Here is a 144,179-nt window from a genome sequence, read left to right on the forward strand (position 1 = left end):
AATTAACCACTTTTCCTAAGTTTTGACTTAGGAAATATTTACAAATAGGCTAATAATCTAATTAAGACACTTCTAGGTGGAGTTTCCAGAAATGATTCTGGGTTATGTAGAACTCCTGTGTTTTAGCATCTCCATAAAGTTTTCAGACTAGAAAACCATCAAAACTACAAAAAATAACAACAATCACCCATGAACAAGATTCTAGAGATTGAGGAGGCATGCTTAGGGGTAAAATCAATGCCATAGCTGGAACATGGTCTCGAAAGACCGAACCACCTTTATCCACCAACTAAATTAGAAGTCAATACAAGGAAAAGAGATTCACTTCCCTCAAGCTTTCTCAATAGCTACCAATTGTTAAATAATAGTGATTGTTATCCCAGTAAGCCTCAATTTAGAGGTTATTTTTGACACAAGGGCTTATAGCTCAATATCAAGAGTAGAGTCCCTTTAAAATATAGGAAGTTTCCGCACTAGACAAGCTACCATGGGAGTGTGGAGATCACCCTTCTAGGTAGTTATTTAGTGAGTGCAAGCACCAGTGTTCCCATCCTAGGAGCACACCTAATGGTTCATCAACTTCACAAGTACCTTAGTTTCTCTACCTATTGGCTAGTAGGTTCATCAATCTACAAATTTCTCAGTGGGTTCTTCAAATCTTGGGAAAGCCACTCACAGTGGTTTCCATCATCCTCAAGGCAAGCCATTTCTCTGTAATTATTTTTACCTCAACTCTCAAGACACACATAATGGTTTCATCATCTACGCTGCTACAAAGCGAACTCTCTCTATTAGAAATAATTTTTCTTCTAGTCTAAGAAGAACATAATGTAAAAATCCCTTGTAGATTCAAACTGCTTATGTAATATGCTAAAACAAAAGACTTCAATCTACTCTACTCATCAACATAAGTAATTAATCGATTGAGAAATCACCAAGCATACAAGAGAAATAATTAAATCAACACATTACACAATGATTTCCACAGGAAAGCCACAACTAAAAACCCCTACTATTTGTATATTGTATTAGTCAGAAAATATGAGAAGATTACAATGATTTTTTCAAGCCCCAACAATCTTTGCATTATCTCTATCTGTCTCACTGCTTCCTAGACAAGCCTTGGCCAACACTTAAAAAATTTTCTTCTTGCCCAAGTCCCTATTTCCTTGGGAATTAGCCCCTATTAATTAGGGAAATTCCTCAATTGGAATTGTGCAATCCTCATAGCCCTTCCTTTGACTGCATGCACCACTTGTACAATTTGGATGACTATGAAACTGATAGTACATTGACGTTGAACTCCAGTCTCAACTGGGTAACTCTTATATCTAACATGCACAAGTTATTTATGAGTGAATCATTAGTTAACTAGTTGAACACATGAAGCAACACCCTACTCTTTGACCTCCTACTAGTTCCTCGATTAGTTGGAACTAGTTTAACTAACTTTAACACAGTTAAACTAAATTAATTAATTACAACTCAAAATAAACTCAACCATGGCTCTGATAAAGTAGCAAACACTCTACATTACTCAAGTTAGACCCTCAACTCGAATTAACTGAGCCAACTATGTTGAATTAATTGAGCCAACTATGTCGAATTAACTGAGCCAACTTAGTTGACTGATACAAGTTGTCTTGTGATGTGGAATTATAATTTTATTCCTAATTTAATTCAATGGAAAATTAAATCAAGATTTTTCTTGTTGCATTTTCAACACTCCCTCTTAAAAAGAAAGGGATTATCAGATACCCCAATCCTGCCTCTATGGAATTCGATTTTTCCTCTTGATGGTGCCTTAGTCAAGATATATGCATTTTGTTCCTCTGTAGGAATGTACTCCATCAACATCATTCTCCTCTGCACACAATCTCATAGATGGTGATATCGGATGTCGATATGCTTATACTGAACATGAAAAATTGGATTCTCAGAGAGTTTGATACAACTATGATTGTCATAGTAAATAACTATAGGATCCATCTGCTAACCAAATAACCCAATAATGATCCTCCTCATCTAGATAGCCTCACAAGTTGCTTGAGTAGCAACCATGCACTTTGCTTCTACTGAACTAAGTATAACTGATCTCTGTAACACCCTCCTCCCACATCTACCCAAGTAACTAGCCAACCAGGGTAAACATGTGACGAGAGGCTACTATGATTGGATTCAACCTCCCATGTGACCTTAAGGAAGTGGAATAAATGGGAAACACAACATACAAACCTTCCACATCACCTACAAGACTCTTAAGAACCATTCCAACCACTCAGATAGCTAGCCCCTTGGTCCCACTGAAATTTTGACCACTTCACCTATGGATGATCTCATGTTATAGGCCTTCCAGTGTTGAGGAGGCTCTGGACACTATAATGACAGGGCATGCCAGTGTCCAAGAACTATTTTTCTCAGTGTTGTGCCAACATCCCTAGAATTTGAGCCACTTTTTCAGGCCCATAGCCTAGGTCACTACCCATAATTGAATGGAACCTTCAGAATAGTAAGATAACATGGAAACAATGATGCAAAAGTAAATACTTGAACAAATCCTTAATAAGACCCCTACTAGCCATGACAGGCATTTTGTCATACATATCACAAAAATGTAATCTACAGTTGTAAAAACTAGATTTAATCATAGGGATCTCATACTTATCTGAGAATCACTAAGAACCATTATTCCCTCATATCATTTGTTGTATTATCATCTATTTGGTCATAAATACATTGTCCATTCATTTACAAGTAAAAACATGATGAAAGCCATACATAGCCACTGTCATAAAACACATACATAACCAACATAATAGCAATAGAATTACCAATGAAATCACAACCATGTGATCCACATATAAACCCGCATAATACTCATAGAAATACAAGGAGAAATAACCTCATATTGATGATGCAAAATCAAAACTCGGGATGGGACTACTGCATTCTACTTGACATAGAATGGTTGAGCCAAATCTCTCTTCAGCCATTCACCCCCATGACATATTCCAAGCATGAATGTGGGACTCAAACCAAAAGAACCAACCAGGGCATCCAGAGGCTAAACCACCTCACCGTCATCAATAGAAACTAGGCTTTACTGTAATCCATCACAGATCACTAGGCCAACACAATAAGCATGTAATAACATGCTTTATCATGATCTCCACCAGATCACTAGGCCAAAGAAGCATGGATGCCACTAGATTTCTCCACCTACACTGTGAGGAATTTTCTTGTCTCCTAGTATCTCAGGCTTTACTGCAATCCACAGTCTGATCCAAGGATCACTTGGCCCTAAACCGAGACACCATCCTCTAGGCTTTACCGTATATCCTTCCATTCACCGACAAGGAATCCTAGGCCTAATCAAGGGCAACCACCTCTGGGATTTACTGTATGTCGCACCATTCATTGGCAAGGATTCCTAGGCCCATCGAGGCAACACAATCCTGTATTTATCGCAACCCACATTTTGGCTCAAGGGTCACTAGGCCAGTGGCTTTACTATGATCCACACTCTAGTTTATGGACCACCAGGCCATGTTCTATATCATTCGGAAATCCACCTCACTCATCTTCAAATCCATCCGGAAATCTAGCTCAACCAAAACATGAGAACCCCATCACACCATGGCTATCCAGAAATGGAAAGGCTAGGCTGAAAACATTGTCACACTTGGCAAAACCCATGCCATAAAAACAAAATAACCACATGAAATACCATGCATGCCAAATCTAGCAAGGAAAATACACATGCAAATCGATACCTGCAAAGAATTTTGTTGTAGTTTCTTGATCCTGCTCTTCCTTGCGTGATCTCTGCTTCCTCTTGCCTTCTTTTCCTTTTTTGATCCAATGCCAAAGTGCTCCAACAAAACTCTAAGTTTCCAAGAGTGAGTGAGAGAGAGAATAATGGGAGAGCTCCAAAACTGAACTGACAAAATGTTACAAACTGATCCTCAGAAGCATTTTGATCAATTAGTCCTCTATTTTCATAATTTTCCATTATTTTCCTTCAATTTACTCCTCACATGCAACATGTGACATTTCACCTTCCTTTTATCCTAATTTCCAGTATTTTCATTAAAAAATGTGCCAAAAACTCCATTTTGCCTTCCAAAGCCTTAACCATTGCCTTTGCCAATTTCCTTAGCCATAATAAACCAAATGAACACCCACTAGGATGTTTTTCCCAACATTAAGCTTGGAATAAGTGTCCCATCAACCGTGGTTATTATTTTTCCTTTGTTAACTTTTATTACATGGAATTTTCACCATGGCTGTTACAGAACCCTCCCCCTGTCACTAACTCAATAGAAAAGTCTACTTCCCTGTGAGGTGGAAACTTTGAAATCTCTTAGGGAAATACATCCTGAAACTATTGTAGAACTAGGTACCTTCCCACAACATCTTCATCCTCAACTTCCTTAACTTTGTCGCTATAAATATGCACTGCAAATAAGAAACATCCTTTTCTACTGCTACGCTTTTCCTCCATAGTTGTTGCCATCCTAACTGATGTGGCTTTCTTCTTTCCCTACAAGACTCTTGGTTCCCCATTGTCATCAACACACTCAATTTCTTTGTCATAACAATCTACCTTGGTTCTATGAAGGTACAACCAATCCATGCCCAACAAAATATTGTATGATCCCAACGGTAATACATTCAATTGTGTTGCAGTAGGAATACCATTTAAATCAAATGCACAAGCTCTTACCCAATGTTGAACTCGATTATGTGTACCTGTATCCAACTACACTAACCAAGATTCTGCATGCAATTCCTTGCTCAAACCAAACTTATCCACCAAGTCAGGACTAACATAACTATAATTAGATCTAGGGTCAATCAAAATGGAAATAACTTGATCACAGATCTTATCGTCCATCTCAATGATAGATCCCTGATGGTCTGCCTATTTGTTATCCAATGCTGCATAAATACGAGGAACGCTCCGATCAACATCCCCAATAGTTTGTGCTTCCTGCACACTATATATCTAAGGCCTACCACCCTGATTTTGTAGACAATCTCTCTTAAGAGGCTCCTTATCGTATGTCCAACACTCCAACTAACCAGTACCCTCACCTCTATGTTGTTGTTGTGACCCATGTCCCTGTTTAGTTGCATTGAAACTCTTTTGTGGTGCCACATTTTCTTTCTCTTCTCCATTCTAAGCCCTTGATCTCTTAGGATTCCATTTAACTTTACCTTTATCCTTATCCTTCCCTTTCCATCCTTGCTGAGATTCATTCTTATGCTTTAACTGTTCATAGAAACACTTCAATTTCCCAATAACTTCCGATCATCATACTCAATCCAATTTCTAAATGCTAATGGAAATCCACTGACAAATCATTGAAATTTATCCTTCTCATCTTTAAGATATGGTACACACCTCAATAGATCCAGGAACTTAGTTTTGTACTCTGCATTTGTCATTGATCCCATATTTAGCTCATAGAATTCTTTGGCCTTACTGTGATAGTACCTTTTTGAAACGTACTTCTTCCTGAAAATCCTCTTGAATTCCAACTCAAGTCCTCTATCCTAATGTCTCTGACCCACTTCACATCTTCCCACCTAATGTCCACTTTACCTTTCAAACTGAAGATATCAATCCTAGCCTTCATGTTTTCTATGTACTCATGCAACTCAAAGAACTTGTTCATCCCAAATATCCAAGATTCTGCTTCTTCTGGTTTCTTCAAGTCTCCATCAATAGGAGGTGGTTTTGAATTCTTAAACTCATCTAGAAAGTATCCCCTATCAGTCCTTCTAGAAGGATGATAACTATGGTGATCATGATTCCTGTCAGAACCAAAACTAGAATAGTACATGTATCCATCACCTCTCCTATCCAGAGTATCCAACAACCTATCATACCTAATAGTGTCATCTCTTTCTGAAATTTGACCACCATGAGACCTCCTTCCAAATTCCCCATTAGTTTTGTCCTCCTGTCCATGGCTGATCCAAAGTGGCCCTTATCACTGCAATTCTGACAAACTCTGAAGAAGGATAACATTAACATTTTCTTGTTTCTCCTGTGCCTGTATGATCCTGTCATTGTCTGCCTTACAACTCCTTATTTCCTCCTTCAAGCTTCTCAATGTTCCTGCCAAATCAGAAGATTTCAGAACACCACACTTCTCATCTGATTCATAGGGAGAGTCTTTATAGTCTACCATCTTTCTAGTCATTTGATCTTTCTCCTACAAGGCATACTATGTCAGCTAAACCAAATCACGATAAACCAACGTACCTTAGCATAATTCAGGGAGGATATCTCATCTGCAAGATCATCAAATTAGCGTGTTGCATGTATAAACATAATCATAACAACATATAGACATATAATACATATGTATGTAACCATGTAACCATCAGTCTAGCTAGATTCTAGACATCAATGCATGACCATATCAACTATACATACCATGACCTCATGCATGACAACAATAACCATACCGATGTACACTGACAATACGCAATCATAAACAACATGTAACCAATCATACACTCATGATGACATAACAAAAGCATCCTCTTCCACATGGCGACATCATCACAACCATGACTGACACCATGCATATGAAACAAGCACATAGACCACAAGGATGATTAACATACATGCAAACAACATGAATGCATGACCAACACACCACTCATCCAATGTGAGGAGTGAAATATGCTCTGATACCACTCTAGAATACCATCCTCCCACATCTACCCAAGTAATCGGCTAACTGGGGTAAACATGTGACAAGAGGCTAGTATGATTGGATTCAACCTCCCATGTGACCTTAAGGAAGTGGAATCAATGGAAACACAACATACAAACCTTCCACATCAGCTACAAGACTCGTAGGAACCATTCCAACCACTCAGATAACTAGCCCCTAGGCCCCATTGGAATTTTGACCACTTGACCTCTGGATGCTCTCATACTATAGGCCAGCCAATGTTGAGAAGGCTCTAGAAGCTCTCATGACAAAGCATGCCAATGTCTAGAGACTATTTTTCTCAGTGTTGTGCTAGCGTCCCCGGGATTAGAGCCAAAATTTTTAGGCCCAGAGCCTAGGTCACTTCCTAGAATTGAATGACACCTTTAGAACAATAAGATAACAGGGAAACAATGATGCAAAATTAATTACTTGAACAAGCCCTTAACCATACCCCTACTAGCAATGACAGACATTTCATCATACATATCACAAATATGTAATCTACATGTGTAAAAAATAAATTTAAGCATAGGGATCTCATGCTTATCTGAGAATCACTAAGAATCATTGTTCCCTCATAACATTTGTTGCATTATCATCTATTAGGTCATAGATACATTTTCCATTCATTTACAAGTAAAAACATGATGAAACCCATACATAACCCTTGTCATAAAACACATACATAACCAACATAATAGAAACATAAATACCAATGAAATCACAACCATGTGATCCAAATATAAACCCGTATAATACTCATAGAAATACAAGGAGAAATAACCTCATATTGATGATGGAAAATCCAAACCTAGGATGGGACTACCACGTTCCACTCGACCATAGAATGGCTGAGCCAAATCTCTCTTCAGCCATTCACTCCCATGCCATATTCCAAGCATGAATGTTGGATTCAAACCAAAAGAGCCAACCAAGGCATGTTGAGGTTAAACCACCTCATCCTCATCAATAGAAACCAAGCTTTACCATAATCCATCTTGGATCACTAGGCCAACACAATAAACTTGTAATAAGAATCCTTACCATGATCTCCACTAGATCACTAGGCCAAACAATCATGGATGCCACTGGATTTATCCACCTACACCGTGAGGAATTTTCTTGTCTCCTACTCTCTCAAGCTTTACCACAATCCACAGTTTGATCCATGGGTCACTAGGCCCTAAAACGAGACACCACCCTGTAGGCTTTAGCGTATATCCTTCCATTCACCAGAAAGGATTCCTAGGCCTAATTAAGGGAAACCACCTCTAGGCTTTAGAGTATATCCCACCATTCACTGGCAAGGATTCCTAGGCCCACCGAGGCAACACAATCCTGGATTTACCACAACTCACAATCTGGCTCAAGGGTCACTAGGACAATGGCTTTATTGTGATCCACAGTTTGGTTAAGGGACCACTAAGCCATGTGCTCTATCATTCGAAGATCCACATCACTCAACTTCGAATCCATTCGACAATCCAAATCAACCAAAACATGATAACCCCATCATACCATGGCTATTCGAAAATGGCAGGGCTAGGCTGAAAACACTACCACACCTGGAAAAACCCATGCCATAACATCAAAAGAACCACATGGAATAACATGCATGCCAAATATAGTAAGTAAAATACACATGAAAATCGATACCTGCAAATAATACTGATGTAGTTGCTTAATCTCTCTCTTCCTTGGTTGATCTCTGCTTCTTCTTGCCTTCTTTTCCATTTTTTATCCAATGCCAATGTGCTCCAAGAAAACTCTAAGTGTCCAAGAGTGAGATAGAGAGAAAAAATAATGAGAGAGCTCCAAAATTGAATTGAAAAAAGGTTACAAACTGATCCTTAGAAGCATTTTTATCAATTAGGCCTCTATTTTATTCATTTTCCATTATTTTCCTTCAATTTCCTCCTCACATGCATCCTGTGACCTTTCACCTTCCCTTTTGTCTAATTTCCATTATTTTCATAAATAAATGTGCCAAAAATGCCATTTTTCCTTCCAAAGCCTTAGCCATTTCCTTTGCCAATTTCCTTAGCCATAATAAACCAAATCAACACCCACTAGGATGTTTTAGCCAACATTCAACTTGGAATAAGTGTCCCATCAACTGTGGTTAATATTTTTCCTTTATTAACTTTTATTGCATGGAATTTTCACTAGGGCTGTTACAATCTCTGCTTCCTACTGTACCAAGAAACTATTGCTGACCCAATATTGAAGATTCCCCCTGATGTTCTCTTCATGTATGATGCACTCACTGCACAATCTACATCTATGAAGCCTTGAAGCTTCACTCCCTCTATTCGTTTGTACCAAAGAACAAACTAATTGGTGCCTCTAAGGTATCACAACACATGTTTAGTTGTCTTCCAAAAGATTTTGGTTGGCTAAATCATTGCTTGAATAATTTAGTTGACTACAAAACACATGCCCAGTCATGTTTTCACCAAGTACATAAGTGAACCCACAAGCTACATATAAATAATAGCCTCCACTACTTCACTTGAAGTAACATCTTCCTTCCTCCAATTCCCTGCTAGAGGAGTCTCCATGGGTTTTTCTTCTCTCCATGTGGAACTTCTTGAGTATCTTGTTGGCATACTTTCCCTGAAATACAAATAGTTCCCCATCTCCTTGCCATACTTCCATACCAAGGAAATAATGCGTGAGCCCTAAGTCCTTCATCTTGAATTCTCTTGCAAGATCCTCTTTGCAAGATTTGACCATCTTTCCATCACCTGTTAGAGTTAAATCATCGACATATAATACTATAATCAATAATTTACCTTCAACCACAATATGGTAAAGGTTTTCATCTGCTTCGATTTTGGTGAATCCCAACCTGGCGAAATAACTGTTGATCTTGGTGTACCAAGAATGGGGTGTTTGTTTCAATCCATATAATGCTCACTTGAGTCTACACACATGTGACTCTTTGATGAAGGTATCAAATCCTTTTGATTTCTCATGTACACCTCTTCCTCAATCACTGCATTGAGGAAGGCTATCTTCACATCCATCTAATGTATCTTCCAACTCGTCTACACCAAAAGTGATAGAATAGATCTGATTGAATAGTACCTTTCTACTGGAACATAGGTCTCCTCATAATCAATTCCCTACACCTGAGAAAATGCCTTGGCCACAAATTTGGCCTTGTGTTTCTCGACACTCCCATCTACTACTTGCTTCGCCTTGTAGATCCACCTAGAACCTACCACTGACTTGTTCTCTGGCCTTGGGACAACTTCCCAAGAACTGTTCCTAATAATGGAATTATACTCCTCTACCATGGCATCAACCCATACTGATTGTTGCAATGCTTCCTCGAATGAGGATGGATCAGTCTCTACACTCTCACTCATCAGAGCCATATAGCCATTGTACTGATCTGGTGACCTCCTCTTCCTGTGTTGTGATGTGGGTTCTCCCACATTCTCTCTAGCATCAAGCATCAATCTGTCAGCTTCTCTGGTGTGCTTCTTTCCATATTTGGATGTCTTTGCATGAGTGGGTTCTTCCACTCTCTGATCCTATGCATGTGTATGATCCACATCATCCTAAGGTTATTCCTTTGGAGCTAAAATCTCCTCATCTACATGTAACTAAAATTCCCTCTCAAGGGAACATCTCATTTCCTTCTCTTCATCGAACTTCACATCTCTACAAACAATTGTCATCCTGTTAGATGGAAGGTACACCTGATAGTTGTGAGGTGTATCAATGTACCCCACAAATATTCCCAACGGGAAAGGAAAACTTTAGGGGCTAGTATTCGCAAGTGGGCTAATTTTTTATTCTTTTCCCAAAAAACGATTTGCCAATTTTCAATTTTTTCTAAAAATGATTCACCCATATTTTATAGTACAAAATTATTTTATCTCAAAAACCATCAAAATTTTATATAGACTAATATAAAATCATTAGAGATCTAAATATTTTTACAAAAATATTACCAAACATTTTATAATTTTCATATTATGGACTAGGAATATTCGCCAAGGTTTCTAAACTTTAATATAAAAGTAAATCCTTAAAATTTTCCCTGCAACTGAGTTGTTGGCTCTAGATTTTTCCTTGCATCCTTCGTAATATGACAATAAACTGATGAACCAAAGATACTGAAGTGTGACACATCTGGTTTCTTACCTGAAAAAGCCTCTTCTAGTGTACTTATCCTGAGAATCCGATGAGGACTCCTGTTCTGCACAATACTATTGTGTTGCATGCTTCAACCCACAAGCGCAATGGTAGGCCCTGATCATGTAACGTCACTTTTGCATCTCCCACAATAATTTTGTTCTTCCTTTCAACAACCCCATTCTGCTATGGGTTATGGGGTACTATTAAGTCTCGTTGAATTCATTTTGATGCATAAAAGTTCTTGAACTCATTCGACACATATTCTTCACCGTTATTGATCCTAAGATCCTTCTCTTTCCTGCTAATGTCTTTCTCAAAAAGTGATTTAAATTCAAAAAACTTAGAGAATGTCTGATCTTTCTTCTGCATGAAGAAAATCCAACACTTACATGAGAAATAATCTAAAAATATCACATAATACCTGTACTTGGTCGTGGAGGCTGTCAAGAATTGTCCAAACACATCTGAGTGAACTCTTTCAAGGATCACTTGTGCTCGACTATCCTTATCATGAAAGGTGTATTTGGTGTAATTCCATAATGCACACCCTTTGCATGTATCTCGTTGCTCTAGTGCACCCTTGGGAAGTCTTGTCGAAATCTGTTACATGATCTTCAAGGCTCCATGGTGCAAATGGCCCAATCTTCTATGCCATACTTCACCGATGTCTCGACTCTGCATCTTCTCTACTTTTATGCTCAATTATGCACAATCTTCTACATATAATTTGTAGAGGTTCTTCACCCAAATCCTGATATGCTTCACTTATCCTATGGCTATGTGAAAAAGGAAATCCTTTCCTTTGCTAAATATCACATTGTAGCAATGGTCCTCTAACATAGAAATTGAAACTCAATTCTTTTTCAGACTCGGAACATACATGACATCTTTTAATGTGAGAGGAGAACCAAAATCCCTCCAAAAGGTAACAGTGCTGATGCCGATTATGTTATACCTTCCATCATCTCCCATTTTGATGTGCAACTAGAGGTCCTTCTCCTCCAAGTCACTAAAAAATTCTTTGTTTCCCGTCATATGGAATGAGGCTCCACTATCTAGATACCACACACTACCCATCAACGATGTCACCATGCATGAAATGAGGGTGAAATCCAACTCAAATTGTGAATCTAGAGCTTCACCTGTCACTCCTCTTGAGGGATTCTTGTCAGCCTTCTTGTGCGAACACTTCATGGCATAGTGTACCATCTCATGACAGTGAAAACATTTAAAGTTTGAAAAATCCTTCTTCTTGCTACTTTGACTGGAATCCCATTTGGATTGGGATTTCTTCCCTTTCCCTTTATTTTCCTTTCCATCCAAGGAACAATTCACCTCATCGTCATGCTTGGATGAAGTTCCATCTCTGGTGATGCACCTTATCTCTTCTTGCACCAAGTTAGACCACAAACACTCCCACTTTGGTAGATGCTCTGTCCCATTACCGAATCCTGGTAGTTGTGCCAACTCTTAGGGAGGACTAGAAGTGTTAGGCTGACCAGATCATCTTCGGAAACTATAATACCAACGCTCCAAATCTCATCCCGACATTGGGTGAACCTGCTCAAGTACTGTGGTATTGTGTTGCCCTTCTCCATGTTGATATTCCAAATCTTGTCCTTCAGTGCCAGCTTCTTGTGGTCACTATTGTTTTGAAACAAGTCAATCAAGGCTTGCCACATTACATATGGTGTATCCTTCTCATGAAGGTTTGATACAATATGATATCGAACTCATTCTAGTATGATCATCCTCGCCTTTGCAACACATTTCTTCCACTTTTCCAGATCTTAAGCATTTGTTGTTGGAGGCTTATGAATATTATTGTCTATGAATTCCTTTAGCTTGTTGTTTTCCAACACTACCTCCATCCTGTCCTTCCAAGCAATATAATTTTAGCTACCCTCAAGGGCATATTCGAGTCTCAATCCATAGAATGACATCCTGCTGGCTTTGAAGAATGATCCTCTAAATTCGATTTCACCTGCAAAGAAAAACTCGTATTCTTCTCTTCTAGTGAGATTTATGCTCTGATGCCATGTAGAATTTCCTTGTAGATTCAAACTGCTTATATAATATGCTAAAACAAAATACTTGAATCTACTCTACTCATCAATGGAAATAATTAATTGATGAAGAAATCATAAGACATACAAAATAAAGAATTCAATCAACACATTGCACAATTATTTACTCGGGAAAGCCAAAGCTAAAAACCCCTGCTATCTATATATTGCATTAGTAAGAAAATATGAGAATATCACAATGATTTGCTCAAGCCTTAGCAACCTCTGAACTATCTCTATCTGTCTCACTACTTCCTAGACAAGCCTTGGCAAATACTTAACCAATTTTCTACTTTCCCAAGTCCCTATTTCCTTGTGTTGTTTCCTTGGGAATTAGCCCCTATTAATTAGGGAAGTTCCTCAATTGGAATTGTGAATTCCTCATAGGCCTTCCTCTGGTTGCATGCACCACCTGTATAATTTGGATAATTATACAACTGATAGTACACTACCCTTGAACTCTAATTTCAGCTGGGTAACTCTCATATATGACATGCATGAGTTATTTACGAGTGAATCATCAGTTAACTAGTTGAACACATGAAGAAACACCCCACTCTTTGACCTCCTATTAGCTCCTCCATCAGTTGAACCAGTTTAATTGACTTTAACTCAGTTAAATTGAATTAATTAATTACAACTCAAGATAAACTCGACGAGGGCTCCTATAAAGTATGAGACACCTTACATGACTCGAGTTAGACCCTCAACTCGAATTAACTGAGATGAATAAGTCAAATTAACTTAGTTAACTCGTACACGTTGTCTTTTCATGTGGAATTACAATTTTATTCCTAATTTAATTCAAGGGAAAATTAAATCAGGATTTTTCTTGTTGCATTTTCAACACATAACCCCTTCATTCCCACCATCGATCTTTTAACTAATTATCTTCTAGTCCCTTCCAATTTTGATGCTCGCCCTTTTTTGGGTGCGTAGAGATGCTTGCCTCTTCCATTACGCAGATAGGCCATTATTTTCTCATTAATTCCTCCAATTAAATGCTATAGATGCCATTTCCGGTTGTGTGGGTGCACCCTCTTTGTCACCCCTGTCATTTTTCTATTGCAACCATACTTCCATTTAATTTTGATTCTCTCTTGCATGTTTTTCAAGAGAGTTAATATGGTTCCCAACCATTTTTTTCAGTTGAATTTATTGTGAAACCAAATACTTAAAGCACATAATCTAACATTAATACCAACCAAGTCTTCTCAAGAAAATCTCCTTCCCCAAACTATGGAATATGTGTCCTGATGGGATTAAAATCGCACTAAGGTGATAACTCACTTCATATACCAAACACCAACCAATGCCCGTGGTTTATGCCCACAACTTCTATCGGAAGCGTTCTCCTTTGATGGGTTTCACAAAGAACCCAGTCAATCAACAACCAGTGGAATAGAATGAAACTCGACCAACAAGCGCTGGCCCCACATCCTATGCATACGAACGGACCTCAAATAAGAATTAATTCCATTCCATAAACTATCAAGTCCGCTCAAACTATTAAACCATGCACACTTCTCTGCAAGATCACTGTTTGATTGATCCCGTGATGAACGACCAAGATCGTCGGATCTCAAATAGATTTAACCCCGCTGTATAAAACCCCATCGAGTCCGAAATATGAATTAACCTTCGCACATGTTTGCACTCGATATCCATCCGATCTCGGATTCAACGGATGATCCAATCACCTTCAGACTTCAACTCAATTAAAATATGGCTCATAACCTCCCCGTTTTCTAGAAACTGCTTACAGCTTTTGAGGCCACTCGATAATCCGCGTACCACCATTGAATACCGCCTTCTCTACTTAATGCCTTCGCATCTATGCCATGCGATGACTGTTGATCTATTTCCGATCCGACGGTTGATGCTAAATCGCATGATCGCTATCGCTATGTCTCCTCGGTTGGTTCTAATAACACAGCTCTCCTTCAATGTGATATCACTTGTTCTATTCTCCGCAATTTGAATCTAGTCTGTTGATCGTCCAGATCCAACGGCTCTTACTCCTTCTGCCTACACCATAGATTGCCAATGCTAACCATCGATCTATGAGATTTGATGGCTCCAGTGCATACTCCGATCAATTCCTCTTTAACTTAGTTTCATTCGCATTTGATGGATTCTGTGTTAAACTGCCTTCCTCTGCCATACTCTATTACAACATCCATATAACAATTATTCATTTAGTCAATGGATCACCATTGATCCTACAGTGATCGATGGTCGATCAACATGCCTATAGATGGAATTTTAGTCATCTACGCATATACATATAACAGAACTTGAAAATGGCACAATACACTAGTCCTATGCCTCTAAATTACCCACTCTCATCCCTGTTATTAAAAGAATATCAAAAATAAAGTGGAGTTCTGTTTCAGATCTTGATGGCCTGATTTACATTCATTTCTCCTCTCTCTGCTCACTCACTTTCTCTCCCCAATCCTTCCTCTATGGCCTGATTCTTCTAATTAGTGGCCATCATTCCTAATCTGCCTGTAGGCTTACAATTCCCTCATGAATCCTCTCGAATCCTCTCTCTCTACCCTTTTATAAAAGAAAGGAAATACAATATATCTAAGCTAACCATCTCCTCCACAATTGAAGGGATATATTATACATTTATAAATTAAATCCTATCCTAATCTGAACAAACTAAACTACTTGGCTTGATCTCCATGCAGGGAGGATCACTTGCCACTTACTCTCTCTTTTCCTTAGTATTTGGCAACAATATAACTACTTACATACTTTGCAATTTATATAAATTAAGTAACCATTTCTTCTTCCAAACTCTCATTAGCCAAAACATGTGACCAGACCATCACATTGCTGGCTAGGCCTAGATGCTCCTACATCAGACTCCCAAGGTTAAAAATAATCATGATCTCCTGATCATGTGCTTTTGATCTGTGTCCTCCTGGATCCCATACTTTGTTCAGTAGTCTGTCCTTGGTTACTGCTGTTGTTGGTTGTCCTTAAAGTTTCCATACTTTATGCTGCATTGCCCCATTAGCTATGCTCTCACTGTCTGTTGCTGTCTTTTTCCTATATCTTACTTCTTTTTGCTCAACATCACAATTTATGCCAGGCTTCCACACCTTAATTTGCAATTTACCATTACCTTCACCTGTACCATTCTTTCCAGCCAATCTTCCTTTCTCCTTTTGTCCTCTATTTATTTTATTGGAATGTTGTTGTATGAGTCTCCACAACTCATCAATTTCTTTGTCCACTTCGCTTCTCAGATGATGAATACTATTCTTCTACAACTAGATGTGTTCTTGCATAAGAACATCATAATCCATATGCCAATATTTTCCCATATACATTTCTAAAACATACAAATTCCTTCTCCATTGATCCCCTGCAATAATTCCAGTTCCTTCTTCTGGTTTCTCATTCATGGCTTCATCACTTCTTACTTCAATTTCCAGTATACCTGCAATTCCACAAATTTCTTGAAAACTAAGAATTCTTTCTACTTTCTTAGGTACTTGGAATACCTCTCCTTCTAGTAACTTAATTTTTTCACCCTTAATGATTATGGAATCATATTTGTCTGCTTTTGAAATATCATCTTTAGCCTCTTCTTCATCAATAACTCCCTGTTGCATAATAGTATTCTTGTTACTATCATCCCTTGAACTCATCTCCAATTCATCAATTCCATACTGTAATTTCAACATCATTCCATCTTTCTGAGACATTCTAATCTCATCCTTCCTTACCTCGATCTGACCTTCAGAATCAACTCCTTGTTTCAAATTGACTTCACATTGCCTTGTTTCTGCATATAAATCTTCACTAGAATCAATCAATTCATTAAACACAAATGTTTTACCCTATTTCCTCATTATGCCAACATTTCTGACAACTTCTTTTCCATAGTTATCCATGACAACTTCTTCATTCTCATTCAGTTCTGGTTGTATAGTCTGATCACTTATTCTTTGGTTTTCTTGCCTCTTCTCCAAAAGACTTGACTCATGCCACAAATTCGACATCTCATTGGGAATTTCTATGAAGAGCTCTGCACGATCTTTACTAACTTCATTGTCTGCAACATCTGTCTTTAGTCCTTCTCTACTCTGGATTTCTTCAAGGTCAATAATCTTCAATGACCATTTAACATCTACCAAGTCTTCTATATCAACCTTCAGTAGCTATTCTCCTTTGGCTTCAGTCCTCAATAATTGTCCAATATCTGCATAATTTACTACAGCCATGTTTAACAACTTCTCTTTCCCCCGCATCATAAGATTATGTGAATTTCCTTCTTCTAACTTCTGAAAAATCATATCTTTGCTTTTCTTTTCCCCTATGACAACATTAAGCGGTTCCCCTTCTTCAGTGTATTCTACATTTACACACAAAATATTAGTTTCAAAACTATGAGACACCAAGGTCTCCTCAAATAATTTCATCATCAATTCTTCCAGTTGACTCCCACTTGCTGAATACACCATAAGATTCTCCATTTGGTTTGTATTATCTTCATCAGTTTTCCTGAGAAAACTCTTTGCTCCATATTCATATGAATTGATCTCTTCCTTTCCAAACACTTCTTTGATCTCAATAATTCCTTTGCCATCCTCCTTTCGATTTATCCTTTGGATGTCATCTGACTGGACATCTTCCTTCACTTGGCTGTAACTTTTCTCCTTATTATTCATATGATTGTGGGTAGTCATCTTTTCACCTGTTGATATGATAGTTTCCAATAATTGCTTTTTTTTTTCCCTAAGCTTACATGACCTGTAAACACACAACAATCATCAGTTTTAAGAATAGAAAACCTTTCATCCTCTTTTGGTGCTTCAAGCACCAATCTTCCATCATAGATCTTCTGGATTTCAGTAGATGCTTGTTGTAACTCCATTTCTTTGAGTCTCTCCTTCTCTAACAAATCAATATGAACTTGTTCAAGTTCCCTGAACTCATTTATCAGCTTGCCACTCCACCTATGTTGCAATAGCTTCCACTTGACTCGTTTCTTTGTTCTCCATCTGTATTTTCAGTCTTCACTTGTCTTTCTGTTATGAAATTAGCTCACAAAAAGATATAAAAGATAGATGAACGCCTTAGAAATAAGCCTCTTCGAGGGGGGCAACCTCCTTTACATTACACAAATGAATAATTCTTGGATGATACAAATGACAAGACCTCCTTTCTATATATAGGAGTCTAAGGGGTCATAATATAATCAGAGTCGACATAACAATAATAATGTAAGGGCACAATAATAACAATAGTGGGTTTCTATGGGGCACAATAATAACAATATGGGGACTACATGGGCACAAAAATATAATAAGGGGGTTGTACTAATAACAATAAGGGGTTACACTAGTAGTATAGGGACCTAACATGCCCCTCTCCTTCAAAAAGTGTTGTCCTCAACACTTGAGCAGTTCTTGATGCTTTTGCATAAAATTCTTGTCCTCCCATGTGGAATCTTCAGCGGGTAAGTTCTTCCACTTGATGAGATACTCTGAAATTGATCGATTTCGTAGCTGTCGGGTTCTTGTTTCTATGACTTCTCTAGGCTCCAATATGATTTTTCCTTTCTCGTCAAGTTCTGGAAATATTGTTTGAACTGGGATCTTCTGCAACTTTTGAATGAGTGGCCACACTTCTTCATCCTTCTTCCATTCACCCCTTGCTTCGTTTATCCAATCTGGTTGGAGAATAGAAATAACAAATAATGCTTCCACATCCTCATCCTTTCTTGAGAGTGTATCTGCAATAACATTTTTCTTCCCTTTTTTGTAGATGATTTCAAAGACATAACCCAACATATTTGTGACCCATTTTTTCTATTCTTCTAAAGATAATCTTTGTTCTAAAACGTATTTAAGACTATCATGATCCATTTTTACCTTGAAGTGTTTTCCCACTAGATAAGGTCGCAATTTCTTAAGTGCATGTAGTATTGTCAACATTTCCTTCTCATAAATATCTTGCTTGAGATGTAGCCATAAAAATACCCAATCACCTACATCAAACTTCTTTCACCGTGATGTTGATCTGCCTATTGTTTTATTCGATTCTGCACCAAAGTGGTGTTATCCTTTAAAAGTTGGAGAACTTATTATTGATGCTCGATGTGATCTTTCACTGCTTGAACATTTTTCTTCTTGATATGTCCTATCTTGAGAGTTTGAGTAGTGGTAATTTCTTCCAATGCTTTACAAGATATGGTCAGATTCATTTCTGGATGCTAGATGTGATCTTTCACTTCTTGAACATTTTTATTCTTGATATGTCCTTCTATATTGATAGTTTGAGGAGTGGTAATTCTGGCCAATGCATTACAAGATATGGTTGGTTTTATTTCTTCTTTCTCGATGTGATCTTTCACTTTGTGAACCTTTTTCTTCTCGATATATCCTTCTATCTTGAGAGTTTGAGGAGTGGTAATTATTTCCAATGCTTTACAAGATATGGTCGGATTCATTTCTTCTTTCTCTGGGATTGGTTCCTGGTGTATATCCTCTTCTTTTGATGTTTCTTGATCCTTTTCTTCCTCCTCTCCATAATCTATGTAAAATAATTTCTTCTTAGCACACTTATGACCTTTAGTGCATTTGCTATCACAATTGTACCAAAGCCCTTTTTCTCTTTTTTCTTCCAATTGTTGTGGTGTAAACCTTGTAGGTTGTGGATGGTTAGGAGAAAAAACACTTCCATAATTATAGTCATGAGTGGTGGGATTCCTTTTTTCCATAATTTCACTTTCAATTTTTCTTGCCCACCTGAATGCCTTCTCTAATGAATCAGGTTCCCAAAGACAAACCTCATGTTGAATGTGATCCTTTAAAGTACCTTTAAAGACATCAATCCTTTGCTTCTCTGGAATATCATTTATCCTTATATTCAATTTTTGAAAGTCCTCAATGTGCTCTGCCATTAAACACTTTTGTTTGAGATTTATCAATTGGCTAAAGAAGGTGTTTCTCTTTGTATCCTCATAATGTGCTATCATTTCCTTCGTGAAAATTGACCATGTGACAAGTGGTTTATGAGAAAAAATCTCTTTATACCATAAAAATTGATTCGGTTCTAAATAATTAGATGCAATACATACCTTTTGTAACAATGGTACACCATGTAGATCAAAATATTTCTCCATCTATAGTATCCAATTTACCATATTCATGCCATCAAACTTCCTCATCTCACTTTTTCTTGATTTTAGGAGCTCGATCTTGAAACGACTGTAACTCTATACTTTCAGATCTTTAAGTTTTGAAATTTTGGTCTGTAATAGCCCTCTGTGTCCTCTTTCTAACCCCGCAAGTCTGATCAATATTGGATTCTCTAAGGAAGAGTTATGCCAAACCTCCCACGGTGACTTGCTTATAGACTTGTTCAGTAGAGGGAACTTGTACGACGTCTCACGGGTCACTATTTCGACCTTAGGTTCTGAAAAGGGTATCACAAAAACTAAAATTCGTCCTCTTTCTGTAACTTCTTACGAAAATTCAATTTGATGCTCAGAGAGAAAGTTATTGCGATTTTCCCAATTTGGCCTGTTTGGAATGTAATTCAGGGGTCTGCAAAAACCATAAATTCCTCATATTATATCTCCGACAATATAGTGCGAGAGGATCTGAAATTTAGAGCTGCAGTTCAAACCGACCTCTTCTCAAATGGGTTTTTTTTTAGCTTCTGAAACTTCGTAGCGAAAGAGTTATAGCGAAAATTCCATGATGACCTGTTTGGAGCAGCGAAACCCTAGAATCCAAAGCTCTGATACCAAATGTTATGAAACTAGCTCACAAAAAGATATAAAATATAGATGAATGACTTAGAAATAAGCCTCTTCGAGGGGGAAACCTCCTTTACATTACACAAATGAACAATTCTTGGATGATACAAATGACAAGACCTCCTTTCTATATATAGGAGTTTAAGGGGTCATAATATAATCAGAGCCGACATAACAATAATAATGTAAGGGCACAATAATAACAATAGTGGGTTTCTATGGGGCACAATAATAAAAATATGGGGACTAAATGGCCACAACATTATAATATGGGGGTTGTACTAATAAAAATAAGGGGTTACACTAGTAGTATAGGGAGCTAAAACTGTCCATCATACTCTGCATATCCTGTAAACATACACAAACTATGAGAATTAAAATCACAAGGCTTCATTGCCTCATCTGCTTCCCTTGTCAACATATCTTCTAATTGTTCTGAACTATTCCAATAGTTCATGAGATCTTTAGATGACCTCTCATTATCCTCTTCACCTAGAATTTCTCCCTGTTCTGGTCTACAAATGGAAACTTCCATTTCTGCTTCTACTTCTCTGAGGTTTTCCATCAACCACTTTACCTGTCTTTATTGCAGCCTTCTCTGCAACTTAGGCCACTTCATTGGCTTCCTCTTCAAGACCCAACCTAGTCTTTGGTTCTCCTCTAACAACATTACTAACACATCGAGTTCTTCTCTTATCTCAGCTATTTCCTTGTCAATCTCTGCTTGACTCATCTGTTTCCTACGGATTGTTGAGCACCCTTCTTCTTCATCTTGTAGCCTTCTTCTAAACCTTCCATATGACTTTCCATAGCCATCTTCTCTTATGTGTGAGTTCCTACACTTGCAACCAATCAACTTCATTCTAAGTTGATCTTCTAACCAAGCTTCTCCTCTGCCTGGTCTCCAAGTCCTCTTTCCTTAGAACTTGCACTGAGCAATCTTTCTCTCTCTCTGGTTGCTACACTCACTACTCTTAGGGACTCCTCTGTCCCTGTCTATTCCACCTCAGGTGGAATGAGGCTCTACTACAATCTCTAAGAACTTCTCAAAGTTCTTCCTATAGTCTTACTGCTATAGCCCTGTGCCAAACGTTATCATTCATTCAACTGTTGTTGTTGTCATATCTATGTAATCATAACTTCGTAAGAAAGACAACCTTGCTCTGATACCAAATGATGGGGATTAAAATCAAACTCAGGTGATAACCCACTTCATATACCAAACACCAACCAATACCCTTGGTTTATGCCCACAACTTCTATTAGAAGCGTTCTCATTTGACGGGTTTCACAAAGAACTCGGCCAATCAACAACCAACGGAATAGAATGAAACTTGACCAACAAGCGTTGACCCCACATCCTACGCATACGAATGAACCTCAAATAAGAATTAATTCCATTCCATAAACTATTGGGTCCACTCAAACTGTTAAACCATGCGCACTTCTCCGCGCGATCACTGTTTGATTGATCCCGTGATTAACGACCAAGATCGCTGGATCTCAAATAGATTTAACCCTACTGTATAAAACCCCATCGAGTCTGAAATCCGAATTAACCTTCACGCATGTTCAGACTTCAACTCAATTAAAATATGGCTCATAACCTCATCGTGTCCATTTTCTGGAAACCACTTACGGATTTTGAGGCCACTCGATAATCCGCTTACCACCATTGAATACTACCTTCGCGTCTATGCCATGTGATGACCATCGATCTGTTTCCAATCCGACAGTTGACGCTAAATCACGTGATCGTTATCGCTATGTTTCCTCGACCGGTTTCAATAACACAACTCTCCTCCGATGCGATATCACTTGGTCTATTGTTCGCGATTTGAATTTGGTTCGTTGATCGTCTAGATCCAACAGCTCTTAATCCTTGCGCCTACGCCACAGATCGCCAATGCTAACTATCGATCTATGAGATCTGACGGCTCCTGTGCATACTCCGATCAATTCCTCTTTAACTTAGTTTCATTCGCATTTGATGGATTCTGTGTTAAACCGCCTTCCTCTGCCATACTCTGTTACGACATCCATATAACAATTATTCATTTAGTCAATGGATCGCCATCGATCCTACAGTGATCGATGGTCGATCAACATGCCTACAGATGGAATTTTGGTCATCTACGCATATACATATAACAAAACTCAAAAATGGCACACTAAATAATTCCACTACCTCTAAATTACCCACTCTCGTTCCTGTTATTAAAAGAATATCAAAAATAAAAGAGTTCTGTTTCGGACCTTGATGACCTGATTTACATTCATTTCTCCTCTCGCTCTGCTCACTCACTTTCTCTCCCCAACCCTTCCTCTATGGCATGATTCTTCTAATTAGTGGCTATCATTCCTAATGTACCCGTAGGCTTACAATCCCCTCATGAATCCTCTCGAATCATCTCTCGCTGCCCTTTCAGAAAAGAAAGGAAATACAATATATCTAAGCTAACCATATCCTCCACAATTGAAGGGATAGACTATACATTTAGAAATCAAATCCTATCCTAATCTGAACAAACTAAACTACTTGTCTTGATCTCCATGCAGGGAGGATCACTTGCCATTTATTCTCTCTTTTCCTTAGTATTTGGCAATAATATAACTACTTACATACTTTGCAATTCATAGAAATTAAGTGACCAATTCTTCTTCCAAACTCTTGTTAGCCACAACATGTGACCACACCATCACATTGCTGGCTAGGCCTAGATGCTCTTGCATCATGTCCAAATTTCTCAGTCATTTTAGTCTTGACAAAATTAGAGATAACATTTAAAATAAGAGGGAATTAACCAGGGTTTTCACAAACAAAGATAATATCAAAGAGCATATCGATAGAGGATGTTGCAACAAATAACAATAGAACAACAAGAAGATACGAAAGAACAAATTGAATGACAAAGAGAACATCAAAGAGAATATCTCATAAACTTGTGTGAGATCTGAAAGAACTTTAGTTTGTTCTCCTAGATTCATATGGTTATCAAATGAAAATTTGTGATAAGTACCTTCTCTTTTACATCTCATGCAGATTGGACTTGTATTTGGGTTTAATCTATGAATTCCAACATGGCATACATAACACATTTGAACTTGAACTAATCGATCACTGCTATCAAAAAGATTTCAATGCGCAATATTCATATTAGCAAAAATTCCAGGTTGAGCTTGGGCATATATATTGGTTAAAAACCTTTTTTTCGTAGGAATTTCTTCTACGTCTTTTAAACACCTTTTTTTGTGAGATGTTCTTTTGCATTTTCTTGCATTCTTTTATCTTAGCACTCTTTAGTTATCACTTGTTGCATCATCCTCTGTCGATATGATATTTGATATTCTCTATGAAATCAATATAACGTGACACTACAAATGACAATGAAAAAACAAGAAGAGGTGAAAGAATAGATTGAATGATAAAGAGGACATCAAAGAGAATATCAAATAGCATATCGACAAAGCATGACACATAAAATGGAAACTGAATAACAACAAAAAGAAATGAAAGAATAGATTGAACGACAATGAGCTCATCAAAGAGAATATCAAAGAGCATATTGATAGAGTACGACACAACATATAACAATAGAACAATAACAATAAGAGATGAAAGAACAGGTTGAATGAAAAAGAGCACATCAAGGAGGAAATCAAAAAGTATATCGACAAAGAAAAGCACAACAAAAGACAACATAACAAAAACAATAAGATATTAAAGAACAAATTGAATAACAAGAACATATGCAAAAAAAATTGAATGAAAAAGAGCATATCATAGAGAATATCAAAGATCATATCGATAGAGGATACAAGTGATAACTAAAGAGTGTCAAGGTAAAAGAATGAAAAATAATGCAAAAGAAAATTCCATAAAGAAAGGTGTTTAAAAGATGTAGAATAAAATCCTATGAGAAAAAGGTGTTTAACAAATATATGTGCCCGATTTTAGCTTGAAATTCTCGTTGATATGAATATTGCACATTGAAAATTTTGCAATAGGATTGATCAATTCAAGTTCAAATGTGTTGTGTGCCAAAAGTTATATATTGGAATTCATATATTATGTAGAAACATGGTGTAAAATTACAACTGCTCAAGAAATTTTAATCTAAATCAAGAGAGAAAATTCTACTCTACTTCTCTATGGAGTTCAATTCATAATTTAGAACAACAATCTCAGACATGAAATAAGAAATCACATACATGCACAATATTTTTATATGGGAAAGAAATTGCTAAAAACTCCTTAAGAATGCTTGCATTAATCAAATGAATAAAGAATGTATTACAATTACTAGCTCACTCTAAGCTCAACTTGCAAGTGAATAACCTATCTCTTTGCTTAATGAGAAGCTTTGACCAAGACTTAGTCAATATATTCCTCTACTTGAGCCCCTATTTCCTTGTGAAATTATTGAGGAATTAGGCCCTATGCTATAGGATTTTCCTCCAATTGATTGTGAAATTCCCAAGGTTGGATCATTGATTTCATGCAACACCTGTACACAAACTAGTTTACAACTACTTGTTACATTGCCTTGGAATCTCCACAACAACTAAGGAACTAAAATTCCTTCCATACACTAGATATTTTAGGCTGATTGATCAGTTAACTGGATGATCACTGAGTTAGACTGTTGCCCAACTACACAACTGACCTTCCACTGGTTTCATTAACTGTTAGAACTAGTTTAACTGAATACAACTGGAAATAACTGACCTTGATTGCTACAAGTTAGCAATCACACATGTTTAACTGAAATCCAAGCTCTCTACTTAAATTTACTAAGCTAACTGGGTGACATGAGCCATGTCACACAGTTAAATACCTCCAAGTTGTCTGTTAATGTGGAAATTCATTTTTTTCTCAATTTGACCAATTCTAAGTCAAATTGAGACTTTCTTGCTACACTTCTCAACACTCCCTCTTAGCAAGAAAGGGATTTTGAACCACCCCTATCCAAATCCTTTGGAATGTACTGTAGCACTGCCTCTCACTGTTGTTGTTGCTACTGCAACAACTGTAACTGAGAAGCATCCAAAATACAGAATCAGTTGTGTCTCTACAACTGTCTACTGGGAAAAATAACTGCACTATTGTTGATTTTTCACTGTGCCTCCTACACTGTTATCAACACTCCTTTTTATCCTCAACATTCGACTGCACAAACTGACATTGATCCTTCTGCTACTGAACATTATGGGCCCCTGCAGCAAGTTAATGATCCATGAGCAAAGTATACTGCAACTGTTCTCTTATGGATCTTGCCCAATTTTTTGCAACTCTGGGGTTAAGGCTCAACATCGCCCCACCTCACTCCTGGAGGTATAGATACATGCATGGAAAAATATTATCTACTCACACTACTACTGTTATTGCTAAGTTGATATTTTCGCATTGCTACTGTAACTACCACATTAATGAGTCTAATCTCCTAAGATCCTGAAGTACAATCTTCCATAGGGTTTCTCCCTCTTAAGATATAATTCCCTCTAAGTCTCAATCTCCCCATGGGAAATCTCTCTACTCCTCAAGCTTCCAATGTCAATGATCACAACTCCTTTTTGTGTCAGTAAACATTGGCTCACCGTTCTGTCTACTAGCAAGCCTCTAGCTCCATTAAGAAATTTGCACATAGGGTCTTTTGGATCTCCCATGTACTAGGGCTCCATAACTCTGCCTCTCAAAAACTCATTAGTTCTTCAATGATCATTGTACATGAGGAATTGAAGGATTTGTTCTAATATGAATCATGCTTTGATACCATGTAGAAATATGGTGTATAATTGCAATTGCTCAAGAAATTTTAATATAAATTAAGAGATACAATTATACTCTACTGCTCTACAAAATTCAATTCAAAATTTAGAACAACAATCTCAGACATGCAATGAGAAATCACACACATGCACAATATTTTTATAGGGGAAAGAAACTCCTAAAATCCCCTTAATCCTGCTTGCATTAATCAGATGAATAGAGAATGTATTACAATTTCTAGATCGCTTTGAGCTCAACCTACAAGTGAATAACCTATCTCTGTTCCTAATGAGAAGCTCTGACCCACACTTAGTCAAATTTTTCTTCTTCTTGAGCCCCTATTTATTTGTGTAATTCCTAAGGAATTAGGCCCTATTCTATACAAATTTTCTTCGAATTGATTTTGATATTCCCAAGGTTGGATCATTGATTTCATGTGACACCTATACACTCAAACTAGTTTACAACTACTTGTTACGCTGCCTTGGAATATCCACCATAACTAAGGAACTTGAATTCCTTGCAAGTGTTAGATATTTTATGCTGATTGATCAGTGAACTAGATGATCAATGATTTAGATTGTTGTCCAACTGCACAACTAACCTTCCACTAGTTCCATTAACTGTTATAACTAGTTTAAATGAATACCATTGGAAATAAATGACCTTGATTTCTACAAATTAGCAATAACACATGCTTTACAAAACTCCAAGCCCTCTAACTTGAATTTTTTGATCTAATTGAGTGACAAGAGCCATGTCACGCAGTTATATGCTAATGTGGAAATTCAAAATTTCTCAATTTGACCAAGGCTAAGTTAAATTGAGACTTTATTGCTACACTTCTCAACATATTAAACACTTCCAATATAAACGAGATGTAAAATAGAAGGAACTCATCACAAATTTTCATCTGATAACCATATGAATCTAAGAGAACAACCTGAAGTTTTTCAAGATCTTACACAAGTTGAGAAGATGTTGATAGCACATTCAAGTCCAATTTTGGAAGTTATGTATTCAATAGATGGACAACACAAATATAGAGGACATACCATTAGTTTTCCACAATAGGTTAGCAATCTTGCCATGAGGTTACCTCGACATATTAAAGACTTGGGTTTGATGATTTTTGTGTTCAAAAAAGGTGGAAAAGGACCAAGTTATGGTTTTGCTGTTAGAAAAGATAGTGTATTACATGCATTGAATTATAAGATTAAGAATGTTCGTATTATCATGGAGTTCAAGTTGATGATAATACACTTAAAGGATTAACTGAAATTTCTACAAATGTATCACATTTGATTAGATTTGTTACGATACCAGAGATAGACAATGATATTGAATTTGAAATGTCATAAGGGATTATGGGGATTGATCATGCATTGGATGGCTTACAAACAACTTGTTTTGTAGCAAAGACTAAAAAATATTACATGGATAAATATGCCAAAGAAATTTCCTATGGTCGTCCATGAATGAAACCAACCTAGATGGATCTTAATTATAGAAGGATATCAAACACCAAGAGGGATCAATTCTTTCAGGGCACAAACTTTTCCTCGTGTTTTGCACTTAAAAAATAGGTTTTCACCTTGAAAGATTTGATCCCTCTCGATGCTTAATAGATTTAGAGTCGAGATGAATCTACACTGGTTAATAATGAACTTAAGTATAATGTCATTTTTTGAATGTGAAATATTAGAAAGAATTATTTGGTATATTTTCAATAAAATATTTTAAATAAGGTTAAATAGTTATTTTTACCTTTTGAAAAATTAGTTTATAATGATACCTTTCCCAAATGTGTGGGAAAATATTAAAATATTAATTTGTTGTACTTAATATCTCCTCTCAAATCACTTCCTGTTCCAATATGTCATTCCCCTTCCTCATTTCACAAATTAAACTATGGTGGTGCCTTACCCAAAATTTATAGTTTACCCAATAGAAAACATAACACCTTGCTACAATTAGCTCAAATTTACCTATCAATTTACTTATCGACGAATGAAAAATAAGTATTTTTTTTTTCTTCTTCTAATCATAAATAAATTATCTGAATTCTACCTCATAATTTTTTTTCTCGGAAATCCAATCAAATCAAATTGGCATAATAGTTGGATACTTGTGAGACAAGGTAGAGATGAGATATGTGAAGGTGTTATATAGATGATCAAGACACAAAACAAGTTGCAAAGGAAAGTTATTTGACCACTTTTTGTATAATTAAGGGAAAAATCAATCTCAAAACAAAAAATATTAACAAAATCAAGTTTAAAATAACCAATAAGATTTAACATGATGATTTCATCCCAAGGTAAATACTTTTTGATATAAAAAAACATTGTTTTTTTTTCAATTGTGTTTTCACCATATCTCTATAATTTTAACCGAATTCAAGAGTAAGCACTAGTAAGATACATAATTAAATTCTATATACAACGAGTACCTACTCTACATAATTTTGAATATAGCCATAAATAAAATTGAAAATACATGACAAAACATGTTTATTGAAATAAACATGTATTTTCCATATTGAAGGTTTTAGCCTTGTACAAAAATTACCTGCAAATAAATTCTTAAAAAAAATAGAAACTATACAATTACGAGAACAAAAAATATACATAGTGATTTTTCTTCTGGAACCCAAAATCGGAAAAACCAGATTGATTTTTCATTATATTCCTTTCAATGTTACAATACATTATATACATGTCGAAGCCTTCTTAAACCCCCAATCCATTAACCTTGGATTAAAACATAACAGTAGTTCCCTTGAATGGATCTAAAAATACCATGGGCAGAACCATTATGCCCAATCTATCCACAAAACCATGGGTGAGTCTGCCCAACATCCTTGGGTCTACCTAACCATCCTTGGGTCTACACGAAAAAAAGTTAAAAAATCGGGGTGCTACCCCAAAGCCCATGCAGGGGGCTACTACCTCCTGCAACCCCCCCGCTCTCCCCCATCCCACTGTGCCTGACACAACATAACAACCCCTGGAGCTAGTCGTTCAAAGAATATAATGCATACACATATATTATTAATTTTTTGGTGTAAGTCTACTAAAATATACGTAGAGTGGGTATTGTTAGATGCAAAATTTAGTTCTGAGTAACTATTATTGATATTTTAGTAAACCTATAAAGAAATAAGTCCAAAATACAATTAAAAAACAAGTTTTTTTTGTTTGTTTGTAAGTTTGGAGGGACTACATCTCTATCATCTCCAATATATCACCTCAATTGGGGTGGGAAATCAAACTGATGACTTTACATCAAGGAGTGCCTTAACAAAGCACACAATCACCATCTATCCAAAACCCCGTAAACTTCTTTTAAAAATTTATAATTTATATTTCATTATGTTAATTATTAATTTTTAAAATGTTAATTATTTTAATTATTATATTTTCATAATTTAAGCTAATAGATTAAGAGTAAACCATTAAAGTGAGAAAATAATATTAAAATCAATATGGTAATTATATTTTTCAAATATAAATATTTTTTAACAATTTATATAAAATTATTAAAAATATAATTATATATTTAAATAAAAAATATTTCTAAATACATTCTTGAACTTTTTGTTTTAAATTTAAATAGAAATTTTGGTATTAAATATTGCACATCTTAGAAATCAAAATATTTATGAGAATAAAATGAAAAAGATATTGCCAAAAAGTTTTAATTTTTTAAAATGAAAACTATGAAACACTATAATAAAAGGTAATGAGAACGTAAGATAGGTTAAAGGGATGAAGGGAGAATAAAAAAATAATTTCGTGAAACAACTGTAAAGCTGATTATTTAATGACTCTATATTCAACCAACTCATTCAACCAACATTCTAACATATTTTGGTTGAATGAGTTGGTTGAATATACACCAACTCATTCAACCAAAATATGTTAGAATGTTGGTTGAATCATTTCATCAATACACCTTTTGCTTTGTTGACTCTTTGCTGGGTCAATTGCTAGAACTTACTCGGACTGCATTCAGACCAAAGTCAAAATTTCCCATTTTTCCCATTTATACCAAAAGTCAAAATTTTCGATTAAATGTTGTGTTTATTGTATTCAAAGGAAGAGATGACATTAAAACTAACATGGGATATGGAGAATGCTAAAATTTCATATGTATAATGCATAATATGTTTGAAAAAATAAAAGATGCATTGTTATAAATATATAATTTTATTAATTGCCCAAGATATATTTTATGTTTTATTTAGTTTAATTTGTTTTTAAGTGATTTTTACATGTTATTAAAATGTTGATTTTTAATTTATAAATATATTAATATAAATATTTATAGTTTTAGATCTTGAAAATTATTGGGAAATACGTTATAGTAGAGCATTAGATTTTGTATATTTTGAGAATGTGCACGCTAAGCTTACATCTAGGGACCTTTGGGGTCTTGTCATGTCTAATAAAAAATAACATATAATTATTAATAAAAAATAGTATATACTTATTAATAAAAAATAGTATATAATTATTAGAGAATGAAATACTATAATATGAGATTACAATCAATATCATATTATTTTTATTTAAGGATTAGAAAAACTTATACGCTATAGAGCATGGTGTAAATGTAATTTCTATTTTTTGAGTTCCAACTTACTACTCAACCAATTATAAAGTTTGTAACATTGGAGTCTTAAATCTAATATCAGTATGTGATAAGCAACCAATTATAAAGTTTGTAACATTATAGTCTTAAATCTAATATCAGTATGTGATAAGCAACCAATTATAAAGTTTGTAACAATATAGTCTTAAATTTAATATCAATATGTGATAAATACTTAGCTCTTAGTTATAGATTTCCACAATAAGATGGACATATATGTTAAAGAATGGTTTTCAAATCATAGAATCTATTTCCTCATTGTTCATTCATGATGGAAGCCCACCAAATGATAGTATCATTAGAATGACTTTGATCTACTAGGTTCGCTTCAAGCTTAGTTTGCCTCCTTTCTTTCTCATGTTTTTTGAGCTTCTCTAGTGATAAAAAACTTTAGGTATTCATAACTATGGGCACTAAAAAGGAGGAACACAGATAAGAATATATACAACAAAATTATTGGAGCTTAAGTTAGCCTATCCATTAGATATCTAGAATTATTGAGTATGAGAAGGCAATTATGTCTTAAGTTCCTCTTTTTTGCTAGATCATGGTGTATGACAAACTTTTAAATAGCTAAAAATTCTTTGTAAGTGGGATGTTATTAGCCGCTCCATGTGCTTAATTTATTGTTCTTCAAAGAAGACATCATAAATTATTTTCCTTGAATGAAACTTCACACATCAAGCATGGTCATTAGCCCTTAGAGATATGTGTTATAATATTCCATTACCACAATATTGGTGGCATATGCTATTATTATGGTTGATTTCATCTTTTGATAGCCTAAAAATATAAAGCTAGTTAAGTGTGTTTGCTTAGGCTAATCAAAATTCTTCTTTTCAAAGCTCCACTTGGTAAGATATCTTCTCATATTCTAAGAAGAAATTGTCATGCTATTGTAGTGACAAGTCAAGTTATGGGTCTTCTACTTGATACAGTCTTGGTCAATGAAATAGGAATAGCTAAAATAGATTATTTTAGGGCATACAAAAATTCTCATGATTAAACCCACTATTTTATCCGCTAGTCCATTGACCTACAAGCCTTCTCAAGCCTCTCATTGTCAACTAAGGTTCAGGGAAAGGGAAATATAGTAATGGAAGTTAGTAAAAAGGAAACACATTTTAATTTTAGATGGGGAATTTAAACGAAACCTAAGGTTGACATGTGTAGGGATGTAGGATTGTATTTGGTCTTGAGGACAAATTACAAACAAACTTTGCTTTGGGTTTAGGTATTTCCTCCAATAATGAAGTTGATGCATTGATAACATTTTAAGTGTTGCATTCACTTAAAAATTAAGGTTTGCTTCATGCAACTATATATTTAGTATCTCCTCAATCATTTTAAGGTCCTTTTAAAATGCTATATTTCTAAATATCCTTACCTACCATGTCTAATCCAAGGAATGATAGACTAATTCCATCACTTTGAAGAAATTTATTTCTTAAGCGTTGTGAGTACATAATAATGAGGTAAATCAACTTGCAAATATAGAAACATCTATGAATGAAGTTTTATTAACAAAAAAGGAATGGGGTGTTGTTCGTTATAATTTTTCTTCGATGATATTAATCAACAGTAAACCCATGTTGAGCATTGTGCAAAAGTCTCAACTTTGATAAGCTTGAAAGGAATGCATTATGACCATTGATATGTTGCATTCCTTGATTCTATGAGTTTCCCACACTTTCCCTTTACATGTGCTTTTATTTTGGATTGAAGGGTATGCTAAGAAAGCAATTTCTTCCTTCCCTTCCACTCTGATATTTATGGTTTTGCCTTGGGAGCTTATATTAGTCATCTCAATCTAAGGAATTTCATTATGAACTCTCTCAAATCTGCAATGGATGAATTCTTTGAAATCTTCATGTGGGTCTTAGCATTTTGGGACATTTACAAGAAACATAGCTTAATGTAGAAAATATCAATATCTAATATGTGAGTTGATGTAAGTTAGCATAAGTGTAAAATGGTGTAAGTGGAATTAGTAGAAGAAGCCTAATAGTTTATGACATCTTATAGGGTATAGATTTGGCAGACACTCTTATCCGTCAAAGTGAATTTTAATGGCGTATTTCCTCTTAGAATTTCCCTTTTCTATGAAATTTGGTATTTATTTTTACCCATCATTAAAATATCATGTATTAAATGCGTTTTTGTTGTGAATATAAAAGCAATTTTTTGTTACTATAATTTTTTTGTTTTATTTTATTAGGAAATTTTATAGATCTAAATTGACCATCAAATATGGTTCAACCTATTAATATCATAAATGGGTATGCTTTATATTCTCATGATAGCTAAAACATCATTCCTACTGTCAAACTAGTCAATGATTATTCCTATTGTCAAACTAGCTAATGATTTGGTGCAATTATGTATAATAATTGTTTATATAATTTCAAAGATTTTACAAATCATGTTGAACCATTGTCTAAAACTTCTCAAGTTAGTCAAACCCATTAACTATAATGTGATTTGAAGAGGAAAAATAGATCTCAACTTTCAACATGATGAATTGGATTGAGGGAGGACCTGATAAATGATGAAAAAAAATGTGTAACCCCTTTTAAATAGGAATTTGGGAGGTTTTTAATATTCCAAGCAATTATAACATAGGAGGCACGGATTTTGAAGAAATTCATGAAGAAGGACCTTATAAAAAATATAAAAAACCCCACTTTTAAATAGGAATTTGGGAAGTTTTTGACATTCCAAGCAATAAAAATATACAAGGCATGCATTTTGAATAAATTCATAATGATCCAAAATTAAGAAAGATTAATATCTGTGGCTCACACCCCAACATGTCAAAAGAGCAAACCTAGTTGTGTCATATTCAAATATGAATGTATTCAACATATCCAAGTCATGGTAACCATACATTTGAGATTTTCATATCCAATCACTATATATATATATATATATATATATATTTTCTAATCAAATTAATAAATAGACTTATTTTATTAAAAAATGAGATTTATCATTAGCATACCAAAACTAATGAAATTACATAAAAACTCTTAAAATTAAAGTTGTTCTCTTACTTCTATTACTCAACTAAAATACCCTTAAATTTGATTACTTTATTTGCATACGTAGCAATGGTCCATGGGCGTGGTTATGCCATGTAAGTCTAAACTTTTTAAGCATTAGAATTTAATGTCCAATATTTAGGCTTAAGTGTGCATAGTAAAGGATTGCAGGATGTGACAAAGACAAGCTTTTTCTAAGATGTCTAAAGACCCATTGTGGGGGGAATCTGTACTTGTCTCAGAGTCTTAGCACTATGTGGTCTAGTCTATGTTTATCCTATGGGGTCATTCTATGTTTATTTAGAGTTTCAGCCAACAAAACAATATCATTAACCTCTTTTATTTCTTCTAATCGTGTGTATATATCTATATCTATATGTGTGTGTGTGTGCCCTAGAACCACTTTTGATTGGATAGGAGCTTGTATTCCTTAGACATAAGAAAAAATGTTAACTACCCAAGGCTTTGGGATATCTGGTATGATTGAAAGCCTACTCCTTTAAGGACCCCCTGCTCGTAATTCTAGGTGGATTGGTTTTCATTGAATAACAATGATGAGTCAACATTCGTTAATAGTAGCTAGTGATGGTTGTACCCATTGCTGATTTTCCAACTAAGTTATGATACGTTTTCCCACTATCTATATATAATAGTAATATTTTAACTCATTCATGATGGCATTAAAATTAAATTAATATTAATATTGATGTACATTTTAAAATGGAATAAGGAAAATATTCATAAAATTTAACCCTCGGTATCTACAATGGAAATATGACCAAGAAGCATGTGTGGAAAATTTGGTATAATGACAATTGAGGAATGAGACGAGCATGTTGTTCAAACTATTTAATAATTAAAGAAAATGCACCATGAATTCAGGGAATTCCAGTCTAATTGGGTCAAAGAAAAATGTATTTATATGGACATTTTGAATGGTGTTATTTATTTACTCCCTCATATTAACAATTTCCTTAAACTCCCTCTTGATTCTCTAATCCTCTCTTTAAATTCTCAATTCCCCTAATCCTTCTAGATTGACTCATTTATTCTTTTCACTAGAAGAAATTGTGCCTGGAGCAGTTCTTAGGCATACATAGTCCTGCCAGGGATTGGAACACGAGACATGTGGGGAACAAACCTCTCCACATAACCATTGGACCACATCCTCTAGACTTTGGCTCATCTATTTCAAAGGGAGAAAGTTCCAAGTCCCACTGCAATCCCAATTTGAAAGTGGAAGCCAACAAATTAGCCTTCTTTATAGAGCGCAATTTTTGGTCTCGGAAAAATAGTTGCAATGAACTTAAGAGTTTTTTTTTAACCTGAAAAGTTATTACATTAGACATATTATACAATTATCAATTTTAAGGTTACTTGAATTGAGACATAATTGTTGCTACGTTCGCTAGATGTTAAACTAATGGCTTGATGCACAATGTTAGAAATTCCATATCTCACAATTTTAATGATGGGTTTAGCCTACTTTCTAGCACCCCATCTCCTCACCTTCCCATAATTCTAAGCCTAATTGAATCATCCAGGCCAGATGGACAACACCAACAAATAGTCAACGCTTCCCACCACGTAAATTCCTTTTGTTATGGACAACATGTGGTATGTTTCCTTTTTTGCCCTTTTGTATTTTTTCAACCAGACACATCAATATTGACATGAAATTAATTTTTAAAATGATAAAATTGATGGGTAGGTTGAAAAATTACCCATACACATATATTTTATGATATGGACTTTTCCCATTATGTAAATTAGAAATTGTGTCTCCCTACCAGCACAATGAGTATTTGAAGAAGAGCGTAGTTTAAGGATGTGACATTTAACAATGGAAATTTTGGCATGATTTTGATAAAAGTGATGAGCCCCAGTATTGCAACAAGAAAGCTACAACTCCCAAGGATACCAACTTAAATTATCAACCTGGGGTTCATACAAAATTAGAGGTGACAATTCTATATGCACAGTAGGTAAAACTCTACTCATGTCACCTTCAGTTATTGGATTAGATAAAGGTATGCAGGGACCACTCTTTCAACTAGCTTACAAAGAGAATTTCTATGAAAAGACAAGAGTCTACTCGAATTGTAGAAAGGTGAACATTACCCTAATTGCATAAATGAAAGTTCCATTCATTAAGTGTAAAGAATAACTATAGTTTTAGGAATGAAATGAATGTAATAATTGCATAAATGAATCATGATACTCTACTTGCAAACCATTAAATCAATATTCTACTTGCATAATGTAAATCATTACTCTATTTGCAAATTTCTTTGGAAAAGGAAATTTGATCTACCACGCATGACTAGAAAATATAAGAACATAACTTCAAAGACTATCCCTAATCTACTTGCATTGAAGAGTTTTCCTTCCTATCACTGAGTTCAAGATAATTTAGCTTCAGTAACATAGCCTTTACACATTGCATAAAATAACAATTTTTGTGATTCCAATGTGAAAGGTTATCTACTAACTCCAATTGTTGTTATGTACTTGTAGTGAAGGAAGGATTGATCTAGAGTGGTCCTTGGGTCTCCCCAATCATGGATTCAAAGCCTAGAGGTCATTATTCAATCCCAAAATGAAAATCTCAAGACCTTAGGGAAAATCTGGCCAAGTTTAGGTAGTGTTATAGAACTGCTACAGGATGCTACAAGATACCCCGTTTTGCTACATGATTGGGTCTGAGAGCATCTTGAAGATAAGAAAGGTGTTTAGAAGGTGGAGGAAGGTGGATGAGGGTGTATGAAGGATATGTGAGGCATTTTTACAAGATTATCACCCCTCATAGGCCCATCTTGCACAAAATTACATGCTCACAATGTCCTTCAATGACCCTAGAAAGATGATCTCGGTGGAAACATTTGAGAGTAGTATGAGGTGTCTAGGAGGAGGATGTAATGAAAAATTGGATATAGGATGAGTGTGCCAATCCCTACAAGTAACTAGTAGCACCTGCAAACTAACAATCAACCTATTTATACTCTTAAGAAACACATGCATCTAGTGATCAAGTTGCAGTAAAACAAGTCAAGATGCAAAGGATGAGGTTAATTTTATTTCATCAAGATATAATAGCCCTGGTCAAATTCCATGTAAATAAAGTTAATAAACGCATAATAATAACCAAGGTCATGGGACACATATTCCAAGTTGAGTGTTGGGTAAAATATCCTAGTGTGGGTGTTCATTTGGTTTATTATGGCTAAAGGAAATTGACAAAGGCAATGGCAAAGGCTTTGGAAAAGCAAATGGCATTAATTGGTATCTTATTTATGAAAATATTGAAAATTAGAAGAAAAGGAAGGTGAAAGGTCACAGGTTGCATGTGAGGAGAAAAATGGAGGAAAACAATGGAAAATTGAAGAAAATAGAGGCCTCATTAATAAAAAAACTTATGAGGATCAATTGGTACCTTTTGTTAGTTCAGTTTTGGAGCTCTCTCTCTATTCTCTCTCTCTCTCTCACACTCTTGGACACTTAGAGTTTTCTTAGATCACTCTGACATTAGATCAAGGAAAGCAAAGGCAGGACCAAGATGATAAATATCAAGCAAGAAAGAGAAGAATCAATTAGCTACTACGGGATTATTTGTAGGTATCAAATTGCATGTGTGATTTCCTTGCTAGATTTTGCATTCATGGTACATGCATGAGTGTATTTGATTCTCTTGCTTTCATTGGCATGGGTTTTGCTAGGTGTGTTGGCTTAGTGGGTCCTGACCCAGGTTTAGAGTTAAGTTTTCCAAACAAATCCCTACACTATTGGCCCTTTCGGCATCAATCCGCGGAGCGCGAACTAAAGTCTCACCCGAAGCAGTATGGGGGGATGTTGGAACCAAGTTTCCGCACCCAGAGATTAGTATAATTTCGTTTTATGCCCTAAATTTTCCTTCGCGCAGATTGATAAGCATTTTAGGGCTTATCGATATACTTCCCTTAATCACCCTTAGACCTTCGCGAAGGTCTACAACTGTCTTTCGCAGACCTTAAATAGGTGAATCAACTACTTACACGCTTTTGTAATCACTCCGAAGTTTGTTATTACCCAGATAGGATTAAGTGTCTGATATCTTTAGCATGCATTAAGATATTATTCACATAAACAGATATTATTACTCGCATTCATATAACAATGTAAACCATGCAGAATCGCGCATCAATACAGTATTAAATCATAAACCCAATTTTCATCATAACATAAATGCATTCATTCATAACAGAAGTAAATGGATAAAAACAAATATTTCCAGAATAGTCTCTTTATTGATACTTTAAATTTTCTTACAGACTCAAAACTACCTTGCGCACACAGCTGGAGGGGTCTGCGCACTTAACTGCAGACTCTACTCTAGGTCTCTGTGCACACAGCTTTAGAGCCTCTCTTATACTATAAGAATCTTTGCTCGTCACTTCTACTAACCCATTACATCAACTATGAACTTCACTTAACTTTATTATACTCTAAGACTCTCCTCTTTATAGAATCCCATGGTCTGTGGACCATGGGTAGGTCTATACAAGCCGACACAACTTACATCAAAGAAGGGGAAATACCTTTATGACAATTTACATCTACGTGCTCTGCAACCACAACTTGTGAAGACTTTACACTTTACATACAAAAACTTGGGCTTTCAGCCCCAAAACTTGGGCTTTCAGCCCCAAAACTTGGGCTTTTGCCCCAAAATTGACCTTAGGGGACCCTATCCCAATAGGCCCCCAACACAAATATGGTGACTCACCCCCGAGTCACTCTGTTGGTAGGAAGATGTTACTTCGAAGACCTCCCAACTCCACTTGCGCTACTGTAACTTCAGCTGTGCACTGCGTAGCTGCCTACTTGACCTGCTCCACCAGCTGGTCGGTTGTTGGTCCTGCGCTATCTTCTTAGATCTTTTGCTATGTTTTTTGTAGGCTGGCCAAATTCTTCCCAATGGTGGCAGAGATCACATAGTCCTCATCTAGCCAAGGCCCCAATCTGGCCTTGAGGACTCCCTCTTTCTACTGCACTGCTTCCACATGTTCTTGCAGTTTCTTTGCCTCCTGCAGCTTTGCCAATCTCTGCGTGATAGCAACAGTCCGCGTTGTCACCTTTGCTTCGTCATACCGCTACCACAATTCTCGGGCCTCTGTGTTCAACCTATTTAGGTTAGGATCTTCCTGCAGACTCATGATTAGCTCCATTGACTACTCAAAGAGCGTAGTGGATTCTGCCACTGCGACATCTACTGCAGCGACTCCATCCCTCACAATAGCTTCACGTTGTTCTTTGACCTCTGGTGGAGTTGAAGGATGTGTCTTCAACTCAAGCTCTGTAATTTTTAGGTTTAACTCAAACTGAACCATGGTCATCTCTGTCCGTGCATCGCGCACACCTACAACCAAATTCTGAATCTTGGCTTCCATCGACACTTCTTCTGGGATATGTAGTTCTGGAACGGTTCTGCATGCTTCAGCTATTACTACTACATTGTGCTCATTCTTCTCCTAAACCTTCTTCTAGGCTTCTAGCGCGACTGTCTTCTCAACAAATATCTATTCGTTGTTGATTTTTTGCTCACTGGTCATGCGCAGCACACGCTACTCTCAGGATTTAAGCTCTTTAATCGCACCTGCTTGTAGGGTGTGAAGGAATTCACTAGGGAGTGCGGCCAAGTTGAGGTCAACATTCCTCAACACACTGACAGTAGCCTTGTTGTTATAGACAATTTTGTGCCTTGCAGCATCAGGCATGAATTGTCAATAATCCAAGGGATCCAAAGTCCCTAAACATGATGTTCCTGCCCCTAGAGGAACAAGGTCAGCAAACCAACAGCTCTCAGATCAGTTCTCCACCTGAAAACACTCAAAAACAAGCAATCCTGAAATCAAAGCAGGTGCTCCACTAGGCTTCTGCGCTGAAACTCAACTCCTCCATGGTGTACCTGCGTTGCAAAGCAGGTAGAACAAAGGCCACCTGCGCTGAGCGAGATGGGACAAGTGGCACACTGAGTCATTGCTCTGGAATCTTCCAAAAATGACACTTGGATCAGGGATTTCGCCTTGTGATGAGTCAGAGGCCCTGTTTCTCCAAGTGGAAGCAAGGTTCTCCAAGTGGACTCAAGAACTGAAGATCAACTGAAGAGAGAGAGGACACAAGGCAGCTACACATCAGTTGCAAGCTGACTCATCCTTTCTCAATTCATCTATATATTGAGCTCTCTCCTATGAGCTCAGGAGGCTGGAATTTTGTGCAAAGTAATGATATGCTGTTGGTTTCACTATAGAACTATTGGGTGATTGCTTGAAGGAGGTGAAGAGGAGAAATTCTTTCTGCTGGGAGGTGTTGCTGGATTGGAGCCTTCAATGGTTGTAACCTTCTCAGAACTTTACTTCTTCCATTAATAAAAGCTATTGAGGTTCTTCTATATGCATTTGTTTCAATGATGTATTGTGATGATTGTATATTTGATTTATGCTAATCCTTGAATCAGTTATGAATGCATGCTTCTTGTAGTTTCCTTCTTTGTTATTTTGCAGGATCTCATTGTAGCTGGGCCAGCAAAAGAGCAAAGAGCTAGGAGCAAGCAGCAAAGAGAAGAGATTGGAGCAAATATTAAGCGCAAGGCAACGGTTAGTGCATTTCTTCATTCTCTCTTGCTTTCATAAAGAAGTAAACCTTAAGTAGTTTTGTTTACAGTTGTTGCTGAGGTACTATCACCCTTAGAGTGGGATAGGGTCATCCGAATCGGATACTTTTCCCTACAACAAACTGGCGACTCCACTGGGGATCGTATCTGTTTGATTGTTTGTAGTATTTTGCTATTCATTTCCTGAACAAAAGAGTACCAAATCGAAAAGCTTTTGACTATATCAAAAGCGAAGTAGAAGGCAGCTACTCTAGCTCATTTCTGAGCATGTTCATGATTTGAAGAGCTGATCTACAAGGATCCTTGTAAGCTCTTAGTGATAGCTTTTCATCTTCCTTGTCATCCCTTAGTGTGTGCTTGACTGATAACTTCTTATTTGAGCAAAAACTGTGAATTTTTGAGGAAATTGTGACCCGGAAACTGTGAAAACGCAACTTTCATTTTCCAAAGCAGGTAGTACACAGGCTACCTGCTTTGCAACGCAGGTCCCAAAGGGGCTACCTGCGCTGAGAGCCAGACTGGCTGTGCAGCACCTGCGTTGGCCCAATTTTGCCTTGTGCATTTGGGGTTTCCTCCCTTTTTCTTGCCTGTTTTCACTATAGATTTTGCAGCCAGTTACCAGTCTTGTACCTATTCTGAAACCAACCTTACTTGCCATCATTCCGCCTCTGTTATATAATGAAATTGTACTTGTTCTTTTGTATTTCTTACATCATTTACAATTTCCCATAACGAAAGTGAACTAGTCTTGCTTTGGCCTCTTAGATCTGAACCTGTGTTAGGCATTTTGCTGGTCTAAAGAGTTAGCCTGTTTGCTGTCCATAGCTGATTAGTCTTTTTACTTTCGTCATTATGGTTTGATTTCATGTATTTCCAGTGATTAAACAAGTAAATCTTAAGGTGTCTTTTGATTTTGGACAAGCTTGTTTGTTTTCGCTTTAAATCGAAATCAAAGTTATATAACAACTTTCTTTTTGTAATACATCAACATTAAGAAAGGGAAAAGAAAATACATGCATTGTGCATTTTGCATTTGACTGTTTGCATGCTGATTTAGGAAATTTTGCATTAGTGTGTGCTCTATGATCTGTGTGAAAAGATTTGCCTTTATTCTCCTCAGTAGTTAAGATTTTCAAAGTTGAAAGATTGAAAAGTTTGCTTCTCATCTTAGACTGCATTCAGGAATTTGTTACATACATCTCGTGGTGATCCTTAAAGGCAAACTGCTAAGCAAGATCAACATTAAAATAAATTCAATTTACATAACAACTCTTTGTAACATAACGCAAACACATAGAGGTCTAGGTAGAGACGTGTTCCGGCGTCGTTAAACGTAGTGACTATCGATCTCTACGAAGGTGGGTGATTCCTCCTGAGAGTCGGTGGCACTAATACGGACTTGTGCTCCCACGTACCGTCGCGTATATATTGGGAGACCCCTATAGGAACAAAGCCTTTATCCATAGGAAGCCATGTCGGCCGCCCTACTGATCGCGATGCAGTGAACACAGCATTCACGAAGATCGACCACCCGTACCGTAAAACGTATTCTGTGGTTTCGCGAAAAGTTTGGCACACCCTCTGCCTAGAACTCCAGAGCAGTTTCTTTTGGCCTTTTTCAAACTCTATAACTGAAAAAGTCCATCCGAGCATTTGTCACTTCGGGCTCGTTAAAACATCGAAGGGGACTAGAGTCATCTTTAGCTTTTTCTCGACTCTTAAAACATGAAAAAGCAAAGTTGTGTCTAAAGCGTCGTTAATAAAATTTATTTTAAACGGAACATAATCACCTCTTATTCCCGCGTTGATCTTTCAGTTGAAAAGTATGGAGCCCACCAACCAAGGAAGTCACCTTGGTGGAAGTCCCAGTCCCTTCTCCTCTTGGGGAGATGTTGGTGCGCCCCATATGGCCACATTGTCACTTCCAGGATTGACAATTGGTCTACCTGTATGGCTCTTTTCAACTAATGTAGTTCAGACCACAACAAATCCTGAGCAGTCGAATCAACAGTCAGACCAGTCTAGAGCTGCCCACCAGCCTTCCACTTCTTACAATTCTTCCTCTGATCCTTCATCTTCACAAGGTAGAGCCGGCAAAAGTCAGCCTCCCATGGAGAAGAAGGAAAAGAAGAAGAGAGAAAAGAAGCAGAAGGGGCCTATGGCGAAGGCGACTGGGGGCAAGCAAAAGACATCTGACAAAAATCCACACACTGCACCGACCGGGCCTAAATCACCATGTGTCATTTGCAAAGGGACCCACTTCCACCGTGATTGTCCTTGTATTCCCCGGATACTAAGGGACTGGTCCCCCAGGTTGCACAATCCGGTAGCATCAACCTCTGGTAGTCATGTTGATTGCAGTCCGTCAACTAGCGAGAGTGAAGGACGAAAAGGGAGACCAAGATCACCCTGCATGCTGTGTGAAGGCGATCACGCCATCCACCGTTGTCCATTCTTAGATGAGGCAAAGAGAGTTTTGGAAGATCGTCCGGTTTCACCGTTACGACTTCCTCCTGGATACCAAAAACTCACGCCAAGTCCCTCGATAGTTGAAAATCCAGCTGGCCCGCTCAAGTGGTCAGCTGAAGTGTCGGTCATTGAGAATGAACCTGCTGAATCCAGACCAGACGAAAGTCTAAAGGTCGAAACGGCAGTTGACCCGGTTCTTCCTTCAGAGGTTTCATCCTCAAATGACTCCGTCATTGAAGACTCATCTTCAAATGACACCCTCACTGAAGAGAATAAGGATGACACCGTCCAGATTCTTTTCATCAACACAGACTCTGATGAGCATCAGGGCAATGCGCCCATTCCTTTATCGCAGGAAGGAACATCGTCAGGGTCGTATCCGGCCGTGTATTCGGTCCCACCACCAAGCAACCTGGTTGTGTCCTTTGATTGGAACCAACTAGGCAGACCCCGGTTACCATCCAATATACCATTCAGAATCATTGTCCAAATCTATAGAATGGTAATGGCTGGAACTATCATTGATGAAGGGGCATCTGTGAGTATCCTTTCCTCTGTTGCTTGGAAAGCACTGGGTTCCCCGGCGCTTTTACCTGAGATGAGAAATCTATCAGGTTTTGATAAAGGAACCAGTCGCCCTTTAGGGATCCTCCCCAATGTTCCGATTACATTGAGGAAGAAGACAGTTCATATGAACGTCATGGTCGTCCAAGGACCCTTGGATTATAACCTACTCCTTGGATGGGACTATATATATTGCATGGGAGCTATAGTCTCCTCACTCTTTAGAGTAATGTGTTTTCCACACGAAGGAAAGATGGTCAAGCTCGTAGACCAACTTTCATTTCCGGGATCTCGCATCGCAAATAGTCAAATACCAACCCTAAATGGCTTATTCACTCAAGAAATGCCTCCACCCCCGGTTCTACTTCCCGATGAATGCGAGTGATTCGGAAAGATATAACTGGGACCCAGGGGGCATGCACCCTGGCCTGCCTTGGGCAGAGGAAACCTTGGGTATAAAGTTAATTTCCGCAGAAGAATGGGACTAGTCCGTACCCCGTCCTAAAGAAGGAAGAGAGGGTTGTTCTAGGATAAAGTTCTTTTGTCAAAGTTATGTGAGTGAGATAATCAGCTTCTCGCTCCCCTTGTCTAGGTAAGTAGGATACCGAGGAAGGGGACCATTTGCGGCAGCAAGTAGCCACCATCTTTGAAGACAAGCCTCACCCATTAAAACATATGTTTTGAAGGATAAGTAGGGGCAGCCTCCAAAGAAAGAGATGAAATTGCTGCAACAAGTGGTCACCGTCTTTAGTAACCTAGTGATAGACATCGCGGAAAAAGGGGTTTAGTTTGCGGCAGCGAACAGAACTATTTTTCGGATAATAAGTAAGAGGCAGGCCTCCCTCCGTAACACCAATGTTTTATCTGTTGCGATCTTGCAAAAACCTAAAAGTGAACTGATGGGAAGACAAGTACCGTCGGCACCGAAAAATAACGAGAAGACAAGTATCGTTAAAAATATAGCAAGACGACAAGTAGAAAAACGGAGGTGGGACAGAGGAGGGGTAGCCTTGAAATTATATTTTATACCTGGGGGCATGCAAACCTTTTGGAGTGCAAGAAAAGAGCGGTTATTTATCTGTTTTTTGGATTAGTCATTTCCGAACTTGCATGAAGAAAGGATGTGGGGTAAAGGTCAAAATTTGCCAAATTAGGAGCATAGCTTCGTGAGATAAAGCTCCATAAAAAATAGCTATCTCATAGGAGACATTTCTTATCTTATGACTGGTATATTCGAGCAGTTTTAGCACACAGTTCATGCTCGTTAAAAAATAAACGCAAGATCCGAGCAGTTTTAGCACATAGTTCATGCTCGTTAAAAAATAAACATAAGTTGTGAGCAATCTTCCCCTAGAGTTCAAGCTCACCCAGAAAAAATGAACCGGTAAATAACCTTGGTAAATGTAACCTTTGACAGCCATATTAAAGCCCTTGGTCGTGTTCTTGCAGTCTCACCTCCATCCATTCATTTGGCCAATCATTCATCTCCATATGTTTGTTTACCCATTTTGAGGAACAGCTGCGAAGAGTGATTTCACTAAGCCATCCTTGTGACACTGCCGTGATTGGAATATTCCAACCTGTACCTGGAATCTGCTGCTGCCCTGTTCATCACTCGTTCCTCGAAAGACGAGTCGTCTTTAAGCTCTTTTCACTGACTCGTAAAATATGAAAAGATTGCCGAGTTTTGGCCTTCCAGCTCGTTAAAGCGACCGGAAAGCTATCCCTCCTCTAGATTTTAATCTTTTTGGACCTGAGGGATTATTACACAAAAAGATCGAGCGCTTGTTTTGTTCGGCTCGTTAAAGCAATCGAAAATTCATCCCTTCTGTATTGTTTTATACTTTTTCGGACTTAAGGGATTAGATGACGAAAAAGGAATTCTGGAGTTGACTTTACGTACCTTTTCAGACTCTCTAAAAATGAAAAGGACCGAGTTATCCTTGTCGTTAGACTCGTTAAATTCATTAAATAGCGACAAACTTGTCTTTAGACGAGAACGAGTTTCCCTATCGCTAGGCTCGTTAAAACATAGCGATGGGCTTGCCCGAAGGGCAGGTTATAGAACAAGCATATGTTATCCTCCTCAAGCTTGACAAAAATAAAGAGGTACTGGTCAGCAATGACTGGGGAAAAATTGGGAGAACCTCACAGCTTTAATGGTAGCAAGTCGCTCTTGAACATGACACTTTGTCCTCCGTATCACATCGGGTTGGGTTGTTTCATTCACCGGTCTCATCACCATGGTCCTCGCCACACCATCCACATTTGGGGTAATGCTACCGATCCATCACATCAGTGTCGTTATATGTTCAAGAGATGTTGTTCTGCAAAGAGTCAACCGTGTCCCATCCACTGCCATACATTGTCCTTCATCCATTTCATGACCGCCACCCTGAATCATACATCACAGTTTGTTTTCACCTCATCACAATCACTAGCTCCGTTCCGTGTCAATGATGTGGGATTCATTAAGGCCCTCCTTTGACGGATCGCTCCTTGTCGACATCAGCTCATTATCCAAGGAGTTGATCTAGGAACAACCCCTTCAGTACTTTGAAGCTTGCATGCCTTAATGGCAAGTTTCTCACTTCCGGCGCAGGTATACATCAATGACCTTCGACCAGAAGATTTTGCATGGTGGTCGACGCCTCCTTTATTCCCACCATGTGAATTGTACTACTGTACCTTGAGGGTCATCATCCTTATCGGTGATTCCTCTCGCGTTTGTTAACGGTTTACATCATTGACCGGTAATCAAGTGATGTCTTTCCATGTTCGACTTCAAGAAATTCTCACATGGATCGACTTGTACATCGAGTGAAGATCGGAAGAGATTGAAGACCCCGGATCTAGTTTCATCCATCCGGGCTGCGATATATATTCAGGATATAAAGACATTTGATATGTACATCATTGCAACAGATGATCATCCTTCTCAAAGGATGATAATTTCAGCAGAGAATTATCAGTCTACCGTCAGACGATCGTCTGTTCTATGTACCAAAATGAATTTATAAAGCTGAGCATGGGAATTCCCGCCTCAGCTAGATCATGAAAAAGTATGAAAAATAATGTATTGTATTGTATCTTATTACAGGACACTTCTCAGCAGATTGAATGAACTTCGGATCCTCCTAATAAAGCATTTCACCCGATAAATGACCTCATACTTTAGGGGGCATCTGTTATACCTTGCAGCATCAGGCATGAATTGTCAATAATCCAAGGGATCCAAAGTCCCTAAACATGATGTTCCTGCCCCTAGAGGAACAAGGTCAGCAAACCAACAGCTCTCAGATCAGTTCTCCACCTGAAAACACTAAAAAACAAGCAATCCTGAAATCAAAGCAGGTGCTCCACTAGGCTTCTGCGCTGAAACTCAACTCCTCCATGGTGTACCTGTGTTGCAAAGCAGGTAGAACAAAGGCCACCTGCGCTGAGCGAGATGGGACAAGTGGCACACTGAGTCATTGCTCTGGAATCTTCCAAAAATGACACTTGGATCAGGGATTTCGCCTTGTGATGAGTCAGAGGCTCTGTTTCTCCAAGTGGAAGCAAGGTTCTCCAAGTGGACTCAAGAACTGAAGATCAACTGAAGAGAGAGAGGACACAAGGCAGCTACACATCAGTTGCAAGCTGACTCATCCTTTCTCAATTCATCTATATATTGAGCTCTCTCCTATGAGCTCAGGAGGCTGGAATTTTGTGCAAAGTAATGATATGCTGTTGGTTTCACTATAGAACTATTGGGTGATTGCTTGAAGGAGGTGAAGAGGAGAAATTCTTTCTGCTGGGAGGTGTTGCTGGATTGGAGCCTTCAATGGTTGTAACCTTCTCAGAACTTTACTTCTTCCATTAATAAAAGCTATTGAGGTTCTTCTATATGCATTTGTTTCAATGATGTATTGTGATGATTGTATATTTGATTTATGCTAATCCTTGAATCAGTTATGAATGCATGCTTCTTGTAGTTTCCTTCTTTGTTATTTTGCAGGATCTCATTGTAGCTGGGCCAGCAAAAGAGCAAAGAGCTAGGAGCAAGCAGCAAAGAGAAGAGATTGGAGCAAATATTAAGCGCAAGGCAACGGTTAGTGCATTTCTTCATTCTCTCTTGCTTTCATAAAGAAGTAAACCTTAAGTAGTTTTGTTTACAGTTGTTGCTGAGGTACTATCACCCTTAGAGTGGGATAGGGTCATCCGAATTGGATACTTTTCCCTACAACACTTGTCAGCTTCTACCTCTGTGCTCAGAGCTCCATCCGGTAGCGCGACTACCCAAAGATCTAAGGATGAAACCAACTTGGCCATTGTCGTTGTCCTCGATGCTAAACTAGTTGAGGTTGTGCTACTCTGCCCTGCTCCTTCCTGTAGTCTGGTTGTTTGGATTTATAACTCACGTAGACCCGTCTGTATGTTACTGAGTGCCTACTTCTGCTGCTTCTCAAACTGCTGCAGTAGTTCTATGGTCGTATCCCTTACCTTTTCCCCAATGTCATCCAAGTCACCCTCTGTCAAGGTGATCAGGTCTGGTGATGACTTAGTGGCATGGATCATTTTTAGTGACCCTTCCTTCTTTTGCTCCCTATTCTGATTTACCCGGAAGGGAATGCTTTCCAGATCTTCACCACCCTATTTTGATTGTTTCTCTTCCTCTATCTGTGGCAAAGGATATTTCTAACTTCTGTTAGAGTTGTGCTCTTCTTCCTGTTCCTTCGCGGAGTGCTCCGCTTCTACTCATGCCTTGTCCTCATTCTCCTTCTTCCACTTTTTAGCCAACTGTTGAACCTTCAACCAAGCCACTTCCTTTTACTTCTTTTCCATGGACTTACTAGACTCGATGGACAAATCGTATGCTGGCCATATTAATGCTCATCTCCATCAATACCTAGAACACCTTGCTCTCTCGGACCCGCTCAGCGTCCTTTGTGGCCCATAGCGAAGCAAACTTCACTGCTTCTGGAAAATCTGGCACGATCAGAGGAAATTGGTTGTCCTCTAGCAACTCCCACGTGACCAACACAATTAAAAGTAAGAGCCATGAGTAGTGAAGTATCTTGTTGTGGTCCTATGCTTCTCTGCAATTCGCGAGGAACTCGCTACACAAGTAGCGCGCCCAGTTGAACCGTACACCCACCATGCACTAGGCCACTAATGAAACCACTAGTGCTGACACCTTGTCTACGAGACACTTCCTTATCACCTTGTTAGCCAAGATCTGGGTGACCACCTTCACCACGGGGTCTGTAATGCTTGAAATTGAATACCGCGCGGCTTCTTGACAAGCTTAAACTTGTCCTTCATCCTTTCGGCAAGGTCATGCTCGCCCGTCTTTCCACCAAATGCCTTGGCCGGATTTAGCCCTAAATGTGGTAGTAAGGTGATCATGTGGATCAACATGTCGGTTATAGGGATCAAATCTCCCAACCACAGGCACCTGTCATGCACCAGGCACAACAACTGTTTGATAACAATCAAATTTATGGGAGCATGGTGGTAATGCAACACCCATAACATATTCAACAATCCTGCCTTTTCCACCCCATGAATCCACTTCACTGGCTCCAGCATGGTTACACCAAACTCCTTGTAGAATACTCACTTCATGAAGGTATCGGTAGCCAGGTGGGGGAACCGCTCAGTGTCCCCCAAGTCCTAATCTTCAAGCTTCAGATGTGGGATGCACGCCAAGTGCGAATCTTCAAACGTGATATTTTCTGGCAGCAGGGGTGTATGAAGGAGAAACTTTCCCTCATATAGGTCCTTTGGGACCTTGACCTTGCCCTAGCGTGGAGGGGTGTATTTTGGTAGCTTCAAAATAGGTTCTATCCCCTTAATATCAATGTCCTTTTTGCCCTTGTCACCCTCCAGGTCCACCACTTTGCCATTTTCCTGCGCAGTTGGCTTTTCTTTTCTCTGATGTTTCCTTGGTGACTCGCGCATCGACAACATCTTCTTCTGTTTATCCTTCTTCGACTTAGGGACCTCTCTTGCCGGCATAGGCTTCAACCTAGGCAACCTCGATGACTTCGACACTACTATGGGAACCTCCATATTGACAACCTTAGGGGCAGCTCCCTTAGAGGCAATGGACCCTCCAGCACTTGTAGTTCCTATGGGTGTAGACATGAAGTTGTTAATGAGCTGCCGGGTTTCCTAAGGTAACCTGTCAAATAAAAAACTAGCGACCAAGTCCTCAAAGAATGCGTGGTTCATGCACACCAAAGAACATGACACATAAACTCTCAGAATGTAAAGTGTCTCTCACTGGGTGGCCATCTATAATTTATAGGCAATTTCGAATTAAAATTCGATTGTTCCCCCAAAAATCTGCTCATAAATTCTAGATTGGCGGTAGATTTTCGAATATCTCGCTCTTAAATTCAACCTCAAATGCCGACCCCCACTCCTCTTAGTCATTTTCTCACTATCAAATCATGAAAAATGACAATAACATTCACTTTCTGGCTACGCTGCGTGGTCTCTCGTTCTATAACGCAACTCCCTTCGCACATCTACTGACGCTGTGACACCCGTCTATTCCGCGCAGGCCCCTCATCACACAACTCTACAACCCGGGCAGTGTAGTTTATAGTCTCATGCCTCCTTGCAGCTTCCTGGAGCGTTAAAATTGTACTACCATCATATAGTCATCTGGCCAGATCCCCAGTGTATGGCTTCAATCGACTGCCATTTACCTTCCCAAGAAATGGATCTCCATTCAATTTCACAAGCTGAACTGCTCCACCATTGGTAATATCCTTGATCACATATGGCCCCAACCAATGCATATGAAATTTTCTTGGAAATTTATCAAACTTCCTGTCATATAATAAAACTAAATCGTTTACCTTGAAGGTGCGCAGTTTGATGTGTTAATCGTGCCATGCCTTTTCACGCTCCTTCTGAACTTGTTGATGGAATCCAACCAAGAATCTATCTTCCTCCAGCTCTTTCAGCTACGCGAGCCTCTCTTCTAAGGCTCCGCGATCCTCCATACTTGTGAATGCCAATATGAGTAGACTAGGCACAATGTATTCCACCGACATCACATCTTCTACGCCATAGACCAGTCGAAAATGTGTTTGTCCAGTCAACTTCTTACAAGTAGTTCTATAAGCCCATAATATTGCTAGTATGCACACATCCAAATAATTCCTCTGCGCATTGCAAACCTTTGTTAGTGCATTCTCCAATATACGATGTACTCTTATGATGATAAACTTGGAATTCCTCAGTCATCACACTTATCGTTTCATTAAGGAAATGCATACCGCAATCACTCATTAACACCTTCTGGCAACCGAACCTAGTCAGCACATATTCGAACAAGAACTTCACTACTGCTTCCCCTATACAATCCTTTACAAGCTGTGCCTCCACCCATATGATCAAATACTCAGTCACGGTGATGATATATCGCGCACCCGTCTTCTTTCCTAGAGGCTGAATCGGTCCTACAAAATCAATTGCCCACTTTTCAAATGGTTGCAATGATACTTTTGGATTTAGAGGCAGCTCATCCCTCCTTGATGGCCTACCCATCCTCTGACATGCATCACATGCCCTACAATAAGATTTAGAATCCTTATGCAGTGTCGGCCACCACAACCCAGCGCGTAAAATATTTTGCACTGTTTCTTTTCTTGCATAATGTCCTCCCATAGCCCCTCCATGAGCTTCAGCTAGGATGATGCTTTGTTCAAACTCAAGTGCATAACATCGCAATATCTCATCTTCTCCCATCTTATAGAAGTGACCTGCAATAAGAGAAAAATATGTCACATGCACCACCAACTCCTTTTGTTCGTTGTTGTACCCTTTTGGAGCCGTTCCTATAGTTAGAAAGTATATGATCTCTACAAAATGATTGTCTGCTACGTGAACCACAAAGTTTTTCACCTCATGTAGCCCCTCCTCTAAATTGGTAGGCTCCTCCCTTGTTTCAATGCACGATAGACGATCCGGTCCTGCATTCAATCGCACTAGCTTCACAATAACTTCAAAATCATATTCTTGAAACAACAACAACCATTTGAATATCCCCCCCCAACAGAGGCTTGTTGACCATGTACTTTAATGCAGAATCATCTGTATACATCTTAAAGTGTCGACCTAACAAGTAGTGTCTGAACTTCTAGAGCACATACACCATAGCCAAACCTTCGCATTTTGTCATTGAATAATTCTTCTTAGCCTTAGATAAATTCCTACTTGCAAACATGATAAGGTGATCCAAATTTCCCTGACCGGCCTGTGGCAGTACAACTCCTAGCGCAATACATGATGCATCCACATGCACATGAAATTCCTTCTTCCAATCTGGGAAGACTAGGATCGGCACAGTGACCATCTTCTCCTTTAGCACATCCAGGCTCCGCTCACATTCTTCATTCCAACAGAATGTAGCATCATTTTTCAACAGTTTCTCCATCGACATGGTAATCTGGGCATAACTCTTGATGAACTTCCGGTAATAACCAGTATGACCCAGTGTTGCGTGCAGTTGTTTGACACTTCTTGGCACCTCCATATTTATTATAACCATGATCTTAGCAGGGTCTACCATTAATCCTTTTCTGCATACCACATGACCCAGCAAGATTCTGAAGGGAAAACATAACAAACATTTCTTCCAATTTAGCATGACTTGATACCTCCGGCATGTATCCAACATCAAGCGTAGACTAGCTACATGGTGCTTCACCAGCCCAAACACTGTCCAATCGTCAAATTATACCTCCAAAAACTTGTGAATGAATTCCTTGAACGCCACGATGACTATGCATGAAAAGATTTCTGGCACATTCTTCAATCCAAAAGGCATTACAGTATACTGAAAGCATCCTCACTCAGTTGCAAAGGTAGTCTTACTCCTATCTTTTGACACGATCTTGATCTGATGGTACCCCGAGAACCCATCAGTAAATGAATATGCTTCCTATCCTCCTACATTATCCAGCACTTCATCAGTAAACGAAGTTGGAAGAGGGTCATGCACGCAAGCATCGTTCAACTTCCTGAGATCTACGCATATCCTTATTTCATCCTTCTGCTTCTTTTCCTGAACTACCGTAGGATTGACCCAATCGAACTCCTCCACTGGTTCAATGATTCTTGCTACCAACATTTTATCTAATTCTAAGCGAAGACTTTCTTTGTACTTAGGATTGAGGCGATATGGCCTCTATTTCACAGGCTTCACGTATGGTTTCAACATTATCCTCATCACACCTAAATCGCATACTATCCCTTTCAGGTTTGAAAATTTTGTAGGGAACAAATCCTGGTACTCGCGGAGCAACTCAGCGACCTTATACACCATAGCATCATCCTAGTAGTCCCCTATCTTCACAAACTTTAGCTCCGCCTCTATCCCAATGTTCACTTGTCGAGTTTTTAGCAGTGCGGGGATATCTGGATTCTCTATCTGCGGCCCCTCAACTTCACAGTGACCTTCTGTCTCTGAGATATTAATGTTGCTCAGATCCCACTCTTCTTCTTTAGGATTCACATTGTAGCACTCCAGCGCATAGCGTAGCTGGGTGGTCCAATCTGGTTGAATCAAATCTAAGGGATGTTGCGGGATTCTGAATATCGCTGGTTTGACCTCCTACAACACTTCGTTGATGCACTCGAATCCATCCTCAAAGCTTAATTTCATCAGGAATCTCTGCCTCAAAATATCCCATTCATTTGTGCCGTGGTGGAGCTCTGTCTCCAAGTACCAATTCATTGGTATTACATCCAAGGTGTGATAAAAAAAATGCACCCACTCTGGTTGCGGTTCTGCTCCATAAGCATCCATCCTTTTTTCCAAGTGGTCACATGGATCAATCCTTCCATCGTATTTCTCTATCAATCGTACCTTTGGGCGACCAAACTGCACCCTCATCATTCTTCTATATTCATGCCATCCATCGAAATTGTCTTTATTCATACCCCACCATATTACAAGTGCAGCACGTAGCGCCAAGTCCAAGGCTTGGAAGTGATGCTTCTTTGGCACTTCCCTTTCAAACGCATCCAAAAACTTAACATTAGTTAAACCATCATAATAAGGCATATTTCTTACCTTTGACGATACACAACACAACGATTTGGTCATCATGTTACAACGTAGTGTAGACACTTCATGCAATCAATTCTGCTAATGTTCCAATTCTTCATATGAATTTGATGTGCAGGAGCCCCCGCGATCCCATGCAATATGTCCATCAGTTGTTAGATTCACCCAATCTTGATCTCGCGCCATTATCTTATAAATCTAGTCCAAATCATCATCACTTTCGTAATCATGGACTGGTTCAATATATCGCAGTCCTTCAGCAGGGTCCAAAGGTACTACTACGTGGAGCGATTTTCTTTAAAATGACATCGTCTACCTCTTCAAGTTGATCACCCCATTCATGTCAATAGCCCAATCGATCCCAAGGAGCACGGGGTAGGGATCGCTATCTTTAAAAATCTCTATTACTTCGAAATCTGCCAATGCGCTCGTGCCTTCAATATCAACTGTCACTCCTTGCAATCTTCCCATGGGGATAATATTTTGCTGATTCGCCATCCTCAATTGAATAGGAGACCACTGCAGCGTAGGTATCCCCATTCTCTCCCATGTCTATTTTGGAAAAACATTCGCATCTGACCCAAGATCTAGAATAACTTGGTCCATTTCATACTCTCCTATTTGCGTAGTGAGCCTCATCTCACGCCCTGTTCTTTCCTTATGCTTACCAATTTTCCTGACCACCTGCGGCCCTGCAGGAGCATTACTAGCACATTTATTTATCAACTCCTATAATCCCTTTACGGCCTTGCTATTGCATAGCAGCTTCATATAGGTCTCCATAAAGGTAGTAAGCATGGATGGGTCCATTTCTTCAGACTTCTTATCTTGACTTCCTGAGGTAGAAGATTTGGCGAAGCTTTTCTTTGCTTCCATGAAGGTTTTCTTCATGCACTCCAAATCAAATCCGACCTCCTTTTCTGATGCTTTGTGGACCCATTCACCTTCTTCAGGCCGCTTTCCCTTATCTTCACTAGTCGTCGTTCCACTTTGCAGCACAATATTCACATTGGGATCCTCTTCGCGGGGTTCAACCCTCATCATTTGTATGTTTTGTGTAGGCTACTGAGGCTGTGTCCCCTTTTCACGCATCTTAGCTATTAATACAGGGCAATCTTCTATTGCGTGGTCAAACAGAGTGCATTATCAACACGATAGGCACATCGGGTTCGTACATTCTCCCGCGTAGTGTCTTGGGCCTCCACAATTATAGCAAATAACTTTCCCCCGACCTCTCGCAGGTCCTCCTCCACCTCCGCATCATCTGCACCCCTGATATCCTCCTCGCACTCCCCCAGCGCCTTGATCCGAAGGCCGAGTTTCTTTTTGCATTCAATACATGGTCGTTCTTTCCATCATTAACTTATAACTATGGAAATTGCACTCTTCTTGGCCTACTGATTTGCAGAAGTTGCAGAAGAGTTGTTGAGGTGTCTGTACAAATTTCTGCAACAAGTGGAAATTATCTGTCATATGTTTTCTAGCTACCTAACAGATAGCACGCCAAAGTGTGGGCCCTATACTTGGCCCTGCTTGAGCTTCTGGCCTTAGAGGCATCGATCCTCCTCCTGCAACATAATTCACGAAGACAGGGCAATGGTTTTTTTCTTGCCCTTGACTCTTACATTTCAAACACGAAAATTCTTCGCACACCTCTGGTCGAACCACTCTATCCTTCTTCAGATTTTGGAACTCTAGGAAAAGGTTTTGAAACTCTGCATGAATCTGCTGAACTCCTAAAGCAGCATCTTGAATTGGTGTCTTGTGCAATCTCATCACAATTTCCAGGGTCTTTGCCTGGGTCCCAATCTTTTGCTATGTCAAAGCAACCCTTAGATGAGGCAAGAGCAAAGCCACAAACAATTTGTGGTGCTTACCATCCGTCCGATTCATGTTAGCTTCGTGGATCTTGCACTTCAATCTCTCATCCATCTCCCAGGGTGTCTCGCGAGGCCTCATCATGATCTCCTTGAATCCAATGATCGATTGTGCTTCAAACTCGGGCCTACTGAATTCCTTTTTCAATGCAGTCTAAATGTCTGCCAACACAACCGTTAGGTTATCAGTGTAGTACTTAATGTACCACATTAACACGCATTCCTGTAAAGCAGTAACCAATGTTTCTTTCTTCATATGATCATTTGTAATACCCTGGGCTTCCCATACAACCTTTGCAACAAACCAAAACTGGTTCGGGTCCTCATTGCCCAAGCCCTTGAAAATGAGAAATTTTACTGAATTCACGATAGTTAACAGTGGTGGAGGTGAAGATGGAGGTGGTGTGGGTGGATGGGGCATTCGCAGGAACCCTCACCTTATTAACTAGACATCGCTTTGCACAGAAGCCTGTGCTGCTTCTTCGTCATCACTTAGAGGAGGCTCAATCAAAATGCAATATTTAGGTCATGTTCCCTTTCTATCCCTGAATAATGTTCCACTTCGAGTAGCTCCAAACATCAAGGTAGTTGCATAACCTGATTTTCACACAAGAGCATTTTAATCCAAGTATTCAAAGACCTTAAATACTTACCTCATGGTCCTTTGAAGAAGCGTCACTCTACTTCGTTGTAGCTAACCGAGGTATCGACTATGAACTCTGTCACAAACCCTCTGAGGATATGATCAAGCCAGTGATCAATGGTAGGAACGATCTTATCTTCAGAAGCTTCCCATCTTCGCACTAACTCCGGGGTCCAAACTATGGGACCGTCAAGCCTCCACCTTCCTTGGTCATCTCCCAATTTAGCGATCCACTCATATAATTCGACCGAGAAGGAACATAAGAAGATTTCGTGTATCTTTATGTACAGATACCTGTCCAACCATTGTTCTTTCTTCAATCGCAGGTTCATGTTCTCTTGTGTCGTGAATTCGTGGATCTTTATATCCAACTAGTCTTCAATTTCCTTCTTAGTTTGATTCCAGTGATGCAACATCACACATATCTTTATGCAGATCCCAGTCCTAGAAATAGAACCATTTTTTGGCTTAGTGGGTCCTAACCCAGATTGAGAGTTAAGTTTTCCAAAAAAATCCCTACACTACTAGCCCTTTTGGCATCAATCTGCAGAGCGTGGACTGAAGTCTCACATGAAGCAGTATGGGGAGATGCTGGAACCAAGTTTCCACACCCAGAGATTAGTGTAATGTTGTTTTATGCCCTAACTATACCTTTGCGTAGATCGATAAATCTTTTAGGGCTTATCGATATACTTCCCTTAATCACCTTTAGACCTTTGCGAAGGTCTACAACTGTCTTTCGTAGACCTTAAACAGGTGAATCAACTACTTACATGCTTCTGTAATCACTCCTAAGTCTGTTATTACCTAGATTGGCTTAAGTGTCTGATATCTATAACATGCAGTAATATATTCTTCGCGTAAATGAATATTATTAATTGTGTTCATATAAAAATGTAAACCATGTAGAATCGCACATCAATATAGTATTAAATCATAAGCCCAATATTCATCATAACATAAACACATTCATTCATAACAGAAGCAAATGGATAAAACACAAATATTTCCATAATAGTCTCTTTATTGATACTTTAAATTTGCTTACAAACTCAAAACTACCATGCGCACTCAGCTGTAGGGGCCCACGCACTCAGCTATGGACTTTACTCTAAGCCTCTGCACACATAGCTACAAAGCCTCTCTTCTACTCTAAGACTCTTCGCTCGTCACTTCTACTGACCCATTACATCAACTATGAACTTCACTTAACTTTCTTAGACTCTCTAAGACTCTCCTTTTTATACAATCCCATGGTCTGCGGACCATGGGTATGTTTATACAAGCCAGAACAACTTACATCAAAGAAGGGAAAATCCCTATATGACACTTTACATCTACGTGCTCCGCGACCACAACTTGCAGAGACTTTACACTTTACATACAAAAACTTGGGCTTTCAGCCCCAAAACTTGGGCTTTTGCCCCAAAATTTACCTTAGGGGACCCTATCCCAACAAGGTGTGACCGTGTCTTTTAGCCTTGCCTTACCATTTTCAGATAACCATTGTGTGATGGGTTCTCTTATAATTGGTTGAAATGGATTGCTGGATGGTTTCAAAATTGAGTGAGGTGGTCTCTGAAAGAAAGAACACATTGCCTAGGAATCCCTGAATCAGAATGGGATTGCGGTAAAGATGGATTTGGTGTTCCTTGGCGGGCCTAGGAATCCTAGACTGGTGAATGAAGGGATATACAGTAAATACTAGAGGCGTGTGCCCTTGATTAAGCGTAGGAATCCTTGATCGGTGAATGGCGGGATATATGGTAAAGCTTGAAGGGTGGAGTCTTGATTAGGAATTAGGGGAATTTTGAGGTATAAAATGAGCCTCCTAAGGAAATTATAAAATAATAGTGGAAATAATAAAATAAGATTAGATTACATCATCGAATTTTAGAGGGAAAAAAGAAAAAACTATTTTTTCAACTCATATTTTCAACTTATCTCTCTATGGGTTTACTCAAATTTTGACTGTAAACACTCGTTGGATGCAAAATTTGATTCCTCATCCAAGAAGTACCAACTTTGCATACTTTCGAAGGAACCTACTACACAAAAATGAGAAATACATGGAAAACATGATTGCTATCACATTTTTCATGTATTTCTCATTTTTCATGTAGTAGGGTCCATCAAAAGTATGCAACATGGGTAATCCTTGGATGAGGAATTAAATTTTGCATCCAATGAGTACTCCCGCTCGAAATTTGAGTAAAATCTTAGGGGGATATATTAAAAATATGAGTTGAAAAAAGTAGTTTTATTATTTTATTATTTTTTACTATTTTTACTTTTTTACTCCAAAAATGGTGAATCATCCCCCATGGTTGACATCATCATCTTGAATCCTATTGGTTCTTATAAAGTTTATTTTGGTTGTACTATTTTCTTAGGAGGGCCATTTTAGACCTCAAATGTCCCCTAATGCCTAGGAATCCTCAACCGTTGTATGGTGGGATATACGATGAAGCTTAGAGACTAGGAGACAGACAAGTGCCTCACATTGTAGCTGGAGGAATCTAATGGAGACCATGATATTTTAGTGCTTAGTGATCTGATGGGGATTGCGGTAACTGAGGAAACCTCATTTGGTTTGGTTTTGAGTCGCGCATTCATGCTTGGAATATGGAACGGGGGTGATTGGATGAAAGAAAGGTTTGGTTCATCCAATCTATGGTTGGGAGGTTTGTGGAAGTCCCAAACCTTGTTGGCTTTTGCATTCATTAATACTAGAGCTCTTTGTCCTTGGTATTTCATGTGTAAATGTATTGGTTTATATGTGATTCCTATGGATGATATATGCTTGTTATTTATGTTGGTTATACGATGGTTGAGTATGTTTTATGACAAACTTGATGTATGGTTCTTATCATGTTTTGATTAGAAAATTACTATACAATGTATATATGTCCCAATTGATGATAATGAAGCTATTGTGACAAGGAAACAATGCTTCTTTATGAATCTCAGATAAGTACGAAACCCTATACTCACATATGTTGTTATGACATGTAGAATGCATATTTGTGACATGTTTGACAAAATTATTGTCATGGCTAATAGGGGTCAATTCAAGTCATTAATAAAGTGCTTTCATTTGTACCTTTGTTTCATTCTGAATGTTTCATGAAGTTATGGGAAGTGGTCTGAGCCCTGGCCCTAGAAATCTGGCATAGAATCTAGGGTCGCTGGCTCAGAACTTTTTGGAAAATTCCAAATTCGTTGGCATTCCCTGGCTGTGGGAGAAATTGGAAGGCCTTGTTCACATGCATGCCTTTTCATGGGAGTGACTGAGGCTCTAGGAAAATGAAAAGTTAAGTTGTCTCAGGGGTTAAGTACTTGGAAGGGTTGGTTACATCTTGAAGGGTTTGTAGTTCCTAAGAAATGTCAGTTTGGTTTTGTTTGTCAGTTCACTTCCTTAGCTATACTTGGGGAGTTGAATCACTTCATAGCATCCTCCCATCACATGCTTACCCCAGTGGACCGGTTAGCTTAGGTAAATGTGGGAGGAGTTTGTTATAGAGTGTTATCAGAGAATGGTTCACCCCTTGGACTAGATGGGAAGTGTGTTGGTAACACATTCATGTCAGTTGCACATATGTGTTCTTTATGCTTGTGGTCTATGTACTTTTTGTGTATGCATTGTGGTGGCCATCGTTGTAGTGATATCGCCATGTGAAAGTGGATTTTGTGTTTTTGGATGTGGTTTTCATGAGTGTATGTTGGTTATTCATTGGTTATGCATGTCAGTGCTTATATATTGTTATGCATACATGGATATGGTTGTAGTTGTCATGCATGAGCCTATTATTGATTTGGGGTAGCATAATATGTTCTCCAGGCCTCAAATTTTACAGGGAGGCTTAGGAACATGTATTCCAAAGAACCCCAAAAGAGTTTTGGAAAATTCCACCCAGAGGCAATTTTATTAAAATAATTAATATTTTTTAATGGGACCCTAAGTCTAAACTTAGGAAATTAAAAATATTAATGGGTATTAATCTGATTGTGGGTGTAACTTCTAGAAGAAGATGAGGATCAAGCTAAAATTATATTAGCCATTGATTAGCTTTTAATCTGGGTCGTTGAATCTCAATGAGAAGATTATTTAAGGGAACTTGAGGGTCATTTGGAAAACACGTTGAGAGATCAAGAGATTGAATTTTTAAAGTGAGAACTTCTCAGGAGGAAGTTCTCATTGAGGAGATATCTTGCAGTTGAGGGGCAGGGATAACATCTGGAGGGAGAGATGTTTTCTTAGCCTAAGAATCATCAACAGAGAGAGGCAAAGAGTGATCCAACAGCTCTCATGCAGAGGCTAATGCAGGGCCACGAACAGCCACGCAGAGGTAGCACAGAGGGTGAGAGAGAGTCTGAGATTTTGCTGGGTAGAGTCAGTTTTAGAAGTTGGGAACTAGGGTGTGAGACCAGGGGGCTAAGAGAAATGACTCCGGGTATAAACTCAATCAATTGGCTGGGTGACGTAGTGTCTAGAGGGGTCGACACAGGGACTATGTGAGGACTACGTAGAGGCAGCGTAGACCTGTCAGAGGCACCTCATCTAATGTCTGGATCAACCAAGATTTTTCTTAGTGATTATGTGAGGTAATCTCAAAAATATTTCTACCAGTATTTCTCTCTCTATAACTGAATAACCCTTGAGGTATTCAGAGATGTATTTAGAATTTGACTACTACTTTACAATAGTAAACCCTTAGAACTATTGCACTAGTTTTCCTGCATTGGGTTTTTCCGGGGAAATTCCTCCAAAAATAATGGTGTCAGTTGTGTTGTATTTTATTTCTTACTCAGTCTCTTGTTTCTGCATATAATTTAGTTAAGTGAAGGCTGTAGTGTATTTATTACGATATTTGTCATAGGAAACTGCAAGTAATTTGTTTAAAGGAATTTAACAAATAGGAGTAATATCATCAGTTGCTGCAGTAGGGATTCAAGTTAAGGAATTTTCACATGGTATCAGAGCTTCAGGTGAAGCAAGAAGAGCAGAGTCGGAAGATCCAACATTGAGTAGAAGAGGGAGATCAAAAAGCTACAGGAGGCAGCAGTTCGAAAACCCAGAGGGTTTGCGCAGTTCTTAGCTGGAGGGCTAAAATTTTGAGGTAGTCTCTCTTCAAGTGAGTGAATAGAGAGAAGGAATCCCGTTTCGAATTTTTGTCGGGGAAGAAGGAGAAGCATTGAAGCCTCAGCATGAGGAGAGCTGGTGGGATGTAATTTTTTTTTTTTTATTTATTTATTTTTTCTGCAAGAAGTTTTCTGGGTAGAAAATTGTTAGAAGAAAGAGGAGAAGCACGGCAAAGGGAATTTAATTCTCAGAGAATTCCTAGCCAAGGAATTCAAATTCTCTAGAGCTGAGCAACAACAAGGGGCAACAATTTTACTAGCTCCAGCAAGGAGTGTGTAGGCTAGCCCAGCTGCAACACAGAGGAGAGAGGATATTTTCAACATTTTTGGTAGAAATGGAAACCATTGGCTTGAGGGATCAGGATAGGCTAGACAAAGCATCCAACTGCATCATTTTCAAAACTAAAATTCCATTCCTTCTAGATGAGCATGACCTCAAGACATATGTCGATAACGTGGTGGCTGTACTAATAGATCCAGATATGTTGAAGAAGTACAAATCAGAAATGGTGAAAGCCAAGAGGATTATCCTTGACGGAGTAAATGATCACGTAGTGTGTCATTTCACTAGAAGAGGGACTGCTAAGGATATGTGGGATGCCTTGGCAATGCTATATCAAGGTTCTTCTAAGTAGTGGAAGATGTACTTGGAGTATAAGTTGAGATTTGGTCAGATGCAGAAGGGAGACCGTGTGGATCCATTCCTCATGAAGCTTAAGGAGACCCATGATGAATTGTCTGCTGCGGGGCATACATCTCAGGATTTAGAGTTGGTTAGACTAGCTCTCAATTCTGTCTTAGACGAGTGGAAATTCTTTGTCAAGAGTATCCTGGGCAGAGCAACATTGCTGAATTAGGATGATATGTTTCAAGGTCAAACTTGACGGAAGTAGTAGCAGTGGGTTGAAGCCCAATGAGGAAGGAGGATAATGCAGCCCTTGCATCAAAGGGACAATAGGAGCAACAAAGACATAAGAAGGACGTCTCGAAGATCGAGTGTTATAGGTGTGGTGAGATGGGTCACTATGCTACTTAGTGTCCTCTCAAGAAGAAGGACAAAGATGAAAAACACAATCTGAAGGTTGCGCCAATGAATATCATGGCAGAGGAGTTTGCCATGACAGCCGATATAGCTCCAGGAGGGAAGTGGGATGATTTGGAGCTATAGTTCAAAAGAGCTACAGATGGGAAGGATCCTTGAGGAGTCTACCTCTTGTATAAATACCTTGCTACGAGAGCCCAGATGAGGAGTAGCAGGATGGATTAGTGTCGGTTGGTGTCGAGGGGTGTCGGGGAGACAATTGCAGTGGCTAGGAGTGCCATAGAATAAAAAATGTAGAGAAGATTTGGTAGTAGTGTAGATGGCACAGAGCAGAGGTCAGCAACAACGCAACATATTCAGAGGGTCAGTGCAAAGACTAGTAGCAATCAGGCTTCAACATTCATATGCAATCATACTAGACACAGTTAGTTTAGTAATTTTGGATGTTTTTCTGTTGCTGATGGAGTAGCAACAATAGTTTGTAGTGCAATAGCATTTGATAGTGGTAGTGCTAGTAGCAACATAGATGCTAAACTTGAGAGGTAGTTGTAGTATGAATGCAATGTTGATAGTGGCAGTGTCAGCAGCAGTGCAGTAGTTGGTGGACAGCATGTCAGACATTAGCAATACAAATGATGATGCTTCAGAGTCAGGGAAGTATGCAACAACATATTGCTAGAGCACATTCCTTGCTAAGAGGGACTTGTGATTTGGGTTAGCAGCAGATGTGCTCTAGGCCTCAAATTTTGTAGGAAGGCTTGGGCACTTGTATTCCAAAGAACCTAGAAAGTGTTTTGGAAATTCCACCGAGAGACAATTTTATTAAAATAATTAATATTTTTTAATGGGACCCTAAGTCTAAACATAGGAAATTAAAAATATTACTGGGTATTAATCTAATTTTGGGTGTAACTTCTAGAAGAAGACAAGGATCAAGCTAAAATGATCTTAGCCATTGATTAGATTTTAATCTGGGTCGTTGAATGTCAATGAGAAGATTATTTAAGGGAGCTTGAGGGTCATTTGGAAAACACACTGAGAGAACAAGAGATTGAATTTCTGAAGTGAGAAGTTCTCAGGAGGAGGTTTTGATCGAGGATATTTCTTGTAGTTGAGGGGAAGGGATAGCATCCGGAGAGAGAGAGAGATTTTCTTAGCCGGGGAATCATCAACAGAGAGAGGCAGAGAGTGATCCAACAACTCTCACATAGAGGCTAATGGATGGCCATGAAGGGCCACATAGAGGCTAATGCATGTCTATGAAGGGCCACGCAGAGGCAGTGCAAAAGGTGAGAGAGAGTTCAATATTTTGGTGGGCAAAGTCAGTTTCAGAAGTTGGGAGCTAGGGCGTGAGACTTGGAGGCTGAAAGCAGTGACTCTAGGTAGAAAATCGATCAGCTGGCTGGGTGACACAATTTCTAGAGGGGTTGATGTAGGGACTACGTGAGGACTACACAGAGGTGGCATAGGGTCTGCCAAAAGCACCTCATCCAGTGTCCATATCAGCCAGGATTTTTCTTAGTGATTGTGTGAGGTAATCTCACAAATCTTTCTGCCAATATTTCTCTCTCTGTAATTGAATAACCCTTGAGGTATTTAGAGATGTATTCATAATTTTCTATTGCTTAATAATAATAAACCCTCAAAGTGGCTGCACTGATTTTTCTGCATTGGGTATTTCCCAAGGACATTTGTCCAAAAATAACGGTGTCACTTGTGCTGTATTTTCTTTCTTGCTCAGTCTCTTGTTTCCGCAAATAATTTAATTAAGTGAAGGTTGCAGTGTATGTATTACGATATTTTCTGTAGGAAACTGCAAGTAATTTTTTTAAATGAATTTAACAAATAGGAGTAATATCACCAGTTGTTTCGGTAGGGATTCTAGTTGAGGAATTTTCATAGTTATGGTATGTGGTTGGTATGTTCATACATTGATAACTAGATAGTGGTTAGACTGATGTTATAGACTGATATGATTATGATTATACATGTATCGTGCTAAACTGGTTGATCTTGTAGATGAGATATCCTCCCCTAAACTATACTGAGGTGTGTTGATTATGTTATGTTTTGGTTTTAGATGAGATGGTGTACTTACAGGAAAGAGATCAAAGATGACTACCAAGATGGTAGAATATAGTTCACGAGATTCTCCCTATGGGTTAGATGAGCAGCGTGGTGTTGGGAATTCTTCTAACTTAGTAGACACATTGAGAATTTTGAAGGTAGAAATAAGGATTTGCAAGGCAAATAATGATAGGATCATTCAGGCACAAGAGAAAGAAGCAGAAGTCAATAAAGTAATCCTTCAAAGTTTGTCATAATTTCATAGGTAGGGACCACTTTGGATCAACCATGGGTAGGAGGATAAGACAAATGGGGCATATGGCAGTATATCTCATGGTGGGGATAGGTTAGATAGATATGACAAGATTAGAGATGGAAGGGTCTTGGATACTCTTTATAGGAGAGGTCATTGACACAGGTTCTATTCTAGTTATGGTTTTGATCGGCATTATGAGTGTCATCATTATCATACTTACAGGAGGAGTGAAAGGGGGTATTTTCGAAATGAGTTCAAGAAAGTGTAGCCACTTACCTTTGATGGAGATTTAAAGAAGATGGAGGATGCATAAGCATGGATATTTGGGATGAATAAATTCTTTGAGTTGCATGATTACACAAATAATATGAAGGCCATAATAGCTATCTTCAACCTCAAAGGGAAAGAAAACATCTGGTGGGAAGATGTGAAGCGGGTTAGAGACATCAGGACAAAGGAGTTGAGTTGACACAAATTTAAAAGACATTTCAGGAAGAAGTACCTGTCAGATAGGTACTACGAGAGCAAAGCCAATGAATTCTATGAGCTAAAGATGGGATCTATGAAAAATGAGGAGTACATGACTAAGTTCCTAGAGTTATTGGGGTATATACAATATCTTAAGGATGATAAGGCCAAATTTCAAAGATTTTTTAGTGGATTTCCATTAGCATTTAGAAATTGGATTGAGTAGTATGAGCCTTGGTCGCTTGATGAAGTTATTAGGAAATTGAAGCATTGTTATGAGTAGTCAAAGTGCAAGACAAAATATTAGCAAGGTTGGAAAGGGAAATACAAAGCTAAAGGTAAATAGAAGCTGAAAGAACAAGGCCTCAGGGTGCAGGTGAGAAAGGAAATGTTGCACCTTACAATAATTTTGATAGGTCACAACATTGAGGGTAACAGAATAAAGGTGATGGTACATGAAGGTTACAGTGGTGGACATGTGGTAAGGAGCATATTAAGAGGGATTGTCTAAAGAATCAAGGAGGTAGGTCTCATATTTGTAGTGCACAGGAAGAAAAAACATTTGGGGATTTTGGGTAGAGCATTCCATGGATTTATGCAATGCCAGATAACAAGCAGGTAGATTACCAAGCAATTGTTATCCAGATGGACAATAAGCTTTTTGATCAAGTTGTTTCCATTTTGATTGACCCTGGATCTAGTTATAGTTATGTTAGTCCCAACCTGGTGGACACGTGTGGTTTGAATAAAGAAGTGCATGCAGAATACTAGGTAGTGCAGTTGGCTACAAGTACAAAGAAGAGAGTGTATCACTGTGTAAGATCTTGTGCACTCAAGTTGAATGGTATGCCTACCTCAGCACATTTGAATGTATTACCATTGGGATCATATAAAGTATGCTCTTGGGTATGGACTGGTTGTATCTTGATAGGACTAAGGTGGATTTTTATGATAAGGCCATTGAGTGCTTAGATGACAATTGAGAAAAAAGAGTCTTGCAAGGTAAGAGGAAGCAAACATCAGTTAGAATGGTGACAACTATGTAGCCAAAGACCAATCACAAAAAAGGGTGTGTGTTATTTGCAGTGCATATTTCTAATGATAGAGGTAAGGATGTTGAGGATGTGGAGGTATTGAGAATGTACTCGATCTTGCAACAATTCCAAGATATGATTCCAACAAAGATTTCAGATTTTCCGCCTCATGGAGAAGTGGACTTTTCCATTGAATTGGTTCCAGGGGAAGCACCAGCATTAAAGGCATCGTACATGATGAACACTCCAGAGTTAGTAAAGCTGAAGTTGTAGTTGAAGGAAATGCTTGACAGGGGATACATTAGGCCATGTGTATCACCTTGGGGTGCACCGATGTTGTTTGTGAAGAAGAAGGATGGTAATCTCATGCTATGCCTTGATTTCAGGTAGTTGAACAAGGTGACCATGAAGAATAGGTATCTGTTGCCAAGAATTGATGATGTGTTTGATCTGTTGAAGGGAGAAATAATGTTCTCAAAGATCAATATGAGTTTGGGATATCATCAGGTACACATCAAGGAAGAGGACATATACAAGACTACTTTCAGAACCAGGTATGGACATTATGAGTTTTTTGTAGTTCCATTCGGTTTGACTAATGCTCCAAATACATTTATGTGCTTGATGAATATTGTATTGCATCCCTATCTAGATTAGTGTGTTATTGTATTCATTGATGATATCTTGATATATTCTAAAAATGAGAAAGGTCATGTCGAGTACTTGGAGCCTAAGACAACTTAAGTTGTATTCCAAGCTTAGCAAATGAAGTTTCTTTCAGGCATAGGTACATTACTTGGGACATGTTGTTTCCAAGGAAGGCATATCAGTGGATCCAGAGATGATAAGATCTACCATGGAGTGGGCAGATCCTAGAAATGTGGATGAGGTAAAATCATTCATTTGGTTAGCAGGTTATTATAGGAGGTTCATCAGGAGCTTCTCTCGCATTGCATATCTGATTACATAATTGTAGAGGAAAGGTAAGAAATTTTAAAAGATAGAGGAATTTGTAGCAAGTTTTGAACAATTGAAGCAGTTGTTGCTGAATGCTCCGGTTTTAAAGATTGAAGATTTAGTCAAAGAGTTTGTGGTGTGTACAGATGCCTGAAAGAGAGGACTTGGTGTAGTCCTTATGAAGGAAGGACATGTAGTATGCTATGAGTCATAAAAATTGAATGATCATGAGCAAAATTATCCAGCACATGATCTTGATTTGAAAGTGATCATCTGTGCATTGAAGATGTGGAGCCATTATCTTCTTGGTAGGAGGTTTGTATTGATGAGTGATCACAATGGATTGAGATATCTATTTGACCAACCAAATTTGAATGTTAGGTAAGCTAGATGGTTGGCCACGATTAGTGAGTTTGACTTTGAGATTAGGTACATTAAAGGTAAAGAGAACATGGTTGCAGATTCTCTTAGGAGGCAGATATAAGCGAATCACATAGCAGTTATGAGCTCTTATGGGACAAACTTATAGGATCAAATCTTACAGGAAGGACAATAGGATGGCAGGTATATGGAGCTTATGCATGGATTACAACAGAGTCAGGTGGTCAAGATGTGGACTATCATCTTACAGCATATGGTTTGGTTAGATTTAGGGAAAATATATATTCACCAAACAACAATGAGCTCAAGAAGACTATCTTGTGACAGTTTCATGCAAAATTGTATTCAGGTCACCCAGGATACTAGAAGACATTGACAAGAGTGAAGAAGTTTTATCATTGGTCAAATATCAAGAAGGATGTAATAGAGTTTGTGGCTAGATGTTTGGATTTTCACCAGGCGAAAGCAGAATGTAAGCATCCAGGTGGACTACTACAACCGATTTAGATTCTAGAGTGGAAGTGGGAGGTCATTTCCAGGGATTTCATAACAGGTTTACCAAGGACATTTAGACAACATGATTCCATCATGGTTGTGGTGGATAGGTTGACAAAGATAGTGTACTTCATTCCAGTGAAGTCTACGTATTCAAATCATAATGTGGCATAGGTATTTGGTGGGCTCCAGTATTACAGCAATAATGTTGCAACTCCTAGGACTCCCTTCTTTACTTTTATCAACCCGGTAGTTCGTAACAAACTTGAAAGCGACGGTGCTGTATGCACAAGTACATCTCTTGCCGCAACTGTCACTTGGTCAGCTGGCACAAGTCCGCTAGGAGCTTAAGCCAACTTTTATGAGCTCTAAGAAGAATCTTTTTAACTAATGGATGAAAGCTAACTCAAAGAAGGTTGATCTACTTGTAGAAAGAAACTAGAAAGCTAAAAGGAAACGTAAACCCTAGCAAACCCTAATTTTACCAGCTAGCCCTATTGATGCAATAAAGAGGATGCAAGCTACTGAAAGAGATGCCATTGACTTCTAGGAAGGTAAAATATATGTGTCTAAGCTAATTCTACAGTAATCTGAAAAAAAACATCTTTTTGTATTTTTGAATAGGTTGCCAGAATTATCACGCATGCGATTTAACTGTTTTTGACTATGCAGAGGTGGATTGGAGAGAGGAAATGCTTGGAGAAGGTTGGGAAGGTTCAGAGAGGGCCTAAGGGGTCCATAACACCCTTCCAAAGAGTTTCACAGAGTTTGGCTATCAAGAAACCTCATTCGTGAGCTTCTACAGGATGTCTGCAAGGGTTCTACAGGATGTTCTGGAATTTCTACAGGATGTCTGTAATTTTCTACAAGATGCTTAGAAATGGGATTTTGGAGGATGGATGGAGAGAGAAAGATGAAGGAGTGAGTATGGAGGTAGGAAACAGGTGTGAGGAGGTCCAGGACTTGGTGGATGGAGATGAGGAGAGATGAATATGGCTGGATTTGTTCAAAGAGGAGTGAAGCAATGTTGCACAAAAATTAGGGTTATGTGAGCAAATGTGGAAAACGTGAGGCAAGAATCCGAGTTAGGGGATGGAGCAGATGGGATTGATGGAGTATGGGCAGATAGAGAAGTGGTACGAGTGCTCTGCAAGTTGTTTCTCCAACTGAACCAACGAAGACTTGTAAAATTAGAGACCTAGTTACTTTGACCTAATCTGATCTAGCTAACAGTAAAGAGAATGAACAGAAGTTTATTTGCACTGAAACCATGTATACTAACTATGCAACAAAGCAATCAAGAATCTGAACATGTAACCAAATTCTGCAAATAAAAATCGAACACTAATGGTTGCATGGCAAAGCAAAGATAGTGTTTTTGGTGGTAGCAAGGTCACCTTGATCCCAGCTCCTGATCCCACTAAGGGAGAGGTGAAATCAGAGGTGCTTGATGGCCTTTTTCTGAAGCTTGTCCCTGTTAATAACCTATCAACTCAATCTGAACATCAAAAATCTTTCTAATCCTCAACAGTGACCTAGATAAACAGCAAGATTTTAATCTACTTAATAGAAATTATTTTGCAAAGACATAAGAAGCAAATAACAACACATAAGGAAGCCTTGGCACTTGGGTTGGGCCCAACCCCAAGAGCTACAGGCTCCTATAAAGAACTCAAAGCTGATTCCAAATAGAGCTACCTTTCATTACCCAAAAATAATCATATCACAAGAAAGTTATACAACGGTAGCTACAAAAACGAGGTGAGATAATGATAGCACTATAGTGCAAAACCCAATAGTTCCAAAAGTAAACTACAAAGGTTGAGGCCTTCCTATTTATACACTACGAGGGGCCTAGCTTCCCTCCTTAATTCAAGGGACTCGACTGTTCAAACTGCTAGTAAACAGTCACTCTTCCCAAAGCTGCTCGACTGCCTTTAGGGTTCGTTTTGGTGGCCTGTTGAGCTCCGAGTTGAGGGTGGAGATTTTGAGGAAGGGCCATTTAATGCAAGATACAACCTCCCTACGAATCCTCACCCTTGCTTCCTCAAGCTTGGCTATCACTTGGCTCATAATTGCTTGGCTTTGCTCCAAAAGTTGTCCAAAAAAACCTGAAATAACCACGTATTAGCCTCCTTGGTAAAGTGACCACCCTTATTCGTTAAAATAACATAAACATACTCAAAAAACATGCATAATCTATGAAAAATGGTGGATTGATCAAGGAAAATTAAGTAAAATGAGCCCAATAAGTTACCCAATTCAAGGCTCATCATCACCCCCCTACTAAATGGGTTGCTCATCCTCTGAGCAACTAGTCCAACTCATCATCCTTTATAGCTTTGACCACCTCCCTTACATCCCAGGCCTCCGCGGCGATATCTTCTTCCCAATCATGGAATCCTGCTTTCCTTTCCACTTCCTCCTCTTCCTTAACTCCTTCTAGCAATCCCAAAAGCAAAGGAGGACTGAATTTCAGGCCAATCCAATTGGCCTGCAGATTTTGCATCAACTTTTTGTAGAGAGGTACCCTTGCCAAGGCCTCCCTCATCTTGGTGGGAGAGTGGTATTCCCTTATCTTCAAGCTCTGAGGCAGTGTGTTCCACCGCCTTGTGCAGGCATGCAGGCAGTTTTCTCCCAATAGTCTCGCCATGTCCTCAAAGTGGGCAATAGTTTGAGCCTATTGCTCAATGTATTCCGGTAAATCCTGAGGGCTGTTGGCCAAGTGCTGGTGGGTGCCTATCACTGCTGAGGGGTCATCCGGCTCTGCTCTGATCATTAGTGGCTCACTGAGTTCTTTGCCTATGATACTACAAACCTCTGCTGCTCTCTTTTCCTCATGATTCATCCAAGAGGCCATGGCCATAAGTTGGACATCTCCTATCACAGTGTTGGAATCCCATGGATTCATGTTTGGAAGAGCTAAGTTGTACAAGTAAAACTCTGATAATTTGGCCCTGACCTCTGATGAACTACTGCCACATAGAGCTGCAAATTGATGATAATTTTGGAATGGAGCGATGCCCCTTTGAGCCAAGGTGTTGATCTGAAACTGTAACCACTGATCCTTAAGGTATAGGGCCTATGATTTGGCAGGCTACCTACACTGTAGAGCTTCTATCACCCAGCTGGTCATGTAGGCCAGTTGGGCCTCCTTTTCTTGTACCTGCTATTTCAGAGACTGTATCTCTTGGCCTGCTTGCAATTCCTTCTCCTGTAGCTGTCTATTCAATGTCTCAATTTCAGCCTGCAACCCATCTCTCTTCTGCTGTTCATCAGGGGTTTCTTTGTCTGTTGTGGGCTTCTCCTGTTGCTGTTGTTCTCCCAAGATGTGAGGCCTGTCTTCTTTCTTCTGACCTTGTAACTGTAGCTGCTGTTTAAGCAGCTCATTTTCTTCCTGTAGCTTGGCTTGCTGGCTGCTCTCCACATGTCGTACCATAGCTAATTCCCTTCTTGCTTCTTTGAGTTGTTCCTCTAGAGGACCTATATCTGCCACACCCTTGGACTTAGCGATCTTCATCCAAGTGTGGGTCCTCACTCTCTCTTCTTCTAGCGCAAGGAAAAGTGGCACTATGAATTTTTGGGGAATGATCTTTCTGGCCTCTAAGAAGTTATAGTAGGAGCCCAAGCTGGGCTGGGGGCTAGGTTCCATAATTTTCTCCACCTTTTCTTCCTCTTGTGGTGATTTAGCTGCCTCTCCTTCCATTTCTTCGGTCTCCTTTAGCCTAGCCAGTGTTTCCTGTAGAACAGTCTCAGCATCCTGTAGAGAGGCCTTTGTGTCCAACATTTTCATTCTTTCTCTCCAGGTGGATGTCTTCGGGCTTCCTCGTTCATAAGTGATGGATGCCTTAGAGGGAGACCTCTCCTTTTTTGTAGCTGGGGTGTCTACAATCGTGATTGGCTCTTTTGATGGTGGCTGGGGTCTGCCAGTCTTTATCCTCATGCTCCTTCTTGCCTTAAAATACATGGAAGGCTCCCTCTTTCGCTTCCCTTCTTGCTTTGGAGATGTGCTTAAGGTGGCCAGCACAGCTGCTGCCTCCCTAGCTAAAATCTCAGGTGATTTTTCCTTCTGTTGCCCTGTTTCCAGACTTCCTGTAGAAAGTCTTGTGCTGACTATTTTCTGGCTTCCTGTAGAAATTGTTTTCTGGCTTCCTATAGAAGCTGTTTTCACTGTTTTGGTTTTCTTAGCTGGGGGTGCCTTCCCTTTTAATTTTGTTGTGGTTGTCTTGGTTGTGTCCTCACTTGCTTGGACTTTTTCAGTCCTCTCTGTCGTGCTCTGCAATCGTTTCTCCCTTGGTGTTTGTGCCTATGTTCTACCCACAGTTTTGGGCTCAACAGCTTGGCCTTTCTCTTGTTTCTCTTCTTGTTCTTTCTGTGGTGGTCTATCCTAGGTTTCCTTACCCTTGGCTTTCTCTTCTGCCTAAATCTGCTCCCTTTCCTCACTGCTAGATGAAGTGAGTTCCTCGGCCAGAATTCGAATATCATCATCCTTGGACATGTTGCGGAAAATCTCCCAAGAGAGAGGGACAGTTTAGGTATGGAGGGCATCTTCCACTAGAAGCTTGATAAACCCATGATGGGCTTAGCTAATCCAGTGTCCCTTCCTTCAATTTTGTGCCACACTCAATTAATGATTGTAGGAGGAAATAAGGGATGCTTAACTTTTGTTCTGGGGTTAAATCCATCCTATGTTTGAGTTCACTTAGCAACCGGAAGCGATAACCGTAAACAATACTGAACCACCCCTCACAGGTAATGTATTTCATGATCTGAAGGCTGACCCCACTCCAAAAAGGGTGTAGGTTGGCTCTCCGGACCCCATTCTTATCTTCTGAAAACTGTTCCTCTGGTAGGAAGAATTCTTTCTTGGCTTTTTGGCCCAATGCCCTCTCCTCTTTGCTCTAGGGTATCACTAATGGCAGATCAGTAACCTGACTAATGAGTTGTGGGGTAAGCTTTAGGGTTAACCCTCTGAAATTCACAGTGGCCAGTGTCATTGATTAGGCTACAGGGACATTAAGAACTCTTCTGTTACCTCATTGTCATGACCTTGAATTCTGTCACAAAGGGTCATCCAATTGGCACGGGTGAATAGGTCCACCACCTCGGGAGTTTCACGCAATTTTATGGAATCCGAGGGTTCCTTCCTGATAAACCCTCCTGGCATGGTGAGAGTGCCCTATTTCAATGCTCCGAGCAGAAAGGGATTGATGTTTTATGGTTTCCTCTTTTGATCCTCAGGACAGGATTTATCAGGTGTTTGTATTTCAACTTTGCACCAATTCCCTGGTTTCAATGCTTTTGCTGCCCAAAACTCGACTGTCAAAAGGGAATTAGGCTCCCATAGACAAAGTGCAGAGCTTAATTTTCATCCCCAGCATGCATACAATCACATAAAATTCACATTCTTCATGCACAGGTTAACCTTCACAGTGGTGTGTCGTTTCTAGAGGAGGAATTTCTTAACAGGAACTGTGGAGGAGAATTTTGATGCAGAACCACCTGAAACATTCTGTGTAACACACAGGCAAACTACTATTCTAGACCCACAGGCAGACTTACCTCTAATTCTCCTACTCCAGACAGTTCAATTCACCACCTTTCAATATATACCATGCAGGGAAGAGTGGTTTAAGAGCCTACCTCTTTCGAGACTCTGAATTTGTCGAAGAAAAATCCAGTTGCTCTACTCCGAAAAGCTATGCTGTGTTTCCTGTAGAGCCTCTTCCTGTAGAAAGCTTTGCTGGCTTCTGGAGGATGTCATGGCACTTCTGAACAAGCCTGGGATGGGGGAGGATTTTGAAATAGGTCGAGAAGCTTGGGCTAACAGATTGCGGAGGAGGACGCGTACTTCGCTGAGAACGGTTGCAAGTGTAAATGATAGCAGTTAACGTGAGTCCTTCGGCCGAGCATTTTTGAATTACGGCACAATTCATGGCGAGGGGGTGAGGTGGCCAGGCTGATCCATTAGCCAATGTCACGGCCATCATTCCTTTGCGTGTCTCTGACCGCCATTACCTTTCCTCTGCCATTAACCGCTGCCACCCTGCCAATCCCGCCGATTCTCCCCGACTGGACACTTCCCACGTGTCGGCTACACGTTTCTTTGGCGAATTTGAACGTAACTAAGCTCGTTTGGATCCCACGAGGCCATTCGACTGACTGTGGGTGGCCAGTTGACTGGCCACTGAATTTGTTCAATCCTAACCATTTCACAGATATGCAGTTTTTGGAATATGGTCTATGCAATTTGACGAATAAGGCTAGACACTTACCTGTGTGGCTGTGGACGTGTTCTGCAGGCTTCGGGACTTGGAACGATGGTTTTGCTCACTGCTGCTTCGTGCATAGGTGCTGGACTCCTCCTTTCATTGGTTGATGCTGTGTGCATGGCTTTGGGACCTGATCCTCTGGTTATAAACACTGCATGCATAGGCTCTATCTGATTTCAGCTGTCGAGGAGGTGTTCACGTCCAAGCAGATTTTTTCATGTCCCCTGTGTCGATTTCAGCTGCTACTAACTCCAGAGTATGTGCTCCAGACGGATCAGCTGCTACAGGATTCCTGTAGGACATCCTGTAGCTACTTCTCCTCCTGGGATGCATGCTGAAATGAGCAAGGTTATATTCGTGGATGAAGGGTCCTGATGGAGCTTTGACAGGTAGAGTGCGCGAGCCTTTGTGTGCTTGATTTGTCACTTGGAAAAAAAAAAATTCAATCTCAGGAAAACAAGACTCTTTGTATGACTGTGCAGGAATACATAACCAGATTGTTGCAAGGGCAATGGAAAAAGATGAAACTGGTGATGGATGGAAGATAGGGGTGGCTGCAGGCCTAATCAACAAACTTTAAGCTTTAAATCCCTTTGCAAAATTGAATTTGTCCTGCCCGAAGGCTCTATAGGATGTTTCTTGTAGAAATGCAAAACTTCTTGTAGAAAGCCCCAAAACTTCCTGTAGGAGGTTGAATCTCAACCCGAATGTGTTCAAACCCTAGAAAAAGTGAGTGGCTATGGAGGGAGTGTCTATAAGGATGTCTTGTAGCCTGGTACGGACCCCTGTCCTCATTTTACGCGACCTTCTTTATCTGCACTGTATTCCCTGCAACCTGCAATAATTCCAGAGATTAGACCTGTTTCTTTTTCTCTTTCTCTTTTTTCTTTTTTTTCTTTTTTCCTTTATTTTTGTTTTTGTTTTTGTTTTTTTTTTTGAGAGATAGCAGGGGTGCCTCTGTGAGTTTTTCACCCCCACTATCTACCCTGGGTGCCTCAGAGAGGTTTTCACCCAAGGATCTTTTTTATTCCATTTCTTCATTTTCTGAGAGACCGCTGGGGCACCTCCATGAGGTTTTCACCCTAACTCTCTGCCCTAGGCGCCTCAGAGAGGATTTCACCCAGGGATCTTTTTTATTCCTTTTTTTTTTTTTGATGATTAAGGTGTGGGTGGAATAGAGGCAGAACCCTGCTCCACTACTAGCACTGATTTTTCCAAAGTTTCAATGAACTCCTGTCTCTAAAGGGGTTTCCTGTAGATTTTCAGTCGATGCCCATTGACAAGCATGGGGATGGCCTCTTCGTCAATGGTCCTGATAAGGACTAAATCATTGTCATTGCATTTCTCCAATGTATATGGTCCTAACCATTTTGTCCTCAGCTTTCCTTTGAAATCCTTGTATCTTGAGTCATACAGCAGTGCCCAATCTCCCAGCTGGAATTGCTTTTCATTAAAGTGCTGGTCATGCCATATCTTCCTCTGGAGTTGAAATACTTCTGAGTGGAGGAGGGCCTGCATTTGCTGTTCATCTAATCCATTCAGCTCTAGTAATCTTTCACGTTGAGCATGGCTGAGATCTAAGTCTAGCTGAGCTACCATCCTCAATGTATTGTACTCAAACTCTATGGACAACAAAGCTTTCTTCTTGTAGACCAGCTCATAAGGTGTGAAACCTGTTGTAGTCTTCCAAGTGGTGTTGTAGGCCTAGGTGGCCTCAACCAAGCGATCTGTCCAATCCTTTCTGCTACTGCTCACCACCTTAGTCAAAATCCCTTCCAATTCTCTATTAGTGACTTCCACCTGCCCATTTGCTTGTGGATGATATGGGGTGGAAGTCCCGTGCTTGATCTTGTGATGAGCGAAAGTCTTCAATCAGGTTGGAGGTGAACTGGCTTCCTTGATCGGTGACTAACTCTCTTGGGTAGCCAAACTTGTAGAAGATATTTTCCCTTAAAAAATCAGCCACCTTTTCTTCTATCACTGCTTTGATTGCCTTTGTTTCTACCCACTTTTTCAGATAGTCAGTGCACACAATGATGTAAGACCTTTGCTTTGAAGGAGGGTTGATAGGACCCAAAAAATCCATGCCCCACTTCTCAAATGGCTCAAAGGTCACTTGAGGTTGGAGAGGCATTTCATCCCTTGGAGTCGGTTTCCCCATCCTTTGACATCGGTCACACTGGCTGATGTATCTTTTGACATCTTGGTGAAGAGTAGGCCAATAGTAGCCTGCTTGTAGAATTTTGAAGGCAGTCCTTTTTGCTGCAAAGTGGCCTCCATAAGGTCTGTCATGACAGGTTAGGAGGATGTCAAAGACTTTCTCCTCCCTAACACAACGCCTTAATATCAGATCTGGGCCAAGTTTGAATAGGTTGCCCCCGATCCAAGTGAATGGGGCGCTCTTCCTTACAATTTTTCTCTTCTCCTTTGAGGATAGATGCGGAGGGAACTGTGCTGAGACCAAGTAATTTGTTATATTAGCAAACCATGGAGAGAGTACTGAGATAGCAAACAGGTGTTCATCTGGCATCTGGTCATCCACTGTACCTTCTTCACCTGCAGGCAAATCCAATCTAGACAAGAAGTCAGCAAAACATTTTCCTTACCTGGCTTGTCGACAATAATCAAATCAAATTGCTGCAGCAAAAGTAACCATCTAATGAGACGAGCATTTACATCAGGCTTATTCATTAAATATCTAATCGCAGCATGATCAATGTGTACAAATGTTTGATAACCGTGATGTAGTGTCTGAACTTGTTTAGGGAATTGACTACAGCCAGGAACTCTTTCTCGGTTACAGTATAGTTCATTTCTGCCTTGGACAGGTTTTTGCTGACGAAGTATATGGCATATGGCAGCTTCCCCTCAACTTGTCCTAAGGCTGCCCCTATGGCTTTGTTTGATGCATCAGTGTGGATGTGGAAAGGTAGGGCCCAGTTTGGACCTCTTAAGATCGGGGCGGACACCAGCTTATCTTTCAACTCATCCAAAGCCCCTTGATAGTCGTCAGTCCATTTAAACTCAACATCTTTCCCTAAGAGGCCAAACAATGGCAAGGCTAGCTTACTGAAATCTTTAATGAATCTTCTATAATATCTTGCTAAGCCTAGGAAACTCGGAACATCTCTGACCTTTTGAGGAGGTGGGACCTTTTGGATGATAGCAATCTTGTTAGGATCCACTTGTAATCCTTGCCGAGAAATGGTATGACCTAGCACGGTCCCTTCAGTCATCAGGAATTCACACTTTTCGAGACTGAGGGACAGGTTCATCTCAATGCACTTAGTTAGAACTTTTCCCAGATTAGTCAATGCTTCTTGTAAGTTGGACCCATAAGGAGTAAAGTCATCCATATAGATTTCTATCGAATCATGGACCAACTCAGAAAATATGCTCAATACTGCTCTCTGGAAAGTGGCAGGAGCGTTGCATAGCCCAAAGGGAAGGAATCGATAGGCAAAGGTACCCCATGGACAAGTGAAGGTGGTTTTATCTTGGTCCTCTGGGCTTATTTGGATCTGGTTATACCCATTGAACCCATCTAGGAAAGAGAAGAACTTCTTCCCTGCCAGTCCATCCAACACTTGATCTATGAACGGCAAAGGGAAATGGTCATTCTTGGTGGCCTTGTTAAGTTCTCAGTAATCTACACAGATCCTCCACTTCCCGTTCTTCTTGGGCACAAGCACTAGAGGTGAGACCCACTCACTATCGGAGATAGGGTAGATGAATCCTGCATCCAACAATTTTTGCAATTCTTCTTTGACAATGTCTTTAAGGGCTGGATTCATCCTCCTCTGAGGCTTCCTGACTGGTTTACAATCTTCTTTAATGTAAATGTGATGGGTACATACCGAAGGGTGGACTCCTTTCATCTCCTTATAGCTCCAAGCGAAAGCATCTAGGTGATTGTTCAGTAAGCTACACAACTCCTTCTCCTGGGAGGGAGATAGGGAGGAGCTGATCTTTAAAGTCCTTTCGGGGCCAAACTCCACATTCTTAACTCTAGGAGAGGTCGGATCAGTCACACAGAGGTCCACTAAAGTGCTGACTTGGGTATCTTCCACCAATTCCTCTAAGGACAGTGCACTGGGAGGTGGATTTTGAATCAAAGTCTCAATCAAATCATCCTCGGTTTGAGGGCCTCCCTTAGTGGTTTCTACTGTGCACAATGGTGCAGAGTAGACCTCATCCTCATCTCCCTCTTCCAACCAGAGCGGTAAGTCATGTTCTAGCAGAGGTTGGGCAGGAGGGTATAGGACTAGTTGCTTGGACATAGGCCCATTCTTGATGGTCATGCTTCCAGCTCGACAACTGATGTAAGCATCTGCAGTGGCTAACCACGGCCTTCCCAAAATGAGGGGGTATCCAGTGAGCTTTGCCTTTGGCTGAAGGACCAAGAAGTCTGCAGGGTACTCCCAAGAGTCAACAGAGACCAAGACATCTTCCACAACCCCTTCGGGAGTCACGGTGGAGCGAACTGCTAATTGCAAGATTGTCGAGGTCTTCCTTAAGGAACTCTGAAGGTTGAGTTTAAGCATGGTGTCCCTGGTCATCACATTAATGGCAGCCCCTAGATCAATCAAGGTATGGGGGATTATAGTGCCATTGATGTGGACATCGACTACACGACTCCCAGGGTCCAAATACTTTGGACAGATTACTTGCCCCAACATTAGATCAGACAGTTGTCGTATGACATTGATAGTCGGGGCATCTCTCTTTCGCCTGCCTGGGTGCCTGAAACACTTCTCCTTAATCAACTTGTTGTATATTGGTACATCTTTTATGGCCTGGAGAAGTGGTATTTTCACACACAACTGTTTAAGTTCTCCCAGAAGTTCGGTCTCCTCTGGGTTCGGTTGCGTGGTTACTGTTAGTCTCTCAGGAAAGGGTGGAATGGCTTTGGGTTCACTTTCCTATTTCTCTTCCTCATCCTCTGGGGGAGGAAGTTGGTGATCTGGAAGGGTCTTCCCAGATCACAGGTTGATCTCCTGGATCTCCGTAGCATAGGTAGGGCATGTTGTCTCCCCAGTGTATACCTGCTGGGCCTGTCGGTTGTTGGGGTTCGAGTTCGGTTGGGCAAGCATCTTGGGTTGTCTTGGGGGAGCAGGAGGTAATGGTTGTGGCTGAGCCGGTGGTGGAGGTAGAATGGCGGGAGGAGAGTTGTATTGGGGCCTCCACCCCGGTTGAGGTGCATTCCACTGAGGTTGTGGCTGGACATGTGAGTGAAACGAATGAGCAGTGGGTTGAGTATGGTCTTGAGGTGGATAAGACCACAGAGGAGGTGCGGACCAGGAAGGATGAGCAGGGGGACCCCAAGAAGGTATATGAGCAGATTGGTTGGGGCTATAATAAGCTTGGGATGTCCCTTGCATCCCCTGCTAGTAAGGTTTGGGCCCATGCAGCCTCCTTTGGTTGAGGAAGTAGAGAGGTTCAGTGGTTGCCTTAGTCCCTTGGTACATGGCTTTAAATCCGGGTAAGGTTGGGCATTGGTTTGTGGGGTGGTTTTCCTCACAAATGAAACATACCTCTACTGAGTGCAATGGACACTCGTTCTTAGGGTGCTTCCTTGTACATATAGGACAAAAAATGGCCAAAGCCCTCTCAACTTCCTCTTTGTTTTGTTGGATTCGGAAAGTATCAAGTTGCATGGCAATGGTCTGTCTCATCTCACTTTTGAGGTCTTCCATCTGATTGGAAAACTCATGCTTGGAGAAGGTGGTACTAGCTGAAAGTGGATTCCCCCTACCTATTTTCTGGGCTGCCCTAGAGTGGTTTCTAAACACAGTATTTATGTCCTCATAAGGTAGTTGGTAGATGTCTCCTCCAGCTAGCATGTGAAGGGTATCTAGAAGGTCTTCAGGGACTCCTCGGAGCAGAACCAACTTTAGAGATTCAGGGTCAAGTGTGCACCTGGCCCGTTTATAACTGAGTTGGAACCTTTCCTCGTAGTCTTCTAAAGATTCATCATTTCCCATGGTCATCTGGAAGATCTCTCCCTTTGTTTCCTTGGACCTACAGTAGTCCCGGTATTTGTTGTTAAAGGCTTGCTGCATCTGAGCCCAAGTGGTGATACTGTTTCTAGGTAACCCCATGAACCAGCGTAATGCTGCATCCTTGAGGGTAAAGGGAAAGAGTTTCAACTTTTTCTCGTCTTCTGCATAGTCATAAGTTCGACAAAGGATAGAAAACTCAAACAGGAAGGTATCAGGGTCTTCAGTGGTCAATCCATGGAAATGAGGTAAGGCTGAGGGATTTATGTTCTTCATCTTCATGTCCCCGTTTGTCTCTCGGATGGGGAAGGTACCTTCAATTCTCTCATCATCTTCTCTACCATTTCTGTTTTCAGCCATGGTCTCAAAAGGAATGTTTTCTTGCTCTTCTTTTGTTATAGGATCTTCGTATATCTCAAGAGGTTCACCTATAGGTTCTTTTGGGTCACTGCCACCAAAGAAGAGAGAAGGGTGACTCAGTGAAGTGGTGGGGGTGTTGGGTAGGAATTTTCCGGTATTATCTTTGTTCCTACGAGGCATGAAAAGATTTTTGGTTGCTTTTGCTTTTTTCTTCTTGTACCTGCAAAACTGAAATAGATTGAACTGCAATTAATTGAAATCTATCTTACTAAAATGAAAATGTGGAATTGAAATGAAAGTGGGAAAGTACTAATCTATTTTATTGAAATGAAATTGCAGGAATGAAATGCTATGCTACGCTTGCAGAATTGAAATTGCGGAATTGAAATGCTATTCTACGCTTGCAGAATTGGAATTGTGGAATTGAAATGCTAATCTATGAAAGCAAGAAATGTCTAATCTACTTTTGCGGAAATGAAATTGCAGAATGGAAATGAAACAATCTACTCTATGCTTGCTGAAATAAACTACTTAGCAGAAGGTTGTAGTAGAAAATAGAAGAAAAGCAGCAATCACCAATACTCTGACGCTTCCCCAGCAACGGTGCCGAAAAGAATGGTGGGCAGTATTGCAGCAATAATGCTGCAACTCCTGGGACTCCCTTCTTTACTTTTATCAACCCGGTAGTTTGTAACAAACTTGGAAGCGACGATGTTGTATGCACAAGTACTAGCTCTTGCCGTAGCTGTCACTTGGTCAGCTGGCACAAGTCCGCTAGGAGCTTAAGCCAACTTCTATGTGCTTTGAGAAGAAGCTTTTTAACTGATGGACGAAAGCTAACTCAAAGAAGGCTGATCTACTTGCAGGAAGAAACTGGAAAGCTGAAAGGAAACGTAAACCCTAATTTTACCATCTAGCCCTACTGATGCAATAAAGAGGATGCAAGCTATTGAAAGAGATGCCATTGACTTATAGGAAGGTAAAATATATGTGTCTAAGCTGCTTCTACAGTAACATCTGAAAGAAACATCTTTTTGTATTTTTGAATAGGTTGCCAAAATTATCATGCATGCGATTTAACTGTTTTTGACTGTGCATAGGTGGATTGGAGAGAGGAAATGCTTGGAGGAGGTCGGGAAGGTTCAGAGAGGGCCTAAGGGGTCCCTAACACCCTTCCAGAGAGTTTCACAGAGTTTGGCTATCAAGAAACCTCATTCGTGAGCTTCTACAGGAAGTCTGCAGGGGTTCTACGGGATGTTCTCAAATTTCTACAGGATGTCTGTAATTTTCTACAAGATGCTCAGAAATGGGATTTTGGAGGATGGATGGAGAGAGAAAGATGAAGGAGTGAGTATGGAGGTAGGATAGGGGTGTGAGGAGGTCCAGGACTTGGTGGATGGAGCTGAGGATAGATGAAGATGGTTAGATTTGTTCAAAGAGGAGTGAAGCAATGTTGCACAAAAATTAGGGTTATGTGAGCAAATGTGGAAAATGTGAGGCAAGAATCCGAGTTAGGGGATGGAGCAGATGGGATTGATGGAGTATGGGTAGATAGAGAAGTGGTACGGGTGCTCTGCAAGTTTTTTTTCCAACTGAACCAATGAAGACTTGTAAAATCATAGACCTAGTTACTTTGACCTAATCTGATCTAGCTAACAGTAAAGAGAATGAAAAGAAATTTATTTGCACTGAAACCATGTATACTAACTATGCAACGAAGCAATCAAGAATCTGAACATGTAACCAACTTCTGCAAAATAAAAATCGAACACTAATGGTTGCATGGTGAAGCAAAGATAGTGTTTTTGGTGGCAGCAAAGTCACCTTGATCCCAGCTCCTGATCCCACTGAGGGAGAGGTGAAATCAGAGGTGCTTGATGGCCTTTTTCTGAAGCTTGTCCCTGTTAATAACCTATCAACTCAATCTAAACATCAAGAATCTTTCTAATCCTCAACAGCGTCCTAGATAAACAGCAAGATTTTAATCTACTTAACATAAATTATTTTGCAAAGACATAAGAAGCAAATAACAGTACATAAGGAAGCCTTGGCACTTGGGTTGGGCCCAACCCTAAGAGCTACAGGCTCCTATAAAGAACTCAGAGCTGATGCCAAATAAAGCTGCCTTTCATTACCCAAAAATAATCATGTCACAAGAAAGTTATACAACAGTAGCTACAAAAACGAGCTGAGATTATGATAGCACTATAGTGAAAAACCCAACAGTTCCAAAAGTAAACTACAAAGGTTGAGGCCTTCCTATTTATACACTACGAGGGGCCTAGCAGCCCTCCTTAATTCAAGGGACTCAGCTGTTCAATTTGCCAGTAAATAGTCACTCTTCCCAAAGCTGCTCGGCTGCCTTTAGGATTCGTTTTGGTGGCCTGTTGAGCTCCGAGTTGAGGGTAGAGATTTTGAGGAAGGGCCATTTAATGCAAGAGACAACTTCCCTACAAATCCTCACCCTTGCTTCCTCAAGCTTGGATGTCACTTGGCTCATAATTGCTTGGCTTTGCTCCAAAATTTGTCCAAAAAAACCTGAAATAACCACGTATTAGCCTCCTTGGTAAAGTGACCACCCTTATTCGTTCAAATAACATAAACATACTCAAAAAACATGCATAATCTATGAAAAATGGTGTATTAATCAAGGACAATTAGGTAAAATGAGCCCAATAAGTTACCCAATTATGGGCTCATCAGTATTCATCAAAGATGTAGTGAGGTTGCATGATTACCGAAGAAGATTGTGTCAGACAAGGATGCCAAGTTCACTTATAGATTCTAGAAAGAGTTATTTGCAAGTTTGGGTACAAAGTTGACCTTCAACAAAACTTATCATCCACAAACAAATGGATAGACAGAGAGGGTCAATAGGATATTAGAGGACAAGTTGAGGATGTATGTGATGCATTAACATCGAAAGTGGGAAGAGTATCTTCCACTAGTTGAGTTTATTTACAACAATGGGTACCAGGAATGTTTGAGGATGAGTCTATTTGAAGCATTGTATGGGTGCAGTTATAATACTCCCATCAGTTGGAGTGATCCAGTGAACAGGGTGTTGATCAGACCAAATATGTTGGAAGAGATGGAATATGAAATGTAGGTTATCAAGAAAAATATAAATGTAGCATAGGATAGGCAAAAATGTTATGTATATCATAATAGGTTGTTTAAGGAGTTTCAGATTGGGGAATAGGTGTATTTTCCCTCAAGTCAAAGAATAGCTCCTTAAGGGTTGTATCATGTGCCAAGATGACACCTTAGTTTTGTGGACCTTTTAATATTCTTAAAAGGATTGGACCAGTGGCCTATTGACTTTGTTATGCGGGATTTACGATTGCGGAAAAAAGTATCTCCCTTATGTTTGGTGGCTAACCTAGAACAACAAAAAGACAAAGGACCCATTTTTTTCCTTAAAATATGTAGATGAAGGGATGAAACCTACTTGGAATATGTTGTATGTTTTGCTCCTTCTTTGGCTTGAATGCTCCAACCCTAGCTACAACTACCAAAATTAGAACTTGCACAACGAGTTGACACAAACCAAGAAACTACGAGATCTATGTAGCATCATCTATCTACTTCATTCAACAGATCAACATGGTATTGAGATACATGAAATAACGACATCACATATAGGAAAACAAGGAACTCTTTGTATTGATATAAATGGAGCGAGTTACAACCATAAATATGTGTTGATCTTGTAGAAAAGCTCCTCCAAGTTATTGACTTTTCCTTCCTTTGTCACAAAGTGCACCTCCAATCACCCTAAATGCATGAAAGCATAACTCTTAGAACAACAACATAAGGGTAGAATCACTCTCCAAAAGCCAACCCTTGCATATGAAAGGTTGTAAATATATAGCAGAGTGAGGTAAGTTAGGAGTTCTTATCCTTTTACCTTTCTTGGGATTTAGATCCACTCTTGATGGGAGGATGATATGTAAGGATAAGGGATGGAAACTCCAAGGTAGGATAGGATAGGATTTAAATGTTTTATGTGAGGTAAATGATTACAACAGATCATGGAAGCTACTAGAAATGGAGGCTTCGGGATTCTCTCTCTTTTCAACAAATTTCTAGAACTGATGGAATTGCAAAGGGGAGCAACCTATAGGTGATCAATGTAGGATACAATGGAGAAAACTGTAGGTGAACACTGTCCAACAAGAGGCCAAGATACGTTGGTCCTAAAAATGGCTCAGATGATGCAGTTTAGGGCATAAACTTTGGGGAATGAGAGAGCGATGCATAGGAATTTATGCAATGATTTTGTAATGGGGGATTAGGATGTTGATTGATCCCATTAAGAGGCCTATTGATCAGATGTGACAAAATATCCTATAACAGAGTGCCCCCTAAAGCGCAAAGTTAGAGATGATGATTGATGTCTGAAGTGATTTACCTTGTGACAAGTTGAGATCAAGAACAACTGACGATATCGTATTATATTATAATACATTTACATCATGACATCATTTTTATGAGGGAGGCATATCCATACTTAACACATAAGCTAACATAACATGTATAATAATAAAAATACATGTCCACTTATGAATGATGGTGGACCCATGAATGGATGATTGTTAGTATGATCATAACCATCATACATAGTGATCTTGTATAATCTTGAAATTGCAGCCTGGATGACGAAAACCAGAACCGAGGTCTTCTATCTCATTCACACAACCAACCAAAATACGAGTCTAACCATGTGAATCAATGAGCTGAAGTCGAACATGGTAGACACCATCTGATTACCAACCAATGATTTAAGCCATTAACAGATGTGAGAGAAACCACCGATGATGTTAGTGGCTCTCAAGGTACTCAAGTACAATCCGTATGATGTGAATAAATGAGTTGATGTCAAAAACCACTCAAAATCTTTCGGTCAAAGGCCAATGATGTAAACCTATCGCCAAGAGCGAGGAAACTAATGGGTATTTCTAAGTCAACTTCCTAGATAGTATGCTGATGTCGACAAGAAGCGACTCATCACAGGAGGGCCATGTATCCCCTATAACCGACCCAAAACATGTATCATGATTGAGAAATAATGATGATGATATGGAACTGGAGGAATAAAGGAAAACATGGAATGAAGGCTTAAGAGTATTGTAACTAATATAAGTTGAATGACTTCTCTTGAACACAACGATGACACTGAAATGGAGTTGGAAGCATTGACCTGAAACCAAATTGGAGGCTCTCTGAATGATATGATAACCAAAAGACAAGTAGATTACCCAACCTAATAGCTACATAGATGAAGTGGAAGACTTTCATGTTCAAGAGCGACTCACTACCATTAAAAAATGGAGTACCATGTTTTCCCAATTTTCTTAACCATACTGGTAAGTACCTCTTTACTTTTAAACAAGCTTGGGGGGGATAATTTATGCTTGATATGTAATCCCATCCTTCAGATGAAGCCCTCTGAGAATATTTAATGAACCCAAAGAAGGAGTGGTTCAGTCCCATCATGATTGACGAGGCCATCATTGTTTGATGCTTTTACGAGTCTAGCGAGGGAGAAAAATTGACTTCTTTTTCATTTTTAGAGAGTTTGAAAAAGAGGCAAAAAATAAAACTCGAGATGTTCCTTTTCGTAGGTAGTCCCTTAGGTCTGAAAAGGCATAAAAAATACAAAAGAGAACCTCTTAGCCATGTTTGACTAAGGTATTCCTTTTTTGTAGTTAGTTTATCTCAGACAAGAAAATGGTTAAACTTATACTGAGTAGACATTTTTCATTTACTTTTACGAGTTTGAAAATACATGTGCTCGACAATATTTTCATGTTTTGGGAGTCTGAAAAGAGCTAAAAGAGGACTCCGATGGGTTCCTTTTTCATAGGTTTAAAGAGACAGAAAAAGAGATAAAAGTATACTCTTCGGTCAAAATAACCTGTTTAAAGCACAACAAAATCCATTAACAACTGTTGACCTACTTTGAACAACAAAAAAAGGATTAAACATACTTGTTTCATAGTAGAAATGAATTATAACTAGGTCAAAACATTAAATATGAATAAAATAATGAAAAATATGACCATATATACTCAAAAATGATTATTCATCTTTACCATTTCAAATTTACCTTCAACAGTGTGAGTTTTGAGTAATTTTTCCCTCAATCTTTTGCAGTTGATTGTAGCCAATCCAATGGACGATTTTCAGTACCGTCGCTTCTAGGTAGGAGCTAAAACCTTTCCCTTTCTTTCTGTGGTTCCTTTTTATGATTTCATGTAAAATTTATGAGGTTTTTAGGGCCCCAGGTGTTCAAGTTTTCAAAAGTTCACCCTAGGACCAACGCAGGCCCAAATGGTCGAAAAATATGTTCCACCTAAGAAATCATACACTGTAGGCACGGATGGAAGACTCTGGTTTTCTCTTCTAGGGTGCGTTGGACGCAAATCTAAATTTTGTTCAACAATTTTTCCTCAAAATTTGTCAAGTTTTTTGCATGAAAAGGATCCTTATGAATCTCTTGTTGATGTTTTAGGGGTTCATCAACATAAAATGGCTTTCATATGGAGAGAAAGAGAACATGAGTAAAAATATTTAAATGCAGAAAATGATCCTACTACCATCCAAGCATTAAGGAACTATGGTATACTAAAAACTTTTTTGTTTCCTGGCATGAGGCAACAGATGGAGTTGTTGAAATACCTTGTTCATTCATGGGATGTTTAGGCACAATGGTTCAGGTTTGGGGATCATCTTCTCAAGATAAAGGTAGAGGATATCTACTTTATGACAATTCTATCTATAGGAGGTGCCCCCATATCTCTCCTAGGTGGGAGAAGTGGGGGGAAGACAGTGAAAGATTATATGCCAACTATTGTAGACCCCAAGCCAAACCAACAAAGGATGGAAAGATCAATATAAATCATGTGATCCAATTACCTTTGAGAATGATCCTATAAATTATTGCAAGATTGGTAGGTAGATCATCATTACACGTAGAAAGAGGATCATACATGCAATATGGGTTGGAGTGTCTAGAACCAACATTCTTCAACTGGAGTGAGGGAGTTCTGGTCAACATGAAAGAAAAATTGTCTAAATAAAAAGAGGGAAAAATAAATAACTTTGGATATTGTGTGATCTTAGTTTCCTTTGCACTAGAGCGGGTTCCATTACTTTAGCCTCAACATATTACACTCGAGCCTATCGATCTGAGGGTGCCTCAGATGTGGAGGTGGATAGATCACATGTCCCGACATGCAAGGCCATCAGTGATCAACTTCTCACTAACCTTCTTCAGATGGCTGCACAGATAATTTATTATGATCAATGACTATCCTTACGCAAGAATGGACTTTTGCGATGACCCTGAGCTTGTGCTTCTTGAGGGTGAGGAACGACGTGTTTCAGGTAAGAAATTTTGACCTTTTAATTTTTTATTTTTTTACAATTTTTTTGTGTTTTTTGATGTTACCGTGACTAAAACATTTATGTTTCATGCAAATGTAGGGCTAGTTTGACCTACTAGTGCTTCATATCTTCATCATGCAGAGGATAGACAATAGGAGGAGGCAGTAGAACCAACATGGGTTGCTATGGTAGGACGAGATATGTTACAAGATCTTGATGTAGCAAATGTCCTATCAGAGGTAGAACACCACATGGAAGGGTTGACATACAAGATTAATGAATCCGCGATTGACAAGATTCCACTATGACTTCAGCGACGCATCATAGGAGTGCCTAGTCGTACCGCTCAACTACTATGCAAGATGGCTCATACAGTGTCATTCTATCATGAGCACTTTTGATTTGTCTACTTAGATCTTTGCATGTAGTTTTTTATATGGGCAATGTATGCCATATGTGTCTTGGGTAGAAGTTTTTATAAAACCAAACTTAATATACATATATTCAGTGTTTTTGGGTTTCTATTGTATTTTTAATATGATGTGATGTGAAATGAAAATTAATTACATTCGTTGCAAATGTCTATCTAAAACATGATTAGCTAAGGCATTTGTCAATGTGTTTGTATTTCTAGAAATGTGTTCCTATTGTATGAAATTGAAATGTCTTTCTAGAAGGCGAACTCTTAAAACCATGAGTAAGATGGTGGAACTTCTAATTGAATAGACACTAGCAAGTTGTATTACTACAAGTTGTGAATCATGTCTGACTACTAAACAACGGATACCATGTGCCATAGCATCAGACAATAGCTCGACCACTGTGTTATACTTAATGATGTTGTTGGTGGAGTGACCAATACAAATCCCTTGCAGACTCACTAACTCGCCATTCAGAGAAAATATAACCCATGTTGTGGAAGATAAGTTTTGAGTACTACGACTAATACCATTAGCATAACCAATAAAACTTTCAAGAGATACCGACATCTGCAAACCAAACGTAAAAGGGAATCAACAAAAATCATGGAAAACTCTGAAAGGACACATTGCAAACGCAATCGACACACCTATAGATAACATGTACATAGTGAAACTACACTTGAGATCAAGCATAGTATGTTTGGAGGTACAACCCATTTCTAGGTTTCGCCAGGGGAATTCCATCAAAAAATACAAACTCATAGTCCCCTTTTGCAAGGACTCACTTGAAAATGTATGGACCTAACCAAATGGGCTGAAAATTGCCTAAACCTAACTTATCAGACACATGGTCATATAGAAGAAAAAGGTCTCCTTCTAAGAAGACATGAGGCTTGACACTTTTGTCATACTGTGCCTTGATGCGTCTTTTATGAGCTTCATTAGCTATAGCAGCATCACATTAGGTTTCGTCCAAACGAGTCAAATGTAAAAGACGCTCCTCCTCTATGGAAGTGGCAGGAAGATGTTCGATAAATAGTTTTAATGATGGCATTTCACATTCAATTGGGAGGATAAATTCCAAAACATATACCAACTAAAAGGGTGTGAATCTGGTAGCAGTTCTAATTGAGGTTCAGTATGCCCACAAAACAGTGTAAAGGAGAAAATTCCAGTCCGATTTGTGGATCGCTACGATGAGTTGGAGAATCACCTTAAGAACTTTTTTGATAGCCTCAACCTATCGATTAGCTTGAGGATAATAGGGAGTGGAAGTTTCATTGCAAATTCCTAGCATAGCAGTTAGTTCGGTCATAATATGATTCCCTAAATGCTTTCCGCGATCTGTAACTATTGCTTATGGAACACCAAATCGTGCGATGACGTGGTTGAAAAGGAAGTATGTAGTCATTTTTCCAGTTTTGTTAAATGTAGGCTTCGCCTCAGCCAATTTAGTAAAGTAATCAACTACAACAATAATATAACCATGCCCCCTGACCAAGTGAGGGTTACATGTCATAAATTTGATACCCCATTTCGCAAGATTACCAACAATGATAACATGATGCAATAGAGGAGGTGGAGCATGAGCCTTAATATCATATATCTGACACACATGACACTTATAGACAATGAGGATGTAGTCACAAAATAAAGTAGGCCAAAAGTAACCAACACATAAAATTTTATGTGCGGTAGCATAACCAAATAAATGTTTGCCACATGCCCCTGAGTGGCATTCATTGAGGACTTTCTTGGCCTCCTCAAGTGTGAGGCACCTTCGTAAAATTGTATCGATACCACAAGGGTAAAGGGTGTGTCCAATAATGATGTAATTTTGGACTTGGTAATGAATATGTCGATGCTAAGAGAGAGGGGTATTAGGCTGAAAAGTCTGGGTTTGGAGATAAATCAAGAAATCTCCATACCACAAGTCATATGACGAGATTAGAAACAACAACTCGTCTGGAATAGAATCTTTAGATATATATTCTGAATCAGGGGAAGGAAGATCACACATTAGTTCCACGAAAACCAAGGATTTGTTTGACTTGGATTTGATGAACTCTAGGTCAAATTCTTGTACGATGAAAATCCATTTCGAGTACTTGCCCCCCAAGAATTGATTTGACAAAATGTATGTCATAGGGTGGCAATTCGAAGTGACCATAGTTTTCCGAAGCAAGATGTAATGGCAAATTTTTTGGATAGCTTGAATGGCCACCAAAGTGAACTTTTCTATGTGGGAATATCAAATCTCAGTATCGTTAAGTTTCCAACTCAAATAATAAATCGGATGTTCATCTTCTTAGACCAATACCATTGTTATAGTAGAAATGGTAGCAACAAGATACAGGAAGTAGTTGCACTGATAATCAGGGGGATATGGAAGAGATGTCAGAACCATTACATCTTTTAGGGCATAAAAAGCTTTTTGAGTCGCATCATCCCAATGGAAGGGAATCCCTTTTTTCATTAAGAGAGTGAATCTTTTGGTCAATTCAACATAATTAGGGACAAATCTTCATGGGAAGTTAGCTTTCCCTTGGAGTCATTGAAGCTGAACAAGTGAAGAAGGTGCATGAAAATCAACGATTGCCTGTACTTTCAATGGATTGATACAAATTCCTTGTTTTGATATGACAAAACCAAAAATTTTACTAGAACTGACACAAAACACACATTTATGTGGGTTAAGTCAATATTTTAATGTCTACAGCGAAGGAAAATATCTCGGAGATACATTGGGTGATAAGCCTGATGTTTGGAGTGAGCAGGAAGGTCATCCAAATTTGGTTGAATGATATGTTTGATATCATGAAAAGCGTAATCCATGGCACATTGAAACGTGACCCCAACATTATTTAAATCGAACAGGAGTTTCCTATAGGTGAAAGTGCCCAGGGACAGATAAAAGAAATTTTAGGTTGGTCCATCGGGAGAATGTTGATTTGATTATAGCTCGAAAATCCATCCATAAATGAATAAATTTCATAGCTAGTGTAGTCATCAACAATATGGTCAATAAAAAGTGTGGGATAATTTTCCTTTGGACATGCACAATTGACATCCTAATAATCGGGGCACACTCGAATGGTGCCCTATTTTTTCATGACAGGAACTACATTCGACACCGAGTCAGTTAAAGGAACGAGGTATATAAAACCAGCTTGAAGAAGCTTTTCAACTTCAACCTTAATGCCAACAACCTCCTTGTTATGGACAGGATAGAGGTGCTGTCGGACTGGTTTGGCATCAAGATACATCTTAATTTGATGTAAAACTATATTTCGGTCGATACCTAGCATCTCCTCGTAGGTCCAGGAAAAGAAATCTCAGAACTTGGGGAAAAGGGATTGATAAGTCTCGATCTCAAATGGAGAACAAGATGCTCCAATGTGTAGATTTTCGGAAACACATGGTTAATGGAAATATCAAGAGGTGTTTTCTCTTCGATATTCGAAAGGTTCTTTTCTGAATCGACTTCATGAATAGACACAAAATTTGTAAAAAGTTTGACCAAATTGGTTGAGTATACATCACTAGTACTATCCTCAATGGAATCAGGTAAGGAGGAATGATGGTGATGTTTTTCCTATCGTGCATCATCCGACATCATGATCTCCATGGTGCTTTCTGTTGAGTTATGAAATGGGTATGTATTTACTATTAATTTCATCATCGTTTTCCTTGATTCTTATCTTTTTCATATCTTAATGCACTGATATATTGAGGAATTATGGTAAGAAACAGATGAATTATTTGCAGTTACGATTTAGCTAACTTTTACCCTTCTTTATGCAGGAAAGTGATAAAAGGAACGATTGTTGTTCCCTGACGTTGGAACAGCAAAATCCGACAAACAAAGGAAGGAACATGTTGGTTGCGGACAAGGCTGAGGGTGAATCAGAGGGATCAACGTGAAATAGGAAAGGTGTCTGAAGTTAGCAATCGGTTGCGAATCCCTTAGGATCGCATTTACCATTTAACCTTTACCCCTTTTTTATTATAAAAGAAAGCGATTGTAGGAAGAAAGGAGAGGAATCTCTGTTATTTTTCAAATTTTAATTTTAATTACAGACTCTCGTTGTTGAGAGAACGCAACCATATTGTAATGCCACTTAAGTTTGATGATTAATATATAATTGAAGTTGTTGTTCCCTTGCATTATCTGAAGTAAATCAGTAGTGTTCGCTGGCAGCTAAGGGCCCGATCTCTGGTGGATTTAACTGTTTTCTTGTGTTATATTTTTGATTTTCATAAAGTTTGGTTGGTTTGATAATTTCCTATTTCTATGAGTTTACTTTATTCGCTATTTATCACTTCCTTGTATTGAAGTAGTGTATATTCTATTTATAATTTACAGTGTTTTCATTTGATTTGAGTTATGTTTATTACAGAGTAAATTATCTAGATAGTGAATCACATTGGTTTAATCAGCTGTAAGAGTTTGATTATCGCTATTGGACTCTCAAATTGATATCATTCCTATTTTGATCACTTTATAGAGATTGAGTATAGTTTAGATTGAATCAGCTAAGAAGAGGTGAGTTATTGTTACTGTGCTCTCAACTAATGATGATGTTGTTGTTTTTTGAATTGCTATAAGATTTGATTTCAGTAGAGGATTGAGTTTTGATATTTCCTTTAATAATTGCAATTGGAGTTTATTAAATGCATCCATTTATTCTTGTGTCAAAGATCTATACTACAATTTAAGAAACATTACTCTCTGAATTTATAGTAGCCACATACTGTGTACACTCTTGAAATAAGAGGACTTTCCTGGGTTGATGATTAATGTGGGATAATTAGGAGTTTTAAAAGGCAAATTTAATCAACCAACATTTTGGCACCGTTGTCAGTGAGAGTGTAGCCATTTTACAAAGAGTGATGTATATCTGATAATTGTTGTTGAGGAAGAATTGGGTATTGAAAACGGAAGGTAAGAACCTACGTAACAAGCAAGTAAAGTGCTTGCTCCTCCGCCCGCTTTTCAGCACAATTATAGAAAAGTGAAGTAGGTGTTTGATGCTTGTCTGTTGAGAGAGAACTGGGTATTAAAAATGGAAGGTAAGAACCTGCGTACGGAGCAAGTAAAATGCCTGCTCCCCTGCCCACTTTCCAGCATAATTGCTAGGAACTTAAGATAGAAGTAAACATTTGAATTTTTTTTGCATGAATGACTAAGAAGAAAAGACCAGAAAACAATCCAATTCCACATCCCAAACCTGAAAAATCTAAACGACTGGTGACCCTTGGATGATCAAATTTCATCGATGACATCTTAAGAAAAGTTGAATCTCAGCCATCAGTAGGACCCTGAACCGTTTCTTCCAGACAACCTGCTGTCTCCCTTCGGGCCACAGGCTCACCATCTATAGCCTACGCTAAGGTCCAGAGTAAAACAAAAGGAACTGAGTAGAGTTTTCAAGATATTTAAAATTCGCGCCCAATTCCCTCACAAGAAGGGAATTCTTGTAATATTCGTGAAGGAGGAGGAGAAACAGGGGAAACAGAGGAACCAAGATCCCCTCAAGTAGTAATTGAGCAAAGGACACCCAATGTCCCGGATCAAGGGAGTGCTGTTAAGATCATTCCAACCCCTTCTAGACATCCTAGGGATAACTCTCTAGCTCCAGAGATCCCGGAAGGGTATTGGCATATATTTGATCAAATGGCCAATAATCCACAAGCACCCCAGACCTCTACATTACAGTATCCTATCATTGACACAGATGTCAACACACCCATGAAAGCTATCCCTCTACAAAATATTCCCACCTTTCATGGACTTACATTAGAAGATCCAGATGCATTTCTATTTGAGTTTGATGTATTATGTCGAGGTTCTGATTACACCACCGATCCCTAGAAACTAAAGTTGTTTCCCTCTACGTTAAAAGGAGCAGCCCTGCATTGGTTTATGGGACTAGGTGCGAGCACCATAAATTATTGGGATCAAATGAAAACTGCTTTCCTTAAAAAATATCAGGATTATTGCAGATCTAGGGAACTAAAAGACAAAATATTCCAAATGGTAGCAAGACCTAGTAAATGTTGGAAGAGTATGTGGAGCATTTTAAATATAACCTCCAAAGGTCTCCCTACACAACTTTGCCTCTGCTTGATAATGTGCTAATAACTACACTGATTAAAGGGATGAAAGACCAATGGATAGAGACATTAAATATTATGGGTAAAGGTGATATATATCAAGAAGACAATGCTAACATTATTAATTTGTGTTTCAGGTGCTCAAGAGGAAGTATGAGATTGAAACCAGCAGAACACGATATGATCACCAGTGACGGAAAAATCTCTGGTAGAACAATTACTCGAGAAAAAATTGGCAACCTGCTGGAGGATTTCAAAACAGATATCTTGGGAACTTTGATGACACAATTAGACATTATGCAAGCCAAGCAAAAGCAGGCCAAAGCAGAACAGAACCTGGTGATCTTTTTCCCTCGATGCAGGAAGAAGCATAGTCATAAAGAATTCCCACTAGATATGGTATTGACCTGTGCCATATGCACTAAAGATCATGCCATAGAAATTGGCCCATCGCTCCCAGGGTTAAAAGCAGTCTTCAAGGAGGCAAAGGAAGAAATAGAACTAGTCTACTTGTTAAATCAACATTGCCAATGGAAAACATGACAAACAGGTATGCCTACTGACCCATCTTCATTCTTTCAACCCTCATAATATAATTCTCAATAATACACAGGAGCTACATGGAAGAACCAGCCACATTTTCCTATTTGGTCACCGCAAGCATTCTCTATGCCACCGTGGTCCAATCAATCAAATCAAAATAATAGTTGGCCAAATACCTCTTACTTTCCACCATTCTGGAAAAACAATACATATCCATCCCAATGGCCCCCCTCCGCTTCACAAAACTAGAACTGGCAGTCAAGCTGAAAAAGACCTACAAACTAGCCAGTAGGAACAATCCCCCTACCTCAACCTACACTACCAGCACCTTACACATTGCAGCAAAACCCTCAACCCAATCTACGACCACAACTCCTAGCCCAGCCCAACCCAAATCCCAACAATAGACCAGTCCAATATGTACAAATTATTGAAGGACCGGAGCCAGAAACTAAGTTGAGGGAGTGTAATGAACTCAAATTGAGGTCTGGACGGATAATTGAGTGAGAGGATGATAAAAATATACAATTAGAAGAACCGTTACCTGTAGAACAAACACCTCAAATAGAGAATACGGTTAAACAGAAAAGCCACGATCAAACTATTACCTCTTCTCCACCATTCCCAGAAAGGTTGATTATACCTCGCCCAATAGAATATCCTGATTTCGATCTTCTAGGAGAATTAAAAAATATTTGTGTAAAAATACCCCTCCTCCAGGCTATTCAGGACATTCCAATTTATGCAAAAACTATTAAGGAATTGTGTACTAAAAAGCCTAAGAGGAAAATAAAAACAACCCCAACTATCCACGTAGTCGGAACTTTGTCTGATTTATTATCAGGCAGAGAAACACTGGTGAAATATGAGGACCCAGGAAACCCTATAGTCATAGTACAAATAAATGGATGTTCCTTTCCCAATGCATTAGTTGATCTAGGAGTAGCCATTAATATTCTCACAACAACAACCTGTCAAAAACTTGGCATTACAGCCTTAGATCCAACTACAACCTTGCTAGAACTTGCTGACCGATCGATTGTCAAACCAGAAGGGACATTACAGGATGTAATGGTGTCTGTAGATTCTTGGGAATACCCAACATATTTCTTGATTATTAATCCTAGAAACTGGCTAGATGGACATCCCCTAATTCTAGGAAGACCTTGGCTAGCAACCGCAGATGCTTATATAAGCTATTGAACAGGTAGTATGACTATAGCAAGAGGAATTAATGTGAAGAATCTAGTTTTATATCCTCCAGCTCAGCCAAGCATAACAATAATAAAAACTAGGAAACAACCTATAACATATCTAATTGAAAATATTCGATCATGACTAACTATAACAGATGCTCTTGAATTTAAGAATCAAACAGAAGATGACATTATTAACACTTACATTAACCACCTAGACGTTGTATCTAATCTAAAATGTCACATGATTGAAGTAGCCCTGGATAACGAAATTGAAGAAGATCCCTTAAAAGATATCAACGACCAAACAATAGCAACAATAGTTGTTTATAACAACAAACCCATTGAAATTGATCCAAGAAAAGTCCTAAACATTTACAAAAACCTGACTAATGACCAACAACAGAGGCTTGTTCAAATCCTTAGAAAATATAAAGAGGCTTTCACCTGGGATTACCTAGATATGAAAGGAATCGATCCCCAATTATGCATGCACCACATCTATACCAAGAAAGATGCGAGACCCATTCGACAAACTCAACGGAGGTTAAAACCTCACCTTAAAGATGTTGTTAAAGATGAACTACAAAAATTATTAGATGTAAATTTCATCTATCCTATATCTGATAGCAAATGGGTTTCTCCATTATTTGTGGTTCCTAAAAAGAATGGGAAGTGGCATATATGTGTCAATTATAGAGAGCTTAATAAAGAAACCCAAAAAGATCATTTTCCCCTCCCGTTCATCGACCAGGTTTTGGACACATTGGCAGGTAAAAAATTATTCTCTTTCCTAGACGGATTCAGCGGCTACAACCAAATCCAAATTGCCCCTGAAGACCAGGATAAGACTACCTTCACCTGCCCCTAGGGGACGTTTGCTTACAGGGTATTACCTTTCGCACTATGCAATGCACCTACCACATTCCAGAGAGCCATACTCAGTATTTTTTTAGACTTGATAAATGAGGGACTTGAGGTGTACATGGATGATTTTACACCCTATGGAGATGACTTCAAGCTGACATTACAAATTCTAGAGAAAGTCCTGCAAAGATGCATTGCTACCAGGCTTTGCTTAAGCCATGAGAAATGCCACATGATGATGATTGAGGGCCTCATCCTGGGTCACTACATCTCAGCAGCTGGAATTCAAGTAGATCTAGCAAAAATTCAGATAATCCTCTTAATACCTACCCCCTACACACAAACTGAGGTACGTAGTTTTTTGGGATTTTCTGGATATTATAGAATATTTATAAAGAATTTCTCCCAAATTTCTGCACCATTATATGCTTTGACAGGAAATATTTATTTTTTATGGATCGACAAATGTGACATTGCCTTTGAAGAGTTAAAATAGCTAGTATCAACAACCCCAGTATTACGAGGCCCGAACTGGGATTTACCATTTCAGATTTCATCCGATGCATCAGATACGACCATTGGAGCAGTTCTTGGCTAGGAGGAAGATAAGAAACCTTATGCAATATACTACATCAACAAAAATTTAACTCCTGCTGAGTTGAATTACATCATGACCGAGATAGAACTTCTAGCTGTAATTTATGCTATTAACAAATTCAGACACTATATAACAGGATACCCTGTGGTTTTGTATAATGATCACTCTGCTATTAAATATTTAGCTAATAAACCTATTACAAATTGAAGAGTGACACGATGGTTAATCATTTTTTGTAGGAATTCGACATAACAATCAAGGATCGACTAGGAAAGGAAAATCCAGTGGCAGACTTCCTCTCACGTGTGCCAAAGACAGACGACTCAACAACAGTAGAAGACTAGTTCCCTGATGAGCACCTATTTGTTGTAACTGTGAAAACACCATGGTACGTGGATGTCACAAACTACCTAATAGTGGGAAAATTACCCAAGCACCTGACGCCTAATGAAAGAAAACTAATAGTACAACGCAACACTCGGTTCTCCTAGATCAGAGGATACCTCTTTCACACAGGAGCCAATATTCATATCTGAAGGTGTGTTAGGGAAGAAGAAATCTTCGACATCCTAAAAGCTTGCCACGATGGACCTTGTAGTGGACATTTTTTAGATCGCAGGACTGGGCATAAAGTCATATAGATGGGCTATTATTGGCCCACCATTTTTAAGGACACTAAGAAGTTTGTCTAGGCATGTGATAACTGCCAAAGAATGGGTTACGTTGGCCAGTCTGACAAGATGCCCTTGCATCCACAGTTAGTCATTGAACCTTTTGAACACTGGGCGTTAGATTTCATTGGCCCAATAAACCCATCATCTAATCAAAAGACATATATACTGGTTGCAACAAAATATGTGACTAAATGGGTGGAGGTAGAAGCATTACCAAGGGCAACGGAGGACTCAGTAATCCACTTTCTTTTCCAAATTTTCGTGCGGTATGGATTGCCTAGAGAAATAATCATGGATGGAAGGCCATAATTTGTAGGCCATAAGATTGCTGTTACATTAAAAAATCATCATATTATGCACATAATCACATCTCCATACCTCCCACAGGCAAACAGCTAGGTAGAAAGTACCAAAAAAGTAATCAAGGCTATACTAACAAAGATAGTCGCATCATATAGATGTGACTGGGCTACCCGATTGCTAGAAGCCCTATGAGCATATCGCACGACATGGAGGAATACCACAGGATACTCCCCATATCAGCTAGTGTTCGGAAAAGAACCTATCTTCCCAATAGAATTTGAAATTCAGGCATTGAGGATAGCCCAAGAAGTAGGCTTAGATCTGAATGAAGTACAGATTAACAGGCTACATCAAATCAATGAATTGGATGAAATCCAGCTATCAGCTCTTCAGCATACTGCACTGATCCAAATCCGGCTATCAGCTCTTCAGCATACTGCACTGATCCAACAACAAAGAGTGAAATGGCATGATGCCATAATCAAGAAAAAGATCTTCCATGAAGGTGATTGGGCACTTCTGTATGATTCTAGGTTCTAGGATTTCCCAGGCAAACTACAGACCAGATGGTTAGGCCCCTACAAGATAGAAGAGGTGCATGATAATGACACCCTTCCATTAGCCACCATTGATGGGTCTGGCTACTCATTTAAAGCGAATGGACATCGAGTACACCTCTATCACAAACCGCTTACAAGGGAATCCTTTTGCCAATAGTTACGAGAAGATTCCACAATACAAATTCTTGCTGAGGAGGGCAACCCTTCCACAACACCAGTACAATGAAGAATTTATTTTTTTTGAAACTTGTACATAAATTTGCCTTTTTGTTTTCTTTCTATTTGATAGGATTTGCTTGGATAATAGATTGTATATTAGTTTTTTTCTCTATTCTTTATTTGCTATTCCCTATACGGAACAGCTGATGTTCCCTATAGGGAACAACAATTTTTGTGTGTATTTTCCCTTGCTATTCCCTACAAGGAATAGCTGTTATTCCCTACTGGGAACAACAATTTTTGCATGCATTTTGCTTTGTTGTTCCCTACATGGAACAGTTGTTGTTCCCTATAGGGAACAACAATTTTTGTGTGTATTTTTATTTTCTATTCCCTACAGGGAACAACAATTTTTCGTGTGAATTTTGCTTTGCTATTCCCTACAGGGAACAACTGTTGTTCCCTCTAAGGAACAACAATTTTGGCGTGCATTTTTTTCTTACTGTTCCCTATAGGGAACAACAATTTTTGTGTGTATTTTGCTTTGCTTTTCCCTACAGGGAACAATTGCTGTTCTCTGTAAGGAACAACAATTTTTGCGTGCATTTTCTTTTGTTGTTCCCTGCAGGGAATGACTGTTGTTCCCTATAGGGAACAACAAATTTTAGCATGTATTTCCTTTGTCATTCCCTACAGGAAACAATTGCTATTCCCTATAGGGAACATCAATTTTGATATGTATTCCCCTTGTTGTTCCCTACAAGGAACAACATCATTTTGTGTCTATTTTCTTTGCTATTCCCTACAAGGAACAACTATTATTCCCTATAAGGAACAACACATTTTTTGTGATTTTTATTTGTTGTTCCTTACAGGGAACAACTGCTGTTCCCTATAAGAAACAACACTTTTGTGTGGGTTTTTCTTTTGCTACTCCCTTCAAGGAACAACACTTTGTGAATATTTTTGAGAACATCCTCTTTCTCTTCCTTGCATAATCATCCCTAGACCATCCCAGTTCACTCTTTATGATCCTCTTAATGGCATGGAAAGTACAATACATATTTAAGGACAACAAGTATGGATTCTAGTGGAATAGACAAATATCTTGAATATTATCATCTTTAACAAGATTGCTTTGTGATGATAGAAAAAGAAAAGGACACAGTGATCTATATCACTTCACTGTCCTCATTTCCACTATAAACCAAACTGATTGATTATCTGTACCATGTTGGTTCCCCTTTTTTCCCATATAACTCTCTCTGTGTATTATCAATAAGATTATGGGTATATTTTTTTCCATTGATATGTTCAAACTTCTTCCGCCATCCCTACTCTTAAGGAGTGATGAGCCACCCTCTATGTATAAAATGGGGACTGTAAAAAAAATGAAAATAAATAAATAATAATAAAAATAATATATATATATATCTATATATATATATATATATATATATATATATATATATATATATATATATATATATATATATATATTCACTAACATTTTTATGATTTTTTTCCACAGATGGAGGATATGGGGTCTCATCATGAGCCAGACTACCATGATCATAAGGAAGGAATGAAGTGGCATTCCCACTATGGCCACCACACTAGGGATATGATCCAATGGATGCATAAACAAACAAAGTCCTTGGAAACAGGAGGTCTCATCACGAGCCGGCCTGACCACTTTCGCTACTTCCCAGTGAATGGCAATGTGATTACCTGGTTACCATGCTAGCACATTGGTCTCTACTATGGACATCATAAGGCACTTCCCCAATTATACATAGAGGACCATGGTTCCCAAGGGTTAGAAAGAAACTCTATCGAGGCTATGAATGCCTGCAGGCAACAGAAGCTCTGCTGATGGTATTGAAGCTTTATTTTACATCAATAATTATTATAATACCCTCTTCTTATGTTTTTATCTTTTCTACGGAGAGATTATGTCCCTAACGTACCTTGAACCTTTATGCATGAGTAATCTTTTTTTAAATCAATCACAACAGTTTTAAGTGGAATAACGACAGTAAAGTATTATTTCCTGCGTATGCTGTCCCTTTTTCTTTATCATATCACATCACGATAGCCTATCACTTATTGATAGTTCTCAGTACATGCCTTGATTTCGCCACTCCAATATCCTTTATGATCCTTTCATTAATATGCGCACCTTGCCAATCCATCACCCCTGTACTTTGCCACCAATGCGTTACCCTTTCATTCATTCGGTTGTAGGTGACCTGTTATTTCAAAGGGGGGCAGGGACCTCCACTGTACTTAGGCATGTGCTGTCATCTTTTCATTGGATTTTGTAGAATGATACGACATTCCATCATCACAAAGCATGCGGTATTATAAAAACCCTCAATAATGGTATTTATGTTTACAAAGAATCACTTGATAGAGTTATTACAACCATCTGTTGTTCCATCACTCAACCCTGTTCGTCGTTGTCCTTTCCCCGCTACACTTATCGTTTGCAGAATTCAAGCATTATGGGAGGAAGAACAATGCATAGAGAACCTCTAATACTGGCTGTTTCTGATGAAGCCAGGGAAATTTTAGCTCGAGCCGGATGGATAGCATACTTTACAATATTTCAACCACCCAATGAAGAAATTGCCATCGAATTCTTTTAGAATCTACATAATGGAAAATCCGTGGTAAGGGGCAAGCAAATCATTGTATCAGACGATGTGATAGCAAAAGTATCTAGGTTGCCGGCTGAAGGACCAGTATGGGCTAGCAAGTGGTTGAAGCTGCATGATGCTATCGAGGCTTTTAGGGATGAAGGACAGGAGCTGATCAAGAAGGGCAAAGGCGTTCGACCATCTTCTCTTGGAGAACCATGGGGAGAACTAGCACGAATCATCCAGAACTACATTACATGTGATGGGCGTAAAGACGTGGTAAGGCCGCGTCAACTTAAACTTTTAGCAGTTCTAAAATGAAAGTGCTCTATTAATTTACCTGCATTGTTGAATTCTTTACTACATGACACTGCCGAAAGGCTAAGATGGTCCCAACACATAGAAACTGTAGTAAGCCACCACTGTCTGATCAGGCTAATAGTTAGCTATAACCTCGCCCAACAACAATCAAGCTGGGATGATCTAATATTAGCTCTCGAAGGAGGTTTAGCCCTGCCAGCACCTAACCCTATTCCAAAAAGGAAGAGGACTGCCCTTTCAAGGAACATACCTCAAAAGCGTAGACGATCCACAAGGTTGAGGTCAAAACTAGGAGCGGCTGAAAATCCTCAAGGCAATGTCAGTCAACCCATAGAATTATCCAGCCCAGTAAGTGAACAATACTTGCAGCTAGAGTTAGAAGGCCAGGATAACCTTGAATCAGACCATGAGGAAGGAACAGGGCATTCTAGAGATGAACAAAGAAACGAATTGGGACTTCCCTCAACACCAAATATGAGTCCCCAAGGCGATTTGTTGCACAATTTTGAATTGGCCCAGGTCCTGGCCAACATGAATGTTTACATGCAGCCTGAAAGCCTGCTCAATCTTAATTTAGGAGCAACCCAATCTCCTGAGAATTCTGGTGATACCAAAATTCTATCTCCCTCAAAAGATGTAAGCCATGAAGTAGAAACAGATGCAGAGGCCATTCGGGAAGCAGAGAACCAATCCGGTGACACGCTCCCAGTAGAAAACAGCCAGGTAGGCCTAAGCACAGAGAACATAGGCCAAGAAGAAGAAGTAGAGACAGAGATGCTTTGGGAAGCTGATAATCAATCAGGAGACACGGTCCTTTTAGAACAGAGCCAGGGTGAGCAACCAGGCTCTTTAGAAGTAGAAAATATTAATGAGACTATCAACAAAACAATTGCTCCTCCTAAAAGTATAGAGCCAAATTGAAAAATCTTAGGAAAGAACAGCAGAAGCTTCGCAAAATAGTCAAAAGGCTCAAAAGAAAAATAAAAGAAATATCAGCGGGAAAGGTTCCGGACAAAACCCCAGAGACAGTAAATGCGGCTGTACAGATAGAGTTATATGAAGGTAGGGCTATAGGGACTCAAACTGAGCCCATACCCACTCAACCAGTCATCATTCAAGAAGAACAACATGCAATTTTTGTAGATATAGCTACTCAGATAGAGGATGTACCCTCTTATAGCATGGCTACTCAGACGGAGGCTTGGACTTCCCATAATAAAGAGATTCAGATAGAAAACATCCTTTCTCATAGCATAAGCACTCAGACAAGCATACAAGCTAAAGATGTCATGACACACAATGACCCCATTATACTGAATCTTCAGGAAGAATTAGCATAGGCTCGGCTCGTGTTAGAACGACTTGAACAAGAAACCGTTTCCCAGCAGAAATATCAAGAGTTGTAGAGACAACTTCGGGAAATGAATGCAACAGAGAGTGAGACCTTCGACAGATACAGAAAAGCACAAGAGAAAATAGAGATAATCAAGCTCAAACTAGATAGGGTCATAGGTCTGACATACACCTTCTGCTCGTTATATACAAATGTCTTGGCATGCAGGTCTCCTGCCATTAATTATGCCTTGTTTTTGTTAGAACGATACTTGTTGTTGAAAATTAAAGCTGTGAGAGCTACAAAACCAATTGAATTAAAAATAGTTGAAGATTTTATAAATTGCTGCAAACAGCATGGTGTAAAGGTTCAAAGGCTACTTTGTGAATTTTACCTGCATAATTTTGTATTAGAGGATGAGGTGGAAAAGAACCCTAACCCTTTTGTGGGAGATGTTCAATTCCAAGCCTTTATCTCATTTGCAGTTAATCAACTTAAATGGTTCAAAGCTCATAACACATTCCAAAGACAAGAGCATGGATTGGATCTGTGGGTAAGAAGTGAACCCAAACACCCTTTGCAAATGCTTGCCAACCATAAGAGTTTGATGACAAGGGAAGGGGTGATTAAAATTTTAGGGCCTATTCATAAGGAGATTGTACAGAACAGAGTATCATATTTTCAATGCATTCAAGAAAACTCTTTGGCTGTATTCAAGCTCAGGTGGACGGTCTCCACTAGTAGTGTGCAGGATAGGGAGCCATTCAATTACAGAAATTTTGAAGTAGCTGCAGCCCGTTTTGTTACCTATAGCAACCTTATTTTGAGAGAGGGACCTTATTGGTTAGGATGTCAGTTCCATAGCCCCATCATTTTGTATCCTCCTGAAGGTTATAGGCCTATCTACGAATTGCCTGAAGGAAAGGAAGGGCTCGCCTTTGCGCTTCTAGCTCAACATCATGGTTTCAGACCAATTTTTGATGCTCCTTCTCCAGACTACTTTTTAACTGCACTCCATCAGAATTACTTACTTTTCATGAGGACATGAAATAGTGTAAGCAAGGGAGTATGTTGAGTTGTGAAATAGATATGTATTTACTATTAATTTCATCACCGTTTTCCTTGATTCTTATCTTTTTCATATCTTAATGCGTTGATGTATTGAGGAATTATGGTAAGAAATAGACGAATTATTTTCAGTTACGATTTAGCTAACTTTTACGCTTCTTTATGCAGGAAAGCGACAAAAGGAATGATTGATGTTCCCTGATGTTGGAACAGAAAAATCTGAAAAACAAAGGAAGGAACGCGTCAGTTGCGAACAAGGCTGAGGGCAAATTAGAGGGATCAATGCAAAATAAGAAAGGTGTCTGAAGTTAGCAATCGATTGCGAATCCCTCAGGATTGAGAGATCCCGAGGGATTGCATTTACCATTTACCCTTTACCCCTTTCTGATTATAAAAGAAAGCGATTGTAGGAAGAAAGGAGAGGAATCTCTGTTATTTTTCGAATCGTAATTTTAATTAAAGACTCTCGTTGTTGAGAGAATACGACCATATTGTAATGCCACTTAAGTTGAATGATTAATATATAATTGAAGTTGTTGTTCCCTTGCATTATCTGAAGTAACTCAGCAGTGTTCGCTGGCGGTGAATGGCTCGGCCTCTGGTGGATTTAACTACTTTCTTGTGTTATATTTGTGATTCTCATAAAGTTTGGTTGGTTTGATAATTTCTTGTTTCTGTGAGTTTACTTTATTCGTTGTTTATCACTTCCTTGTATTGAAGTAGTGTATGTTCTGTTTATAATTTACAACACTATCATTTGATTTGAGTTATGTTTATTACAAAGTAAATTATATAGACAGTGAATCGCATTGGTTTAATCAGTTGTGAGGGTTTGATTATCGCTATTGGACTCTCAGATTGACATCATTCCTATTTTGATCACTTTATAGAGATTGATTATAGTTTAGATTGAATTAGCTAAGAAGAGGTGAGTTATTGTTTCTGTGCTCTCAGCTGATGATGATGTTGTTGTTATTTGAATTGCTGTAAGATTTGATTTCAGTAGAGGATTGAGTTTTGATATTTCCTTTAATAATTTCAATTGGAGTTTATTAGATGCATCCATTTATTCTTGTGTCAAAGATCTATACTACAATTTAAGAAACATTACTCTCTGAATTTATAGCAGCCACATACTGTGTACACTCTTGAAATAAGAGGACTTGCCCGAGTTGATGATTAATGTGGGATAATTAGAAGTTTTAAAAGGCACCTTTTATCAACCAACACTTTCATTGTTAGGGAATACAAGCAAGAAATGATTGGAGGACGTACCATAATCTAGTGATATTTCTAGCTAATTAAGCGAATCAAAGGAGGAAACTGCACAAGCCGAATAAATAACTTCGTAATCTAGCTCAATGGGGCTTAGCGAAATTTGGTCGCCAAATATTTGGATGTATTTTTCATCTAGTACAATCCATGGATCGACCAAGATAGTAGAAGATGATATCATGTTGATATAGGCTACCGAAGATGAATTGTGAGGAAGGAGAGGAGGAGGGAGTGAAAAGGTTTCCATAAGTGAAGAATCATTTAACAATCCAACTTTGACATTCTAATATGACTTTACCCTACAAGAGGGACATTTCCAGTAACATGCAAATCAGAGGCAAAAAAGGTGAGTTGGTATATGGCTACAATCCCGCCTTTATGGTGATCATATGAAATTAAGTCAAGATGACAACAACCATGGTGTAAACCCATGTACGCCCCAATAAAAGATTGTAATCTAGAGATATGTCAATAACTTCGACTTCAATGGACACAATTTTTCCCCCTAATTCAACTTGCAGGGAGTTCAAATCCCACAATGTTTGTATGTTCTCCTATCAAAGGATTTTAATGTAGTAGGTGATTGACTCAGTTGCAGAGAACCAATTGCCTTCCAGCAAGACATAGACATATACAAGTTGAAGCTCCCTCATCCACGATAGAGCGATGAATATTCTTACTGCAGAAAACAACTTGGATTATAAAATCTAATTGATCTAGAAGATGAGGGATATAGTTTTCATGAGGAAAAATGATGAGGTTGGAATCCGATGGATCCACACATCTGATAGCTAAAAGTAAAGCCTTATTTTGGGCCAGGAATTTTTGCAATGCCTCAAGAGTCAACATAACAAAAGGAGATTGAGCCAAGTCTTCATGTATATTATAATTCCCTTCAGAGGTTTAATATTCAATTTAGTAGGATTCGGTGGCGGACTGGGATCTGATGAGGATGGTGCGCAACTGGCAAGTTGATCAGTAGCTTGACTGATCAATGGATTCATATTACCATAATCCTTGTTCTGAGTAGCTACCGAAACATCAGATCTCAACTTTGAGGAGGAAAGTATCAAAACCGTGTTATAGGAAGATGGGTCTCGAGAAACCATATGTTGAAAATGCAACAAGATGATGGAGCTTAGTGAAAAGGAGTCGCCTTCACTAAGTGGGCCCGCAGGCTATTTTTGGCGCAAAGTCTATTTTTAGACTATGTCTATTTTTAGACATATGGATCATGGTCTATGAGTTGCAGGATGCTATTTGTGGATGATTGGTCATGTTGGTAAAAATAGATGGACTTCTATTTTTAGACATATGGGCGGAGTCTATTTTTAGACTGCCAGTCTAAACATAGAACAGTCAAATATTATTAGCTCTTAATAATATTTAGACTATAAACATTATCTTATCCTCTTGGAGCACTTCAGTTCGAGCTATGGATGTGGCACATGCAGCTGCCAGAAGGAAATACGCTTTTCTTATGGGTCAGTTGAGCTATTGCATGATGGACTTCAGTTAGAACTCAAGTGATTGAGTTTGGTGGAGTTGATTGAGGAGTTGATGGAGTTGTGTTCAATTTGACTTGGTTGAACTAGTTGTATTTAGTCTAACTGTAGAATACACTAGTGATGAGTGATGTGAATTAATTATTAATTAATTCACTAATTATTAACTCATAAATCAACTAAAGAATACATCATTTAACTCAGTGCATGGATAGTTCAGTGGAGACAAGTGTTAGAGGTGGGTGAAAGAGTGAGACTGCTATCTGTTGTGACTATAGCTGTGCATGAGATTTGCACATGCATTGATGGAGATTGCCAATGAGGATTGTGCGGTACAAGCCAAGGAAAAGGAGCTTGGATCATTCCCATTCTCACATTGGATTGCGCAGTAGAGGCAGACAGACAGCGGAGGAGATTTGAACCAGTGACTTGATTCAGATCTGAGCTAGTTTGTGTGTAGCAGGTGGAGATAGTACTGAGTACTTGTGAGGAGTATTGTACCATGTATTGTTACATGTTCTCTATCATTATAATATATAGATAGTTGGGGGTTTTCAGCTGTATGCTTTCCCCAATACATACTGTGTTAATGTGCACATGCGATTGATGTTTCATTGTTTTTAATTCCGCAAAATTGATGATCAACGTAGAGGAGGTTATGTATTATGCATGCATTCCGTAAATAGTGTATAATCGGGATAATCTCTATGAATAAGTGTTATATTATTCAAAATTTCTACATTGTATCAGATCAGAGTTGATCATCAGATCTATTATTCAGAAAGTGATTACATTTTATTTCTTTAGGAAGAGTCTGTAATCGGGCCAGGTAGCCTCTGGATTCATCCTTCTTTTGGAAGGTGAGATATCCGGTAAAAGCCCATACAATCAATCTCTATATGAGAAATACTTTGTTCTCACGAATTTTAGATCAAAAGCGGTTGAGTTTTGAGCTGGTGGAATTCGAATTTGCAATAGTGTTTTCTTGGTGTCAAAGTTGAAATGTCTTTCAACGGATTGCGATTGGAGTATGCTCTTGAAGGCAACTCGAATTATATTGCATGGAAAGACAGGATGGAGGCAGTGTTAGATGACAATGGGTTGAAGGAGTTCATAGAGGCTGAGGTCCCAAAGCCTACTGATGCTGCTCACGTTGAGGCTTGGCAAAAGAAGATAGCGAAGTGTCGAAGGATTTTGTTGGAGGGCGTGAAGGATCACATTGTATCCAGCCTGCATGGAAAGGCTTTTCCATACTTGATGTGGAAAGCGTTGATAGATTTATTCCAAAGCAAGAGTGACTAGAGGAAGTTGGCGCTCAAGGATAAACTTAGAAACATTAAGTGTGAGAATGGAGACAATATGTCCAAGTATCTCACGAAGTTCACCCAATGCCGGGATGAGCTGGGAAGTGTGGGGGTGACTGTTGATGATGAGGACTTGGTGAGCTTGGCTCTCCTTGGTCTTCCAAAGAGTTGGCATTCCTATCAGGAATTTGTCAATGGTCGGGAGAAATTTCCAGGATGGGAGACACTTTGGTCAGATCTTGTGCAAGAGGAGATCAGGTGGAATACCAGGGATGGATCTTAATCAAAGGCATCTAATGAAGAAAATTGCGCTTTGGCAGCCAAAGCAAAGAAGGGGAAGGAGAAGGGTTCTCTTTCTGAATCCAGTTCTTCTAATGATGGGAAGAAGGTTGAAAAATCGAAAGTGCGATGTTTTTGTTGTCATGAGGTGGGCCATTATGCTGCAAATTGTCCACGGAGGAAATCCAAGAAGGGATCCGGGGAAGGATCTGAAGGTGAGGCACTTGCTTCACAATTTGAGTTGGATTTCACACTCTTTGCATGCATGGTTTCATCCATGGTGGGAAGTGGTTGGTTTCTTGACAGTGGAGCTTCTTTCCACATGATCGGTGACAAGAGTTTGTTCAGTACTTTGGAGGAGAAAGATCTCCAGATACTCATAGCGATGGGTAATGATGAGAAGTATAGTGTCTCAGGTGTAGGCACGGTTATTTTTCAGAGGGAGCATGGAGCTCGCCTTACCTTGACCAATTTCAAGTATGTACCAGGACTGAAGAGAAACTTGGTGTCGATCGCGATGCTGGAAGACAGAGGCTATGATGTAGTCTTCAGTAAGGGAAAGGTTTTCCTTGGACACATCATCACTAGACAGGTGAAGCAGATTGGTTCACGGGTCAAGAACCTATATGCTCTTGAGGTTCAAGATGCATGCAAAGCCTTGAGCAGTGAGGCAACTAATGGAGACTTGGTGGTTGAGAGGGAGCGTATATTACCTCTCAACATGCAGAGCCAGAAGAAGTCTCAGACGATTGAGGAGGAGCCACGATTGGTGCAGTAGCTTTAGGAGGTTGTGGAGTAGCCACAATAAGGGAAGCCGAGAGGAGATCGAGTAGAGACATCTAATCATGCAGAGACCTCCAGTAGGGGGAAACTTCGAGCCAGGTGGGCTGAGGGATCACATGCAGCCATGCCTCCAGGTAGGAGGTGGGGCGATGTAGAATGATCATCCCAAGGAGGAGGGGTAGGATCCTTGAGGTACCCAACCTCTTGGATGAGACCTTGCTACGGGAGCCTCGATGTGGAGTAGTAGGAACTGACTGATTGGGTAGAGACAGATGCGGATGGAGCAGCAAAGAGAGCGACATTGTAGGGAATCCCAGGGCAACGCATAGCTAGCATGCTGCAGCAATGCGAGAGGCACAAGTGTTTTGCACAGTGCTACGTGGCACAGAGAAGTGTGCAATGCTGCGAGATGCATGGAGATGTTGCAGTAGCGCAAATGTCAGAGAGGGAGCACTTGTCAACAGCAGGTAGAGCTTCAACATCAGAGTATGTTCCTAGCCCAATAGAGTGGTTAGTTGGGAGTGTCTTTTTTTTCCAAGTGTTGTTGGAGCAAGTGGACTGGGCAAATGTGTTACATGTAGAACATTCCAGAGTTGCAGGATAGGGGTTGCAGATAATCCATATCTTGTTGAGAGGGAGTGTTGAAAATGCAACAAGATGATGGAGCTTAGTGAAAAGGAGTTGCCTTCACTAAGTGGGCCCGTAGGCTATTTTTGGCGCAAAGTCTATTTTTAGACATATGGATCATGGTCTATGAGTTACAGAATGCTATTTGTGGATGATTGGTCATGTTGGTAAAAATAGATGGACTTCTATTTTTAGACATATGGGCAGAGTCTATTTTTAGACTGCCAGTCTAAAAATAGAACAGTCGAATATTATTAGCTCTTAATAATATTTGGACTATAAACATTATCTTATCCTCTTGGAGCACTTCATTTTGAGCTACGGATGTGGCACATGCAGCTGCCAGAAGGAAATATGGTTTTCTTATGGGTCAGTTGAGCTATTGCATGATGGACTTTAGTTAGAACTCAAGTGATTGAGTTTGGTGGAGTTGATTGAGGAGTTGATGGAGTTGTGTTCAGTTTGACTTGGTTGAACTAGTTGTATTTAGTCTAACTGCAGAATACACTAGTGATGAGTGATGTGAATTAATTATTAATTAATTCACTAATTATTAACTCATAAATCAACTAAAGAATACATCAGTTAACTCAGTGCATGGACAGTTCAGTGGAGACAAGTTTTAGAGGTGGGTGAAAGAGTGAGACTGCTATCTGTTGTGACTATAGCTTTGCATGAGATTTGCACATGCATTGATGGAGATTGCAAATGAGGATTGCATAGTACAAGCCAAGGAAAAGGAGCTTGGATCATTCCCATTCTCACATTGGATTGCATAGTAGAGGCAGGCAGACAGCGGAGGAGATTTGAACTAGTGACTTGATTCAGATCTGAGCTAGTTTGTGTGTAGAAGGTGGAGATAGTACTGAGTACTTGTGAGGAGTATTGTACTATGTATTGTTACATGTTCTCTATCATTATAATATACATATAGTTGGGGGTTTTCAGCTGTATGCTTTCCCTAGTACATACTGTGTTAATGTGTGCATGCGATTGATGTTTCATTGTTTTTAATTCCGCAAAATTGATGATCAACATAGAGGAGGTTCTGTATTATGCATGCATTCCACAAATAGTGTATAATCGGGATAATCTCTGTGAATAAGTGTTATATTATTCAAAATTTCTACACCATATGAGTCTCTTGATTAGGAAACGGGTCGGTCAACACTTCAGGGGAAGTTGAGGACCTAAGAAATTGAATCACTTCGGCACAATGAGGACAGTAACATGTAAAGTGTTCCTCATTGCAAATCAAGCAAGGATATCGAGGTTTGTGTTTCTCATCAATAGACTAATTTGTTTGTTTATCCTGTGGAGAGGGATCTTTATTTTTATTACATTTTCCTTTATTCTTGCTTCCACATTGACATTGAGACTTGCCTTTATTAGATGAAACGACATTTATCTCAGAAACAAAATCCGCAAGGGGATCGGATTGAGGGTTTTGAGCAGATGCAGGTGGAGCAATACCAGATGGTTTACTCACCATTAGAGAAAAATCAAACCCTCTCCATTTCCTATTTCTCTGAAGGAGCTTTCCAACGGTATATGGAAATCCAAAAATGGACTCCTAGAGTAGAAGTTAGAGCATATTGAAGTTACCCATGGAAATCCCAACAATCAAAGGAAAAACAACAAAGGACAAAGATAACTTGAAATTGGGGTCCAAGAGCTACTCTCATTGCATATCAGTCATCCCGCATCCTGCATATCGACGATCCCACATATATCGCACCCTACATCCCGCATATTAGATATCCTGTAGTATTGCAGTCCCATAGTCATGCAGGCCTGCAATCCCATATCCTGCCTACCGCGATCCTGTAGTTTGGCAGTTCAGCAGTTTCACGGTCCCTTAATCCAGTATCCCATAGTTCTTGCACTCTGCATTCCACATATTAGCAATCTTGCAATATTGTAGTCACTCAGTTCCGCAATCGTGCAGTCCCGTAGTACCGCAATCCTGCAGTATCACACTAAATCCCACATATCAACTATCAGCGTGGCAGTGAGTTTCTAACTTTAAGAACCTTATGATATCACTCTTTTGCGATACAATGTTAAATTGTTAGGGAAAGGCCTAAATCATTTAACAAAGGAAATGCATGAAAAACCAACGTCGAGTGCACCTTTTTCTTTCTCCCCTAGGGGGCCACATGGCGACATATGATTGTTCCTCAGAGTTGACATAGCAAATGACATCATCAATGACGTGGTGGTATAGATGAAAAGTGGCAATACAGAGGACATGTGGTAGTATGGATGATGATGTGGCCGATGATACACGTCACTCAGTTTCAGTTTTTTCAGGGGTGAAATGGGGCCATTTTCAGGTGACAAGTGTCACAACTCATAGGGTGACACATCGCAATGATGAAATCACCCTCGATATTGGTCCTCAGTGATCTCACAAAGTGAAATTTCAGTTCTTCGCCGATATCCTCCTCGGCTACGATTGCGATAAGGAAAATCCCCCGGATGTGATAATTTATTGAAGTGTATTATGTAAGGGTTTTACGTCCGGGATATTGGCTGATGCGGTATAAAGAGTTAATGAAGACTCCTGGAGTTATAAAGGAAAAAGGGCGCTGAACAGGTTTCCATAGGCCTTAGCACCTGAGGGCTAAGTTCTCGGTCAAGCCGACGATCACATGAAGGAAGAAGTACAAAGGGGATGAAATCATGAGGGGTTAAGGGACAAATTAGAAAGCAGTCGGAACTCGCCTATTTCCTATGTTTCCAAAATAAAATATGCACCCAAAATACTACTCTGCTACACTGTAATACATATCCCCAGGAAGATCGGGGTGCCAATTGTGTTCAACAGGAGGTTTAAGGCTAAAATAATAGAGCCGACCCCTAAAGAAGCTTTAGCAGTAATCATGGGGGACAGAGCATTCAAAATAGGTATGGGCACATTCAAGGAAGTATTAATCGGTGCCAAAAACATTTAAAGGAGAATAAACAATGAACCGCTTCAAGAACAGAGAAATGCATCACGATGGGGACGTGGCTCGACTAGAGGCCTCCATAAGAACAGTAGAGGGACACGTCCCCCTTCCTCTTTCCAACTTCCTTATTTTTTCATTAATTTTTGTAAGATTCTAAGAAATTCAGGAAATGCATATTGTAATCACAATTTGGGCAATAAAGCTTCACCTTGGCTAAGACAGCCAACTAATCCGATAGTTGAGACTCGGCCCGGGGATATTTTGTATTGAATCATGTTTGATAAAATTTCCCCCTCCTCATATAAATAAGGGGAAGAAACATTGTAATGAGGGGGGGTTGGTTGGTTGGTTGGGTAGGCTGGCTGGTTCCATAATTTCTCACCCATTGGGTCTGAGTTCTGAGATACCATTTGTTCTACTTGTTGTATTCATGGAGGGGACTGAACTGATGTTGGGATTAATGTATGGACTAGTTGTTTGGACCCTTTGGATTAATGAAACTCCTTGTTGATTCCAAGCATAATGGATGTGCAACATGTTTTCTTGGTAATTTCATTTCACTTGTGTATTTCTTTCCTTGAAATAGTGTTAATGGAGTTGTTGGTTTCTTGTTGGTTCATGGATTTATCTTAGCTGCTCAATAGTAAACAGTACCTATGCATATCACAGATTTACCTATGTTATTCATTAGCATGCAGTACCTGTAGAATTACATATTTACTTGTGTTTGTGATTAGCTTACAGTACCTATGGTGGCGAAGATTTACTTTCTGCCATCTCACCTTCCTTTCTCTTCCATATTTCCGCAGGAATATTATTGCTAAGGACTCTGTTCATTTACATCCCTCTGCATATGTTTCCCTCCTCCTTTTTCTCCCCTCTGCCACTACTCCAACTTCAGTTTTAAAGTTGTCTCATTATTGTGTGTCGACCGCAAGGAGAAGACGTTTCTCTTTTAATATTGTCTCGATACACCCCCTCATTTGAATTCTTGTATTGGCTTGAGTCCACCTTAATGAAGGCTTATTGAACCAAGCCCATCCTATTACCTTTTTACGAGACAATTGGAGTGCTGATAACCCCTCACATATAATATTTCATGCACTCCTATCTTTAAGATGTCCTAGGCATTGGTCTACAATCAATCCAGAGGCTGTCTCTAGGAGGCTTTCTTTCTCCCTTGCAGAACTTGTGCTACAAGGTGTTAGATTTAGCTACAACATCTTTCTAGCACCATTGTCGGGGAAAGGATTAGAATATTTTTCCCTGGGTATGAAAAAGCATTGCATTTCCTCTATTAGGCGAGCAAAGGAAGTGCAAATTGAAATTCTCTCACCTCGATGACTCCACTGTTAATTTTATGGTAAACGTCCTAGCGACACCATTGTCCATTTCTCTAGTTGATCATCCTGGCTTTCAAGTAGCCTAATACTCACTGTGATGCTACAACAGCTGAAGCTTCCCCTACTTTTGAAACTGAAATCACTTATATAGGGAGGTTTTCGAGATGGTCCTTCCTGCATTTCTGGCCAACCAATTTTCCCCACTAGATTTCTCTTCTATTGTTGGTTATCTCAATCATGTCCCTACATATCATTAGTGGAATACCTATTTGCCTAGATTTAGTGGAAATACAGAGAGAAGATCTGACCAACTCCTCAAAGACTTTCATGAATGCATGGAGCAATAAGATATTTTTCTTGAAGATGTATAGATGTAGTTGTTCAAGTGGTATTTAGATGAGGTTGCTAGAGTTTGGTTTAAAATGATACCTCGTGGCAAGATATCTTCCTTGAAATGTTTTCATACAACATTCTATCAGTATTTCAAAATATTTTACCCACCAAATGATCTATTTGAAGATTGTTGCATGCAATTTAACAATGAAGACATTCCTGAGGTTGAGGACCCTGCTGAAGATGTTTGTGGAGCTCCACTCTAAGAAAACATCCTCTCGCATCAAGAAGCATCACCCGATGAGCAAGAAAGAGAAGAAGGAAATGTCATCGAGTGGCCAAAAAACCCTCAAGGGTTTGTTTCGGCCTAATGTGATGTTTTCCTTTCCTATGATAAATATGAATCTGATAGAGAGCCAAGTGATGCAGAGCCTCCACAATCTTTGTTATGGGAAGCTTCACAAGAAGAGGAGGCTAATAAAGAGGCTCCCACCCACAATGCACATCTTTCACATGGAGAGAAATATCAAGAACCTCCTCCCATCTATGACACATACCATTTAGAGGAGGATGAGTTCTGTTTACCAACAAGTGGGGAGAAAGCTCCCAACAACAAGTTTTTCAACAAGAACAAAAAGCTGAAAGACCACGTAGAGTCTGTTGCTACCTGGTGCAGCAAGATGTTTGCTAAGAATTCTCAACAGACCCTCCAATCTATGATTCTTATAGTTCAGATAAAGAAGAGTCTAGTGCAGATTTCCAAGAGGGTTGGCCCATTGAAAAATGGGCAGTGAAAGATCAACGAGAAGTTCTCCTTGAAAAGGCTGAAGTTGAGGAGCTCGAAAATGTTTGTGGTTGCCCTAGCCAAGAGGATATTGGTGAATAGACTCCTTATGAAATTAAGGTAGCTGCAAACTTTCCTTGCCTATTCCATGACCTTGTGGTTAAGTACATGAGCCTATTCTTAAGCTAGCAACAAAGGTTGTTTTAGCAGCATGTATCAGGTTCTTCATTTACTGATTTTGCATGGTCCTTGCTCATTTTAATTTATGCTTTTTAGCAGCATGAAGGCACTTGACCCAACAGCCAAATGATGTCTTGGATCCATTGGAGGGTTGAACTCACCTAGGTGAATTAAGCTCTGTGCATAAGTAGGAATGTACATAAATAAGCTCACTAGTTAAGCATTTACTTTTTAGTTGTTACAAATTTTATTTCTGCATTTTAGATTGAGGAGGAAAGTCCCATGGAGATTTTTGTTGATTACAAGGTTTCATTTATTACTAACTCCATGCCCAATGGTGAAGGATATTGGTCTGCAGGTTCTCAGCACCTTGCCAATAAGGCACTGTCCCCAGTAGGAGCCAATGTTGTCACTCACTACTTTATCAATCTTTAGTTGCCTCAAGTGCCAAATAACAGTGAAGTTGAAGTCATTTCTAACGCCGAAAAAGCTCTCAGTGATAAATCAGACCCTCTCTATTTCCTATTTCTTGGAAGGATATTTCCAAGGGTATATGGAAGTCCAAAAATTGACTTTTGGAGTAGAAGTTAGAGCATGTTGAAGTTACCCATGGTAAGCCCATCAATCAAAGGAAAAACACCAAAGGAAAAAGATAAATATCAATTGGGGTCGGGAGCTACTCTCATCGCATATCATCCATACCACATCCCGCATACTGTCCATCCTGTAGTTCCCATACCCTGCATCCCACATATCGGCGATCCCAAAGTATTGCAGTCCCGCAATCTCGCAGTCCCATAGTATCGCGATCCTGCATCCCACCTACCACGATCCCGCAGTGTTGCAGTCTGGCAGTCCCACAATCCTGCATGTCGACAATCCCATAGTATTGCAATCCCACAGTCCCATAATATCACAGTAAATCCTGCATATTGGTGATCGGCGTGGTGGTGAGGTTCTAGCTTTAAGAACCTTGTGATGTCACCGATTTACGATAAAATGTTAAATCATCAAGGAAAGGCCTAAATCATTTAATAAAAGAAATGCATGCAAAACCAAGGTCGGGCATACCTTTTTCTCTCTTCTTCAGGGGGGCACATGGTGACATATGATTGGTCCTTAGAGCTGACATGGCAGCTGACATCGTCAATGACGTGCCAGTATGGATGACAAGTGGAAGTATGGAGGAAACGTGGTAGTACGGATGCTGACGTGGCAGATGACACGTGTCACTCAGTTTTAGTGTTTTCAGGGGTGAAATGGGGCCATTTCTAGGTGACACATGTCACCACTCACAAGATGACACGTGGTAGTGATGACATCACCCCGTGGATTGGTAATTGGTGATCGCACAAAGTGAAAATTCAGTTCCTCGCCGATATCCTCCCTGGCTGCGATTGTGATAAGGAAAAGGCCCCCCAGATGCAATAATTTATTGAGGTGTATTATATAAGGGTTTCACATCTGGGATATTGGTCGATGCGGTATAAACAGTTAATGAAGGCTCCTGGAGTTATAAAGGAAAAAGGCCCTTGGACAAGTTTCCATAGGCCTTAGTACCTGAGGGCTAAGTGCTCGGTCAAGCTCTAGATCACATGATAGAAGAAGTGAAAAGGGGCTGAAAGCGTGAGGGGCTAAGGGACAAATTAGAAAATAGTCGAAACTTTCCTATTTTGTGTGTTTCCACAATAAAAGCCGCACTCGAAAGACTACTTTGCTACACTGTAATACATATCCCCAGGAAGATCAGGGCACTGATTGTGTTCAGCAAGAGGTTTAAGGCTGAAACAGCAGAGTTGGAACCTAGAGTAATTTTAACAGTAAATCATGGGGGATGGAGCATTCAAAGAAGGTATGGGCGCATTCAAGGAAGGATAAATCTGCAATATGCCTTGGGAGTCAGCGTCGAAAGCATTTAAAGGAGAATAGAAAACGAACCCCTTCAACAGCAGAGAAATGCATCACGGTAGGGATGTGGCTTGACTAGAGGGATCCACAAGAATAGTAGAGGGAAACCTCCTCCTACCTATTTCCAACTTCCTTCTCTCTTCATTAATTTCTGTAAGATTCCAAGAAATCCAAGAAATACCTATTGTAATCACTGTTTGGGCAACATAGATTCACCTTGGCTGAGACAACCAATCTATCTGATAGCTGAGACTCAACCCAGTGATATTTTGTATTGAATCATGTTTGATAAACACTCCCCCTCCTCATATAAATAGGGGGAAGAAACACTATAATGAGGGGGGGTTGGTTGGTTGTTTGGGCAAGCTAGCTAGTTCTAGAATTTCTCACCCGCTGGGTCTGAGTTCTGAGATACCATTTGTTCTACTGATGTTGGGATTAATGTATGGATTGGTTGTTTAGACCCTTTGTATTAATGAAACTCCTTGTTGATTCCAAGAATAATGGTTGTGCAACATGTTTTCTGGGTAATTTCATTTCACTTGTGTATTTATTTCCCTCAAATAGTGTTGATGGAGTTGTTGGTTTCTTGTTGGTTCATGGATTTATCTTAATGCTCATTAGTAAACAATACCTATGCATATCATAGATTTACCTATGTTATTCATTAGCATGTAGTACCTGTAGAATTACATATTTACTTGTGTTTGTGATTAGCTTACAATACCTGTGGTGGCTCAGATTTACTTTGGTTGTTAAGCAGAGAATGATACCCATATTAATATGTAGCCTGAAACCTTAATCAATGATCAGCTATTTCTGCCATTTCACCTTCCTTTCTCTTCCATATTTCTACTGGAATATTATTGCTAAGGATTCTGTTCATTTACAACCCTCTGCATATGTTTCCCTCCTTCTTTTCCTCCTCTCCACCACTACTCCAACTTCAGTTTTAAAGTTGTCTCATTGTTGTGTGTCGGCCACCAGGAGAAGACATTTCTCTTTTAAGATTGTCTCGATATACCCCCTCATTTGAATCCATGTATTGGCCTAAGTCCACCTTAATGAAGTCTTATTGAACCAAGCCCCTCCTATCACCATTTTACATGACAATTGGAGTGTTGATAACCCCTCACATATAATATTTCATGCACTCCTATCTTTAAGATGTCCTAGGCAACAGTCTACAATCAGCCCAGAGGATGTCTCTAGGAGGATTTCTATCTCCCTTGCAGCACTTTTGCCACAGGGTGTTATAATTAGCTACAACAAGCAGCATGAGATTCTTTACCAGGTGGAGGAGGAACAATATTCAAAGGTATCATAGTGTTCAGTATCTTATCATAGAGCGTGCCGAATTGGGTATAAACTAGATCCAAATATTGTGCACAAGAAATTACTTTCTCTTTAGTCACAACTCAACCTTTGGCCACATCTTCTATTGTGGGTTCCAACAAAGATTTAGTAAACCATTCCGCTAATAATTGATCGGGAACATAAGTTTTGACGAACCGATGACAACACCTCCACTCATGAATTTGACCTGAAATGTGAGTGGAACCAGATTGTTTGAATTTGGTTAACAGTTCCATTACAGTTTCGTATATGATGGGACACTGGAAGTGTGTAAGGAAGGTTGTGGATAAAGAGCTGAAATCATGAAATGAAGCTCTAGGTAACTCAATACACCATTCAACAATGATACCCGTAAGCGTTCTTTGGAAAATATAAAGTTGAATAGAATCATCGTTAAGGGAGTTTGATGAACACCATAGATGATACGTCATGACATGCATCGACAGGTCTTCTCCTAGATTCCCATTTAATTTAGGGATATCGGAATGCAATTTGCTAGGAATAATCAATCACCAAGATGAATCAATGATGGGGTCATTGGTGAGCCAAGTTAAATCTGGCAACTCGAGGGTGGAAAAAAATGAAATTACCAACTAAAGTCTAGTGGAGGATGACCTGGATATGATGTAATAGCCTAGGAAACAAGCACTTGCATTCTTGGATAAGGAGGGTTCTGGTAATAAGTTACCTGGGTACCATAATAAGGAGGATTATGATAACCATAATAGAAGTGACCTTGTTGACCAGCCCCAAGGTAACCATGAATTTGTTGGCCTTGAAAAGGCACCTGAGGAATAATGTTGGGATAGGGTCCCCAGGGTCAATTTTGGGTTAGTTTAACCAATTTTTGCAATAGATTTTGTAAAGAATGTAAAGTCTCTGTGAAATGTGGAAGCCGAGCACACAGTTAAGTAGGAGTCAAAGGGGCTTTAGCCCCTTGTTTAGGTAAGTGATAGGTCAGTTTTGAGACTCACCCATAGGTTGTGGGCCATGGTATTGTATTAAAAAAGCTATATATATTTGAGTCATAGAGAGTCCAAGAGGCAATCGATAGAATGAATCTAGGATAGAAGATTTTTGTTTGGGCAAGTGTTAAGGCAGGAAAGCTTTGTTTCTTGTACTTAGGTGGAAGGGGAAGGCTCCTACAGCTGAGTGTGTGGATACCTTGGCAAGTCCGCAACTAAGTGTGCGGGCCCCTACAGCTGAGTGCGCAGGGTGGAAGAGTTTGTATTTTGAACACTAAACCTAATGAAGACTGATTTTGGATCGAATATATTGCATCTATGTTGAATTCTTATTTCTATTCATATTATGATTTATTTCTCGATGATATGTTTTCTACGGAATAATATGTAATTGCTGCATGAATCTATTAAATCTTTAATATTTATGCATGAACTAAGTAATTATCTATTTTCGCGAAGATAAAGGTTAAATATGTTATGATTTCTATTGAATCAGGTAGATCTGCGCGAAGGAAGATCTAGGGTTACTAATTAGTGCACGAAAGTGGATAGTTTTCTTCCTTTAAGTCTATAAAGTTTGATCATAGGCCTTCACAAAGGTCTAGAAGCCATTTTCTTAGAGCTGCAGTAGCATACCATAGAAGGATACAGATCTGCGTGAAGACAAATCAGAGTGACAAGGGCTCAAGCTCACTTATCACATGGTCTCTAGATGTAGAAACCTAGTTATAGAATCCCCCAATACTGCTTTGGGTGAGACCGTAGCCTGCGCTATGTAGGTTATTTCTGAAAGGGCCAACAGTTAGGGTTTCGTTGGTTGGCACGAACAACTCTGAACCTAGGTCAACCCCCCCTAAACCAACAAATGGTTTTGTTGTAGGGACCAGGATCTATTTAAGAGATGTGTGATAAATGATTTCCTACAAAGAAAGAGATTGATAAGTGGATTGACCGAAACATGCACACATTTGCAGCTCAAGAGAACAAGAGCCATAAATTATCCAAGGAACAGTGGTTGCAGATATTTTTGTACATAGATGAGATTGGCACATTCTTCTGTTTCTTCCCTAATGAACTACACGAATGGTTATCTAAATTGGCCAATAATCAAGGAACATGGAGGCTTGAAAACCCTATAGCGTATATTCTTGAATTGGTTTGATGTCAGGAGGCATTAGAAAGAAATATCGCGAGGGCTTTGGATCATTGGATTAATTGCACATTGGGAATCTTTGTGACTTATTTCACGATCGAAAGAAATATTAGCTATAATGAAGCAGAACAAAGGTTGTTTAAAGGCCCACGATGTAAGTACTTGAAATCATTAAAGTCTGGTATTAAAATGTTGTTATGTGAAAAGAGGGTTATGCAGTTACCTTGATGTTTGAGGCTAGGTGAAGCAGGAGATTCCTTAGAAGAAATGAAGGATCAAGCCCAGAATATAGTCCACTCATTGAACCCCCTTCAAGTGATGACAAAGGGACGGTGTTGACTATGCTGCGAAGTGCAGTTTAATTAATTACGTAGGGTATCCCGAGGATACCTCATCCATCCACTCCACCTCCACCTCCACCTTCGCCTCATACACCTACAACTTCACCCCCTCCACCTCCACTTCCACCATTCAACATGGTGAATGTGATGAAGATGCCAATTTTTAAAGGGGTAGGGAGTGAAGATCCCAAACAATTTTGGTTTGTCACAGGAGCTATATGGACAAAACAAAAAATTATGGATAATAACATCAAGAAAAAGCAATTGGTTATAGCCTTACAGAATCACGCATTAACATGGTACATCAAGTATTACACTAGTAACACCACCATGACATTGGCAGAGACCCAACAAGCTGTAAATAAGGGGTTTAGAAAGCCTAAATCAGAGGCACAGTCAGTAACTGAGTTTAAGGAACGCCTTGGGATTTCAACCAACGGTTGAAATTCCTGATTAGGCAGGCCAATATGACATTACATATTCGCAACATCATGACTGGTATATAGCATCACTTTTGCTACACTTGACAGTGCCTCTGTCACAACAAAAGATATCTACGCAAGCTGCAGCCTTAGAGATCACAATGAGGCTGGATGCCTTGCTCATATAGGATACGAGCCTAGGAGTGCAATAGATTCACTCACATCTGGGAAGCCTACATTTGGAGTTGTAGAGCTTGAAGAAAGGAAAGGAAGCTCAATTGAAGGTGTGCACTAAAGTTTGGTGTTTGAAATGCAAGAGCCATGGACATGATAAGGACCATTGCCCAGTCTATAAGAACTATATTATTGGGGGAGGGCTTGTTCCCCTGAAGCTAGAGAATAATGTTGGGACAAGCGTGAGAGTTGTGCTATGGTGTGATATATGTCAGGTTATAGGACAACACGCCATTGAAAACTGCCACTTACTACGGAAGTTTGTATAGATCCCTCAACAGTTGTTTAGCAATTTTTGTAAATCTGTGGGACATGATCGATGCCATTGTAGTAGTTATGAGCTAATGAAGGATAGAACCCCTACCTACCAAATGCAAGCATAAAATTGACCTCATTATTAGGGTGCAGGAGCAGTGCGTAGAGGATTCCAAGGCTGAGGACAAGGAAGAGGGGGAAGACTTGATTGAGGGCATGGGCAAGTAATCTACTATAACTGTGGCGAAGAAGGGCACTTTGCACAAGATTGTACAAACCCCACACATCTGTTGGCATTATGATTAAAGTGTTGTCCTTGATGGCAACTCACTCAGAAGCTGGTACAGGTGCTCAAAGGTTGGTACAAGTGGTACAGGTGATGGCAACTTAATCAGAGGACAGATCTTAGTACAGCATGCCAAGAAAGTTCATACACGCAGGTTCGTTAAGCCCAAGTCGCGTGTACACGCAGGTTGGCTTCAGTAAAAGGGTGTGTATGTGGAAAAGTACTTTTGGTCCGTGGCGGTTAGTCCTTGGAAGTTGTGCCTATGGTTTCGGACCATGGTGTCTCGACGGGCATGTCAATCCCTAGTTTTGAGGTTGATGGTATTGGGTTACTATGGTTTTGGCTCTTGGTATTGAACAAGGCCTAAGGCTATATAAGGAGAAGATCATTAGGCAAGTTGATGTATGCATTGTGTGTCTGACGCAGTGAAAGGATCTGGTATTGCTGGTTATCTGTTCCGGACGTTTTGGTAAGGGTCGGATCTGACAGCGAAGGCATAAGAATCTATTCCTAGATCTGCACGCGGGTTGCCTTTGGTGAAAGCGCGTATACACGCGGTTTTGGTACAGTGAAGTAGCGTATGCATAATAAGATTTGATATTTCAGGTTGCTGCTGATTCTGGTGGTTGTTGCAGAGTTCTGGGCTCTGGTTTGGGTTCTGTGTTCTTGATGACAGGGTTTCAGTGATTCAGTATTGGGTTGTTTAATGAATTATGATGCAAGTATAAGTTGATGATTGTATTGCAGTAATGTTTGTTTTGTACTCTTGGATCCAGTCTGAAAATTGATGAAACGTGGTCCCTGAAGGTTGTAGGATCAGCACCTACATACTAGTAAATGGATCAGCTAGTACAAGAGCTGAGGGGGTTGTAGCTTCCTTCCAAAAGTAGTTGGAAAACGAGAGAGGGTTGTAGCCCTCTGCAGGTTGTAGCCTGCGTACTGGTAAAGGACTGCACCAGTACATTGTAAAAGAAGTTTCTCATTAAAGAAGAAAGAGACGAATTGCAGCAGGTGGTTTTCACCCACATTGGGTTTCCACCTTATATCATGGTGTTCATGTGTGTGGCTCTTGTGTGATGTTCTGTTCTGTTATACTGCACCTGTTTACTGTTAATATACTTAATAATGTTCTGATGCATTTACAGAAGATTAAAGCTAACTGAATTATAAGATCTCTGGGTATACGCTTGTTGCATTAGATACAGTCGCGTGTACACGCGGGTTCACTTAACGAAAGTAGCGTGTATGTTTCTGAGCATTGAAAAAGTTTTATTAATCTGATAATACTGATTCACCCCCCCCCCCCCCCCCCCCCTCTCAGTATTATTTCCAACAATTGGTATCGGAGCAGGTCCTTCAGAGGAAGCTTGATCGCTTGAAGGAAAAGATCCATCAGAATGGCTAATCCAGAAAGAGAGGCACACATCAGGCCACCAGTCTTTGACGGGAACAATTTTAATCACTGGAAGATAAGAACCACTGCATATCTACAGTCTCTTGGAGCAGAAGTTTGGGGAATCGTAGAAGGAGGATACAAATTCCCATCAGCAACTCCTACAGATCCAGCAGAGAAAAAGCAATATGAGCTCAATGCCAAAGCAGTTACTGTCCTATTGAGTACTTTGACTCAATCAGAATTTATGAAGATCATGCATTTCAAATCAGCTAAGGAAATATGGGACAAAATCGTTACAAGCTACGAAGGAGATGATCAGGTAAAAAGAGCAAAGCTTCAAACTCTCAGAATCCGATATGAAACTCTTAAGATGCGAAGTAATGAAAGCGTAGCTAATTATTTCCTGCGTATGGATGAGATTGTGAATTGTATGAGGGATCTGGGTGAAGAATTTGAGGAAGTTGTCTTAGTTGAAAAAGTTTTGAGATCTCTGTCCACTAAATTTGATTCTAAAGTATCTGCCATAGAAGAAAAGGAGAATGTGCAGAAAATTACCATGTCACAGCTTCACGGGATCTTAACTGCTTTTGAAATGCGACAAGAGGTACCACCAGAGGCCGCATTCGAAGTGTCAGAGGAAGAAGATGAGGTAAATTTTGTCAAGAATCTTGAACGGGGAACTGGACGGTTCAAAGGTAAGCTACCTTTCAAATGTTTTCTATGTGGTAGAGTTGGTCACTATGCTACTAGATGTCCTCATAACAAAGGAAAGATATCTGAAGAAGATGGTAGAAGCTATTATACCCATATTAAAAGTTCATTCAATGATAGTGAAGATATTAGAAGTCTCATGGCACATGAAAAGAAGAATGCTTCATCCAATAATAGCGAAGATATTAAAAGTTTCATGGCACATGAAAAGAAGAATGCAGAAACTGAAGAAGTTGCCAAATTAAAGGAACAATTGGAGACAGAAACCAAGGTAAGGGAGAAATTGCAGGATATAGCAAAAGATCAGAGCACAACTATTCAGAGACTTGAATCAAAGGTCCTATCTCTAAAAGAAGATGTTGAAGATCAAGAACATGAAGTGATCAAACTAAAGCGACAAGTGGAAGAAGGGAGAAAAGTTGAAGAAGACCTAAGGAAGCAGTATCTGAAAAAGGAAGAACAACATCAAGTTGAGGTAAATATCTTGAAAGGTAAACTAGAGGAAAAGGATAAGCTTTTACGATTTCAAGATAGTTCTAAAGTCTTGGATGATATTCTTAATAGTCAAAGATCTCCTGCTATCAATACTGGTCTTGGTTTTCATGAATATGTTGAAGGTGAATCTAGCTCACAAGGTGAGGCAAGAAACTCTAATGAGAAATCAGAAATTCCTCAAGGAAGATCCTTTACTCCTAACTATGGACGTGATAGACGATTATTTCCTCCGCTGAAGAATGTTGAATGTTATGTATGTCATAATCTTGGACATGTTGCAGCCAGATGTAGAAGTAGAATGGTTCAAGAAAGATCATCGCATCCCAGGTATTTCAGAGGGTATTGCTTTGCCTGCAATGCATATGGACACAAAGCAATTGATTGTGTTAGAAGGAACATGAAAAATGTAAGGTGTTATACATGCAACAACTATGGGCATAAAGCAAGGGAATGCAGGAGCAGATTTCAAAATTCAAGACAAGAGGACCATACATCATCACAGTTGCAGGAATTAAAGAAGACAGAGACAGAAAGGTGTGGCATAACTCAGTCAGCTGACATAATAGACACAGGGGAATCTGAAAGTGATGAAATTCAGTATTCCATCCTGCATACGCTGATATAATGAAGACAAGTCGCGTATATACGCGAGTTACAGGCTGCAAAGTCGCGTATATGGAGAAAGGGCAGCAGAACAGACCCAGGTTCAGTCATGGTTGGCTCAGGCTCAGGGGGAGCAGAACAGACTCAGGAAATGGTTCAGACATGGTTGGCTCACACTCAGGGGGAGCATATTCTTCAAATAATTCATTGTTGGCATTATGGTTAGAAGTTGATAATACAACTTGTTGTTTGATCAAAGGAATGGTAGTGCAGGCTGATGCTTATGATACAGATCTGAATGGCTGGTCTTAGAACCTGCATCTGCTCAGGGGGAGCATGGATAGATTGGTACACTTTGGCATATACAAAGGGGGAGCCAAATCCGAAACTTCAGCATGTACTCAGGGAGAGTATGGACAGCAGTATGGACAGTAGAAGGTATACCAAAGAAGAGAATATCTTGGTACGCCCTTTGCCCTTGATGTCAAAGGGGGAGAGTGACTTGGTGTGGTGGTTGCCATCAAGTCCAAAGGGGGAGATTGTTGGCATTATGATTCAAGTGTTGTCCTTGATGGCAACTCACTCAGAAGCTGGTACAGGTGCTCAAAGGTTGGTACAGGTGGTACAGGTGATGGCAACTTAATCAGAGGACAGATCTTAGTACAGCATGCCAAGAAAGTTCATACACGCAGGTTCGTTAAGCCCAAGTCGCGTGTACACGCAGGTTGGCTTCAGTAAAAGGGCGTGTATGTGGAAAAGTACTTTTGGTCCGTGGCGGTTAGTCCTTGGAAGTTGTGCCTATGGTTTCGGACCATGGTGTCTCGACGGGCGTGTCAATCCCTAGTTTTGAGGTTGATGGTATTGGGTTACTATGGTTTTGGCTCTTGGTATTGAACAAGGCCTAAGGCTATATAAGGAGAAGATCATTAGGCAAGTTGAAGTATGCATTGTGTGTCTGACGCAGTGAAAGGATCTGGTATTGCTGGTTATCTGTTCCGGACGTTTTGGCAAGGGTCGGATCTGACAGCGAAGGCATAAGAATCTATTTCTAGATCTGCACGCGGGTTGCCTTTGGTGAAAGCGCGTATACACGCGGTTTTGGTACAGTGAAGTAGCGTATGCATAATAAGATTTGATATTTCAGGTTGCTGCTGATTCTGGTGGTTGTTGCAGAGTTCTGGGCTCCGGTTTGGGTTCTGTGTTCTTGATGACAGGGTTTCAGTGATTCAGTATTGGGTTGTTTAATGAATTATGATGCAAGTATAAGTTGATGATTGTATTGCAGTAATGTTTGTTTTGTACTCTTGGATCTAGTCTGAAAATTGATGAAACGTGGTCCCTGAAGGTTGTAGGGTCAGCACCTACGTACTAGTAAATGGATCAGCTAGTACAAGAGCTGAGGGGGTTGTAGCTTCCTTCCAGAAGTAGTTGGAAAACGAGAGAGGGTTGTAGCCCTCTGCAGGTTGTAGCCTGCGTACTGGTAAAGGACTGCACCAGTACATTGTAAAAGAAGTTTCTCATTAAAGAAGAAAGAGACGAATTGCAGCAGGTGGTTTTCACCCACATTGGGTTTCCACCTTATATCATGGTGTTCATGTGTGTGGCTCTTGTGTGATGTTCTGTTCTGTTATACTGCACCTGTTTACTGTTAATATACTTAATAATGTTCTGATGCATTTACAGAAGATTAAAGCTAACTGAATTATAAGATCTCTGGGTATACGCTTGTTGCATTAGATACAGTCGTTTGTACACGCGGGTTCACTTAACGAAAGTAGCGTGTATGTTTCTGAGCATTGAAAAAGTTTTATTGATCTGATAATACTGATTCACCCCCCCCTCTCAGTATTATTTCCAACAACATCCGTCATGTAAGTATTGTCGAAAGTTTGACCATGTGATAGAGGAATGTCGGGTCCTTATGTCAAGGATGCAAGAAAAGAAGGCACAACCCCAGTAGCCTACGTAGAACGTTCAAATGATGAGGGCAGAGTCCCGTGAAGAAGATTAGAGCATAAATATAGTGACAAGAAGTGGTATGGCGGCTAGTGCAGATAAGGGTAAGCATCCTGAGGATGCTGGGTGGGTGCGCAAGGCTGCTGACAAGGAAGTAGACTTTCATCTTAATCACGTGAAAGAGACCTTCATGGAAGCAAAGAAGAAATTCATTGAGGCCTCTACCTCATGAAGCCAGGAGAAAATGCCATAAGCGAGTACGACACAAGAAGTAGATCCTTCGGTACTAGCTACTTTTATGAAGACTTGTATGAAGCTACTGTGTGGTAAGAAAGTAGTAGAAGGGTTGCAAGAATTAATTGACAAGTGTGCAAATAAAGAAAAGACTACTGCTGAATAATGCACTATGAGGAAAATTGGCAAGCATAAGAAGCGAATAGGGCATGAGATGAGGCTAACTACGAAGATACACGAATACGAAATGGACTAGGTAATCTTTGATCTAGGGTTAGATTCAAATGTCCTGCCTAAGAAAATGTGGGAAATAATGGGGAGTTCTATGATGCAATGGTCTCCTATTTATCTGCGCCTAGAAAATCAACAAAAGATTATTTTGATGGGGCGCTTATATGGTGTAACGGTGGACATTGAGGGTGCAAGCGCGCTGGCTGACTTTGAGTTCATTGAAATAGTGGATGACAGTAACTTGTACCCCACGCTACTAGGAATTGATCGAGATTTTGATATGGACGCGATAATCAACATGAAGAAGCAAAAGATGACATTTGAAAGGAAGTCGCTTAGGTTTGTAGTGCCACTAGACCCTGTAGAAGGAGTGCATTATACTGAACTTGTTCGTGACTTTGTAGAAAGTGATGATGATCTAGATCGGATATAAAAAAATCATAACGTGAGATGAAGATTAGATCAACCCTACAATCGATGGATGAATTGCGTGGGACAGGGATAGCTCCGACACCTCAAATTCAGATGAAGAACTTGAACACTAGCAGAATCGGTTGCATGAAGTATCTACGCTCCATTGTAATATGATGACCAAATCACTGTGGTGTGTCTCAGTTGAGGTAATGAATCTTCCACATTATGATGGTTTGACTGATGTGGATCTATTTTTAGATGAATTTGAAAGGGAAGTACCAGAAGAAAATTGCTTCCAGGCATTGGAATTAGCGCTACGCGCTACACTTGCTCGTTGGTGGGTTACGCACAAGGAGAGCTTCGCTGGATGGAAGGAATACACAAGGATGATGAAATTAAGTTTCTGATATGCTAATACCCAGATGATGGAAAAATACTGTGGGAAGGATGATTTGCATGATCATTTAGCATGGTGGACTAAAGTTTGGGGAACAGAACCATAGCCAAAATGGGTGCACATTTTTTGTCATACCTTAGATATAATTCTAATGAACTGGTATTTGGAGATGGAGCTTCACCATGGGACAGTTGAATGGGACATATTAAGGGAGAGTTTTCTATTAACTTTCAGCTTTGAGGATGGATTTGAGTGCATTGATGAAGTGCTCCAGGAGATAAAAGCAACTATATTCAAAACACCTAAGGAACCGGTAGAATGGGCTCAGCCAGATTGGAGTACACAACTATGCCATGCGCTGGAGTGTTACAATGTGACTGCTAAAGAAGAAGACGAAGACCCATGAAATATTAACATTCCAGAGATAGAAGGATAGTGCAAATTCGAAGGACTAAAAGTTGTGAATCCAGATATATCAGAACCTTTGAAAACTGGGCAAGTAAACATTGGATCTGAAACCAAACCTAAGCTCACGAAGATAGGAGACTATTCGGATGAACATACGGTTGATAAGGTAGTTGAGATGTTGCACAAGTACCAAGATTTATTCTCAACAGTGTTTTCAGATTTGAAAGGGATCATCAGATATTTAGTTGTTATGAAGATTAAATTGAAGCCAAATGCGAATCCTATTAAATAGAGGCCTTATCAGGTAAATCCAAAACATAAAGAGAAGGTGTTCCAAGAACTGGATAAGATGATCGATGCCTGTATTAATGAACCAGTAGAGGAATTCGATTGGGTAAGCCCAATGGTGGTCCAAGAGAAGAAAACAGAAAGGTGAAATCCATATATGCGTAGATCTGAGAAAGATAAATAATGCATGCATGCATGATCCCTTTCCAACACCATTTACTGATGAATTATTAGATAATGTTGGTAGATAGGAGGCTTATTCGTTTATTGATGGATTTTCGGGATATCATCAAATAAATATTGCGTCGGAATATCAAAGAAAAACAAACTTCGTGAGTGAATGTAGTTGTTTTCAATATACAGTAATGCCCTTCAGATTGAATAAAGTGCCTACAATTTTCTCCCGAGTAATAATCACAATGTTCAAATAGTTTATTCATAAACTTCTCAAGGTGTATTTTGACAATTGGACTGTGTTTGGTTTGGTGTAGCACCATGTCGCAAGTCTGCACCTAATGCTGGATACATGTTGAAGGTATCAGATCCAAGGAAAAATTTAGGGGCTAATATTTGTAGGTGGGCTAATTTTCCATGCTTTTTCCAAAAGAAAATTTCACCAATCTCCTTTTTTTTCTAAAATGATTCGCCCAAATTTTATAGTACACCATTATTTTACCTTAAAATTGCCAAAATATTATATCTACTAATATAAAATCGTTGGAAATATAAATATTTCTACCAAAATATCACCAATTTTTTACAATTTGCATATCAATGACTAGTAAGATTCGCCAAGGCTTCTAAACTTTAAGATAAGTTTCCATCCTTAAAATTTTCCTTGATCAAATTGTGTTGAACTTGAAGAAGTGCATATTTTGTGTACCCTTTGGAATTTTACTTGGCCATGTAATATGTAAGCAGGGATTGATGGTGGACCCTTCGAAGATCGTTGTAATTGTGAATTTGGAAGCTCCTAGGAATGTAAAACAGTTGCATGCGACATTGGGGCACACTGGGTATTATTTAAAGTTTATCAAGGAATACGCTTAGATAACTACCCCGATGGAGAAATTGTTAAAGAAAGATGTGATGTTTTGATGGGATGAAGACTGTCAACGCAGTCTGGATGTCTTGAAGGAAAAGATGGTGACTGCGCCTATTTTGTTGTTTCCATATTGGAAGAAAGAGTTCCATGTACATGTAGATGCCTCTTGCATTGCGCTAGGAGTGGTATTAACACAAACAAGAGAAGGAGAGATTGATCATCTGATAGCCTTCGTGAGTAGAAAGTTATCCAAAGCTGAGAAGAATTACTCCACTACAGAGCATGAAGGGCTAGCGATGGTCTATGCATTGCAAAAGTTTAGGCATTATTTGTTGGGTGGACACTTTAAAATGTGTATAGATCACACCATGCTGAAGTACCTTGTTAATAAGCTTGTATTGGGGGGGGGAGATCTGCCGATGGTTACTGTTGTTTCAAGAATATGACTTTGAATTCATTGTGAAGCCTGGAAGGTTGAATGTAGGACCTAACCATCTGTCAAGGATTGAAACGGGTGAAGAACCAAATAGTTTGGAGGAAGGACTGTCAGATGTGCAACTCTTTGTGGTGCGCGCTGCGGTTGACCATTTTTCTAATATCATTCAGTTTTTAATCACGGGAACAACTTCAAAAGGCTATTCTACTCAACAAAAGAAGCAATTAGTAGTGAGCACCGCAGATTTTTCAGTAATTGCGAGTCACTTGTATAAGATGGGAACGGATGAGATACTGCGAAGGTATGTTCCAGAGTTTGAACGCTCTAATATCCTTGTTAATGGAGGAGTGGCAGGAGGTCACTATGTAGGGAAAGTGATCACACAAAATATTTTGCGCGCTGGGTTATGGTGGCCGACATTACACAAGGATTCTAAGGAATACTACAAGACGTGAGATGATTTCCAAAGGAAGGGGAAAGCCTTCACGAAGAGATGAACTTCCTTTAAATCCTCAAGTTTCTTTGTAAGTATTTGATAAATGGGCCATTTCCTTCATAGGTCCAATACAACCACCAGGTAAGAAGACAGACACATGGTACATCATTCCTGCAACTGAGTCTCTAACCAGACGAGCAAAAGTGCAAACAATGAAGGATTGTACAACTGCTACCACTACGAAGTTTTTGTTTGAATATTTCTTAATGAGGTTTGGATGCCCTAAGATATTGATGAGTTATAGGGGTACACATTCCTTGAATGAAACCATCAGCGTGATGCTTGAAGAATTCCAAGTGTATCATCAAAAGAGCATGCCCTATCACCCACAAGTGAATGGAATGGTGGAAGCATTTAACAAAATTTTGGAGAATGCATTGATGAAGGTCTGTAATGCGTAGTTGAATGCCTGTGATATGCGCATCCTAGTAGTCTTATGGGCATATATGACGACTTGCAAGAAGTTGACAGGCCAAACACCATTGAGGTTGGTGTATGGGATTGAAGCAGTGATGCCCATGGAGTATATTGTGCCAAGTTTATGTATTGTAGCTTTGACGGAGATGGTGGATCACGAGACCTTGGAAGAATGGCTTGTGCAACTAATGGAGTTAGAAGAGGAACACTTTCTTGTAGGCTTTCACCAACAAGTGCAAAAGGAACGTGAAAAGGCATGGCACGATAGGCATATTAAGTTGTGCACTTTTAAGATAGATGATTTAGCGCTGCTATATGATAGCAAGTTCAAAAAAATTTCGGGGAAATTTCAAATCCACTGGTTAGGGCCATATGTTGTTAAGGAGATCACGAATGGTGGCGCAGTTCAACTCGCGAAGCTAAATGAGAAACCATTCCCTTGAATAGTGAATGGAAGTAGCTTGAAGTTGTATACAGGGGATCCTACCCCTGCTTAATGACTACATGGTAGCAGGAAAGTCCAAGTAATCCACGAAGCTGCAAGGGATTGCATGACTATAAACTACGCTGTCGGAACAAGAGAAAAGCATAGTAGGGAGGCTGTGTGATGGAGGACAGGAGTACGACAGGTGAAGCTGCATTAGATGAGTTGTGCCATGGAGGATGGTACCATGCCAATGGGTCCAAAAGTAGTTGTTTGAGTTACTATTCATGATTTGATGGAAAAAATTCTGTTAAGAGGAGCGGGTAGGCACAATTCATGGCCAAAATATTTGAAGATCTATAGCCAAAGATGCTTTTATGATCATAAATTGGAGGGGACGGTCGGATTTGAATTCAAAACCTCCTATAAATTGCGCATGTTGGTCCACCAAAGAACACTTTGCATTCTCAGAATTCTATATGATCCCTCTTGTTGTCACTATATGAATCATAAGGTTTGGGAGGACTTAATTGCGAGTCTGACATTTGCAATGTTGCTTGAAATTAACCAGAGGATTATTCTCACACAAATGACTGCCACAAATCCCACAGAGGTTGTTAGTTCTGAAGCTGTCATCTCTGACGTGGTGGAGCCTGAAATAATGAGCATGGAAACTACACCTACTATTCCTACGGCACCGAGGTGCCTAGGCCGAAGCAATCAACTGAAAAAGAGAAGCAGAAGAAACCTATGCTAGTGAGACATTCATCGAGGAAGAACACAGAGGTTCGACAAAAGGAGGAGAAGGATAAGTAGCCAGAGAAAGTTTTAGACTTAGAGGAAGAAGAATTCTAAGGCATGTAGGAATTGGATGATGAGGAGGGTGAGCCTATCACATGGCTTTTGGAGTATATGCCTCCGCGGAAAGGAAAAACTAAAGTAAGGAAAGATCCCGATTCCAGAAAATTTATGGTTTGGATGCCTTTGTTGCTAGAATGGGTTGAATTTGAAGGCACAGTCTTAGTGCAGATTCCGATGCTAAAGATGGAAGATTGGGACCTCATGGACCATGAGAGGTTCCCTCATTTGTCTACTAGAAAATACATGAAGAATATCTACTATGAAGAAACTGGAGTTACACGGCTAGAACCCATGAAATGGGTTAGAGGTGTTGAGAAGGTTGGGTTGTTGCACATGCTTTGCGTCCCACATTTGCACAAGTCAAATATCAACACTGTATGTGTGTGCTAGCTACTCGCGCTGGTACGAGATGGGTGCCTATGGCTTGATGAACCCATCCTGATTATGGATATGCTCATCCATCGAATTACAAAGCTACCCTATAAAGGGGTGGACCCTACCAAGGAGTTTGGAGGGAAAAGTGGAGAAAAGGAATTGGTAGATAAAATAAAAGCAGAGTTTAGGTTAGTAAAGAAGTCACACAGATAGTCAATCCACTCCATTCAGGACCAGGCAGTGCAGTTCGCCACTCAAATTATTGTAGGGAAGATTATGAGGAAATGTCGCATGGACAAAGTTCTAACGCCTATAGTATCATTGGTTGTTCAGTGCCTGAAGGGAGTAAAATATAACTGGGCAAAGTATTTGTGCAAGGAGTTCCTCATGAACTGTCACAAAGCACAGGAGGATAGTAAGCCCTTCCATTATGCGTGACTATTGTTGCTCGTTGTCTTAGTAGCATGGATATTGTCGGAGGATAGTCAGTTTCCTTTGTAGGTAGAATATTTACTAAAGGCAACGAAGTTCACTTCTTTGTGGTACAGAAAGGATCTAGAGAGGATCAAGGAGTTGAATATTTTTAGTATTTTAATGGAAATGGATCTTCGCACTGTAATCTATCAACAGCCAAGGTTTTCCCCAACCTTGTTTGAGCAGTTGAGGGCATTTGCGAAGTTCAAGGTCGACTTCCACAATGTCTCAATCAGGGCAAGGAAGGACCCTAAGCATATATGGAACAAGTTTCCATACTTAGTCTCGGAAATGGATGTGCAGGAGATCGTCAGGAGTTGGCCAATGAAGTGGAGTGAACACATAGACCTTGGTGCAAGTACCAGTAAGGGTGGCGAGATCTCTACTATGCAGATGATAGTTGTGAAGAAGCTTAAAGAAGTAGCACAGAAGGAAGCGTGAGCATTGGTTGAATAGAGAAAGAAATAAGATGTTTCTAAGGAAGCTGTAGAAAAAGAGTGCTATACAAAAGAGCATGCTGAGGCAGAGCGCACTGGCATAGAGGAAGTTGAAGCATTGGCTTCTGAGCATACCAAAGAGCAAGAACTATCGAGACATGGCGGAGACGGTGGATAGGAGCAGAGCACTCCCTTCACATTGAGTAAGTGCGGTAGGGAGACAACTTCTAGGCTAAGAAAGAAGCATAAATCAGATAAGAAGGCATGCATTAACCTAATGGTCCTCACAGAATGGGATCTCTATGAGATTGGCGAAAAGGTCAGAGACAGCACAACATAGTTGTGTAGTAGTTTGAACAACAATACATGCAGATGCGAGGGAGCGTCCAAAAGGATCTACGCGAGTTGTAGAGCCAAACAGGCTAGATTCAAGTGAGTGTTGGGAAAGTGAACAGGGTGAAAGTGAGCTTGGCGAAAGGAAGTGAGAAAGTAGCAAAGTTGGAATAGACTCTGGACCTCAGAGTCATACCCTTACCAGAAGGATTTGTTCATGTGGAATCGAAGGAAGACTGCGCTATTTTGAGCATAGTTAAAGATATGGGGGTGAACTTAGTTGCTCTACCACATTTGACTCTCCATGCGCTACATCAGGGGTTTTGGACGAGCTGAGAATCAGAGAGAAGTGCGCCCTTGTAGTCATTAGTGAATTCAAAGTAATCAAAAAGCATATATTCGCGGAGAAAGCTCAGGCTCTAAAAGAAAAGGAGGAGCTGCAAACACAAAGTTAGAGCTTGGAGACAACATAACATAGGCATGAAAGATATTTCTAGAATTAAACATTCCGGAAGATGCCGCAGCGACAGCGAAAATCAGGAAATTAGTTGTTGCGGTCTGTGCATCCAAGGATGAGATAGGTAAATTCATGTTTTGACTTTTAGATGAAGATCTCACAGCTTCAGCTGAAGTTTCATCCGACCACTCTGCCAGAGGTCCTGGAGAAATGCAGAGCAGTGATCAGGGAAAACAGGGGTACATTGGATCCATCAATCACAAAATGCATGATGATATTTTATCAGGCCATGGAGTTATGAACGAAATTGTAGGAGGACCCAAACTTGTAGAAGCTTAACACAGACATCTGAGAGACACAACGTAAGTTTGATGAAGTCAGAGCAACTGCGCGCACTTTGGCACCAATCCAACACCTTGCATGATTGCAGGAAGGTAAGAAGCTGCAATCACGGGTGGAAGAGCTATAGAGGAAAGAGGCCCTTCTTAAGGCCGGACTGTAGCCATGGATAGAGGAAGCCTGTCAACTTACTTTATCACTTCAGGAAAAGTTAAAAACACTACAGCAGACACAACGAACAATGCGCCTAGTAGTAGAAGGCTCGACGAAAGAAAAGTTGGTATAGGAAGTGCAGCAGGCCGTGTACAGAGTTCTACTGATATAACAACATTATAGGTCAATTTAGGTGGCCTCCATAGCAAGATCAAGGTGCCAGCCGAGTGACTCAAGAGCGAGTCATGATATTTGTGTTGGGGGTCCATTGGGATAGGGTCAATTTTGGGTTAGTTTAACCAATTTTTGTAATAGATTTTGTAAAGAATGTAAAGTCTCCACGAAATGTGGAAGAGGAGTGCACAGTAAGTAGGAGTCAAAGGGGCTTTAGCCTCTTGTTTGGGTAAGTGATAGGTTAGTTTTGAGACTCACCTATAGGCCACGAGCCATGGTATTGTATTAAAAAAGCTATATATAGTTGAGTCATAGCGAGTCTAAGAGGCAATGGATAGAATGAATCTAACATAGAAGATTGTTTTTTAGGCAAGTGCTAAGGCAGGAAAGCTCTGTTTCCTGTACTTAGGCAGAAGGGGAAGGCTCCTGCAGCTAAGTGTGTGGAGACCTTGGCAAGTTTACAGCTGAGTGTGCGGGCCCCTGCAGCTGACTGCACAAGGTGGAAGAGTTTGTATTTTGAACATTGAACCTAATAAAGACTGCTTTTGGATCGAATATCTTGCATCTGTGTCATATTCTTATTTCTGTTCATATTATGATTTATCACTTGATGAGATGTTTTATGTGGAATAATGTGTAATTATTGCACGAATCTATTTAATCTTTAATATTTATGCATGAACTAAGTAATTACCTTCTTTTGTTGGCATTATGATACAAGTGTTGTCCGTGATGACAACTCTACAGGTCAACTCAGTTTTGATAAGAGGCTAACAGGAATATTTAGAGGCAATACGACAGTGGTACAGAGGATCAGGAAGATGGAACTAAGGTCTATTAATCAGAATAAAGAAGTTGAAGGAAGAAGATGATGTAAGAGCAGTTTAAGAGATACACTTAGGTACTCAGAACAGAAATAACGTATAATGTACACACGCACTCCCATAGAAGGCAAAGCATGTACATGTTGAAAACCATGGTTTTGGTCTGAGGTATTTGGTCCAAGGTATCTTTGGACCATGATATTGACCCTAGGTATTTGATCCAAGGTATTGGTCCTAAGTGGATTCGGTCCATGGTGTTGAGAAAGGCCAAAAACTATATAAAGAAGAGAGGATCATAAGGCCAGATGTGCAAGTGAATAAGATTATATGGAATACTTCTATCTGAAGTATATTTTATGTTGCAGGGTTATGTTTGGGACTAGATCTAAAATATTTATGTGCACCTTGAGTTCAATTGTGGATCAAGATCATGAGACCTGAAATGAATTATTCTTGAATGATTTGATATTGGTTGAGGCTAGATCTGATGTTTTGCATCTATTTTATTCATTGTCTATCATGATTTGGGTTTGTCTGAAGTCTGGAATTGCAGCAAAGTTCTGAGTCAATATTTCCAGATCTGTATGCAAGTTTGTCTTGACAAAAGAGCGCATACACGCAGGTTCTGTTCCTTCAAGTAGCGTATACAAAAGAAAGGCTTGATTTTCAGAGATGACTGATCTATCAAATCAGTATTCCTGATTTATTGTTGCTGCTATTTTACTGTTGTTTGTCAAAGAAGTCTTCTTAGATCTAAATGTAAATCTAAATGCATAAGGAGGTTGATATTTGATTGATTGTATAAATTGAGAAGAAGTGTTTTTTGTTACCTGCCTGTGTAAAGTTCTGTAAGTTGACAGTATATGTTAAATACACTGCTGGTTGGTACAGTTTGTGATTCAGAGATTTTATGATTCAGAATATTTAGAGGTATACGCAGGTTGGCCTGAAGGAAGTAGCGTATACATGCAAGTTTTCTTCATTGAAGTAGTTTATACAGTCTGACACATGAATTTTTGAGGTTTTAGTTGGTTCTGAATGTTGATACAAGTTTCTGGGTTCAGCACAATGTTTTGATGATAGTGATCTCATTGTTTTAGATTAACTGCATGTTGGTTAATGAAGTTTGAGTTTCCAAATTTCTAATGGGTTATTGATGAGTCAAGGTATTCATATGTCTTGATATGTGCTAGGAGCATCCAATTTGAAAATTCATGAAATGTGGTCCCTAGTGGAAGAGTGGAGTTTTTTTGTAGGCTGGCACCTACATACTAGTAAACATATTAGCTAGTACAAGAGCTAGGGGGTTGTAGCTCCCTTCCAGTAGAAGTTGGAGAATGAGAGAAGGTTGTAACCTTCTGCAGGTAGAAGCCTACGTACTGGTATGAGTTTGCACCAGTATAAGATTGTAAATAGATTTTATTATTATTAAAAGAATACAGAGACGACAACAGCAGGTGGTTTTCACCCACATTGGGTTTCCACCTTAAATCTTGGTGTTCATGTGTGTTGCGTATGTGTGATGGTTTATTTTGTTATTACTGCACATGGTTACTATTTAATGTTTAATAAAGTACTGATGCATTGATTAAAGATCTACATATGATGAATTAATTAAATCATAAGTTCACTAGATATACGTTGGTTTCCTTAAGAATAGTTGCGTGTACACGCGAGTTACCTTCACTGAAGTAGCATATATAAATCTGATTATGGAAATGAAAAATTTATTGTTTTGTAGATACTGATTCACCCCCCCTCTCAGTATTATTTCCGACAGTTTTCACGAAGATAAAGGTTAAATATGTTATGATTTCTATTGAATCGGGTAGATCTGTGCAAAGGTAGATCTAGGGTAACTAATTAGTGCGCGAAAGTGGAAAGTTTTCTTCCTTTAGGTCTATAAAGTCTGACTGTAGACCTTCACAAACGTGTAGAAGCCATTTTCTTAGAGTTGCAGTAGCAGACCATAGAAGGATACATATCTACACGAAGATAGATGTGAGTGACAAGAGCTCAAGATCACTTATCACACAGTCTCTGGATGTAGAAACTTGGTTCTAGCATCCCCCAATAATTATTCGGGTGACACTGTAGCCTGCACTATGTAGGTTGTTGTCAAAAGGGCCAGCAGTTAGAGATTTGTTGGTTGGCACGAACAACTCTAAACTTGGTTCAGGCCCCCTTAAGCCAAGAAATACCTTGATAAGGTATATACTATTTCCTAATGGGGTTTTTCATTGTCCCATGATAGAAAGGGTTTGATTGAGACTATGCCATGTTGTACATAGTCTGTCCTATTGGAATTTAAGGAATGCCTTGTGTAAGCTATTGAGATTGTAAAGGAACTTGTAAAGGTTGAGTAAATGGGACCTGAGAGGTACCAGATACTGAAGGAACGAGTTGAGATGCAATCACAGCCTGTACAGGTTGAGTCACATGAATTTGATATTGTTGAGGTGCAAATAGAGGAGTAGGAACTTGAGATGAAGATGAGACATGTTGGGAAACAAATAATGAACCCAACATTGAACTAGGTTGAACGAGAAAACTAGGACTCCAAACACTAGCAACCATCAAGGATAAGGAGGACTATCATAAGGCTGGTTACCAATTTGAGGTATACCAACAACAGGTTTCCCCTATACCAAAGGGGGAGGGAATGATGGAGGAAACTCCCCACCATGTGGAGGGTACCCAACATAAGGATAGTTAGGTTGTAGAAGAGGACCTTTCCCACTAACATAAGGGCCAAATTGTTGCCAAACTTTCAATATAGAAGGAGGATAAGGAGAAGGCTAAGAAACCCTCATAAGACAAGCGCCAGATGGAACTCCCAAAGTGGAAGACATGGGGGATGTCCATAAACTGGAAGATGCACCAGAGAAGGTACTAGAAAAGGACTGATAACTTGGTGGGATAGATAGGCCACAATATAGATGTGCCTCTAGTGATGTCAAAAACATAGATGTGGAATTGAAATTTGGTGTTTTTAACCACAGTGGTAGACATAAGCTGGGAAGCCATATCAGTTCCAATCATGGTCAATAATCCTCATGTAGATTGCGGCGTGAAATTCGTGGGTGGGTCAAAATAACCAGGGTAAGGAGTTTTTCTAGGAGGTGGAGGAGGAAGAGGAGCATGGGTTAGATGAAGGAAAATTCCATCCAAATGAGTAAAAGGATGAGGCTCTTCTTGTGGTATCTCCTCAATACTCACAAGTCTAGGTGGAAGCAGCTCACCATCAGGGCTGAGATATATAGTAGGTGGATCTATTTGAGACAAAGGAAGAGAAGATGGAATACCTGAAGTAACAGGTAAAGATGACAGAGGCTCCTCAGGGTTGATGACCTCAAGAAATAAAGTCTCTGAATCAAGAAGGTCATGTTCTATAACCTCAGGAAATAAAGCCTTTGACTAAGGAAGGTCAAGTTCTATAACCTCAGGCAATAAAATTTCAGGTAATTCAGTATCCTTTGTGTTAGTTTCATCGACAAGAGTAGATGTAACCTCGGGTTTGGTACTCAAGGGGACAAATGATTCTCGTTGATTAGATTCAAAAGGCTGACCAGAAGTAGTTCTTGAGTTTCTCAATTCAGTAGTTTGCATTATTTTATGCTTCTAACAATGGCCAGGAGTTGCCTCTGGTGGAAGAGGAGACTTATTTTGCATTCTATGCAAATGACAGGGTGGGGGATCTTGTTGTTCCACATTGGATAGTAAATTTTATTAAAAAAAAAAGAAATAAAAAAAATGAGGGTAATTTAGTCATAAATGATTACTAAGAAATCGTGAACTACAATATACACCTTGGGAAACCAAGGATTTAATGTATGACAGCCAATCTCCCCTAATGCTATGTTTGGTGTATCACGGTATACAAGGTGGCAAACTTGGTTACCTATGGACGGATAGCAACCTATTGAGGACTGCAAAAATATACTTGATAGTACATTGGAGTGCAGTCCGTATTAGTTTTGTATAATGTGTAACCATTCGATGAGAGCATTCCCATATACTTTATGTGTGTGGAGTGTTACCAATATACCCAAAGGTATGTGGAGAATGATCCTATACACTCACATATGTGGAACGAGATTTCACCCTCTAGATGAAACACTCACAAACAACGACAACTCCTACATTTAAAGACGTGAGAACATGTGTGTAGCCTAGACCTATATGTTTTTGCGTTAATGTTAGAAATGTTCCTTAGGTTGATCTAGTAAATTTTAAGTTGATCTTGAATTAAGTTTCAGTTTTATGGATCACCATGAATTCACCTGAATTCCCTAAAATCCAAATCTATCATGAGCAAATGGAATATTTCTCTTCAATGAAAATCTAGCTAAGGAAGGGAAGAGACAAACAATATGCAACATAGAAAATGCCGCAGACAAGATGTGCAATTCAATTCCCTTTTCATGCAAATGTTCCTAAATCAATGTAGATGCAAAAACCCTAAATGCCAATACATTATTTTTTCTTTTTACCGCACTTAATTTTTGAAAATGAGGAAAACTGAGATGTAAAGTCTAATCACTAATTCAAATGCACTTTTCAGAATAAGGACTAGAACAAAAATTCATCTAAGTGATCAATGATCAAATGAAACAAGTTTGAAAGCGACCTCATGAGAATAAAAAACAAAAATTGAAACCAATTATTACCAAAGTAAATTACACATAAATGAAAACCAAATGGAGGCTTCAAAGAGACCACAAGACACTTAGGACTCAGGTAATGTCAACTAGAAGTAGGCCGATAAAAGAAACACTGAGCAAACAAGGAAAATTTTGTGAAAAAATAAGGATCAATGTAGGTGCAGAAGAGGCACCAGTGCTTTGCAACGTAGTCACATAAAGGGCCCTGGTGGGGTGCAATGGTCTGTCAACAGACTAGAGGGTGCATTAGTCTTGGAAAAGAGGATTCCAACACAAAAATTGCAAATAAGACTCAATGAAATCACTTGCTAGGTCTTTTTTTTTTCTGATTAAAGCATAAAAGGTCTATGAAAGAGGTAAAGAAAACACAATGGACAAAGAAACCACCAAGGGAATACACTGTTCCCGAGCAAAGTTGCCAATTTTTTATGCAAGATTTACAATTGCGGACAAAAGTATCCCCCTAGGTTTGGTACCTAACCTAGAACCACATGAAGAAAAAGGACCCAATGTTTTCCTTAAAGTAAGCTGATGAAGGGTTGAAACCTACTTGGAATCTATTGTATGTTTCACTCCTTCTTTGGCTTGAATGCTCCAATCCTAGTTCCAATTGCCAAAGTTAGAACCTGCACACCTAGACAACAAAAGCTAAGAAAATATGAGATCTATGTAGCATCATATATCTATGTCATTCAACATATCAATATGGTATTGAAATACATGAAATAACGACATCACATATAAAAAAACAAATAACTCTTTGTATTGATATAAATGGAGTGAGTTACAACCATAAATAGGTGTTGATCTTGTAGAAGAGATCCTCCAAGTTGTTGACTTGTCCTTCCTTTGTCAAAAAGTGCACCTCCAATCACCCTAAATGCATGAAAGCATAACCCTCACAACAACAACATAAGCGTAGAATCAATCTCCAAAAGCCAACCCTTTGCCTATGGAAGGTTGTAAGTATATAGAGGAGTGAGATAAGTTGGGAGTTATTATCCTTTTACCAATCTTGGGATTGAGATCCAATCAAGATGTGAGAATGATATCTAAGGATCAGGGATGGAAACTCCAAGGTAGGATAGGATAGGATTCCAATGATTTATCTGAGATAAATGGTTACAAAAGATCCTAGAAGCTTCTAGAAATGGAGGCTTTGGGATTCTCTCTCTTTTTCCCGAATTTATAGAACCAATGCAGATGAAAAGGGGAGAAACCTATAGGTGATCAAATCAAGTCATAGTGGAGAAACCTATAAGTGATCAAAGTAGGCCATAGTGGAGCAACCAATAGGTGAATGTTTTCCAACAAGAGGTCAGGGTGCATTGGTCCTAAAATTGGCTCAGATGATGCAGTTTAGGGAAGAAACTATGGGGAACGAGAGATTCATTCATAGGGCTTTATGAAATGATGATGTAAAGGGGGAATAGGATGTCGATTGATACCATTAGGAGGCATATTGATCGTATGTGACAAAATTATGTGTAACAGACTTGCACTGCCTCTGACAGTGAAAGTCCAGGATGTTTTCCATGTGTCATTGCTTAAGAAGTATGTTAAAGATGTTGATCATGTGACTAGTATGTATTGTAGGTGGAGCTAGATGGAGAATTCCAGCTGAAACCTCAGTGTATATTGCAAAGAAATATTCTCATCCTTCAGAACCGAGCAATTGAGCAGGTTAAAGTGTAGCGGAA

The sequence above is a fragment of the Pinus tabuliformis genome, chromosome J (assembly GCF_031772625.1).
Source record: "Pinus tabuliformis cultivar Carrire ecotype Pingquan chromosome J, CPIR1, whole genome shotgun sequence".
Lineage (NCBI taxonomy): Eukaryota > Viridiplantae > Streptophyta > Pinopsida > Pinales > Pinaceae > Pinus > Pinus tabuliformis.